The sequence below is a fragment of the Urocitellus parryii genome, unplaced genomic scaffold (genome assembly GCF_045843805.1).
Source record: "Urocitellus parryii isolate mUroPar1 unplaced genomic scaffold, mUroPar1.hap1 Scaffold_37, whole genome shotgun sequence".
In the NCBI taxonomy this organism is placed as follows: domain Eukaryota; kingdom Metazoa; phylum Chordata; class Mammalia; order Rodentia; family Sciuridae; genus Urocitellus; species Urocitellus parryii.
Genome location: NW_027553327.1, coordinates 727353 through 871531, shown reverse-complemented (window position 1 = coordinate 871531; position 144179 = coordinate 727353). Strand labels below are relative to the sequence as shown.

The following is a 144179-nucleotide window of genomic DNA, read 5'->3' as shown; positions in this document are numbered from 1 at the left end:
ATAAAAAAATCTTTTATACACCTGAATTAGCCTCATGGAAAGAAGGGAAGAAGAAAATATATGGATGCTGAATAGATCATTAGGAAATTAAAGATGAACAGAATAGACAATAAAAAAGAAAAAAACAAAAAGCAGAAATGCAGCTATTCAATTAACACTGATGCATAACTGCAGATATAATATAGATAGAAATTCATACTCTAAGAATCTTCTAAAGAGAAATACTGCTGTGATAAGAGAAAAGGGAGCATTAACATTGACCAGCTTTTGAACAGTTATATTTTGCCCTTTGAAGTTCTGTGAAAATTGCACTGTACCAGTAATATTTAATTGTAGCATAAAAATTAAACACCATTTATTTGATATAAAATAGGGATAGTATGTAAATTAAGTAAGTTTCAATTCATGTCTTCTTACTCACATCTGTTGGCAGTTTAAATAGTTTTAGTGTCATTAATTGTTATAAAAGTGCAAGAGTTGCTGTATGCTTGCCACTTAGGACCAAAGGCACAAAAGTCAAATTGAACTAAGTAATTAGTAATTTGACATTTCTTATATTCAGCAAATACTTTCCATTAGAAATCCTCACTGAAAATTCTAATTTGAAGTGAGGTTTGCATTTTATTGCTGTCCATCCAAATCAGTTTAATATTGACAGCTACATTTTTATTTAAAAATGTAAAGATATTAAATATGCTTGAAGAAAGTGGAGCATGCTCAGCTCCACAGAAATGCACATGCACGTGTATGAGCACGCGCACATGCACACACACACACACACACACACACGCACACACGCACACACGCACACACGCACACTGAGCCAACACCAAAGGAAGTGCTTTTATTTCCCCAAAAGGTAGCTGAAGTGGAAATATCACATCATTGTTGCTTCTGTAACACGCCAGGCTTCTGCTTTTTCAATTTACACACCGACCCCTGCAGTGGCGCTCTCACCTGCACACAGACGGACAAGGAAACAGCACACAATTAGACTTCTTTCTGGAGTTTCAGCTCCCCTGGGATATATGGATGTTGGACAGTTTTCCATTTGTTCTTTCTTCATGCTTCACTAGCCAATCAACACTCCCTTTTCTAAGTTCTGAGCACCATATAAAGCAAAGGGGAAACTTTTATCAGCCCTCAAAAATAATATTAAGGATGCAACTTATAATTAGCATGTGTCCACTGATGTACTTTAAATTAAGGGCAATTCAGTGAGTCAAGGTTATGCTTAGTTTCTTTCATAAATGTTGCAGACCTGTATATTTTCACTAGATATTCTTCCTCTATTAAAGCATAACACGTGTTTCCTTTAGAGTGCAGCCAGATTTCTTAAACAAAGACTAGCTTTTCAATAGTCAAAATTTGAAATTTGGAAATGATTTTCACATATTTCTCTCTGCCCCATAGTTAAAATCCCAAAGTGAACAACAGATCTTTAACTAAAAGCCTTGACATACAAAAAGGCCCAGTATCTTAGGTGAGACAAACAAAAATTATTTGGGGAAAAGTATATTAATATATTTATTATGTTAAAGCTGTCAATGTTCATAAAGAACAGATTTGATTTATTAACCTAGAGTTACGATTGCATTAGAGGGCAAAAGACAATGAAATTTTACAATTATGTCTCTAATAATTCAATAACTAATAAGACTGGTATTGAAGGCACCTCGGTATTAATTTAAATGATAAGGTTACTAATTTCTTTTTCCCTAAAATATGTACATGTTAAAATTGACTTGCAACACTGGAAATGATAATAAATTTCTCTTATTTTTAAAAATGACACTCTAATCATTAATCTTAATTCATATAATCTCACAGAACAAATTTTCTACAGTTACTCATTTGGTAACTAACTAGATATATCACACATCTGTAACACTTAAGTGAACATTAATTAGTGCTAATTTACAATCAAATTCCAATGGAGAAGCAAATTATTAAGCTTTCTGGAACATCAAAAGTCTTCATGACTATTATTACGAAGAATGCCAGAACAAATTAATTATTTCTGCTTATAAATAATGTTTCCCACAAATCTTCAAAATGCATAGAATACTCTAGAATGAAAAGGATGCTGGTCTCATTGTTATTTGGTTTTATGTAGTAATAATCCACTTTACTTCAGTAACTGTCTTTTTTTTTCTTTTTTTCATTGCAGTAGAGAAAAAATTACCTGAAAATCCAACGTAGAATTTTTACATTGGGCTTATTATTAGAGATGTTTTGAAATAGATTTAAGAAATTTTAGTATACTTCTGTAAGATTTCACTACATGAATCTGATATTGTGCATAATATTCCACTATATATGAACCAAATATTAAATTATACATTTCCTTCCTCCCACGATTCATATTTCACATATTTCTAAAACAGTATGCTTACATAAGCCACAGACACAGACTCCTACTCAGTTCATTCTAAAATTGTCTATAATTGCCAATATGGCACTGAAGAGGAGAGAGAATTAACTTAAAATTTCAATAAACACTGATCAATATGCTTGTAAATGCCAAGTCCATAAAATGATCTTCCCTTTAAGTGTAGTTATGCCACAGGTACATGTTCCGTATTTTGGAAGTTGGCTGATCATTTTTAAATTTAGTTAAATCTGTCTCTAATAGAAACATGCCAGAAACCTAGGAAGTCTGCCAGAGAGGATTTATTAAAAAAAGAAGAAGAAGAACAAAAAAAAAGCAAACACCAGTCTGGATTCTCAAACTGTTGCTTCCTCCTGGTTAAGCATTAGCTCATAATCAGCTGAATAAAGAAGTCATCTCTGTCTAAGTTGTAAAAATATCACAAGCCTCAGTTACTTTACCACTAGCTGTTTGTCATTCCGAAAAGCAATAGTTAATCAATGTCTAATCAATGAAGATGTGTAACATATTAGTTTTCAGTCCTTCATCATCCTATTTTCTTGAATTGCCTGGGGGTTTGTGTTCAGTACTTACAGAATCGATTACAATTGAGAGCGATCATTCTGCTCATGTTGAGAGCTGTCAGCTGTGCTTTCCAGGAGGCCACTTTACTCTTGTTTCAGATGAGATGCTAATATTTAGCTGCATGGGACAAACTAGGTTCTACAGTGGAACATTTTATGAGAAGTGCTTAAGTAACTAATTGTATCACTACCTGTCACTTGATGAAACTAAACTTTTCCTGACTTCACAATAATCATAAGCATTACTGGCTTGCTGTGGAAAATTAAAGGGAAATAGCTGCCTGCTTGAGTCTGATCATGCCTGCAGGGAAGGTCTAAGAAAGGCAACTACCACTGACGCCTTTATAAATAACCACAGGCGGTCAGGGGAAGGGAGAGAATTCTTCAATTTTCATATAAAACAATATTTTTCAACGTAAGCATGGTGTATACTCAGGTGCAAGCATACAAGCATGCTCACAGTGTCTCACAAACACTAGGGGAAAGGTGGACCACAGGCTCTAGACACATTTGTTTTAAGAAACAACCTTTTGTGGCTGCGTGCCTTTAAATTGCAATGAAAACATTAATTGCTTGACAAGCCCGTTTTCCTTACCATTAACAACAATGTATCACCAATCTATGTCTCCAGAAGAAAGAGAGGGAAAGTACTGAAAAGGGTAGAGGAGGAGGAGAATCTTGATTTCAATAACCAATAATTGTTTAGTGTGGAGCTCTCCTCTTGAATTACTGTTTTTGTGATTTATTTTGGAAGTTATACAAAAGACAACCACGGAGCACAATGTCAAAAACTAATAAAAATATAGTATTTCATTCGAAACACTTTTGGATCTTGATAATATTGATTTAAAAGAACAAGTTTAGTTTTCTCCTAGTTAGTATCAGTTCCAAGAGCACCCTCTAGCGCCCATAGATTTGAAATATCCTGTAGAAAGAGAGAAAAAGTCATTTGTATGCAGTTCAAGCTCATTGACACTTGCTTTATGGCCAATATTAAGAAACTTGAAAAAGCTTATCTATCATCACAAGTGACGTAAAAAGTGCTCTTAAAATTAAAAATGTTTTAATATAATTCTGTGATCAGCATACTGGAGAAACTTAAAATGATTCAAGAGTTTTTTTAAGTTCTAATAGTGCATTAACACTATTTGGGTATTGCTTTAGTTATACATTGTCAAATTTTATGGATATTTTGGGATATATTTTAATTGTTTAAATTGCTTGAATAACTGAGCAAAGTTTAACTAATGACAACACCTTAAAGATAAAGGTTATTTCACACTTGATGCCACAATGTACAATGAAATATTGAATTTACATTGTTTCCAGTAACATGTGGGAAAAGAACTATATCTTTGAATCACAACTTTTAATGAATCTGATGTGCTATAATAAGAAAAATTATAAAGGTGAGTAAAAAAGGAGACCATCAAATTATTAAATCAATAAGTTTTTCTTGTTTTAACTCCCTCCATTTCACAAAGAAATCCCATTACAGGCTTGAGTACATCAGACTAAAATGTTCCCCCTGGAGAAAAATTAAAGGAGATGTGCAAAACACTGGGTATGGGTGCATTTTGAAATAGGATTCCATTGTCCAAAAGAACAGATGCAGGAAAGATATATATTCAATATTAAAGGATGTATATGTATTTCTGAGTTGATGAGTTAATTGTATAAAAAATGAGGAATACGAAAGCATGAATTTATAATAATATTTTGATGCAGGAACATACTGTGTTCAGATAAAAAAGCGATTTAGCTAACCTGATCTAAAAAAAACAATAGAAATCTCAGCTTTTAACTGAATCAAAAGTGTCAAACCAAAATAGTTTTTTGCTTGGAGATAAAATAAGGAAAGACTGAGGATAAAATTGCTGGAGGTACCCAATTCCACAGAGATTTCCAATCCACAAAAATGCTAGAATTTCATCAAAATATACTTGATGGTGTTTACCTCCTTTATACCCCAATTTCTTAAGGAGAAATAGTTCATACATTTATATCCTGAGGAGTTTCAGCAAATTTCACTAGATTATTTCTACTACACATTTCTAGTAACAATTAGAGAATTTCAAATGATAAGAAAACATTATGCATTTATAAAGGATCAGTCTCCAGGAGAGGCATAAATGCAAATGCTAGCTCATGTAGAATAAGATCATGATCAAGAAAATACTTGGTCAACATTTCCTAGAAGTTTCTTTTTTAAAAAATTTTTTATCATTCACATTACTCAAACTGTGGAAAAGGCTGTTAGCTGGATGTGTTATAAGTCGGGCTCACCTATCTGTGCGCAACTATTTATAGTCTTCGTAAATGACACTTTTACCATCTGTGGTACTGAAATTAAGCACATACTCTAAAAAAGCCAAACCAACAAAGAGGTATGTAAAAGATCTTCATCTACCTCGGCACAGCGACCAGGGCAGGTGTGCTCGCCCCATGAACATAGTTAGATAGACAGCATTTTATTATGCAGATTTTGTGAAGGTATTAATAAATTATTAAATAATAAATCATGAGATTTAATACAACTTCCCAAAAGTAGTAGCTTATATCTTTAAAAAGGAAGCATGTCAACCAATACAGAAAAAAAAAGTAACAGTCACATTATCATCAAGTATTGTTATTTATAGTATGTTTAAGTATACTTACTTGTAGTCTTTAAAATACCAATGAAGCTACCCTTAAAATTTTGAAAATTATAAAACTAAAACATGCAAATTAGGTTCTAGAATTTATCTAATAAGGTGCCATTTAAATGCACATCTTTTATTGCATTAAAATTGTGAATAAAAAAAACTCTGTGAATGAGGATGACAAGAAAATTTTATATTGCCATTTTGTGTTATTTTTTTCTGTTGGTAGGAAATCTAATTTCTAATCTCATTCCAATTTTAGGCTAGCAAATTTGTCATCTTCAAGCAATCTGGAATAACTAAACCAATAAAACCACCTAATAATTAAAAAGTATAATGTTGATATGTGTTTAGATGAAAATATACTGGCTATTCTCATAATGTAGTAAAAAGCAAACATACTTGTGTGACATTTGCTAAATGGCTTTAAGCTGTTTACTTAGAAATCTTGCCACTTAACTTGCTCTTAATCCAATAATACAATAAGAAAAAAAAAACAATGTAATAGAAATAAGACAGACATCACAAAGTGTGTGTTTATGGATGGTTATTTGTTGTTCATTAATCAGATTTTAGGAGGGTGAAGTAGATGAGCATTTAACTATACATACACAAATAGAAATATTATGCAACTTTAAATATTAGAAATTAGTTTTTAAATACAGTAATTTTAAATGCATTTAACCTCCAACAAACATGATTAGATTTTGCTGTTTAACTCATTTGAACTAATACATTAAAAAATATTTCACACAACAAAAAATCTTATTTAAAAATTGATTTAAAAAAATTTCTGGCTTTTTTTAGTGGCTCTTTTTAAAACTTCAAGTATGCTTGAGAAACTGACTGTGGATCATGTATACAATGTAGGGTCAATGCTGTATTGAATTTCTAGACCATTTTCATACTACCTTCTGGCAATGGAAGCATTTTGACCACTGACACTCCCTATCGGTATATGTGACTATCCTGGTACAATGCACCATTCCCCACTATTGAATCCACAACAAACTACTGTAGCTTATTCATTGATTGAGTGTTTAAGTATATTCTTTAGGAGCAAATAGAGAACCAATCTGTAAGCAATCACATAAAATAAAAAATAATCAGCAGAATCGCTACTTCAAAGATATGCTTTGAGCTACAGACTTAATTATGTGCATTCTGTGATTATATTGTGTCATATCGAATAAAGATATGTAGGAATTCTATTTCTTTATGTCACTGGATTCTTCTCAGCACTTCATTTTACATGCAAGAAAATTAATACAGCACCTGCCAAACCAACCCTACCCAGTTAAAGCATCCCCATTCATTTTTTAAATTCACATTTTGGGGCCTGGATCAATCACAATACTCACCAGAATGTTTATTTAATCAACAAAGATGCCAACAGTGATTTTATATTTTCTAATATACATAAAACTATCAGGAAATACCTGTATGTGCATGAATCTGCATTCATCTTAACTACATGGTATTTCAAGAATATGATTAAAGGCCTCTTGCACAGTATTCTTAAACAATGCAGAACCTCAGCAAGCATGTGGTGGCATGTGTGAGAGAGCAGACAGCTCTGTATCCCTTTACAAGGTCCTTCTGTCAGTGTGTAATTAGGATAGTTTTCTAACATGAAATCTCCTCAGCTGCAGTGTTGATTTCTGGGGGTTCTGAGAAAGATAGAGTGAGAGGCAGAATACTTTAGCTCCTTAAAATGAATTTTCCTCTTTTCTGAAAACTGAAATGTGTTTCTGATTCTCAAATAGTGACTTTGTGAGCATATATCTGCTTTACCAAACAGATTTCTTTTTCTTTGAAGCAGGTTAGTAGGCTTTGAATATTGTAACACATAAGCATTTAGAAATGATTCAGAGGAGAATAAAATCTTTAAAAGATCTGTGCTTTCAAAAAATAATATAGAAACATGTATACCACAACACCTGCATTTTAAAGGAAGTAAGAAGAAACTGCAGTGGAAATATTTTTGCAATCATTTATTATTCACATTTTTTTTAAATTTTATTCTTTTGTAAAGCATACTTTCAGTTGGTTAGGTCTTGTGTAGGTTCTCAATGAAGCCCCTTATTGTGTAACAAGGAACAAAAGAGGACAGATGAGACAGTGTTAATATCAATAAACATTAAAATCCACAATTTTGTCTAAGTTCTTTTCCCAAAATGCAACCAAATCACTTTTGAATGTTGATGCATTTTATTTACTTCATTATTTTCAATATAATAGTAGCATAGGGGGCATGTGAAGAAAGCTATTCATTTATTGCCTTTCTAATATAAAGTTCAGAGAAATGTAGAGATCATTCTATCTAAAGAAATGCTTTGTTATTTTTGGAGATTGCTAAATATGGAGATAATTTATTGCTAATGAAAGCTTTCAGTAATATTGTTTTTCAAGTGAAAAATAATCAGGTAATAGAAAACAATTTTGAAATACAAGCAAACAACAGAAATAAGTAAATAAATAAATAAATAAATAAATAAATAAATAAATAAATAAATAAAAACACCATGGTTAATGTCACATTGCAACTCACCTCTCTGATAGTTTAGAGAGTTCTTTAAGTGTAGCAATTAATGCTCCAGGTCAATTAATCTACATTATTTTCCTGTGGGGACCTATATGTGTAAGAGAATGTGTCCCATACACAGAGGACATTGCACTATGACACAAATCAACAGAAATGGAAGAAAGTTGCTTATAAAATAGTAAAGAAAATATGCTAGCTTAAATACAAAATACACTGATGATATGGAATGTTATTAAAAATGATGTATGCTCTTCTCTCAAGATGCTTTTCCTGCATTCTCATAATTTTAAAAGTCATTGAAATAAAGTTAGAGGAAATGGCATGCAAATATTTTTGCAATCCTTTTACAGTATCATGCAAATTTTTATTCCTTGGTAAATTATGCTTCGGTAGGTTAGGTTTTGTAAGGACACTGAGAGTACTTTCCATCTTGAGGTCAAACTATTACATATATATATATATATATATATATATATATATATATATAATTTTATTGTATGGAATTTATTAACTCCATCTTTTTATTCTGTAAAATACATATATTTAACTAAGGTATTCACTCAGAAGGACATTGGGGAACTCTCCAATAATTTTTAATAGAATCATTTTGATTCTTTCAAGGAAGGGCTTTTCCTAAATTTAAGAAAGATTCTTGCTTAAAACGTAGGCTGCTAAAGGTTAACAAACATGTAGATATGCCACATCAAACACAATTTTTAAAGTTGCAGCCACCAATGACCCTGGCTAACATTGTCATACTGGCATTTTTTGGTTAACAATGTTTATTTCCTTATTTGACTGGATTATTATATGTTATATGTAATAGTCCTTATAAATGATAAAGGTTTGAAAGATTTGAACTGTATTTCATTCAAAGTTTAATTCAGAGAGGAACATGTAGCAAATGTGTAATCAGTATTTATGGATGGACAGAGTGTGACAGAAAGAGAAATGTTAATGAAGTGTTAATGAAGGAGGGACAGACTTGAGTAAGAAACCTGAAAAACAGGAAAATCCCAAAGATAAAGAATGATATAAAATATGTAGCAGGACTAAGTTAAACAGCTTTTGCTATCACACATGGGATAGCATTAAGTCACAGACATAAATAGTCAAAAGCTGACAATTTATCTATTATTAAGAATTTCAAAAAACAGTAGAGCATGTACTTTAGCATAAAGGCCCTGGATTCCAGCATCCACACAGACACTCACATGACAACAGATAAAAGACTTTCAATGTGGAGTTTTTATGATATAAAGTAAACTTACTTCATCATAATTTCTACTGGGATTTATGCTTTTCTTTCAAATAAAGAGATTGCATCCCACCCATCACTATCTAGTTTCTTAACCATATTGTTATAACTGATTTTCTCTTCATGTAGACTCATAAGAACATCTGTGAATCATAATGCCACCCTCCCCCCCTTGGAAACCACTGTGCAACAACAGCAGGCAGCAGCACACCTGGGCTCCAAGTCCTGTCACATGGGAAGACTATGCTAGCAATAACCTTGGACCTCAGGTCTAATAGGTTTGTAGTTGCAAACATCACTCAGTTTCTGCTACCAGGGTCACCAGCACAGAAGAAGTTATCACACAGGTACTGTATGAAAATGTATTCATTTTTTTTGAATTACTGAATATAAGCAAGGCCTTTATAAAGTATTTTTGAAATTTTGAAACTCAAATTTTATTCAATCATAAATTAAAGTTCTATATGTTACAGTTTTCTGCTGGGCATGGTGGTGCACATCTGTAATCCGAGAGCTTTGGAGGCTGAGGCAGTAGGGTCATGAGTTCAAAGCCAGCCTCAGCAAAAGCAAGGCTCTAAGCACTACTCAGTGAAACCCTGTCTCTAAATAAAATCAAAATAGGGCTGTGGATGTGGCTTAGTGGTTGACTGCCCCTGAGTTCAATTCCTCATACCCTGCACGTCCCCAAAAATGTTCTATATGCTACAGTTTTCTGACAAAGAGTAATATATTTTCATCTCAAAGCTAATATGGATTCCAACTCTACCACAAGATATGGTTTATGCTATGGTCTAGAACAGGCATCTGTCATTTGGCATAGGGTCTGAATGCATTGTTTAAAACTGCATGATATATTTTCCTTGAGCTTTAAAAGCTAAGGAAAATTAATTCCAGTGTCCTAATATATGGGCAATGCATTTTTATTGTAAATAGTAAAAATACTTCAAATTAGAAAATAAGTTAAAGGCCTGGGAAACAATTGTAAGATAACTCTATAAACCCAGAGAAGACACCAAAAATGCTTAATTCTATAGGAGCAGAGTGGAATCTAATTGTTTGGAAAGAGGAGAGAAAAAATGCTTAATTTCTTTTGAGTCTGCCTGGTTTTACTAATTTTTAGATACTCTGGATAATTTTTTTAATTGGCTGTTCAAAACCTTACAAAGCTCTTGACATATCATATTTCAAACATTAGTTTCAAGTTAGTTATGAACTCCCATTTTTACCCCAAATACAGATTGCAGAATCACATCGGTTACACATTCACATTTTTACATAATGCCATACTAGTGACTGTTGTATTCTGCTACCTTTCCTATCCTCTACTATCCCCCCCATCTTCTCTTTCTATTCCATCTACTGTAATTCATTTCTCTCCTTATTTTTTCTTCCAATTCCCCTCACAACCTCTTTTATGTAGTTTTTTATAACAATGAGGGTCTCTTTCCATTTCCATGCAATTCCCCTTTTCTCTCTCTTTCCCTCCCATCTCGTGCCTCTGTTTAATGTCAATCTTTTCTTCCTGCTCTTCCTCCCTGCTCTATTCTTAGTTGCTCTCATTATATCAAAGAAGACATTTGGTATTTGTTTTTTAGGGATTGGCTAGCTTCACTAAGCATAATCTGCTCTAGTGCCATCCATTTCCCTGCAAATTCCATGATTTTGTCATTTTTTAGTGCTGCATAATACTCCATGGTGTATAAATGCCACATTTTTTGACCCATTCATCCATTGAAGGGCATCTGGGTTGGTTCCACAGTCTAGCTATTGTGAATTGTGCTGCTATGAACATCGATGTGGCAGTATCCCTGTAGTACACTCTTTTAAGGTCTTCAGGGAATAGACCAAGAAGGGCAATAACTGGGTCAAATGGTGGTTCCATTCCTAGCTTTCCCAGGAATCTCCATACTGCTTTCCAAATTGGCCTCACCAATTTGCAGTCCCACCAGCAATGTATAAGAGTACCCTTTTCCCCACATCCTCTCCAGCACTTGTTATTGTTTGACTTCATTATGGCTGCCAATCTTACTGGAGTGAGATGGTATCTTAGGGTAGTTTTGATTTGCATTTATCTAACTGCTAGATATGGTGAGCATTTTTTCATGTATTTGTTGATTGATTGTATGTCCTCCTCTGAGAAGTGTCTGTTCAGGTCCTTGGCCCATTTGTTGATTGGGTTATTTGTTGTCTTATTGTCTAATTTTTTGAGTTCTTTGTAAACTCTGGATATTAAGGCTCTATCTAAAGTGTGAGGGGTAAAAATTTGTTCCCATGATGTAGGCTCCCGATTTATTTATCTTATTGTTTCTCTTGCAGTGAAAAAACTTTTTAGTTTAAGTAAGTCCCATTTGTTGATTCTTGCTATTAACTCTTGTGCTATGGGTGTCCTATTAAGGAATTTGGAGCCTGATCCCACAATATGTAGATCATAGCCAACTTTTTCTTCTATCATACGCAGAGTCTCTGATTTGATATCAAGGTCCTTGATCCATTTTGAGCTAATTTTTGTGCATGGTGAGAGGAGGGGATTCAGTTTCATTTTGTTGCATATGGATTTCCAGTTTTCCCAACACCATTTGTTGAAGATGCTATCCTTCCTCCATTGCATGCTTTTAGCCCCTTTATCGAATATAAGATAGTTGTAACTTTGTGGATTAGTCTTCTGTATCCTCTATTCTGTACCATTGGTCCACCCGCCTGTTTTGGTACCAGTACCATGCTGTTTTTGTTACTATTGCTCTGTAGTATAGTTTGAAATCTGGTATTGCTATACCACCTGATTCACACTTCCTGCTTAGAATTTCTTTTGCTATTCTGGGTCTTTTATTTTATTTTTTAATAAAAATCATTCTTTAGCTCAATTGTATCTGACTTGAAAGAAGTGTGCATATACTTTCTACTTCCATAACAGAGCCTAATTCCCTGTATGTACAATATATCTTGCTGATTTTGTTGCACTTATTTTAATTGAATGAGGGATTGGGTCACTTTCATCTGGTTTACAAATGATGAGAATGCACACTGAAAATAGTGAACAAGATTTTGAGAATTTGTTTGTGAAAAGAGAGAGGTTAAAAGGAAATTATTAGTCAGATCAGCTTTAACCTGAGCTGAGAGAACCTCACTAAAATATTTCATGAAGGTTTATTTGGTATTGACATATACATGTATTTCCCTCCCAGCTGGAATGACTCCAAAAGGGCTGTCATGGTTGGTTGAGTAAATAATACATGCTTTAAAAATAATTATAAATCTATAGTCACCTGATGGACTTTGTATCCATTCTAGTCAATTGGGCATATAATACCCATTTAAAAAATAAGTACATATAATGCATTAAAAACTGCTTAAACACCCATTTAACCAGAGGGGCCAAAACAACTCTAAAATGGAGCATGTGATTAACACTAATGGAGATTATGCATATATAATGAAAGGAGAACCCCAAACCCTTTTAAAGAGGACTATGACAGGAGAATGACAGCTGGGAAACATGAAGATTTAAGACTACTATTGTTTCTAAAGTACTCTCTGCCCTTGTAGCAACCAATAACTCCCAGAGTGGTGAGTCTTGGGGTCCAAGGCAATAAATGTACTGACATTTAAAAATAAAACATTGCTAAAGGGAAGAGTATAACAGCCTGACGATAAATAATGCAGCAATGTAACTGGATTGCATCTCTGTACTTAAACAGCTATTTACTTATGATGGTTCCTGTCCTGCTTAGAGGTCTTACCCAAGACTCCTTCTTTATAATGTTAAACACAAGAGACACTCATACCATACTGCATTTCAAGTTGTTAATGAGCTTATTTTGGAAATAATCTCACAATATTTTTAGATTAACAACATTGTCTTTTTAAAGAGGGTGAAGGGCATATGCAACAGTTGGCCTAAAACATATAATAATTCTGGCTCATTGCTCTTTTGGTTGGAGTTTTAAGAGAGTATTTTCCAAATGGCCACATAGATGATGGAAATTCAGAAGCAATTACGAATCTACCTATTGACCAAAATTTTTCTCCATTAGCCTGAAAAACAAGTTTGACATTATCAACATGGGTGCTTTTTAGGGGGTAAAAGTTGGTTAGGATGCCCACTGTTAAAATGCAAATATATTACCTAGACATGATATACATGAACTCATAAATTCTCTTCAGTTCGTCAATTCACTTTTCAGATAAACCATCCATGACCTAAGAAAACAGAGTGGTCTTGTCTGAGTGTGGGACACAGGAGCAAGTGGTCTGATGCAGAACAAGGCCTAAGGAATAAATATATAGTGTACTTGCTGGTTATGCAAAAAGGCTATGAACAATCAATGGGCAGAATGAATGCTGAGACAGTCTCAAGGAAACCTCAAAACAGACTTTCATATCCTCATCCATTACCTTGCTGATCACTTTCAAAATAATATCACAATATCAGATTACATATAGGGAGAAACAAATTTGGATCTTAAAGTGATATCACATTGGTAACAACTTAAATTCCACCCCAGTCCCAGGCTCTTTTCTATTTCAAATACTAAAACAGCAATTTGAATGTTGCTAGAATGCATGCATCTGGAGGACAGAGACATTTGTGTGTATGGTATCTAGGCAGTATTATTGATACAAAGAAAAGCACCTGAAATATAGGAGATTCATAATGAATATTTGTAAATGAATGAACTGAATAAACAAGTGTAAATATGATAAGCCTTTCAGAAGCATAGGATCAGAAATTAATATCAAAGTCAAATTATAATAATGAGTTTGCTTCTTACTTAATTTTGTCTTCTCATGTATAATAAAGATAGCATCAGCTATAATAGATGCTTTAAATGAGTAATAGCTTTGAGATAGAAAAAAAGAAAACACAATGTAAAAAATAAGAAAACTTGCTGCCTTCAAGAGGAGAATGGAGAAGACCAAAATAAATAAACAAAACCCCAAAGAATGTCTTAGAGTGCCACTAACAGGAGAACATGGAAATGAAGATCTAAAAACCAAAGTCCCATCAATATCCCTGAATCTAGTTCTGGTCTGTGTGAAGACTGGCTTGTTATGAATACTTCTTTTATATTCCCATGAGATAAATGCTGCCTTCCGAACTCCCAGGAATAGCCTCACAATAAATTCCTGTAACTTGAGCCTAGCAAACTCAAGATCCCAATTATCTGAGAGTCACAAAATTCTGGGTGCTGTGAAAAGGGCAGAAGGCCCTCCTTCCCAACTCTGTTTTCCTTTACTACCCAGGTAGAGTCTATGCTGAAGCGTTCAACCACTATTGCCTCTCTGTAGTCACCGAAATTCTAGTCCCAGAAATGAGCTTATGTAACCAGGGTGACACCATTTTATTTCTCCTTCTCTTCTGTCCTATAGATATCATTCATTAAACCTTTTCTCTATCAGTAACATAATAAAGCTCTCAAATGAAAGGAAATAAATACTGGGGGAGTGGATGATGAATGGAAGTACAATGGTCTAGAATTAGAGTAGCCTGCTGGGTGTGGTGGAACATGCTTGTAATCTTAGTGACTCAGAAGGCTAAAACAGGAGAATCTCACATTCAAATAAGCCTTCACAAGTTAATGAGTCCCTAAATAACTTAGTGAAACTTTGTCTCAAAAAATAAAAAAGGGGGCTGGGGATGTGGCTCAAGTGGTAGTGTGCTTGCCTGGCATGTGTGCGGCCTGGGTTTGATCCTCAGCACCACATACAAACAAAGAGGTGGTGTCCGCCGATAACTAAAAAATAAATATTAAAAATTCTCTCTCTCTCTCTCCCTCCCTCTCTCTCTCTCTCTTTAAAATAAGTAAGTAAATTGGAGCTCCAGTGGCGCAATCGATTAGCGCGCGGTACTTATAAAATAAGTAAGTAAATAAATAAATAAATAAATAAATGGGCTGGGAATGTGACTTAGTGGTTAAGTGCCCCTAGTTCCCCTGGGTTCAATCCCTGGTACCAAAAGTTAGTAGATTAATTAATTAATTAATACTTTAAAAAAGAGTAGCCTTTTACTACAAATCTATATAGATTATCCTCATCTTTGAAAAGTGGAAACTTAGACTAAGTTAAGAGATGAAGTAACTCACCCAAGAATGTTATGAGCATATTCCATTCCTTGGCACTGGAAGCCCAAGTTTCAGCCAAAAAGACATGGTCCTTGTCCTCATGGTGCATACTGAATAGAGAGAAAAAAGCAAGCATGATATTAAATTAAACATGCTACAGAAGTGCCTAAGTGAATTCCTATCTCTGACCTGCGGTGGTGGGTGGTGATGGGAGGTTAGAGAAAGTGTTGATTATCTTGAAATACAAGATGAAATGGGAGGCTGGAGCTATAGCTCACTGGTAAGGCACTGTGTTCGATCATTAGCACCACATAAAAATAAATTAAATAAACTATTTTTTTTAAAAAAGATGAATTTGATTAAGCCAGTCTAAAAAAGCAATGAAGGTTATGTGTGCTTGCCTAGCATGCACACCTTTCTGAGTTCAATCCCTACCACTACAAGCAAAATTCAAAAATAAATAAATAAAAATAAGCAATGGAAAACGTCCTTGTAGAAGAAACAATATGTACAAAATCCAGAGATTAGACAAGCAATATTATAAGAGTAGAAAGTTTCAAAAACAGGTTCTGAAGAAATCACTAGAAAGCAGATCCTTCAGGATCTTGTAGGTTACAAAAAGGAATATGGAACTGATCTTGGGTTTAGAAAAATATTATTTGGGGGAAGATTTCTCTGATTGCAGTATGAAATAAGTGAATTTGAAAAAAAATAGAGTAAAATATTTTTGATGAGATTAAATATATCATCAATATGGTTATTCTGTCTGACATAAGTTCCAATTTGACATGGTTTACTCATAATGGCTATGCAGCTATTGTTTCCACTAGAGGGAGAATAGAGAGATCTAGATGATTTCTATCCCTTCTGCAGCTATTTATGAGAAAACAGAAGCTGAAGATTGACTGGATATAGCTAATGGAGGAAAAAGGCGGCATCAAGAGGAACCCTCCCAAGAGGTTTCTAAACAGAGCAACTATGTAGATAGTGATGCCAAATTTCTATGCAAGAAAAGATGTGAAAGAGACCAGGAGGAGACCACAAAGAAATGGATTGATCAGAGGAGTTTACTTACTCCAAGAATTCACTATAGGTAGAGTAGAAGAAATGCTTTAAAATTAGAATTCTGATTTAGCAAAATGAATTTTTTAAAAGGGTGATACTGTTAACAGAGCTATCAACTCTTTTATATTTTAAAAAAATAAAACCCTTAAGCTAAATTGTCAATCCCTATCTTTCTATAAAATAGGTTATCTTTCTCAATCCATAAAATATAGGCTTTTATTTTTGCATAGATTCATAATCTGACCTTCTCCAAGTTGCTAAAGCCTAAGAAATGGCGTCAAGACTATATATTAACCTTTATAGGCTGTACTTGACATGAATTTTTAAGCGATATAGTGTCTTCAAATAAATGATCCCAACACAAATTTAAGATTCAATCAGCATTAATGGTGGTATTAGAAATAATAACATCAATTATAAGCATAATGTATTTTCCTTTGGGAGATTAATTAATTTAGAGTAGGTACTTGGAGTTTGCCCTAGCACAGGCATACTTCAAGACTGCTTATGACCAAGGAAAGGCTCTTGTACTAGTTTGATTTGAGCTAATAGAATATGTTTTAAAATATTAATTTTATGTAACTCATTTCCATAAATTCATTTTTCTCCAGTCTTCTGAAAAAAAGTATTATAAGTTAAAATAAAAACAAGAACTAATTAAAGAAATCTCCAATTTGATCTTCATGTGAATTTTATGTTTATGATTTAAGAAGAAATATCTATGAAAATGGCATTGTGTTATGTAAGAATAAAATAAGCAGTTTCTCCTCAGTATTATTTTTCACCATTTCAATTTCTGAAAGAAAAAAAGTTATTTTAGAGGTGTACGACTAAAATTATAAGTAATTTTAAAGGATGTTGAGAGTTATGTTCAAACTGAGGATCATTAGAGCTTTCCTGGAAATAAAAACAAAATATCTATGACATCAAAATTATCCAAACTGAAAACTTAAAAGAATTTTCTTCTCTATTTAGAAAAAAAATGTGATTAAAGAAACTGGTGTCAGGGCCATGGTGGGGAGGGATATGACAAGGTAGAATAGAAGAATATACATACATTTCTTTACAGTGTACAATAAAATAAATGGATAGAGTTGGGAATGGTGGCCCATGCCTGTAATCTTGTTGGCTTGCAAGGCTGAGGTAGGAGAATTGTGAGTTCAAAGCCATCCTTAGCAACAGCAAGGTTCTGAGCAATTTAGTGAGACACTGTCTCTAAATAAAATACAAAAACAGCCTGGGAATGTGGCTCAGTGGTTAAATGCCCCTGGGTTCAATCATTGGTATATATGAATTAATATAAATTTGGATAATATAAATTTGGTAAATTTATATGTTAAATTAACTAGAATTCCTTTAAAGGCTCAAGAATGCTATCAATTATAGATAACATTTACTAGCAATTTTTATATGTCATAGAAAACATGTCAAATGAGTTAAGTGCTTTGACACAGATAAAATTATTAATCTCAATTAAGAAATAAACAAAACTGGGGTTTGTTACTAATCTGAATTCTCCCAGTTAAGGAAAAATAAAGTCAGACTCTTATGCCCATGTGCAAACCTCCAAAACATGAGCTTAACTCCAATATGCTATATATTGACCCTCTTTGAAAATCAAGGGCAACCATTTACCACAATGTTTGTATTAGATTAGTGTATTTTATTGACAATATCTAACTAATGAGGGAGGGGTAACACAAATGGAGGGAAGGGGTATATCAAATATTCTTCTGGCTTGATCACTGAGATTATACCAAGTTCATAATTTATCCATTCAGATTGTCTACCTACTAAATGAAAATTAAACTAGATTAAAGAAGGCCACCATTCTACAGAAGTGATATTTTTGGTGGTGTTATTGGTTGTTATGAAAATTCATCATATAATTTTAACCATTTAAGTAAAAAATTCTTCATAAAATTTAACTTTAATGTAGTTAAATATAATATGCATTAATTCATCCAACACATACTTTCTATATAGTCAAAACACCTTGGTAGGTACTTTGAGAAAAATAAAAGTCAAAGAGAGTTTGTTCTTTCCATGATACAACAATCTACTTGCATGGCTTATAAAAAAAAAAAAAAAAAAAAAAAAAAAAAAAAAAAAAAAAAAAAAAAAAAAAAAACTTCTGTTAAATTTCATATATAATTATTAACATTCAAATAATACAAAACACATGCAAAACACATGCTTTCAGCATAAAATTCATAAGCAATTTATAAACCAGTACAAAATAATATAATATGAAAGCAAAGAACATGAAATAAAGACTTAGCAACATGCATAGGCATGATAAAGAAAGAGGATTGGAAGGATGGGTTTTCATCTAGAACATCAAAAAAGTGATAACAATGAATGTCTGAAGAGAAAAGGGAAAGTTTTGGTCAGCTTTTTTGCTGCTGTGACTAAAGGAACTGATAACCACAATTGTAAAGGAGAAAAGGTTTATTTAGGGGCTCACGGTTTCAGAGGTCTTAGTCCAAAGAAGTTTGGCTCAATTTCTTGGGACTCAAGTTGAGGCTGAACAACATGGTAGAAGAATGTGGTATAGGGAAGCAATTCATATGAAGATTAGAAAGTAGAGAGAGAGACTCTATGCTCCAGATACAAAATATGTATCCTATAACCACGCCCCCAATGACCCACTTCCTCCAGCCACATCCCATCTGCCTCAAATTATTAGTTAGTCCCATTAGGGATTCATTCACTAATCAGGTGAAGGCTATGACCCAATCATTTCTCTGGCAAACCTTCTTACATCATCTCACACATGAGCTTTTGGGGGACCCTTCATAACCAAACCATAACAAGGAGGAAGGCATGAAAATTTATATTTGAAACTAATAAACTTATAGAGAAATTAAGAATGGAAAAGTTGGTGAATAGCAACTGCCAGTGGCCTTGAAAGTATATGATACAGATTTAGATGGAATAAAAAAAACTTTGTTTTTATTTGGTTCTTCAAATTACTTTACATTTTGGAAAAAATCTAATCTAATACATTATGCCCCAATGATATTTTTAATACTGCTTGCCTAACATACCTGTCAGATAGATGTTTATAAGTTGCTCTCCCAATTTCACTCTAAACATAAACATATTCAATGAGATTTTCAAACCCAAATATTTCCAGTGCAAGTTGAACGGTAGCTATTCTTAGCCAAAATCTTTAAAATACACATACACACACACACACACACACACACACACACAGAGAGAGAGAGAGAGAGAGAGAGAGAGAGAGAGAGAGAGAGAGATTTGTATACACACATTTTTTTACATTTTTAGAGCTTAAACTATAAATTTTCCTCCATTCTCTTTAATATTACCTTAATGACAGATGTCTCTTTTGTTTAAATTTAATCTCCCTTGTGTAACTTTTAATGCTTTCTGCAAAATTCAACAGTTCAATCTGGAGCCATAGAAATAAAACCTTGATGACTCTTATAGACTTTAAGATTAATGCAGGAAGAAATTACCTTGGTTAGTCATGCCTATTCTTATTAGTAGCCTGCAGTTTGCCTTTACCAAAGAACTGGTGGGAGTTTGATGTGAAGCCAAACTCAATGGATCATGTTGTGTGGTTTGTTTTTAATCACTGAATTCAAGGAGAGGCCAGAATTGCATTTTGAATGATTATATGATTGTATATGCTATCAAGTAATAACAAACAAGATAAAGACATTAATGTATATAATAAACAGAAATGAACACCATACTTCTTATTTAGATTATGTCAACAAAACAAGTAAGTAATTATATGGTGAAGAAGCAAGTTTAGAGGATTTTTTAATGGAAGCCCACATATAAATGTCACAAATATCTTTCTAAATAAAAGTATTGTGGACAGCTAAGCAACATGAAGACATCTATTACATTGAGGAGCTTGTAATTGTTCTTCCAGAATATGCTATCAGCACTGCAGTGTGTAATCAATTAATCATGCAGCTGCTATCATGCAAACCTCTACCAGGTGAACTGTGAGTGTATCTGCATACAGTGCATGAACTAAGAATGATAACACACACACAAAAAAAACAATGTCTGTTTTTAACCTGATTCCCCCTGTTCAAAGAAAAAATATCAGAGCCAGTTGAAACTCTGAACTAAGAATATTCACACATAACTGAGAGAGTGATTGCAATCTTCTCATGTCTACCTTATTTAATATATAATAAAAATACCACTCAGATTTTTACCAATGGACGAAAAGTAATATCTAATTATCTATTGATAATTGCATGTCAGATACAATTCTGAACTCTTTATGTAGACCTCAGTATTCCTACTAAAACATTTTTTGTAGCGGTTTTCTTCTAGCACCATTTTGCTTCCAGGGACATTCACCAATGTCTGGAACCATTCTGGTTGTCAGAACTTTGGGGAATGATGGGGCTATTGGCATATAAGAGGCGTAGGTCAGGGATGCTGCTAAACATCCTTCAATGTACTGGACAGCTCCCACAACAAAGAAATCCAATCCAACATGTCAGCAGTGTAGAGAGTGACAAACTCTGCCCTATTTTCCTCTTCATTTAACAGATGAAAGAACATGAATCTTAAAGAGTACATAGGCTGCAAAAGGTTCAGTGGCAATAAGAAGTAGAGCTGAAATTCCAGCAAAACACAGTTCAACTTCAAAACCTATATGTTTTTGGTGTGGGTAGGGCTGTAATCTACCCACCTGATCTTCATGACCCATTCAAATTCTTACCAGCAAGCTGGGAATTTATAGCTAGAGCTTTCTTGTTTCTCCTAACTTTCTATGGTTCTAACTATGAACCTTCTAGAAAGGTTATCTGATTGTCTTTCCATTCCTACCCTGGGTGTGGATGAGGCCCCTCTAAAGTTTTGCCCTACTGTTACCTGTTTCTTGATGTTGTAGGGTTTCTATTGCTCTCTTATTCTGCTACTTGGAATTTAATCATCATTTGAATCTTTATCAGGGAGAACCTGGAATGATTACACAAATGCAGATTTCTGAGCCCCTTTGTATAACTGTAGAAGAATCTTCAAGAGACAATTTTGGTTCATTTGGTCGGCAAACCACATTTTGAGGAACACAGCACTGATAGTCCCTATTATCTTCAGTGCTCCAATATTGGAATCTCATGCACAATGCAGATCACATGCTGTTTTGAATTTCTTATTACTGACAACCTAGAGAACAGGTTCAAGTTTATCAGGGGGACAAACTCTTCAGAAATACTGCATTTCATACTATGCCACTTACTAATATTTCATCATCTAATCAATTAAAACTTACAATAATATTTCCACAGATTTTCCAGGCAGTGCATAGAAAACAGGAATAGTTTATGATTGCTTACAAGTAAAAATCAGGTGCACCCCAAAGATGAGATTAAATGGATGGGGGATAACTAGCATGAAATGTTCAATGACAGTACAGAATATATTTTCACTGTATATTTTAATATGTTAGCAATATCACATCATCTGCTGGTGATGAAACTACAGTTGATGTTTTTCCCAATGTTGCCTAATTTTTCTGTAATAAAGATGTAGTATGTATGTGATTTGTTTTAAGAAAACATATCCTACACGTTTTGGGAAAAATTGTGGGTGTCAGTGAGGACTCAATGCTGCATTCAGCATTCTTGCAATATTTAAACAATCATCATCATCATCACCATCACCATCATCATCCCTCTAAATCTCACAACAAAGCTCTCAATTAACCAGAAGCTTCATGGATGATTTGAGTTATTTCACAATGAATTTGGGTACTTGCTCCAAAGCTGTGATTTAATAACCTTTTAGTTAATAATTTTGACATGGAGTAAAGACAATACTGAAAAGCACTGAGGAGGTAAGAGACAGAAGGGCAAGAAAGCACAAAGGCTAAGCTATTTTCAAAGAGAAACTAAAGAAAAGGTATTAAAGGGATGGAGCTATAAGATGACAAGAACTGAAGAGACAGCATCTAGAACTTAGAGGGGAGGAAAACAATTTTTTTTTCTAAAGGGACTAAAAATTAACCAAGTAGATTGCAATTCCAGATAAGAAACGTCCTCCTCCTATAGAAAAGTGTTAAAAATTACAATGTGCAGCAAGAAGAAAGTAATATCCTTTCTTAAAACATGTTCAAATAACCCTCAGCCTCCCCAGTACCTGTGTAGGATGCATGTGCATCTAGGGTAATGGTGCTGGAAGACAACTTGGGAGTTTGATGCTAAACCCAATTTGTAATTTTCACCAAGCCTCCCAGGTGAAAAGCTGGGAAAAACCTGGCTTCAGATGTTAAAATAGGTCTCTTTGCACAAAAATTATTAGGCTCCTTTGAGTTACCAGGATCACAGACTAGGGAGAGAGGCTAAATTTAGATTATTTTCCTTAAGGAATAGGCAGGCACCTGCCAAGATGCATGTTCATCATCCATAGAGAATTAATAGAAACTACTGAATCTCCATATTTTGGCAGAAAAGTAACATGCTCAGGCTCAAACTCTGGATTGTTAGGATAAGATATCAATAATACAAATATGTATTTTACCCAAAAAGATTGCCAGGTCACATTAAGAGCCTACTAACAAATGTGGTCAAATTTAGAAAAGTAGGGAGAGAAAATAAACAATTTAAATAATTTCATCCTGTATAGGCAAGTTTGTCTTTCTTCCTAAAATTAAAGGTTTTTTGTTTTTTTTTTTCTAATTAAAAACAGCATGGCCATTCATAGGAAAGCTACATGGAAGAAAAAGATAAACCGATTTATAGTCACCTCCACAACCCACTAATTTTATGTGATAGGGAGAGCCAGACCAACTACTTCTATCATTTTGTTCAGATTTTTCTAGCATGGACACACACAAACATACAAGATGGCCTTGAACTCAAAATCCTCCTGAATCAACCTCCCAAGGAAGAGTTTTACATGCACACACCCACACATGTTTTTTCTCATTGTAGTAGAATTTTTTCATAATAAGTGTAAGCAGATAGATGATCAATTCATTATGATCCCTGTTAATAAGTATTTGGTTTGAAATTTTTCATTATTATAAATGGTATTATGGGAAACATCTACTCTTATCTATTCCCAATCCATGACCCACAAAGCTTTAGGAAGAATCTTATAGGAATAGAAATCTTATTTTATCTTTTTAATTTGTTTGTTTAAAGGCCATTCATGGAATTCCGTTACCATTAGAATTAGGCTCACACTTCTTTCCATGGCCTAAAAGATTAGAATGTTTCCTGTATCTTCACTACCATCTAAACCCACCATGCCCACTGATGCTGATCTTTATTTGTTCCTCAAATGTGCCATGTTATTTTTCGCCTTGGGGCTTTTTACACATGCTCTTTCAACTGCTTAGAAAGCTCTTTGCCTTGAGAGGTTGATTCAGGAGGATTTTAAGTTCAAGGCCAGCTTCAGCAATTTAGCCAGGCTCTGTCCCCCCAAAAAAGAACTGGGGATATAGCTCAATGATAAAGTATCCCTGGGGTCAGTCCCCAGTACCATAAAGAAAGAAAGCTCTTCATCCAGAGCTGTCTTTAATCTCTCAGTGTTCACCTTTTCATCTTTCTCCTCAGGTTCAACCTTCTATCTGTTTTGGGGATCTTTGTTTCTGTCTCCATTTTTCATCTTTATGCCCCAGTTATAACTTCCTATGTAAAACAAGGTATTAGGTCTTAACTATTCCCTTCAGCATCTGCCTTAAGGCTTCACCTACTTATATAAAGAAGTTCTAAGTAAAAACAATTCTTTCTCTAAGAATTCTCATGATGTTAAAATCAATTTTTCACCTACATGAATATCCATTCTCCTAGTCTCCTAGACCCTAAAGGTACCTCCCTTGCTGCCTCCCCATGCCTCTCATCAAGTGGCATGTGATATCACTGACAAGTTCTATACAAAATATCTCTCCATGCCCAGACTCTGGAGCAGACTCTTCTGGTTATTGCCAAGAATATTCAATAACTCTCTGCTGGGTTCTACTCCTGTGCTTTCCTTCTCCACCTTACTCATCAGACCATGGTTGCCCTTCTCACTCCAGATCATAAGACTCCTTCTAAGATATAATAAATTTACACATTCATTCATAATTTTGAGAATTTCTGATGTGCAAGGCAGAGATAAAAATTTAAATAAAGCCTCTCCATGAATGGATATTCATGCAGGTGAAGTGTGCAGGGCAAAATACTGAAGTGCCTGGCTATGGTTTTACTTAACTGGAGTATCAACTACTTTGCCTATCATTGGAACTCCCCCTAATGCAGCAGGAGCTTGCCTGTGTTCTATTTGCCTTGAATTTCCTTTCTGTTATACTGTTCCACACACTTCAGTTACAACGAAGTCATCATTTGCTGAAAAACTCTTAAATTCAATCTCTGTCCTTTCCATTCTGGCTGGCACTGCCCCCTCCTTTTGATGACACTGCACAGTCCTTTCTCCAGTGCTTTGTAAATCTAACTCCTGCAGCCTTCCAGAAAGCCACTTCCTTCCTCCCATCTTTCAGCAAATGTAACCAATATCCCTGTCAATTTGTGTTTATAGTAGAACACTTACCCAGCCCTCGTTCTAGAATAGGCACTTGTACATCTGTACCGTTATTCAATTTTGCATCTCTAAAAGTGTCTTTCACATAACAGACACTCAATACATGCTGGAGTGAACATAAAAAGCACACAAGGCAAGAACATCATTTTCAGCTCATAATCAGTTTGCTAACATTAAAGGAGCCTGCAAAGGGATCTGGATCGACTGTGAGTATAAAATCAGCTAGAGAGACTAAATAATACACTGCTGAATGATGAATGGATAGTAAAAAAAAAATAAGAGATGAAATAAAATACTTAGAGGTAAATAAGAACACTTATACAACTTATCAAAATCTTTGGGACACTATTAATGGAGTATTAAGAGGAAAGTTCATTGCATTGAGCTCATTCATTAAAAGAATAGAAAGTCAATGAATAAATGACCTGACATTACATTCCAAAGCCCTAGAAAAAGAGGAATCAATAAATACTGAAAGCAGTAGAAGACAAAAAGTAATTAAAATTAGAGCTGAAATCAAAGAAATTGAAACAGAAGAAACAATTCAAAAAACTGACAAAACAGAAAGTTGTTGTTTTGAAAAAAATAAATAAAACTGATAAACCCCTAGCAATGCAAACAAAGAGAAAGAAAAAGAAAACTCAAATTACTAAAATTTGTGATGAAATAGGAAACATCATGACAGATATTATTGAAATACAAAAGATAATCAGAAATTATTTTGAAAAGTTATACTCCAATAAAATAGAAAGTCTCAAATATTTGACACATTTCTAGAGACATATGACCTACCCAAACTGAATCAGGAGGACATACACAATTTCTAGTAATGAAATAGAAGACACCATGGGGGATAGTAGAGGATAGGAAAGGTAGCAGAATACAACAGTCACTAGTATGGCATTATGTAGAAATGCGAATGTGTAACCGATGTGATTCTGCAATCTGTATTTGGGGTAAAAATGGGAGTTCATAACTCACTTGAAACTAATGTTTGAAATATGATATGTCAAGAGCTTTGTAAGGTTTTGAACAACCAATAAAAAAAAAGAAATATAAGACACCATCAAAAGTCTACCAATAAAGAAAAGCCCAGGACTAGATGGATTCTCAGCTGAGTTCTACAAGACCTTCAATGAAGAATTAACACCAATACTTCTCAAATTATTCCAAGAAGAAAAGGAGGGAACTCTTCCAAACTCATTCTTTGATATTAGTATCATCCTGATATAACAAAACCAGACAAAGACACATCAAGGAAAAAAAATTTCAGACCAATATCTCTAATGAACAGAGATGTCAAATTTTTCAATAAAATTCTGACTAATTGCATACAAAAACATATTTAAAAAACAGTGCCCCACAATCAAGTGGAGTTCATCCCAGGGATGCAATGTTGGTTCAACATTTGGAATCAATAAATGTAATTCATCACATCAATAGACTTAAAGATAAGAATCATATTATCATGCCAATAAATGCAGAAAAATCATTTGACAAAATACAGCACAACATTCTAGAACTAGTAAATGATTTCAGCAAAGTAGCAGGATATAAAATCAATACCCACAAATCAAATGCATAAATAGACATAAATGATGAATCTACTGAAAGAGAAATTACGAAGTTAGAAATTACTACCCCATTCACAATAGCCTCAAAAAATAAAATAATTGGGAATCAATCTAATAAAAGTGGTGAAAGACCTCTACAATGAAAAATACAGAACACTAAAGAAAAAAATTAAAGACCCTAGAAGATGGGAAGATCTCCCATGCTCCTGGAAAAGCAGAATTAGTATCTTCAAAATGGCCATACTACAAAAAGCACTATACAAATTTAATGCAATTCCTGTTAAAATACCAATGATATTCTTCATAGTAATAGAAAAAACAATCACGAAATTCATTTGGGAAACTAAGAGATTCAAATAGCCAAAGCAATCCTTACCAAGAAGAGTGAAGCAAGAGGCATCACAATGCCAGACCTTAAACTATACTACAGAGCAATAGTAACAAGAACAGCATGGTGTTGGCACCAAAAGAAATGTGTAGACCAATCATACAGAATAGAAGACACAGAGACAAACGCACATAATACAGTTATCTCATACTAGACAAAGACGCCAAAAACATTTATTGGAGAAAAGACAGCCTCTTCAACAAATGGTGCTGGGAAAACTGGAAATCCACATGTAACAAAATGAAATACAACCCCTATCTCTCACTCTGTACAAAACTTAATTCAAAGTGGATCAAAGACATAGGCACTAGAACAGAGACCTGTGCCTAACAGAAGAAAAAAATAGGCCCAGATCTTCACCATATCCTCTTAAGAACTGACTTCCTTCACAAGACTCCTAAAGCACAAGAAGTAGAATCAAGAATCAATAAACAGGATGGGTTCAAACTAAAAACTTTTTTACAGCAAAGGAAACTATCAATATGAATAGAGCATACAGACTGGAAAAAAATCTTTACCAAGGAACCTCAGATATAGCATTAATCTCTAGGAAAAAAATCTTAACACCAATAAATAAATAAATAAATGAAAATAACCCAATCAATAAATGGGCTAAGGAATTGAACAGACACTTCACAGAAGAAAAAATACAACTGATCAACAAATATATGAAAAAATGTCCAACATCTCTAGCATTTAGAGAAATGCAAATCAAAACTACACTGAGATTCCATCTCACTCCATTCAGAATGGCAATCATCAAGAATACAAGCAACAATAAATGTTGGTGAGGATGTAGGGAAAAAATACACTCATACACTGCTGTTGGGACTGTAAATTGGTGCAGCCAGTATTGAAATCAGTATGGGTATGGAGATTCTTCAGAAAACTTGAAATGGAGCCACCATTTGACCCAGCTATCCCACTCCTTGGTTTATATCCAAAGGAATTAAAATCAGCATACTACAGTGATGCAGCCACATCAATGTTTATAGTAACTCACATTAGCCAAGCTATAAAAACAACCTAGGTGCCCTTCAACAGATGAATGGATAAGGAAAGGTGGCATATATATGCAATGGAGTATTACTCAGCCTTAAAGAAGAATGGAATTATAGCATTTGCAGGTAAATGGATGGAGCTAGAGAATATCATGCTAAGTGAAATAAGTCAATCCCTAAAAAACAAGGTTGATTTTTTTTTCTGATATGAGAATGCTAATTCACAATGGGGGCAGGGAGACTAGAGGTACTTTGCACTAGGCAGAGGGATGTGAAGGGACAGGAGGGGTAATGGGGGTTGGAAAGATAGTAGAATAAATCAGACATTATTACCCTATATGCATACATGACTACACGACCAGTGTAGTCATGTATAACCAGAAGAATCAGACGTTATACATTTAAGCATGATGTGTAAAAATGTATTATACTGTCATTTATAACTAATAAGAACAAATAAAAAAATAAGAGTTTAAAAAAATCAGAGAAGGTCACATTCACATAAAAGTTTGCTAATTCCTCTAATTAAACCAATCACCTAGAAAGTGTTCTTTCAGCTTCCCTACACTGTCCAGGCAATTACTCTAAAGAAAGTCTTCAACCTTCTCTACTTCCCATCATATCAACCACTATATTTAGAGAGAGGAAGTAAGACAATATATAAGAATCCCAAATCATACTTTTATCCTTTTAACCACAGGTAAAAAAAAAAAAAAAAAAAACATGGCCATCTGTGGGATCTAGTATAGGCAGGCACACTTTGATTGTCTACTCAGTCCCACAAATGGATGGCAGGACCCTATTGCAGTGCTCATGGGCACTTTCATCAAAGCAGACTCATCACAATGACTGAAACAAGGACAGAGGCACAACATGGAAAGTACAATGTATTGCTCCTGCAGGAAGGGTAGATGAGAGGCAGCATAAAAACTGCACTGCATGGAAAGGGAAGAATATTGCAATGTGGAGGACCTAAACATATAATGACTAATGCAATAATAATATACATTAGAATTCTAGACAATGTGCTGAGTGTTTTATTTGAATGATTCCATTTAATTTCCAAGACAACTTCAAAAGTGGTGGTGATGATGGAAATAGTAATGCTTAGTGGTGGGGGTACTCCCTTCTAGGCGAAAAAAAAAAAAAAACAAAACACTCCTCAAGTAAACTATGAAGCTACTCAGAATGGGCTAGAATTCAAATCTATAAAGTGTGACAGCAGAGCTATCATCTCAACCTGGTTCCTGGTACCTTGTGTATTGTGTGGCTCTGAATTAGAAGGGGGTAAATTATTTATACTTACAAAGGATATTGGCCTGACAAAAAAACTAAACACTTGATACTCCAACTGAGAAACAAATATTCATGACAGTGAGAAATTCATTTGGGGGATTTCTGCTATGAGCTTTTAGGTCATTATTGTGATTGTGCTCCTCCAAAAGGTTGGAGTTTCTTTAGGCCATCACTAAAATCCTTTTTAATAATGTATAAAAAATCCCTCTAATTTGTGACCTGAGGAATATGCAGTTAGAGACATTCTAAGCAGTACCCCAATTATGAGCATTCCTAAAGGTCCCAGAAGGTGTAAGTGTGAGATCCAAGACTGGCACAAGGTGACACACTCTACAAGAGGTAAGCATGGACGTTTGGCTGAGGGAATGTTAAGTGAATGTTACAATAACCCTACATTTCAAAAAAACTACTCTGTGCCCCATTAGTATTATGAGTAACACTGTGAATCACCCACCTATTCCCAAATTAATATAGGACAGAAAATTGTAAGACATATATGGACAAGAGTCAATACAACCAGAAGTAGACACAGCAAGGCACAGCACAGCAGGGTTTCCACCACATTGATAGTTATTTCTCTATATAGTTCATGTGCTTTGAAATTCTATTGACTTTACATATTTAAAAATATTCTATCAAAGGGGTCCATAAGCTTTACAAGACCACCAAATGGAACCAAGGCACCACAAATCATGAGAATTCCTGGCAATGGAACAGCTTTAAATCAGTAAAGCCAGCTTGGAATGCCAAGCTGTAACCTTTGCCAATGACAATCATTCCCCCTCAGGGTAATTAGGATCCAGGGAACAGTCTGATCTGCCGACCAGAATACAACCACCACGAGTAGAGTTATCCTTGTTGGTATTCAAAAGACAGAGACCACATGAATTAATTGATGCTGAACACCCTGAAACAGAGTGAAATAAAAGTCTACTCATATAAATCAGAACTTTCCTAATACAGGTGAAACAAGTAATTATTCCAAATTAAAGCATCCTAATAATTTTAGTCTTTTTTGATTAGTTCTTCCAAATGTTTCAAAATAATTACCTATTCCCTCAATATATGGAAATAAAAAAGAACATCAAGGATTGGATGGCTGCTGAGAGAGTGAGGCATGCCAACACTCACATATGAACAGAAATAGAAGAAAACCCAGCTAATCTGTCATCATTCCCATCCAGACTGGGGCAAAATAATATAACATGGCTAAATCACAATGGAAAGAATTCCAAAGGTAATTTACATGTTCTGGGGAATGCATTTCAACACTGGAGTACCTGTGAATTTGTCTGACATTCTCAGATTTAACGTCATAATAAATTTACACACACATACACACACACACAGCCACACAGAGGCAAGTACCACTTATTAAAAGAAATTAAGAAAACAATACTTTCCCTCCGTGTTATGGTTTAGATATTAGGTGACTCCCAAAGGCTCATGTGTGAAACAATGCAAGAAATTTAGAGTGAAATGATTGGGTTATGAGAGTCTTCAACTAATCTACTGCAACAATCCACTGACAGGGATTATCCATAGTCAGGTAAGGTGTGGTTGGAGGAGGTGGGTGCCTGGGGATGTGCCTTTAGGGTTTATATTTTATCCCTGGTGAGGAGAGCTTGCTCTCTCTCTGCTTCCTGGTGGCCATGGCTTTCCTCCACCACACACTTCTGCCATGGTGTTGTGCCTCATCTCAGTTACCAAAGAATGGAGTCAGCTGTCTACGGACTGAGACCACTGAAACTGTGAGCTCCCAAATACACTTTTCCTCCTCTAATTGCTCTTGTCAGGTCTTTTGGTTGCAGCAGTAAAAAAGCTGACTAAAACACTCCATGACTCTTTCCTCAGTAATTTTGACTTTTGATTTAAAATTAAAGTAAGAAATTTCATATAAAATCTGAGTTCCCCAATAGTAACTTTAGATTAGCAATGAAGTTAGAAACACAAATAACAAATACAAGCACAAATTGATCAAATTATAAGAATTTAATATTTAAAATATTACATTTTATGATATTTGTTTGAAATGGAGATATCACGAGAAAGTGCATTCCAATTGATAACACAGTGTGTTTCTATAAATTGGAAATAAATCAGAAATTCCTAGGCCCATGATGAAAGTTTGAAATGGGCAAGTGTGATTACCTCCCACTATTCCACCAGCAAGTCCTGTGTCTTTCAGGGTTTGTGGACACCTGACCAGTAATTTATTTATTTATTTTTAATTTTTTATTAGTTATTGGTGGACCTTTTTTTCATTTATTTTTTTATATGTGATGATGAGAATCAAACCCAGTGCCTTACACATGCTAGGCAAGCGCTTTACACTGAGCCACAACCCCAGCCCCATGACCAGTAATTTATAATAGTAGACTAATGTTCTAAGTTTTATTGTTTTAGAAGTTAGATTTGCACTGAGAAGTAAAGTGAATATTAAAAATCTAATAAGTAATTATTTTTCAGTAATATTGATTTTATTCACATTTCATGAATGTGTTCTATGCTTTGTTAACAAAAATATATAGTTTTAAATCTAAAAGTGAATTATGCAGTTTTGAAATATTGATTAAAAAAACAATCTTTCCCACAAGCTTGTTACAAGGCTCAGTTAGAGGGGATGGGCAATATTTTGTATAACATTGAGGTTTACTTGATGTTTTGTTTCCCCTCTTTTTTTAAAGAACAATGATTATTCTTCCCACCAAACTGGGAACAAAAATCATAGAACAACAACAACAAAAACAACAAGGTCAAAACCCAGCCAAACAAACAAAACTAAAAGTAAAAACATCCCAGATTGTCTTGGAGTTGTAACAGGCAGGTTACTGTCTGAAGTTTTCAAAATCTTTGGCTTCCATATTGATGTTACCATGCTAAAAAAACTAAAAGGGGCACAAAGAGAAGAACAAAGATTTACCTATTAGGATCCTCATAGTTCTTGAATCTTTCTTTCTACCTATTTTAATTGGTTTACTGACTTATTATTGAAAGGATCTAACGAATGTTCTGAAAAAGCATGAGTTAAACATGAAATATTAAGGTGACAATGTTATGTTATCATAGTATATATCATAAATTATGTGCAAATTATCAAAATTTTTTAAATAATTTGATCATTTTCTTAAAAATAGATAATCTCAGCCAATTATCAAGAAATGAAAAAAGTGCAATTAACAATGTGCCACTAATATATTCAATACTAGTATAGATTTTATGGTACAATTAGTAATTCAATGACTTTAATGAAAGTTCTCTAGACAAAAAACCAATTTACTTCAAAACAATTTTAAGCTGCTACCACAAAGTATGATTTGATCCTTTGGATATAATAAAACCAGAGAACATACAATTGAAAATTGTTTTTAGTTTTATTAACAAATCATGTATAGTTTCTTTTAATTAATAGCTAAAGATTTTGTCATGCTTCTTAATATTAAAAAAGTAGTATAACTGGAATTCAGTTTGCAAAAAGGTCATTCTGAAACCTGATTTCTTCTTCATATTTGGTGTTTGAGAATTCTAGGGCTGTCATATTTTAAAAAGGAGCAGATAAATGTTTGAAGTATTCATATTTGAAGAAAATACAGTAATATATGAAACCACAAAAGAACACTCCAAATCATTTTTTCCTAAGGTTTAATTACAAATTTTAAATGACGATTGTAATGCCAATCCAAGTTTTCACTTATTTGCAATACACAAAATATTTTTTATAACTTGCAGGTGAAATATTCCTTTAACCACAGTGTTTTTACCCTTATTTATGCTCTCTTTTAAATATTTTTCCCCCTTGAGTCTTTTTTTCTTCAACAGTTTAACACGTTCACTTCTGGTTCAGCTATAGAGCAATTTTAGAACAATAATGTTTCAACTTGCAAGGAAGAACATCCTTCTTGAGTTGGTAGAACTTCACCAGCTGGATTAGATCCATAAATCTAGTGTGGCCATCATCTAGCATGTGGAACATTTCACCATCATCTTCCACCTGCAATAGGAAAAGCAACAAGCTGGTAAAGAGGGTAAAGAATCCAGAAGGATGATGGTTGTTCCACTGCAAGCTATGTCGTCATGCCAAAATTGGCAAGTTTATAAAACTAAGGACAGTGCAGAGAACAGCATGGCATGCCCACTTCTTTAATTTCACTTACATTGAAAAGAAGTATCATATGATCCTTGGATAAGAAACATGCCTCCACTTTCTCTGCATCTAATTCTCCCAGAGTTCTGTTTAGTTAGGATAGTTTAACAATTTTGAGTCAATGAACAGAGAGAAATCTGTACTATTCAGTGTAAAAGTAGACAGGAGATTTTAATGCTTCCATGTGCAGAAATTAATTTCTATTTCTAAACATTGTCTACTTAATGCCTCAGTATATTAAAAATGACTAGTCATATATTTTTTTCAGCAAATTCATTCTGAAGCAATAAAATATTATGCTAATGGAATGTCAGTTGACTTTTTTTGTTTTGTGGTGAAGTCTTCTAGCATTAAAAGCTCATACTTGCTGGGGACACTGATCAAATAATGAAAGAAGCAGGGTTGGTACTCTATATGGCCTCTGGATGATTTTAAAAAGAGGCAATTCAAAGGAAAGCATTAGTAATTTAAATAAGACCTTCCTGAAAGTAGATTGAATCTGTTTTACTCTGCCTGATTCCAATGTGCACGTCACATATGTACATATGTGCACATGCTGACACACAATAGCAGAAGCAAAAAAAACAAAAAAAAACAAAAAAACCAAAAACAAAAACCCAAAGCAAGTTGTGCCAGCCAAAATCAGAGTCACGGATATTTTAAACATGTTCCCAGGATTATTTAAATCCACCAATTTCACAGTTCCTGTGTTTCTATACAAATAATTTAAAACAAATGAACTACTAACAATAATAGCAAAAAATGTCTTTGAGAGAAGAGAAGAGAAAAGGTTTTAAAATAATGTTTTTTAAAGGAATGGTTAGAACTCAGAAAAAAGAATCTTCAGTGGCCTTTTAACAATAGGTGTCATAGGGTCTATACAATATTGCTAAATCTTATTTCGTGGAAAAAAGATAAATTTATTTTTTTCAATTCCTGTATTTCTTATATTAATTCAGGCTCATAAAACCATTTCTGCCAAACTTAACTCTGGTTGAAGCACAAGCACCTAACATTATATTTAATAAAAGGAACAATAGAAAAACAAAGTTTCCAAAAGCTTATGCATTAAGATCATATACAATATACGAATGTGAAATCACAAATTACTTAGTGGTATAATTTGAAAGTGTTTTATTTTTTGTCCATGACTCATTGACAGGATGAAAGTTTTGGGGTTACTCTGACTACCCCTTACCAAGAAAACTATAAAAAGAGAGAGGAAGAGTTTCAATATGTTACTACATTTACTCACAGATTTCATAGAAACATAGCATGTAACAAACCCAGGATGTGTACTCATAAAAGCTGTAGCTGGGATCTCCTTAACTGTGTATTCAGTGGGTATGATTATTCAACGTGGTGAATGATAGGTTACAACATAATCTCATACTACAAAACTGTCATCAGTGCTAATGTAATTTTAATATGATAAATACACAGTCTATTTGTGACATTGTTTGCTTACAATACCCAGCAAAACATTTCGTTGGCATCAACAATTTATGTTGTCCTATTTCCACTGGGAAATTGGGTATTCCCATGTAACTACCAGAAAGAATAAGGGATGAGATCGAATAAGGGATGAGTGTGTGTGTGTGTGTGTGTGTGTGTGTAAGACATAATGATTTAGAGTAAAATCATTTTTACCCCCTTTTCTACACTTGGTCTGCTTTCTTCTTTTGATTCTGGCTTCTACTGTTACACAACAGAAAATAAGAAATGCTATATCCTTAAAATCCATCTTTAAAATTGTTTATTAAATGTTTAAGTAAAAATGTTTCAAGTTAAAAAAATATACCCAACGTGCACTTTAACCTTGAAGAATGCAGTGGGAAAGCCTCTATTAATGTCAGGTTACAAAAAGAAGACGTGGTCTAATGGTCTCAGAGAAAAAGGCTGCCGGGTATGGATTCTTATTTACTGTCAATTCAGTGAAAAGCCAGTTTGTATTAATTACTGGCAAAAACACTGTGTAAGTGGTCCCCACTGGTAACTTCAATACTAATCTCACTGTGCCTGGGCAAAGAGGCAGCCAAATCTGAGGCATCACAGATGTCTAATGAAATTATCCATTTTATTTGTGAGACTCTGACATTACATCATTGGGAGACAGGACAAAGGGCATTTCACGGAAGAATTAAGCAGTAAGTCTTCCTCCTCTCAAGCAGATCACCACTACCACCTGGTGGACCACCTGACACCTTCACAACTTTCCAAAGGAATACCAAAATAATAGAAACAGGCATAATTACTCTGTACAACTATTTTCTCCGGGTTACAAATTCATAAGTAAAGGGAATTATAATCTTCTAAAACACTTAAATCATTATTTCTTGTTTTTTTTCTTTTCCTTACATCACTGGATTGTAACTCTGATCAATGTTCAAATTTATATCCAAAAATTGACCATGCTCCAAGCAGAGAAGTATATTAAAATCCGTTCTTATTTAGACTCTGATGAAATGTTGACTTGTTATTAATAATCTTCCATGTGAAGATGCATTTATACCCAAATGTCAGTATTAAACCTCCTCAAACCCTTGTCATCATATTAAGTCAATCTTTGAAGATAAAAGATTCTTTCTCCAGTTGTTTAAACTGACAATGGTTTCATTTCTCATCCAATCCTCAATAAAATGTTCTCATTGTACTGCATTTGGGAAGGAACTTAGCAGTATTAAAGTACCTGAAACTGAGTAATATGAGAATAAAATCCTTCAGATTATAAATCTCTCATAAAATATTTTATGCTTCTCTTGTTTACTCCATGGTATACCATTAAAACATAACACAAAAGAAAATCATCAAAAAGTACTCTTTTAATAGATTCATATTTTTAAGCTGTAAATATTTAGAGAAAAAGCAATAGGGATGTAAACAGAAATAAAAGGAAACATTGAAAACATCATAAAAAAATTTCTACTTAATATACCCTGCATTATACCTAAAAAGAAAATTACAATGTATAGGATAACGTCATAATGTAAATCATATTTTAGAATCATATTAATTACTTGTTCAAATTGAAACATTGATACCCCAAAACAAAGTTAGTTTTTTTCCTCTCATTAATTAATATCTAAAATGCTAGAATTGGCACAGAATGGATAACATTAGTGATCTTAGTCAAGAACAAAGAATACTATTCTCTTCTTTGTTAATTTATACACAAATACTAAGCACACTCTGTGTATTGGGTATTATACAGATATTGCTAGAATTCAGTGATAGCCACTCTTACAGAACAAAGTCATTTCTGTGTTATGATAAGCAAAATTAAAAACACTTGGTGTCCACTGAATAAATGATTATTATTTACTGGCAAAATCCAAACCAAATCCAAAATCCAAACCCAAATTCTACTCAACACTAAAAGTATCAAACTTACCCATTAAAAGTCCTTGCTAAATAATCAATCACTGAGCTTCATCTCTGGAAATCTTGTGGTGAAACCATGGCTGGGACCAATGGATGGCTAAAGAAATAAAACGAATGAATACAAAGTTTGCTTGCAGTGAATGCAATTTCACTACATATATGTCCCCCATCACTTAGTGACCACATGTCACTAAAGTCATGTCAAGCTGCCCATCAGCTCAGTGACCATGGCTAGGAGAAGACATACCCACGTTTGTGGCAGAGGTCTGTGAGGAGGCAGTGGGGCTATTGTGACTGCCCAGGCGAAAACATCCTTTTTTTTTTTCTGAGCAAGGAATGGGAAAACAGATCTCAGTTTTGAGGGTGAAACAAATTCAAATTAAAAATCCTTTCAAGAAAGTGAAATTATGAGTACCCTCCAAGCGAGTCCTTCTTCACCTGCAACTGAAAGAGCTTCGGTGGGATTTTCTATAACTCTGCTTTTCTGACCTGAGAAGTCCATTGCTACCAGGGAGTTCTCTGATATACTTCTCTGAAAAAAAAAATTTTGAAAAACTAAACAAAAGCAGAAAACACATGCAAGTCATGAAAATCTTCAAAAGTAATTGTTTACTGTTTTGCTGGCAATATGCTTCAATTTGAGACTGGGATTCCCAAAAGTGGCTATCAGGAAATTAAAAAGTTAAAAGTACATATTCAATATAAAATGATGCTATGGAGAACTTTGCTAAATAAGTTCAATGGCTATTTGTTAGGATAACTGAATTAAGTGCTGAGTAATGTGATGAAAATCTTTGAAAGCATGTCTTTCCCCTAAAACAAACCTCTTTTTCACATTATCTCCTAATATGGCAAATCTCCAACTGAGGAAGAAATAACCCTTCCTACTGGCTATAAAGAACTACCACTTCTGAACTCATCTCTGCATTAAACTTTATGTCAAATCCACCAACTTTGAAGCCATGATTTTATGATTCAAAATATGTAAAAGCTATTACTTAGATTGATACACATCTTCTTAGAAATAGTACTCATGTTTTATAAAGGAGCAAATTGAAATATGTGTTTTGAAAGCTTATCATGTCAAGCTTCATTTTATTTGGAAAATGAAATTTAGCAGAATAATAATACATAATATTAGATTTCATATTAAAATTTTTTTGATGGGGCTGGGGTTATGGCTCAGCGGTAGTGCACTTGCCTGGCTTGTATGAGGCACTGGGTTTGATTCTCAGCACCACATACAAACAAATAAAGGACTGTCAAAAACTAAATTTTTTTTTTAAATTATGATATAATATATAAACACTTTTTCATTTTTGAAGAGATGGGTGGCCAAGTGATAGCTGCAAAAACAATTCTGAATGACAGAAGCACAGACATGAAAAGAAGACATATTTAAACAAATGTAATCAAAACAATGATAAAGTCAGTGTTTTTGCTTCTTATATTCATAGTCTGTAAAGGGAAAGTAAAACATATAAACATATAAATCCTGGATCTTATTTTTATTTTCCTTTTTTCTGGCATCCTATTTTGCAATCATCTTTCAAGAAACAGGCATGCTATCCCACAATAAGTCATGAGTAGTAAAAAAAGAGAAAATTGCCAAACGCTCTAATCAAGAGTCTCACATGTCTTATACTCTAGGAAGATAACTTAAAACTAAGAAAAATAAAAAAAAAAAACTAAATGGAAGTGTGTATCACTTATTCTTCAATAATTACTAAAAGAACAAAACCCAAAGTGAAATTCCACTGGTAAATTATGAGCCAACCTGCATCTGGAGACTTGTGGCTTTCACACACACACACTCTCTCTCTCTACCTTTGGAAAAGATACTATAGTCAAATGTGGGCTTCAAACAAAATCTTATCCTCAAGAAAAAAACAGGTTTCTTTATCACTGCCTCACACATCCCATTTTATTAGATCTGTTAATTTCTCTTCAAACCATGTGATAATGGCCGACAATCTTATCATGGTCCATTTATATTTCTAGAGAACTGGCATGCAATCTTCCATTTGTTACAGGAGCCTTTATAACTAGCTGCTCTTTCCAGACAGATGCTGTCTCAGTAATCTCTATTTGCTGTCACACCTTAGTTTGCCCTTCTCACCCCGTGATCTTCCGTGCTGGGCTGTGTACCAGTTGGATATACTTTTGCTTTCCCAACATTAATGGAAAGTGTCCACCTGCCCAAATCAAAGTAACTAACTGGATCCTAATGATAGATTTATCCTTATAACATCTTTAACTTCACATGCCAAGATGGGTTCTATAAAGAGAAGTTCCTGATAACATAAAAATACTGTGAGGAAAAAACAAATAAACAAGCTTTTGTTCTCTCTCTACCCAATACAGGGGACCAGATGTTCAATAAGATCCCATGTTTCATAATTATTTGACACACAGAGAATACACGACAATTAAAGAAATTTTCCATTTGCTACAATAACTACACTAAGAGGAAATAGGAGTGTAGTAAATGTTGTCTACTGAATGGCAGGTGGTGGATGAAAAATTAATAGTTTACCTTTGGTGGACGAAGAAATGGAAGTAAAGCAAAGTCTGACTAATCCCAAAGGTCATTTTCAGCTCAATTTCTTTCACATAGGAAAGCAATGCTGGTAACATTCAGAACTGGCTGTATTTCTCAAATATTTGTTCCTTTTTCTAGCTCTTCTTAGGGGATGAACAGGGTAGGTCCTAGCAAAATGAGCCATGATTTTAATTGCATAGCCTTTCTCTCTAAGAAGGGAAGCCTGGGTGTACCCTGGATTACCCAGGCCAGACTCTGAGACTGCTTGTATCCACTTTTAGTGAGGATTACATGTAAAATGGTTTTTAGGCAATATAACTACATGGCAGCTAGCCATGCTTTCTCTGTCACTCTATTTGAAGGATCTTGATAAACCTGCAGCTCAGAATGACTGAACAAGAGGGCAAAGAATTCCTCCAGGTATCGTTCTCTCATTTGCTTCATACAGAGCCAAAGGACACCCCAGATGTAAGAGTCAGGAGATATGCAACTACCTCCTTCTTTTACACTGCAGGACACCAGAGATCCAACCAAGATCACACACCTTATGGTAAAAATAGCAACCAATATGTACCATCTAGGGTTATTTGTAGTGCCACATAGTGGGAGGTAAAGGAAAGAAACTGCAGCTTAGCATGTCTAGCCCAGGGTCAAAAATAAAGACTAAAAAGAACTGAGCAGACATTTTCTCTGGATCTCCTCACTCCAGCCAGGAACATATTAACAGACACTCCTTTAAGTGAATTCCTCCTTTACCCTAAAATGAACCAAATCTATCTGGCTTCCTAAAATATCTGCTGATGATTCTCATTTTAAAAATTGATATGAGTGGCTGTCACATGGTATTATGGCTAGGTGCTCCCTTTGGTATGAGAACTGTTGTTTTGTTTCTCTTCTCAAAACATGGACAAGTTTAAAAGAGAATACTGTTACTTGAGAAGGGTAACTAAATTATTCTAACTTTTCTATGTAACTCACTGAAAACAGTTCCTGAGTAGAAAGCAGCAGAGACAGGTGAGGGGCACCAGCACCATTCAGGTCACTGATCCCTCTGTAATCATCTAGAAAAGTGGGTCTCTCCATACACACAAAAGTAAACACAAATACCTCCCCAAACATCTAGGTCTCCTTCACAGACATTAAGAATAGCATAGATACAGTTCTCAGGTGCTACCTTCTATGATCACAACTCCTGTGTAAAACAAGCCCTTACCACGAGGCATTGGGACCTCTTTCCCCTATCACACCTGATTCCAGTCAGATTCACTCAAGGAGCAGTTCCTTTTACAGATGGGGTTGAATAAGCAAAGACGGGCTAAGCAAACTCAGATATGCCATGATCAACAGCAGAATGACTTTCAGTGGGAAAAAGTAAGAATAATATCACACTTGTATGCTATTAAAAGTAATGAAAATGGAAAGGACTTTATTTATAACAATTTTTTCCTATGATTAAAAGGACACTAAATAATAATTGTTTCCAAACGTTTTGGCTGCTATTAACACATCCATGCTAATAACTCTAGATTCTAAAAGAAAATTTGGAGGGATTTAGGAAAGGATTAAGATAATAAAATTCATTATTTTTTTATATACAGATGGATTGAAAGATAAGAGTAAGCTGACAAACTGTAGAAAATATTCACCTTAAAGTGATTTCTATTATAAAAATTCATTACATTCTTTAGTTTCTTATTTTAGGGCTTAAAAGTAATATGATAAGAAGATGAAAAGTTATTCTTCCATAATTTAAAGCAACATAACTACAAAATAGGGGCTCTTTTTCTATATCATCTATTGGGCTTCATAATCAACATTATTTCATGCTACATTCCTGGAACTGAGCATGTCATCTGGCGCATTGCATGTGGGTAAATGTACCTTCCTTGGTAACAGTCAGGAAGAACACATTTTTAACCTAAGTGGAAACACAGTTTTAAGAAATGTGCATTAACTGATCTGTAACACAGGCACATACATCTGAATTTCTAATATACCCAATATTAAGGAGTGCAGCAAGAATTGCAGAACATAAACTTTAAGTTCAGAAATAAATTTCTGTGTTAATGCACAGGAAATTAAAATTAAGTGCTAAAGAAGGTAAAAGATGTGCCTGTGTGTGTCTGCAAATAAATATCCAAGTTACATTTGGTAAAACTCTTAGAAGCACTGCATAGTTAATGTAATGCATGACCTATATTTTGACTTGTAGTTTTTGCATTTTCTGGAAAGCAGTCTGCTTTTTAAGGACCTGGAACTTAAAAAAAAAATTACTGCTAGAAAGCCAGAAAGTAAAAACATACACATGTGTATATTAGAATTTTTAAAATTTGAAATCATTGGCATCTCTATAATAGGCTACAACAATCTCAGAAACAGTATTAAAATAAATAAGCAAACCCACAAAGAAAATTAATTAAAAAACACACAATGCCAAGGAAAATGATCTATAAATTATCTTATTAAGAATCTAATCCTCAAATGACATAATGACATAGAATATACATTCCTTCAGATATTTAAAATATTTTACTAACATATAACATTATGTATTATAATTGAATATTTCATATATGTCCTACGATTTTTATCACAGACCATACACATATGCTATCCAAGTATAAAAAAATTCAATATAATTTCAATATAATATCATACATACAAAGTATAACTTTACTTGACCAAAAGGAAATGGTAAATGTATTGTAGTATATATTTGTAAAGTAATAGCAAATTAACATAACATAAATATAAAATAAAATATAGGTTTAAAAAATTGATCCTAACCATTGGTGATATACTCTTGAGAACTGCAGCCACTTCTGTCTTGATATGGATGCATATAATTCTGGTACAGCTGCATGGCATACTGCAAAATAAATAAACAAAAACACAATGCTACAACTTTTACTTTACTACCCTGGTAATTCAATAAAATATTATGTCATTAATCATATATCATCAGTATAAAAAATAATTTTGTGATTTTCCTTCAAACAGACAAGTAAAGCAACCAAAATTTTGACAGAAAATCTTTGAATGCCCTTCAACAATACATTTAAAAAAGATATGTTTTTAATTTGTTTGTTTTACTGAGGCTCCCAAATTAAGGTCTTGCTCACTAGTATTATTTTATACTGGTATTACTTTATACTTGATACTGAGACTTACATTTCTACTTACATACTCACATAGTTTGCTGCAAAATCATTTGGACTGGTACCTTGTCTTGTGAAAAGGAAGCTCACTTGGGAAAGGTGTAATGCTGTACATTCCAAAGATTTTAAAAAAATCTCACATATGTCCTAAGCAACACTGTAAAATTCACTGTCATTCTGATGATTGATGAATTAATTTGTCTCTTTGGTAAAACTATCAATCGGGCCCTATCTGGAAAATTCTTGGCTCTATATCATTCTTGGTTAAATATTATTATAACCAAGAATAATTATTCTCATAATACTTTTGGGCTTCACATTCAGAAAAACAGAACACTGAGAAGTCCAGCTGATTTCAGAGTTTCAAAATAAAATGTAGCAGATTATAAATGTGTGGTCTTCACTTTTAGGAGGTAGCCTCTGACAGACTGAGCCAGCTGGCCATAATGGGAAAGAAGGAGGTCTGGATTCTAATGGGATTATTAGTTTGAGAAAAATTAAGACTGCTAACTGCCATGAGCAAACTTGTCCTGAAGGAATCCTCATCTGAATCTGAAAACTAATCCTTTAGATCTAAGCTATTTTGTTGAGGGGGGGGCAATTATATTGGCAGCTTTTAAATTTTTATGATTTTAAATTATTTATTTTTATACATATTTATTTACATTTTGGCTACACTCCACAATTCTATCCATTTCATGAAGATATAATGAACTTCATGTTAGCTCTCATCAGCCCTGTTCCATCTACTCCTTCCACCTGTATGATGTTGGCATTTGGCAGGGTGGTAATTGTGTTCTATCACCTCGAGGCCCCAGTAGCACCTGAGCCAGCAGGTGCTGGGTCTCAAATGGGCCTGCCAGTGGAAGTGTATATGGAAGGGGTGGAGGATGACTTTGAAGAAGAATGTGCTGCTGTTGATTCCATGTTGGCCCTCATGAACTATCCTTATCACCTGGAGGAGAATGACCATCTCCATGCCTGCCTCCGGGGGCTGCCAGAGTCCAAATGATAGGTAAGATGGCAATTCAGTGCAGGTCTAAAAGGCCCCCCCTAAAGGTGCCAGCCCTTAGGTTCTTCAAAACCCCAATCAGGCCACAACACTGCTTCCAAGGTCGAGCTCTAGCCTAAGCACCACCACCTAGCTCAAGGTTTCCTGGTGGGTTTTCCTGCCCATGCCACCCTTCTGGCACCTCCCTTTGGCCCACCTGGGCCAGCCCCTATTGACCTGCATCCCCTCTGGCATCAGGTATGGGTCTGTGACCCACATATCTGTCTACACAACTTCTGAGCAACACCTACTCTGCCCAGTATTTGAGTGTCCACCTTAAATGGGCTTCCTTCATGTACCCCCCCCACACACACAAAGAGTACTGTATAGAAAATATTGAATGACACCATGAAATCAAATCTTACACATAGGATAAATTTTATATAAATAGTTCAACAATGCTATTTCTCTACTAGTTCCTTGAAACTAATTCTAACAAAGTGGATATATTTGGTAATTAGGCAAACAAACAAAAAAAAATTGGAGGGAGGGGATTGAGAGAGTCCTTGTTTCAAGATGATGCTTCCAACATGAATATAAACTCACACTCATTTAAAATTCTCTGTGCTGGCTTCTTTATCCAATTGCTTCCCAACTTTTAAAAATTATTTAATTCAAGGTTTGAAGGACATTAATGGGACTTAATGAAATTCACTTTAAATCAACTCTAAGCCTACAACAACTTTAAAAAGAAGAAAGAAGAGCTTAATTCCTAGTCAAGTTCATTATGAAGTATACATAATAACCTCAAACCAACACTTTCACAAGAAACATGAGGATTGGCTACCTTCTTCATTGAAAAACCTGCTACCTACAAATAAGATGGTTATCTTCCTAGATGTATCGTTCCTGACACCTGCAGTGTTAGGTAGGTACCTAGGTGCCATTGAAGACCTTTAGTAGGCATTTAACTCTTGTCAAGGGTAGTCATGGGCCAACTTTAACATTTCTCTGTCCTATGGAGGGGCAGATAAAAGAATGAAATACCACAACAGAGAAGCCGTCAGAGTTCTAACTGAAGGGAGAGAAAGAGAGAATATGTAACTGGGACATTCTATGTGAGCAATCCACTTTTCTAAGTCTTTGATGTTCTACAATTCTATATGTAACTAGAATTTCTCCAAAGAGAGGCCGGATCTGTTGATATTTAAATGTAAGACAGACTGTGTCACTTTCATGTCTGGTTTCTCATTGGCTACAGGTTAAAGGTACTCCTGGATGTTCACCTCCTTTTTTGGCATCATCTGGAAAAGTTTTGTCATTGAAATAAAAGGGAACACTGATATGATAGGTAGAATTACCATCCCAGAAAGATGTCCACATCCTAATCCCTGGAACCTGTGAATATGTTAGGCTACATGGCAAAAGAAAACTGAGGTTGCTATCGAGCTGACTGTGGGATGAGGATTATCCTGGCTTCTCCACGTGCACCCAATGCAATCACCAGGAGCTTATAAGTGGAAGGAAAAGGCACAAGGGACAGAACTAGAGAGTTGGTAGCAAGAAAAGGACTTGGTGTAATACTACTGCCTTTGAAAGTGGAGGAATAGCCACCGGCCAAGGTATATGTGTGGCCTCACAAGGCTGGAAAGGACAAGAAAAGTGGTTTCTCCCCTGAAGACTCCAAAGGGCAAGCAGCCCTGCCAAGTCTTGACTGTGACCCAGTAAGACTCATTCTGGACTTGAACTAAAAGTGTACAGGATAGCTGGGAGGAGTGTCACATGCCTACAATCCCAGTAACTAGGAAGGCTGAGACAGGAGGATCACAAGTTTGAGGCCAGCCTGACCAACTTAGCAAAACGGTTGACCAAAATAAAACATAAAAATGTGGGGGTATAGCTTAGTGGTAGATTGCCAAGTTCATTCCCCAATACTGTCAAAAAGAAAAAAGAAGAATATAGGATAATAAGTTTGTGTTATTTTAAGTCTCTAAATTGGGGGTAATTTACTATACCAGCTATAAAAATCTAACACAATGAACCATCTTTGAACTGGAAATCTGACTTGAAAGGATCTTAGAGAATAATCAGATGAGGGGAAAAGGCAAGAAGGGAACAATCTTCCAGAAACTAAGCATCGCCAAGATGTAAGAATTAAAGGAAATTTTTGGCATATTTCATTGATTCTTGCAATTGCATTTCAAAATACAACATTTGTCTCTTCAAAGATGGCACAAAGCCAGACATTATGTGGAAAGTAACAGGTATCCATGACTCTGAGATGAAAATGATTCAGGAAAGCCAGACTTGGAACAGGAAGAAGTTTTACAGATATCTTGACTAATGTATTTCATTTATAATTTCATATATACATATACACATATACATATATCAATGTCTACATATATAGACATATGTACATGTATATGTAAGTAAGTCTGTGCATGCAAAGGTGAAATATTGCAAATTTCTAGCTAAGACTAAATAAGTCTATAATAACTATTTAAATAAAAGTAAAACAAATGGCAAAAGTGATGTGAAAGTCACCTGTCATAATTATATTGGCATCATTTTTAAAAATTTTTTGTAATATCACAAAGTGTATCCTTGTAAAATCAATGTCACCTGAGATTCTCTGAGATACTGCTTAATGGGTACATTTTGTGGTGATGAAAATGTTTGGGAATTAGATGGAAGTGATGGTTGCACACTTTGAATGCACTAAATGTCAATGAAATGTTCACATTAAAAATAGTTTGATTAATTATTAATATCAGAAATTTACCTCAACTTAATTTTTTTAATAAAAAATAAAAATTTCCTCCAAAGCTAGTCTAATCACTTATCTGATTATCACAAAGCTAGTCTATCACTTATCTGTTCTATCCCTCTTTACCCTGATCTCTCTCTTACCCAGGATGCTAGTAATGTTTTGAAGTGCTACCGAGTGGCAAATATGGAAATGGCAGCAGAAAAACTTCTAGGCCCAAAGTGGACCTAGAAAATACATAAGCTGAGAACTTGATTATATTAAGTGAAGTGTACACTCTTCAGCCTAACGAAAGGGCAGAACCCAGGGATTCTACAAGACTCCATTTCTCTGATGTTAACATCTAAATATATCAAAAAGCTAGTTTTAGGACACACACTATTAATAATCTAAATCTTTATGTGGTAATAAGTGAATCATATATGCTATGCATAGAATATGAAATCTATAAGTTAATAAATTATATTAGTGATCAGGCATAAATTTTAAAGAATATCTGGGTAAATGCTGAAACTTCTAATTTAAACAAAGGATTAAGAAAAATAGTAATTTGTGTATTTTGTCAACTTTGGCAGTAAATGATACTAAATAAAGTGCCCAGACATACTCTTTGTATTTTACTTTTTCAAAAACAAAAACAAAAAAAATTCAACAAATTATGCTTATGGAAGTTGTAATTTCCATGTAACACCCAAATGAATGATTTAAAAATATGCTCATAGGAAAATCATACGATTTTTTTGATGTTCTACTAGAAGTAAGTTGTAATTCTTAAGCTAGAATGTAATTTATAAAACACTTTAATGCAACATAGAACAATCGCATGAAACATATCCAGGCAGACACATTTTAAACACACTTCACACTGAATTGTAAGCAATGTTGTATAAACGTAGACTAAGTTGTATATGAGAGAAATCCATTCAGTTATACTGGCTATGGATATAATACTCTTGCAAAAATAAAAAACAGAGAATTTCTAGAAACAGAATATTACTTCATAAACAAAAGATAAAGTATTAGCCCATTCTACTTTACTCCGCAAATGTTTATCTTTTATATTAAAAAATACATGCATTTGGTGGTGGCTATTTTTCTTCTTTCTCATGCAGCCACAAAGATTCATATTAGGATTCACTCTTCTTTGCATTTTCAACTACAGATATTTTCAAACTTTTATGGTACTCACAGCATTTAATAGAAATTCATGCCTCCAATGAGGTTACCTTAAACAATCTAATCGTGATCACTCAGCACATCCTACTCTGCTCTTCTTCTGCACAGAGCATTTTCAGGTTTCGGGGCCTTCCTGCTTTGTTAGGCTAGAAGGGCCACAGCACATTGTTTATCGTTAATGCATATCTTGAAGGTAACACCTTTTGAAATAAAAGCCACTAAATTTCTCCTATATATAAGAGAAAGTTGTCTCTTTATTAAAAGAAATTAAAAGAAACTCAAGCTTACCTAAAAGGCTGAGGCTTGCTTTATTGATCTATCAAAATATTAAGCCTGTACCTTAAAGCAGAATCCATAGTTAGTTTGTGCTCCGTGTTTTTTTTTTTTTTTTCTTTTTGACCGCCAGAGACACATAAATATCACTAGTGCCAAATTCGCTGAAAAACTGCAAAGGCCATGGTTCCTAAAAAAATACATAGGAGTGTTGAAATGGATACACGTTTTGCAATATTTCTTTTTGTATGTTTATAATGTTACATAATGTATTCCTTGGGCAAACATTACCTAAATACAATTTCAATATAATATGACAAAAAGAAAAGAAATTTTTAAAAAATACCTATGTCACTACACCCTTAAATAATAAGGAACTTGACACAGTTTTATTAAAATTGACACGTGACAATTTCTTTATAATGTAACACACGCATATGTGGGGGCATACACACACACATTCTATTTTAAACTCTCTATTCTCTTTATTCATCATTCCCAGGATTCAGAGAGAGAAGATAGGAAACAATGACTTTTGAACACGTTTTCCTAATCCAGGTTTCAAATTATGGTATCTCCGTAAAGGGAAGTAGGTTGGTTTGAGCTTCTGTAGCAGTTAGGAAAAAGGTAAAGGGGACCATGTGTCCTGCTTCATTAGACTATAACCAGGCTTCATAGTTGTGTACTATGTAATACACCGCAGGAAACAACCAGAAGGGTTGTGTGACTATCTTGCTTTACAAGAAGGAAGTTCGTATGGCTGAGCTCAGGGAAATCATCTGGCAGTGGACTGTGTCTGATTTTCAAGGCAAAGTGGTAACATGAACAGCTATTTCTTTTCTGGGAAATCTCTGAGAGTTAGAGCTGGTCATGGGAAATCACTGGGTCATATTATTCTGTGATAGGTTAATAACTTGGAGAAGTACTTAATTCTGAGGTTCAATGTATAATCAAAATTGGACAAAAAGCATCTGTTCTCTAAAACTTTGCCATAGCAGTATGGTCTCAGATCAGGAAAATCTTTATCCTCTAGGATCTTTTTGAAAATGCAAATTATCAGGCCCCACCCCATACCTAGTGAATCAATATCTTCATTTTAACAAGATCTCACTGATCCCATATGCACTAAACTTTTGTAGCAGTGTGTGTGTGGGCGTGCGCACACATGCACACAGAATGAGAGAAAATATTCAGCAATATTAGCAACCTTATCCAAAGACAAAGAAATTTCATTGTAATTTATAAATAGGCTTTCACAACTATGACAACTAGTAGAGCAAAAATTTATCTGTATGTCTCTGTTCTTAAGCATTTTAATCTAATCAATGACCATAGTTCTTAAGACCATTGATGAATAAGGCAGAAAAGAAAATAACAAAGATCTAGCATAGGACCAATGGAAAAATGGGGAAGGAAGGAAAAATGTACTCTTACTGTTATGTTTTTTAAAAAATGTATTCCTTGATAGACACTGATTTGATAATTAAATGTCTGATTTATATGAACATGGGATAAAACCATCCCTGTCCAGTGATGCTGTAGGAGTGAATATAACTCGATCAAATGAAAGGAAAACAAAGCTTGAGAAACACTGGAAGGCAGTAAGAAGCATGATGAGTCTTTTTGTCTTGACCAATTTTTGTTCTTCTATTTAAGGCATAACACTACAAGCCTGGGTTGGCATGGTTAGAAGAACCTAAACATGTATGTGAGGGTATACGGGAAGAGATGGAAAGATAGGTAGAGATTTCTCTGCAAATCTAAGTTACAGACACATCTCCAACACTTACAGTAGAGGTATTTAACTCCCAAACAGCTGTTACATCTTTACAAAGTAAAATCAATCAAACCTCCTCCTCGAGAAGGACAGGACACAGCCTCCATGCCAGGTAAAAATGTTATATTTGACTTTAGATAATCTACACATTTTTATCACAATCACTGAAGAGATCTAACATCCTCACATTTTTTCTTTGGCAGAGAACATAACGTCATTCCCATATATCGACTGAAACATGAGCTAATTAAAAGAATATTATGCACTGATGGATAGCAAAGTCAGACCCTGAATCTTGTAGAAGGAACACGGCCTGTTCTGTTATATAATTAATGAGTGGGAAGGAAAGGAAATGAAGAGTAAAGTGAAAATAAAATGGGCTGTGGGTTTTAATGAGAGACCTGTTGAAGAAGTAAGAATATAGGAATTAAAGAGACATTATCACATCTTCCAGTCAAGAATCACTGGGGTCTTAAAGGACAAGCAAACTTTCAGGGTTGATAGTGGGATAAGCATGTTTGAGACTGGTTACCTTCTGGCAGTTCACTGCATCTGGATAGTTCTGAAAAGTATAGAGAAGCTCTTGGATTTTAAAAATATCTTAAAATACATTTTAGATGAAAAAATTGTAAAAGTTCTGCTTATAAGTTTAACTTTTCTCCACAATTACAATATTTAAAACAAAGTTTTGTTGATTGATGTTTTAAGCATTTAAATTTAGAATGCTAAAAACAATTCTATCCTACAATTTCAGGGTCAGGGAATAAATTCATCCTTAACATTTCTTAGATGTAAACAGAAATCCAGCAGAGGTCATCATTAATTAGTACAACCAGTAAATAAATGTGAGAGGATTCTTATCTGTACCATATGCCTCTTCAGATTGTTATATATTTTTTTAAAAAGCATGAAATAATTTATTTAAAAGCCAACTAACAGCGCATAAATAAAATATGTACTTTCTAAGAAAAACTGTAGCTCATCATCAAATTGTTTACTTGTCCTTTACTTTTTTCAGGCAAACAAAACTTCCCCTCAATGCACTTGAATCTTGGTAAGCATAAGCGTGTCATATTCTCCTTAGAGAAAAATCTGTACAGAATTTCACTGTATCTACGACACTTTTATTTTAAAATTTCCTCTTCCAGGCAAGAATCACTGGGGTAAGAATGACATAAACATGATTGACTGGATTGAGAAGCCATTTCTCTCAATCTCTCCTTCTTCCTCTTTTGCAATACTGAAGATTGAACCCAGTGCCTCATGCATGTTGAGCAAGTGCTCTTCCCCTGAGCTACAGGTCCAGCTCTAGAAGCCATTTTTTCTCATAAGTTAAAAGTAAAATATTAATCCCAGCACACATTTGTTCAAAATATACCTGTTATGTTACTGTATATATTAGAAACATTTAGGAAAAGAGAAACCTCATTGAAATGGTTAAGATGGAGATTAAAACCTTAATAATAAAACTAGACAGTTATTAATACTAACATTATAAAGTAAAAATTTGTAAACTAGTTTAAAATGCCCAAGAAAAGATAATCAGAGAATAATGGCTTCATCCTTCTAGAACTAAGATTACTGTTTCTTAGAGAGTGACTTCTAATGATTTTTTAATTGATTTTATTCCTTTCTTTATCTCTTTCTCCAGGAATATTTCTCTAGGAACATTATTTACTGCTTCCTCGTCTTTTATATCAGCCTGGCCATGTTCCATTTAATATGGTAGCCATTCCTCTCTTCTCCCCAATGCTGTTCATTCCAGGTCAGATTCTACCACCTCCACTCTGGATTACTGAAATTATCTTCTAATTAGTATCCATACCTTTGGTCAATTTCTCTCTCCCTCTTTCCTCCAATACTTCCTCATTGCCTCCCCTATTTCTGACCCCTGATTTTCTCTCTCCCTCTATCACTTTCTCTTCTTGATATCTTAAACACCTCTCTGTGCCTATCTTAATATTCTTAAGATACTCATTTGATCATTTCTCTCCCTTGTTAATGCTATTTCAATGGCTTTCTGTGGTGGGTTGAATGTTGGCTCTCCTGCCCCAAAAGAAATGCCCATATCCTAACCCTGGAAACTTTGAATGGGACCTTATTTGGGGAAAAATAAAAAATAAATAGTCTTTGAAGATGTGGTTAAGATAAGGATCTCAAGATAAGATCATTCTAGATGATTCAGGTGGGCTTTAAACATAACTAGTATCCTTATAAGAGATACAAAAAATTAAAGAGAAGGCTAAGTAAAGACAAAGGCAGAGATTAGAGTTAGCCACAAGCCAAGGTATACCTGGAGTTACAACTGGCCAAGACTAAGAATTTAAAAAGTCAAATGATGAGAATGGGGAAAATTGTCAAATAAACAATAAATGAACATCTCCAACACAAAAGAAGAATGTGAGTTTGCAGATTGCATTTACATCAGAATTTTATTTCTAAAAATGAATGTACTCTTGTCACATTACTTCAGATGTACCTTTAGGATAAAAATACAAACCAAGAAACTAACATAAATATAATGAATTCGTTTTGTTATTCAATAAGCTAAACATATTATAGAAGTTCTCTAATTTAGTCCTTCTAGCGATTCTTCAGTATAGGTGATTGTTTTCCAAATTTTAACTGCTGAAGAGACTGGCAGAAGTAAGATGAATCATATTCTAGTGGCATCATCTTCTCTTTTATATTGAGACTTAATGAAGAATCTGTCAGTGATTTTCTCCTCCTTGCAATTTAGAAATTAACATGCTTTTATGCACTGAAAATAAATACTAAAAATAAAAGAAATGTCATATTACACATCTTAAGTGAATAATATAATAAAAATCATACATATCAGCAGTCAGATATAAGTTAAAAAATTCTTTTTAATATCTGCATCAGTATTTCTGGGAATAACTTGAAAAAGTGATCTAGGGTATTTAAAAAAAACTAAAACACTTCACTGAAATAAATAGCACTCTACTTGTTTTGGGAAATAATGAATGAACAATCAGGATATTTTGAACTTAAAAAATAAGTAATAAAGTTAAACTATAAAGGATAATACTTAAATCGTTTAAATTTAACAAAAACATTTGTATAGGAAGCATAAGTATGATCAAGTATAACTAATCATAATAGAGATACATAGAAAATGAAAGTGAGTAGTTCTACAAAATATGTAACTGCATCATGATACTATAGTAAAATATTATAGTGTGGACACAAGGTAGCAGATCTATTATATGAGAATAAAAATGAAGAACTACAAAATTTCTAATTCTTTTGAAAATGAATCTGATAAATTAATTGTAGAATTTAAAATATTTATACTATTAATTCTATTTCTAGGAATATTGCCAGAAGTTACAGGAAAAAAATGTGTGACATTTTATGGATGATCACATGCATTGTAAGTTGAACAGTAGAACATATTGCATGTTCATGTTCTTACAGGTGTGGCATTAAACACCTTGCAGCAGAGGAACGAGCTGTAGGTAAATTCTTTTCTGTGACATTATCACCTGTATCTTTAGTATAACTGCATGAGCATCTCAATAAAGTTTAGAATCAATGCACCATTAATGAAGGCTGACAGTAATTTTATGTAATTTTTCATGTGCTATCTTTAGAAATGTAATTAATATATAATTTTCCTACAATAAATATAACATCAGCATTTCAACTATTTTGCAGCAACATGATTCTTGTCTCATCAATGAAAACTTTAATAAACTTTGTATAATCTTAAATCATTTATTATAAATATTATGCTAATTCATTATTAATAAGAAATCAATATAATTTATATTTTTTCCTAAAACTGGCATTTTAAACAAAAATTGCATATTTATACCTACTTCCATTTTATTTTCAGATATGCATCTAAAAGAAAAGTGGTTCTTTTTTGAAAAGTAAAAAAAAAAAATACCTTTTGGTGAGCTACAAAGTATGTTATGCAATTTTCAAAGAACACTGTGAAGTATGTACACATTAAATACATTTAATTTTATATATATACACATGTATGCAACATAAAGCAATCCTTTTTTTTTAGGACAGAAGTATTTAGGGAGTTCTTTCAGATTTTGTTACACTAAATTCTAAACCAGCAAGCAGAAATGGATATATTTCTCTCAATACAAAATAAATTAATTGAAATAAATTAACCTATGATTTTTAAATTAATTTAACAACTACCTGTTGTTTAAAAAATAGTGAGGTATTAAAATTAGAATTCAAATTCATATCTATATATGTTTTCAAATATTTGAGCTCTTTTCATTTTTGCATGAGTCCAAAATAACAATGAAAATACCTAAATCCACACCCTACAAGACCAAATTTTCACAATGAGTAATTGCATACCTACTCTGTCCCAATTCCATGGTAACTCCTGGCAATGACTTAACGTGTTTCTAGTAGTAGTAGTAATAGTAGGTAAATGTTAATGTTTTTAAACACTAAAATTATTTTTTCAATTTATAATCTCTTTATGGTTTATTTATTATTTCTGCCCACGTGTGGTTAAGAGTTATGTGACAGAGGAGGCATGAATGGGACTATGTAATTTTCCTGGAAATTACATAACAAAATACCATAAACTGTGTAGTTAACAACAGACATTTATTCTCTCATAATTCTAGCAGTCAGAATCTGAAATCAAGGTGTGAGCAAGGCTGTGCTCCTTCTGAAACTCTAGATAAAATCCATCCTTTCCTCTTCCTAGCTTTCATGATAACACTTAATCCTCCTCAATTTTTGTCAGCTTTCAGCTGCCTCACTCCAATCTGCTTCTGTTCTCACAGGTCCTTCCCTTCCCATTATCTTGTTATATATAAGTCCTTCAAGCATATTGGTTAAGGGGTAACATTAATTCCCTCATTTTTACTGCGAGTGATAAAAACATAATGATTTTACCATCTTAGCCATTTTTTATACACAGACAGATTAATTTTTTTCAAAGTATAATTTAAAATAAACACCTTACAAGAGTAACAGGCTTATTGCATAATTTATTTTACAGTCCCAAGCACTATTAAGTATCTAATTTTGTAATGCCATATGAACATTCTTAAGTTAGATATGCACATAGTTGTTTTGCATTAAAATATGCTGGCATTTTAAATCTATAATTTTCAGTTAGGAATGAACTAATTTAAAAGATACTTAAGAAAAATCAAATAGTAATTCTTTTAAAATAACATCTTAGCCATTTTAAGTGTGTAATAGAGTAATATTAACAATTAACATTGTTGAAACAACTTAGGTGCCCTTCCACAGATGAATCAACAAAGAAATTATGATATATATATATATATATATATATATATATATATATATATACACACACAATGGAATATTACCCAGCCTCAAGAAGAATGAACATATGGCTATGGCATTTGCTTGTTAATTGATAGAACTGAAGCTGTCATTCTAAGTGATATAAATCAGTCTCAAAAAAAAACCAAGGCCAAATGTTCTCTCTGAGATGTGGATGTTAACCCACAATAAAGGAGGGGAAATATAGAAGTTGACTGAATTGGACAAAAGGGAATGAAGGGAGGGGTGGAAGTAGAAAGACAGTAGAATGAATTGCACATGATTTTTCAATGTACATATGAACACATGACAAGTATACCCACACAAGAATGGGACAAACATTTTAATGGTTTGCACTCCATATATGCATAATATGTTAAAATAGATCCTACAGTTATGTGTATGTAGAAAACAAATTTTAAAAAGGAGAAATAATTTTATATGGGTTTTGTATTCAAATTAACATATTTCATGCTGTCAGTGATGAGAAATATAATAATGTTTTCTGATGAATAAAGAGAACCTGTATTTGCATATTTTTCTTTCCCAGAATGATTGTTAGACAAAGGTGACAAAAACATGCACCTGAGAAAAGACAGCCTCTTCAACAAATGGTTCTGGGAAAACTGGAAATCTATATGCAACATACTAAAATTAATCCCCTATCTCTCACCACACACCCAATGTGGATCAAGAACAGAGGAATTAAACCAAAATGGATCAAGGACATAGGAAATACCCAAAGACTCTTCATTTAATAAAAGAAAAAGTAGGCCCTAATCTTCATCATGTGGGATTAGACTCCAACTTCCTTAATAAGACTCCTCTGGCACAAAAATTAAAATCAAGAAAAACTCAAACTAAAAAGTTTCTCCTCAGCAAAAGAAAAAATCTGTGAGGTAAATAGAGAGCCTACACCTTGGAAGCAAATTTTTCCCTCTCATATATCATATAGGGCACTAATCTCTAGGATATATAAAGAACTCCTAAAGATAAGCACCCAAAACAAACAAACAAACAAAAGCAAATAACACAATCAATAAATGTCTAAGGACCTGCACAGACACTTTTCAGAAGAGGATATAAAATCAACCAATAAATATATGAAAAAAATATTCATTATGTCTAGAAATTAGAGAAATGCAAATAAAAACTACTCAAAGATGTCATCTCACTCCAATCAAAATGGCAACTATTATGAAGACAAACAAGAATCAGTTTGGTGATGATGTGGGGAAAAAGGTACACTCATACATAGCTGGTGGGACTGCACATTAGTGCAGCTGGTATCAAAAGCAGTGGGGAGATTACTTGGAAAACTGGGAATGCAACCACCATTTGACCCAACTATCCCTCTTCTTGGTCTATACCCAAAGGACTTACAAAAAAACATATTACAGAAAAAAAGCCACACCAATATTTATAGCAGCACAATTCACAGTAGCTAAAGTGTGGAGCCAACCTCCATGCCCTTCAGTAGATCAATGGATAAAAAAGTGGCATATATACACAATAGAATATTACTCAGCAATAAAAGAAAATAAAATTATGAAATTTTATGGTAAATGGAGTTGGAGAAGATAATTCTAAGTGAAGTTATTCAATCCCAGAAAGACAAAACCTATACTTGGGTGTTTACAGGAAGCATGGGAGAAATAGATGAACTCTGCATATGGCAAGGCGGTGGAAGGCAAAAGAGGGAGCAGGTGGTTATAAATTATGGTGGAATTTGAAGGACATTATTATCCCAAGTACATGTATAAAGACATGAATTGGTGTGAACATACTTTATATATATACAGAGATATGAAAAATTGTGCTGTATGTGTGTAATAAGAATTGTAATGCATTTCACTGTCATGTATTTAAAAAATAAGTTAAATTAATTTTTTTTAAAAAAGAATTGAATGTAGGGTCTCAAGATTTTATATGTGCACGTGTTCTCATACTAACATTTTTAAAAATAACCTCTGATGGAAAAACCTCAATGTCCCCAAACACATGAAATTATAAGAAAAAAAATGGCATTGGCATACCATGGAATATTATTCAGATTGGAACAACAACAAAAAAGGTTTCAGGAGTAATTCACGAACCTTTCAAACATTATTGCAAGTGACCTTTAGGTCATGAAGTATCCAATGCTGTAAGGCTTTAATTAAGAAGGTGAAACTGAGGGTAGAAACTCATACATACAGACAATAGAATGACATTTACCAGGAGCTGAGAAAAGGTGTCAGTGATATTTTGAAAAGAAGAAAAATCAATGGAATGGATGATGAGTATTTCACAATAGCAAAAATGTGCTTACTGCTTCTTATCTGCATTCTTAGAAAGCATCTAAAGTTTCAACCAAAAAAAAAGACCAAAAGTTTAGTGGGTAGCAACTTAAACATGTATAATATTTCAAAATTATACACACACACACACACACACACACTCACACACACACAAGTAAATAAATGAGGATAGTATTTAAACAAAATAAATAAAGAAAGAAAAGGATCAAAATGGTATATTTTCAATCTTGTGCACCTTATCATAAAAAGAAGTACACTTTGATCTTTTTTATATGTTAAGTGTAATATGCCCAGAGAAGAAGGACAAAACACCACAAGTTCTCATTTATTTGTAGAAAGCAATAAGTAAATATAGTAGAACATGATGGAATAGTGATCACAAGAGACTGGGAAGAGTAGAAATAGACAGATTGAAAGAGTTCATTGAGGAGCACAAAGACCAAAATGGAGGAATCACTCCTGACACTTCTATGGCACAGTTGGATAAATATTGTTGAAAATAACCTAAAATGTGTTTCAAAATATAATTTGAACCTGGCAGGTGGCACATGCCTGTAATCCCACTGACTTCACAGACTGAAGCAGAAAAATCTTCAGTTCAAAATCAGCCTCAGTAACCCTGTCTTTAAGTAAAATAACAAAGAGGGCTGGAGTTGTGACTCAGTGGTTAAGTACAACTGAGTTCTACCCCCAGCACCAATAAATAAATAAATAAATAAACAAACAAATAAATAAATTTGCAATACATAAGGGTAATTAACATTTAAAGAGATGAAAATACTTATTACTATAATTACTACCACTTCTATATATGTACTGATTATCATAATGTACTCCATAAAATTAATATATAAAATATATATTAAAGAGTTTCCAGTAACTTTATAAACAGCTGTGAAAACCTTCTCTAAAATAAATAGAAATTCATCTGTCATGATTCTAAACATGTCAACATATAATTTGTATACTTTCTAAAAATTTTAAAACATTTTAGTGGATTGGGTTCAAATCATTTTTTTCTTTTCTTTTTCTTTTCTTTTATTTTTTGCCCACAAATTATACCCAGTAGTGATTGAACATTGAGTCACACCCCCAATTCTTTCTTTCTTTCTTTCTTTATTTATTTATTGAAACAGGATCTCAGTAAGTTGCTTATGTTCTTCCTAGGTTGTTAGTAAATGGGCTCAAACTTTTGATTCTCCTGCCTCAATCTCCCAAGTAGCTGAGATTACAGGTATATGCCACATTGCAATGTATTCAAAGAAGAAGGAGGATGTCTTGCTATGGATTCAATTAAGCCTCAGTCTACGCTGCTCACTCTTTCAAGGATATGTTGCCTCATGTAGCAATAGTTTCTTCATTTTCTAGGTTTATGTTTCAAAAGAGATCAAAATGTAAAACTCAAATGATAGAGAAATATATGAAAAATGCCTGGCCTTAATAATTCATGTCATAAAAATTATGGATTTGTAGTATTATTTTAATAAGAAAAAAATATTAAAGTTGCACTTCTAAAGAGATGTCTGTATTTTATGTCACTGAAAATATCAAAAGATGTAGTGTGGGAAATTTTGAAATATTATATATATATATCTTATATATTACTGTCTCATAATATTGTTCCTTTTGTGTGGTAATTTTGAATTTAAAAATTATGATGTAATAAGCAACTGAAAATTGAGAACTCATTCAGGTAAATGTAGAAACGTTGTACAAGTTTATACTCTAAATAATGAAATAATCAAAATACACAATAATAATTCCTCAATTAATGATCATGTCCAATTAGTTGAAATGGTGGAATGCTGTGCCACAAGAGTTCCAGTGAATGACAAGTATAGAAGAGAAGAAAACATGAAAAGACCCTTCACAAAATAATCTCTAGAAAGAGCATAAAAACATCTGTAAAGATGATAAACAGCACCTGTCAAATGGAAAATAAAATTAAAATTAATACTAGATTCCTCAAGCCACTAATAAATGGCGCACACTCACACAAAACCCAATAGTAACAAATATTGATTGGTTGTGGAGCAGAGGAATTCTTTTTGATTGTTGCTTGGATGCCAAAACAATTTTCTGGGAAAGAAGCACTGTTTTTTTTATCCTTAATAAAGTTAATATATGATGCAGTGATCACACTTCCACATTTTATCCTCATTATTTGTAAACTGATGCCTACAGAAATGGTGTATATGCTACCAAACCTTGATCCTTCTCCCTGATGCCAATTTGATAAGGAGGACATGGTTTTGAAAAAAAGGCAAAGCAGGTATATTCAGGTATATTATTGCTTTGCTAGTAAAGAAGAAGCACAGAGAACTCCAGTTGTAGATGCTTTGATTCTGCTAATTCGAGGGAATAGAATTTTTTTGGCGTGTGTGTGTGTGTGTGTATGTGTGTGTGTGTGTGTGTGTGTGCGTGTTTATGTGAGTGAAGTGGGAATTGAACTCAGAGGCATTAAACCACTGAACAACATTCCTAGTTCTATTTTAAATTTGTATTAAGATACAGAGTCTCACTGAATTGCTTAGCACCTTGCTTTTGCTGTGGCTGGCTTTGAACTCAATCCTCCTGCCTCATCTTCCTGAGCCACTGGAATTATAGGCATGAGTCACCATTCCTGGCAGAACGAAGAATATTTTCAAAATAAGATATTCAAAGACTGTCTGCCAGGAACTCCCTGTAGAGAAGAGTAAATGTTCACTTGTTAATTTGGGAGATATCTATTCCTTAAATCAACTGGGGCCATCTTTGAAATCTGAATCATTTGGTTCCTCTGGTGAATGTATTCTCAAAGCTGTCTGATTCATGGATGGGAAAAGGTGATATAGTTCCTAGTTATGAAACAGGAGAGAGAGAAAGAGAGAGAGAGAGAGAGAGAGAGAGAGAGAGAGAGAGAGAGAGAGAGAGAGAGAAATGTTCTTTTACTCCTTTCTTTTTTTTAAAGCCTCAGTGGTAGTGTGACAAGGGTTATATTGCAAGCATGGGGCAAGCCACTTTTACATATGCATATATTCACAGCAGATTTATTCAACAACAATTTAAATTGGAGAATATATAGCAAATTAATGCTAAATATAGCATTAATGTATGGAATATCTGGAAATATAGCAAATTTGTTAAAAAATCTTTTAGCAAATTAATGGCGAAGTATATGTATTTTCAAAAAAAATCCATTCAACAAGAAAATAGTAGTCTATTAATTAGATCAACAACCAAAATAAAATTTAAATGCATTTTCTTAAGTAAAAGAAGCCAGTGTACTAGAGTGAGACAAGGTCAGACACCAGAGGAGTAACAGAAAGTAGATTTATTTGGCTGCAGCCAGGTTCAGAGAGAAAACTTTTTACTCTACTCAATCAATTGGCCTAAAGACCATTTTCAGGATTTTTAGGACTTTAAAACCAGTGTATAGGGAGAGGTACTCAGATGTTCAAAATCTACAGAATTTCCCATCAAAACAAATTTTTTTCCCCGTTCTGGGTAAATTACAACCTCAAAAACAGTTTTTTTTTTCCAGAATCAATACCTGAGAAAGAAAGAGCTTTCACTCCTTTGTTCCCCCCTAAACTTTTGAACCATTACAATGGAGCCCAATTAGTCTTTGAAATATAAATATCCCAAAGACAAAAACTTTGTTACAATAAAAACACACTTTTTCAAATACACTTCCCACTTGAAAAAAATTCACAAAGTATATTATATCATTGCAATAATAGATTGCTCAAAACTATTGAAAAACTAGTAAAGAGGTGTTCAGCATCAGATATGTTGATCTCTTTCAGGCTCATGGGCAAAGTAAGATAGAGCAACAGAAAATAGGAAGCTTAACTGCTTAACTACATTGAACTCTTTTGTATTTTCTTTTGCTCACAGTCATAAAACAATTATGGTGAATATTTGTAGAGAAGCTTAATTAATATTTTCTGTGTAAAAGGGGATTTTATTAGAATAAGATGCAAGGGGTATTTCTTTATTTCAATTAATATGCCATTTCTGAGAAGGCGACAACATGGAGTAAACTAAGGCTACTGATTTTCATTTTTGGACAAAAGTAGAGCCTCTGATAAAAAGTGAATGTTTTTCTTTTCTTTTCCTGCATCACAGTTCCTGATATTTCTTTCAATGAAATTCTATTAGAGATATATTGATGCTTTTCTTTATTTTATGTCTATTAATATGTGCATGCTCATATCAAAACTTCTCAGGAGTCTGCAGAAGTATTGCAAGTCTGTGGGAACCTTGGGTAACTTAGTGAGACTTTGTAAACAAAAGAGGCAGGAGATGTATCTCATTGGTGGACCACCTTAAGGTTCTCTTCCCTATACCAAAACTACTACAACAATAACCTGAACAACAGAAATCCAACAAATAACATGAAAGAGTACTTTATGAACAAGAGAATGCCTTCATTATGTTAAAAATAAAAGTGTTGGGCACCATGTGAATAAATTGGAAGCTACCCATACTTCTGTTAAATATATAAAATGGTATAGTAGGTATAGGAATAAAATTTATGATTGCCAAAATTTTAAGCATAGAATTACCAAATTACTTACCAATTTCATTCCTAGCTATATTTCCAAATGAACTGAAAACAGATATTGAAACACTTGAACATGAATATCAATGGCATCACCATGTACACTAGGAAATATATAAAAATCCAAATTTCCATCAAGAATGATAAACAAATGAGTCTATGTATTTATATATATCCATGTCTGAGTAAGCACATGTACATATAGATATATTGATATAAATATATACATATATCTATATGTCTATATTGATAGACATATAGATATACTGTATATATACATATGTATGTTTCAACATTACTCTGCCATAAAAATGAAGTTCTGATACAGGTGACCATGTAGACACATCTCAAAAATATTAAGAAAAGTAAACAAAATCAAACATGAAGTTTCACCTGTGCTATTACTACATTCATATTAAAGGTCCCAAAATTGGAAATCATAGAGTTAGATAAAAGAGAGTTGGTTGCCAGGGCTTGGAAGGTATGTAAGTGAGTGGTTGATTAACAGATAACATGGTTTATTTTTGGTGATTAAAATGCTTAAAACAAGGTAATTGTGGTAATTATACCACAACATTGTAAATGTCACTACTTAAATTATTTTTTGATTGGCACTTTTATGAGAATTCAACCTCAATAAAACCAATAAGAAATAAAATGAAAACAATGAAGTCTATACAATTTTGGGTAGAAGTGACAGAAATGAACTATGGAATTGGACATAACTTCCTTATCTTTTTATTTGAACACATGACCAGAGTGACTGCATTATGTAGAACCACAAAAATAGAATCCTATATACAATGAGTAATACTCAATGTATTTATAATATGTCCAAATATTTTCTATCATTATGCATATTAAAAAAACAAATAAAATAAAATAATAAAAAGGAAGAAACTATGGAGTTATAGTCTCCAACATGTTCTTCAAATCACCAAACAAAAGCATGGATGGTAAAACTGGATACCAGAAATCAAGAGCCTTCTTTGTGTCAGGCAGTATTCTTGATTCATTATTTACTTTTTTCTTATTTTTACACTATCTTGTGTTCTGATTGTAAGATCTCTTATCTAACAGATGAGTACAGTATGTTTGAGGGATGACTGATTGTTCCAAGATCACCATCTATGCAGACTAAGGCTCTGAAAATTAATTTGTGTGATTTCCAATTACTGTATCATGTATCACAATACAAAGGCAGTCAGTGTTGTTGTTGTTTTGTTTTGTTTTTGTTTGTTTTTTTTCCCCTGGTGGGAGGAGGTAACAAGATGTAGAAATTACAACAGGGCACCAAGAACAATCTGCATAAACTACCGATATTAAAAACTTGATTGTGGTCATTGTTACACTGTAAAAGGGTATATGCAACATGACAAATTATGACTTATATATGTATAGTTTATTGTATTTTAGTATTATTCTAATAAAATTGTTTTAAATTTGAATGAAAGAAATAAATACATTCCTCAAAAAAACCAAGTATATATTTAGAAAGCATAGAAAAAGATGCTGAATGTTACATGTTATTAATTACAAATTAAACACACCTATTAAAGTTTACAAAATTTCAAACTTGACAATATCAAGAGCTGGCAAAGATGGGGAATAAGAACAACTCTCATACATTGCCGTTGGGAAAACAAAATTGGACAGCCACTCTGGAAGAGAGTTCAGTGTACACTAAATATGGCCCACTAATTGTATTTCTCAGCATTAATTCAATGGAATTGAAAGTTATGTCCACAAAAAACTCACATACGATATCCACAGCTTCTTCATTCATGATTGCCAAGAACAGGAAGAAGCTAAGAGAGACTTCAGTAGCTATTAATCTTTTATTAATGTAAACACTGTGATAAATCTATACACTGGAGGGTTATTAAAAAATTTTCAAAAAATAAAATTGACTATCAAACATAAAAAAACATGGAGACATCATAAATATATACTGCCAGAAATTATATTTTGTCTGAAATGTCATATTTGTATAATTCCAAATGTATGACATTCTGGGAAAGTCAAAACATTAAAAATGTTAAACATTGCCAAGAAATCAGGGGGAGTAGAAGATGTTTTAAAAGGTGAAGAACAGGGATTTCTGGCATGGTAAATCCACTCTATAAGATGCCATCATGGTGAAAATGGACACTATTCATTGACAATGCTTAAAAATCTGTAAAATTAGTGTTTTAATACATAATTAAACTATTTATTGCTATTAATATTTATTTAAAACCATCACTATTGGCAAAACATTTTGATTTTGTGCTTACATTAAATGTTTCTCAGTAATACACAAAGAAAAAAATTGCAAAAATTCTGAATAAGGGAAAGCATATGGGAACACGGTACTATGTGCTTTGTTTTTCTGTAAATCTACAAGTCTCCTTAAAATAAAGTCTGTTAATTAAAACAATCAAAGAAGGCTTGGTGGTTTTCCTAGCCTCAAACATGCCTGGCCTAGGACTGGCCCTCAACAATAAAATTTGTACTGAGAATTAATAATTCCCAACAACCTTGTTTTTCTTTTGTTTCTTTTCTGTGTCTTTCTTTCTTTCTTTCTTTCTTTCTTTCTTTCTTTCTTTCTTTCTTTCTTTTTTGCATATTTTTTGTGAAGTGTTGCTGGAGTTTTCCTACAGAAAAGTCAAGAAAATCTATTTCTACAATTTTCATGATCTTTATAGAGAATAGTGAACATAAGCCCTTAGTGAATAAACTAGTAACTTATTAAAAAGATGCTTATACATCAATAAAAATGATTATTTATCACTCTACTCCATAGGTAGTAATTCTTTAAATATTAATGAAAATATGTTCTAAACTTATTTTACAACAAATATTCATGAGAAAATTATCTGAGATTTGTTTTAAGTCCACCTCACTTTCAATATGCTACCTATAAAATGAGATTACTTTTTTTCTTTCTGAACAAATCTCTGGTTGAAATAAATGAAGATAGTCCAAGTAAAGAGGTGTGCTGATACACATTAAGGGGCAGATAAATTGTGGGTGATATTACTTAGAAACACAGTCGTATTGATCAGATAAATACTAAGCATTTGAGGATACTGAGAATTCCATACTCTTTCTCCATATTTTCTTTATGACTTAATCCTCCCCATGTAGATCTTTCATTTCTGAGCTATGGTAGTTACTCACACTATCCTAACAGAAACAGATAACAGGGTCCATGAGTCATTTCTGTCCAGATTAAGTTCCATTTTGCTCAAAACAATATTTAGTAGAGTTGGACATGACCAGGGCCAGTCAGGACCTTCTTTTACATTTCTCATCCAAGGTTAACAGAAAAGAGGTTGTCATTTTGGTTCCTAGAATGGAAAAGAGGAAATCCTGCATGATTGGCATCTACAGTTCATTTTTTTCACAGTTCTTAAACTACTTGCTCATGGCTAAGCTGAACTGTACAGTAGCTGAATAAATTATCTTCAAGCACAGATTGGTTCATAATGACAATGTATATCCGCTAAATATTCAATTTGATGAGGTTGAGAGAATCAGAAGATGGACTACAATGGGAAGAGGTAATTGGAAGAAAAACTGGCTCCCTCAGGAAGAAGGTGCTTTAACCTCTCTTCATTCCCAAATAAGAAAAACCATTAGTCAAATGTGTTCCTTCCTTTCTCTCTTCTCTAATTTCTTCCTTTCTCAGTTTATTGGTTATTTCCTTCTTATCTCTCACTCTCCATCCCTTCTTTCTTTATTTATAAGAGAAGATGTCTCAGTTTACTCTTCATATTTACGTCTTACAAACTAGTTATTTGGAAAATAAAGCGCTATGGGAGCCATATACATTTATATCAGGTATCATTACTTTGAATTGTTTTTAGCTGAAAAACTTGAAAATATATATTTTATAACTATACACACATAAAACATTAGGATTTTTGTTTGTTTAATTTATTTTCTTATACAATAAGCCATACATGTCCAGGGTCTACTGAGAATCCTCACATTGTTTTGCTAGGGACAGAACCAAAAACAAACAGACAAAAATAACAACAGTAATAAAAAATCAAATTATTTTCCATTACATTACTGACTTTTCTGTAATAAGAAAAGTTTATAATAATTTATAAAAAGTTATTTTATCTTTTCCTGAGAAGTATTTAAACTTTCAAATGAATTTCAACTGATTTTTTTTTCACCCAAATATCAAAGGATGACTTTGTTCACTGAAAACTTTAAAGAAAAAATGCTTTTCAAAGACAATTTAAATTCATTCAATGAATGAAAACAGACTTTGGGTGTTCAGGCAAAGTAAGCATTTTCTACAGAGAATTTTGTAATTTTAAAAGAAAAAAATAATTGGATCATCAGAGTATAGCTTTGCTCAAAATATCTTAATCTACACATTGATGTCAGGATGGCCAAAGCATGGGAAAAAATGAAATTTTTCTTGCAGAAGCCTCAAAGCCCTGGGTACCTATTTCTTTGTATTCATGTGTCTTTCAGGCACTGTGAGACTATTCTGGAAGAGGCAGCAGAGTTAATGAACATTTCAGCATTATTCAAAGTTAGCAATTTATCTGAGAAGACTTTCTGTTATTACTGAGTTAATTCATGGGAAATAGTCATTATTACTTCTTGGTCATAAATGTGTCAAAAACAGTTTAATAAGTTGAACTTGACAGTTCCTTCTACAGTAGCCTGATTTATTAGTTTCCCTTGAAATGAAGCATTTTATTGAATTTATTAAAAATATGTGTGTAAACTATTATGTTCTACTCTGTCCTCAGCAGCAAGAGAACTGATGACCTACTTGCTTAACTTCGTTTCTTTCTACAAAACATCTCTAGGCTTCACATTTGGGTTTCCTGCTAAATTCAGCATGATGTTTATGATAGAGCTCCTTTTATTTCCCTATTTCTTAACACTGTAATAGTATCTTATATTCTCCTACTCTACAAACACCTAAATATCTTAGTGTAGTAATTATCCCAATACACACACACACACACACACACACACACACACACAAATAATGTTGATTCCACCTTTCATGAAACTTAGCTTTTAATTCAAAATATTTCATAATCTTCATCCTGTTCTCATGGGGGCTCTGTCACTTCCCTTGACTCATCCTCTTACGTTTCATTGATTTCAAAGGTTTTCACATTTATTTCAGGAGAATTATGTCAAGAATATGAATGACATTACACTCCATTAGTAATAAATTTGATAATATTAGAGTTAGAGTGTTAAAATATTTTATCCCACCATTTAATACTTCCATGTAGAGACTCTGATAGAAATTATAGCTACTTTAAGTGTTTTATTGACCGAAACCTTGAGATGTGGGCTAAAAATTTTGAGTAAAATACACAAATTGAAGTCATGGCTGTGTTATTTAATGAAGTTTTAACAAGTGACCACAAAACACTGGACACACACACACACACAGACACATATGTTTAAAGAAAGGAATCTTGGAGGTGTCAATCCTCTCCTGGGGAAAACAAAAAATGTTTAAAAAATATTATTATTTGAGGACTAAGATTTGTCAAAGCAGGCTAATGTTAAGGTAGGCATTTCTCCTCTAAAGCATGAAGTCTTGAGTGTACTACATTAATTCTCCCAAGGAAGGGTTTATCACAAGCCTAACAACTAAGAAAAAATCCATTATCAGAAGAATTCTCAACCCATTTCTACAAGAAAATGAAAAAAAGAATGAACACCAATTCTTCTAAAATTATTTTATGAAATAGAAAATAGCAAAACCTTCTAACCTCATTCTATGAAACTAATGTCAACCTGATGCAAACACCAGACAAAGCCATATCAAGGAAAGAACATTTCAGACCAGTGTTCCTGATGAACAGAGATGTAATAATTCTCAATAAAATTATGGCAAACAGCATACAAAATCATATTAAAATGATTGTACACATGATCAGTGGGCTTTTTCCCAGGGATGCAAGGTTGGTTCAACACATGGAAATCAATAAAGATTTTTTTAAGTAAATAGATGTAAAAAAATTATCTCAACAAATGAAGAAAAAGCATTTGACTAAATACATGCTGAAAACACTAGAAAACTATATATAATAGAAAAATATCTTAACACTATAAAAACTGTCTATTGTAAACACAAGGGAAATCTTTCTTCTTCTTCTTTTTCTTCTTCTTCTTCTTCTTCTTCTTCTTCTTCTTCTTCTTCTTCTCCTCCTCCTCCTCCTCCTCCTCCTCCCCCTCCTCCTCCTCCTCCCCCTCCTCCTCCTCCTCCTTCTTTTTTTTTCTTTTTTTTTCTTTACTTTTTTTTTCTGAGTAAGGAGATTGTACTGAAGACAGAAAACCAGACAAAGGATTACAAAAAGGAATGTGGACTCCTAGCAAAACAAAAACAAAAACAAAGAACAAAAAGGGCAGGGGGGAGGGCTGTCGGAAGACAGAAGGAGGTAGCCAGAGTGAGGAAAAGGCGTGATTTTTTTTTCTTATTCCCATTACTTTTAAAAAGGCCAACACGAAGAAACACACGCACACATAACCATTTGTTCCGAAGTGAGTAGAAACATAAATACAGAAGAATAGAAAACTCTGTTCTTCTCTCTTCCAAAGGCAAAAAAAAAAAAAGACTAAAAGAAAAGGCAGGATGGCTGCGCCTCACAGAGCCCCTTCCACAGCAGTATGTAGAAGGGGTGTCTGGGCCGTGGGTTTGTGTGCCACCTGGTGGCAGCACGGGGAACAGAGGCAGCGCAAGGGAGTGTCATGCACTCGCCCCCAAACCCCCAGGGGCAGGGGGTCCAGCTTGTCAAGGCCAAAGCACCCTCTCCAAGTCCTGGGCACCCTCTTGGAGGGGTCACCAGGGCCGCACCAGACCAACTCTTGGGAGCTCAATCCCCGCCCCCTGCAAGCCTGCCCGCTGCAGTCTGGCTGGGCACAATTCAGGAGCCACTTGTCAAAAGAAACTAACTTTATCTTTAGAACTACAAACGCCAAACAAAACAGCTCCTCAGGAAAAAACCCTCAGAGCCCAACTGCCACCACCGGCTTCCACAAGCCTCTCACCCACACAAACCTCACCACCTCCCACAATCCTCCTGCTCTTGAGGCCGATTGGCTGGGTTGTATGAGTGGAACCAAAGAAGTCCCCCAATGAGCAGCTCCGTGGTCTGAAAGGGCAGGGAAACAGCCCAATGAGCAGCTCCGTGGAGGAGCCAATCAGCTAGATGTTGCTGGGGCCGCTGTGAGCCAATCATCAGCCGGCAGCTGGAAGTTTGCTGGCAGCTGAAAGTTTGCTGGGGCCCCTTTGACTGTGGCTCTCAACATCTCCCCCTCTCTGTTTAAATAACAAGCATGTGGCTTGGGGACCGTGCCTGCCTTAGGTTGTCCAATACTACATATGGTCCTTACCCGTCTTCGGATGAGCTGACCTCAGGACGTCAGCCTCCTGTCTTAGGTTGGTACCATTGTAATTGGATCTTACCCGTCATTGACTACTGGTCCAGTATACAGCCACACCTGTGGAGAGGTACCAGCGGGGGGGGGGGTGAGGTTCTTTGCCTCACCTCTGTTGGCCCCCAAATTTTAGCTGAACAATCATGACAAGCAGAAGGGAGGAAGATATACCAAGCCAATTGATGGCTCCTTTTGGGAAAATTGTACCACCGATCACATCATCAGCAAAAATACCCCAACACTACCACAAGTCGCTGCACCAACAGATAGTTTACAATGCATACAAGTGAGTTCACAATGCATACAAGTGACACATAGTTTAGACAAGTTCTGTAAGCTGTTCAGTGATGGCTATTGCAGAAACTGTAGATTAGTTTTATCTTTGTCTTCACCAGCACTGGGATGAAGATAGGAATTCTGGCAATAATGGCTAAAGAAAAAATTATGTAACATTCCAGAAGGTACTAAAAGAAAATAATTTTCTTAACAATTTACATTGTCTTCACTGGCACTGGGATGAAGATAGGAATTCTGTCAATAATGGCTACAGAAAAAATTGTGTAACATTCCAGAAGGCACTAAAAGAAAACAATTTTCTTAACAACTTACATTATCTTGAAGAGAATTATTAAATACAATGAAAAGGAAAGGTGAAAGTAAATAAACAGATCTGTTAACCTCCTTTTTTGTTTACATATTAAAACAATTCTTAACAGTTATTTACCCAATTTAAATTAAACCATTTAAATCACGTGAGTAAAAAAAAATTTGGATCCATTTTTTCATGAGCGCTCATCATATATGATATATGGACATACGTACATTCAAACATATAACACAAAACACAAGTGTGCACACATAATATAATACATACAACACATAACATAATAGTAAAGGCCTTATAACTTTTTACAGGTGAAATCTCCATTGCAATGTTTAAAAACTCTATAGTAAAAAAAAAAAATAGAACTGATCAGCAAAACATTAACCTAGGTCTGTATGAGCTCAAAAAACAAAATAGAACTTCATGATATGGGAAAGGGCAATAATAAAATAGATATGGAAAAAAGCATCCTGGTTCGGTCGTAGATGTAAGGATAGCTAAATAGTTTTGGATATCTGTGAATGTCTAGTGCGTTTGGGTCCCTGGGTAAGGGTCGCGAAATCACCGGGACACAGGGGATGCAGAACCAAGGCAGCAATTGCAACTGCATGTTGAGTTTTATTTGCATGTTTCTTTTATATTGTTCTTCTAACAAAGCAAGCAATTCTTCAGTAACACTTCACCCACATAGCCCAAATATCATGCCTCAGCGGGTACACAGAGCAAAATTCAAATTTTTCCTGTTCCCTTTGATTAGTACCCTCCCAAAGTTCTTTGTAGACATTATCTAATCCCTGAATGTACTGTTCCCAGGTCCAGTATGCAGAAAGCTACTTCCTCTAGGAAAAACCATGCAGAAGCTTGTGTCTTGTGATAAGGGTAAGAGAATTTTTTCTCCTCCTAGCGAGGCGTGCCTCAGCTGACCTAAATCACAGTCACAGCTTCTTGCAAAAAGTCAGGCTGAAGGAGCTAAACTCTGCACATTTAAATCCCAACAGATATCAGCTGTTATGGATTTGAGCCAAATCATCTTCTTTTAGGTCTGTAGAAATCACTTTAGTTAATCTCTTTGGAATCCAAATCGGCTGCTGTTCTTCCTGTGGAAACATTAAAACAGGCCCCCGACTCCAGACAATCACTGGGTCAGGACCTTGGTTAATCTCTCTGGAATCCAAATCGGCTGCTGTTCTTCCTGTGGAAACACACAAACAGAACCCTGACTCCAGACAATTACTGGGTCACTACCTTTCCATTGTCCTGTTAGAATATCTTTCCAAAGTACCTTGGGCTTATGTACATTTTTTGGACACATATGCCTTTCTGCAGCACTGAGTCCTGATGAATCCAAATTTAAAAAGTTTAGAGTAAAAGGGTTATTTTAAGTTTATCTTTGGGAAATATATAACCCTTCCCAATTCCGTCTTTTTGCTTTAATAAGTACATTTTACTAGTTTGATGAGTTCTTTCAACTATGCCTTGTCCCCGTGGATTGTATGGGATTCCTGTTATATGAGTAATGCCAAATGATGAGCAAAATTGTTTAAAAGAGGTAGAAGTATAACCAGGGGCATTATCTGTTTTTAACTGTTTTGGAATGCCCACAGTGGCAAAATTTTGTAAGCAATGAGCTATAACATCTTTAGTTTTTTCTCCAGCATGAATGGAGCCCATCAAAAATCCAGAAGAAGTATCCACTGTAACAGGCAAATATTTTAATTTTCCAAATTCTGGCAAGTGTGTGATGTCCATCTGCCAAATATGGTTAGGTATCAATCCTCTAGGATTGACTCCAAGATTAACTTGTGGTAAAAAGGTCACACAATTTTGACATTGTTTTATTATTTGTCTAGCTTGTTCCTTAGTTATTTTAAAATGCTTTTGTGAAGTATTAGCATTGACATGGAACCTTTTATGAAAATTTATAGCTTCTTCTAGTGTAGAGAAAATACATATGTCATGTGCAGTTTTATCTGCTAAATCATTGCCCAAACTAAGGGCTCCAGGCAATCCCGTATGTGCCCTGATATGTCCTATAAAGAATGGATCTTTTCTGTCCCAGATTAAACTTTGTATAGTGGAAAACAAAGAGAAAACAGTAGAAGAAGGGGAAATCCTACCAGCTCTTCAAGGGATACTATAGCATTAACTATATACTGACTATCAGAAAATAAATTAAATACAGAATCTTTAAACATCAGAAAAGTTTGTAATACTGCATTAAGCTCTACATTTTGAGCTGATTGTTTGGGTACTAAAAATGTAAAAGATTGATCAGGTGTAACTATTGCTGCTGTACCATTATTTGACCCATGAGTGAATATATTTGGAGCATTCATGATAGGTGTTTTTCTTGTCATTTTTGGGAAAATTACAGGATGCAATGACCAAAAAGACAATAAAGGATTAGATGGTAAGTGGTTATCAAATGAAACATTAGATTTGCACATGATTATTGCCCAAGGATTTAACTCATTAGCTAATTCATCAATTTGATTCATAGTATATGGAGTAATAATTTTATTGGGAGAAATTCCAAACACTCCCTTTGCTGCTTTTATTCCTTTAAGTATTAATTGTCCTACAGCCTCAGGATACCTAGTAAGAATAGTGTTAGGAGAATAAGATAAATGTATCCATAATAATGGACCTTCTTGCCAAAATACTCCTGTAGGAATATTTTTTGTTGGTAGTACAATAGATAATAAAGGCAAACTTATGTCAATTCTATCCAAATGCATATTTTCCTTATATGGTTCAATGATTTTTATTGCCTTTCTTGCTTTAGGCGTTAACATTCGGGGTGAATTTGGATCTGATGGACCTTTTAGGATATCAAATAAAGGTCCCAATTCTCCTGTTGGAATACCTAGATAAGGCCTTATCCAATTTATGTCTCCTAATAACTTTTGAAAGTCATTAAGTGATTTGAGTTGATCTACTTGTATTTGAATTTTTGGTGGACAGACCATGATTGAGGATAATAGAACTCCTAAATAATTAATTGGAAAATTTAATTGTACTTTATCTATTGCTATCTCTAGATTATAATTTTTAATAAGTTTGTAAGTGTGGCATAACATTCTAGCAATGTGTTTTTAGCTTTGTGTGCTAATAATACATCATCCATATAGTAAAATATTTGTAGTTCAGGATTTTAATTTCTAAGTGGCTGGATTACTTTGTTAATATAAATTTGACACATAGTTGGGCTGTTAGCCATCCCTTGAGGGAGCAATTTCCATTCATATCTCTGATCAGGACCTTCATGATTCAGTGCAGGAATAGTAAATGCAAAACGTGGACTAACCTCAGGATGAATTGGAATTGAAAAAAAAAACAATCTTTAATATCTATAACTAAAACATACCAAGTTTTTGGCAAAGCAGACAATTGAGGAATCCCCGATTGAGCAGGTCCCATAATGACCATTTCATTATTAATGGCTCTTAAATCTTGCAATAATCTCCATTTACCAGTTTTCTTTTTGATGACAAAAATGGGAGTATTATGGGGAGATACAGAAGGTTATATATGTCCTTCCGCTAATTGTTGTTTGACCAGATCATGGGCTACTTGTATCTTTTCTTTAGTCAAGGGCCACTGAGGAACCCATACTGGTCTTTCTGATTTCCATGTAATTTTTATTGTCTCAGTGGCCCTTTGTGAAAATCCAACCCATGTCTGTCTGTTCCTTGATCTATTTGTATTGGTGCTGCTATACCTTGTTCTTGTTTTTCTAATCTTTTTCCTTTCCTAAAACCCTGTCTAGCCATAATAGTGGGTGCATTTTGATTGATAGTATTTGTTAATGTCAAACCTAATTGATCTAAGACATCTCGTCCCCATAAATTTACGGGAAGATTATCCAATACATATGGCTGTATAGTTCCTTCACATCCTTCAGGATCCTTCCAATCTAATACCATTGCACTTCTTTGGGGATTAGTTGCCACTCCTAGGCCTCAAAGCGTTTGAGTGGCTTGTTGTAATGGCCAATGTTTTGGCCATTCTTGACGAGAGATGATGCTAAGGTCTGCACCTGTATCCAGTAGCCCATTAAATTCATGTCCTTGAATATTTAGTTTTAGCATGGGGCGAGAATCTAAATTTAAAGAAAGCATAGCCCAATCTACACCTGTGGAGCCTAATCCCTTGGAACCTCTTTCTACAGCATGACTGGAAAGTTTGTCATGTAGACTTGGTATTATTAGTAACTGTGCTATTCTATCTCCTGGTGAAATTACTGATATACCCTTTGGAGAACTGGCTATAATTTTTATTTCACCTTCATAATCGGGATCAATTACTCCAGGACTTATCAAAAGTCCTTTTAAAGTAGAGAGCTGCATCCCAATAATAAGCCTACTGTTCCTTTGGGAAGAGGTCCTTTTACCCCTGTGGGAATGATTTGAACTCCCATCTCTGGAGTTAGTATTGATCTGGCGGAGGCGAAGATGTCCAACCCTGTGCTCCCTCTGGTTTGTCTGATGAGGGATCTGATGGACAATGTGTCCTGGTCACTACCCTGATGGGGTTGCTAGGTTCCTCCAGTGCTCCGTATATTTGTGGTTTGGGGCCCCGGAGCATTGGGCCCCCTGACCATTTTTTGGCAATGGAGCCCGATGCCTTTGTCCACAATATTGTGGATAAACACCTTGTCCTTGTTCGTTTTTTGATAATGGAGTCCCCTCTATGGTGGTTTGAGAATGGCATTCATTAGCCCAATGTCTCCTTCTACGACATCGTGGGCAAATACCCGGTATTCTACTCCTTTGATACCTAGTTTTGTTAAACCCTCCTCCTATGGGGCAATTCCTTTTAAAATGTCCTGTTTGTTGACAATTGTAGCATGTTCTTGGCCTGGCATCTAAAGCCTGTTTTACTGCAGCTGCCATGACTTGCTCTTGTTCATTAATGTCTCTACATAATTTAATATATGTGTTTAAATCTTCCTGTTTCCATGGTCTAATGATATCTTTGCACCAACGATTCACTTGGTCATAAGCCAGTTGTTTTATTAATGGCATTGCTTGTTCTGTATTTCCAAAAATTCTGGTAGCTGTTTGAATAAGCCTATCTACAAATTCAGCATAAGGTTCATTAGCTCCTTGTATTACCTTAGATAATTGACCTTGTAAACCTCCATGTCCTTGTAAAGTCTTCCATGCCCTAATCGCCTCTGCAGCAATTTGTGAGTATACACCAGGATCATATGCAATTTGTTGCTGCTGATCCTCATAAGGTCCCTTTCCTAACAACATATCTAGATTTCTCTGAGGATAACCAGCTGCTGCATTTCGCCTAGCCGTCTCCTTGCAAAATTCCTCATTGGCAACCTTCCATAACAGGTATTGACCTCCATTTAGCACAGCTTTACACGTACTAGCCCAATCTGCTGGCGTCATGTTCAAGTTGTTAATGGATTTGACCAAGCTTACAGTGAAGGGTGCTTGAGGACCATAGGTTGTTACAGCCTCTTTTAGCTCCTTCACTGTTTTGAAAATTAAACCCTGGTAAATTTGCTGCCCTCCTACCTCAAATACAGGACATGTTAATACTTGAGATCCTGTCTCAGGATCCCAACTATCAACTGCGGGGGTTGGGAGCCTCCTAGCATATGGAGGTGGTGCTGTTGATTGGACACTTATGCCCTCTGGTGATAGAATGCTGTTAGTCGCAGTCTCCTGTAGAGGTGATGCTGTTGGTTGGACACTTATGCTCTCTGATAGAAAGGTGTTATTAGCAGTCTCCTGTTGTAACTTTTCCCCTGGCTTTTTCTGCTTTACACTTTCTTCCTCTGTCTGACTAGTTCGAAAGACCTTCTCTTTTACTTGGATCTTTTTCTCTGACTAACTTGAGAGACCTTCTCTTTTACTTGAATCAATATGTCTTCTTCTTCCTCTACCTTTGTCTGAACTGAAGGCTTTGGACTAAGCAAACCAGATACCAACGCCCACAATGTCAATGTGCCAACTGGCAGAGTTCCTGGGCTTTTCTTTTCTATTCTTTTTAAATATTCACCATGATGGTCCCACTGTGATATATTTAACAATTCCTCCTTAAAAAGACATGGGCTACATTTTTGTATTGTATCAACGTATGCCCTGACTCTCTTGATTTTACTGGGTTGCCTCCTTCCTCTAACAATTTACTTAACAGTCTTTTGGTTTGTTTTTTACTAATTTCTGATTCCGTATTTCTACTATAATACAATCCAACAAGATGACGCCAAACAAAACCGCGCAGAATCCAATAAAAATGGAACAACAAAAATTCATTATAGCCTTTCTATCCTCCTGATGTGTGCATCCGTCCTTTCTCCCTATCTGTTCCTCAGACGCAAATAGTTTTTTCTCAGATATGAACGGTTTTTCTTCTGTCTCACTCATCTCCAGGGATAGGCAAGTTAAAACAAAAATGAAGCAAAAAAAAAGAGGAAACTTGGGCTGGGGTAGAAGCTGGCAGCCGCTGTTAAAATGGCTGAAGATTTTCTACTTGATCTGTTCCAACTGCTTGGGCAGCAGGCTCCTGGTGGACGCCAACTCTGTGTTCTGGCTCTTGAGCTCACCACTTTCTCCTCCAGGTGAGAGATGCTCCAGCTTGCCCTTGGAGCACTTGGAGGCTGCGATATTGTTGAACAGCTGCTTGGGCTCAGCCTTAATGCACTATGCATGTCCATATCGATTAGTGACAGCAGGCTCTCGCTGAAGCTTGGCAAGTTGGGCACCATCTGTGGCTGTCCTTGAGCACAGCCAGGCTGTACACCACTGGAAGGCAGCAGCTGTGAGAAGGGTATGGGCGAGGAGGAGAAGGCGACAGTTGCAGTATCCCTAGCACTCCTGGTGCCATCCTTGTAACAGCTCAGGTTTAGGAAGACCAGTACCAGCTGGGAGGGTGGTGCCTGATGCCGGGCCAGAGGGTCCTCCTGGGAGGCCACAGCAGCAGCCGGACTGCACCCACACCAAGCTGGTGCTGCTTGTTCAAATCCTCCAGGGCCTTGACAAAGTCCTCAGTGAACTCCTGCTCCTCGCTGGCCACCATCTTGGGTAGAGGAACTGCGTGCTCCTCGGCGTGGTTGTGACCAGCCTGTAGGTCTGGATGTTGAGGCGTTCAAGCTCAGCAGAGGTGAGCTTGAGCAGCCCCAGGTCGGCTGGAGAGCAGGCTGTCGGTGGCAGCAGCTGGGGGTGCAGTCTGCGCAGGGGGCCAGAGGTGGCGCAACAACCACTTGTTTGCTGCTCAGGCTCAGCGTCAGCTGTCATTCTTCACCACTCTGCCTGCTGATGCTGTTTGGGTGCCCCAGGGAAAAGCGGGCCAGGCACGCAAATTTGCTGCTGCTGACACTGACGCCATTGCCCAGGCTGCTCAGTGCCTCATCACCATAGAAGAGTGTTTCCAGCCTCCGCATTTCCGTTGCACCCGGTGTGGGAGGAGTGGTCATGGCCTCCCTTCGGGCTCGCTCCCCTCCCCTTTCCATTCAGCCCTGTGCCCACCCAGGCAGTGGCCGTTGGGCCCAGGCCTTCTGTGGCAGCTCCTCGGAAACATTATTCTTAAGGAAGAAAAAATTAAAGCATTCCCTCTAAAATTCAAAAAAAGAAAACGATGCCTTTTTTGCCACTTTGATTCAACATCATCCTTGAAGCTCTATCCAAGACCTATATTTCTATTCATTTATCTTTAATAAATAAATGAATAGATAAATGAATACAAACATAGGAAATCAAACTTTCACTATTTATTAATGACATGATTCTATATTTAGAAAATCCAAAAAAATTCACTTGAAAACTTTCTTGACTAACAAATTCAGCAAAGTAGCAGAATATAAAATAAACACCCAAAAACCAAATGAATTTCTATACTCAAGCAATGAATTCAGTGTAAAAAAACTTAGGAAAACCACCCCACTAACAATGGCCTCAAAAAAGAAAAAGAAAGAATAAAATAAAATACTTGGGAATCCATCCAAAAAATAGGTAAAATGCTTCTACAATGAAAGCCACAGAACACTAAAGATAGAAATTGAAGATCTCCCATGCTCTTGGATAGGACGAATGATCATAGTCAAAATGGTGATACTAACAAAATACTTATACAGATTCAGTGCAATTCCTTTTAAACATCCAATGACATTCTTCATAAAACTAGAAAAAGCAATCATGAAATTCATTTGAAAAAAATAGGAGAGCCACAATAGTCATTCTCAACAAGCAATTATCAACAAAATAAGTGAATCAAAAGACATCACAATACTAGACCTTAAACTATACTACAGAGAAATAATTAAAAAAGAAAGAAAGAAAAAGAAAACTCCATATCAAAAGACACATAGACCAATCCATACAAGACAAAGGTGACCAAAACATAAATTGGAGAAAATATAGCCTTTTCAACAATTGTTGCTGCAAAAATTGGAAATCCATACGTAGAAAGATGAAATTAAACTTCTATCTTTCACTGTGCTCAAAAATCAATTCAAAGTAGATCAAAGATTTACACATGAGAATGGAGGCCCTGTGCCTAGCAGTAAAAATAAAGAAGGTCCAAATCCTCATCCTGTTAGCTGACTTAATAAACAAGAGTCCTAAAACACAAACAGTAAAATTAGAAATCAATAAAGGGATTGGATTCAAACTAAGAAGCTTACTCTTTGCAAAGGAAACAATCTATAACATGAATAGAGAGCCTAAAGAATGGGAGAATAAATCCTTACCACATACACATCAAATAGAACAATAATCTCCAAGATATATAAAGAACTCAACAAACTTATTGTCATGAAAAGAGACATAACCCATCAATAAGTGGATGAAGAAACTGAACAGACACTTTACAGAAGAAGAAACAAAATTGATCAACAAACATATAAAAAAGACCATCATCTTTAGCAATTACAGAAATGCAAATCAAAACTATTTCAATAATTTATTTCCCTGCAGTCATAATGGCAATTATCAAGAATATGAGCAATAATAGTGTTCATGAGGATGTGGGAGTGTTATAGTTAAAGCTCTGTCCCAGGGTTTCATAAACTGACTTCCAGACCACTCATGTATAATTGAATCAAGCTTTTATTGAAGCACACCAGTGGCGGCGGACCAGAACATAAAGCTGTTCCCCTGAGCAGCCCCAAACAATTGCAAGAGCACTCCTTATAAGACTGGAAACTGCAAAAGGGGTGTTCAGGGTGTCTAGCCAATGCAAGCAAGCCAGGTTACAAAAACAGGACAGTGCAGTCAAGCAGAGGAAAGCCTAACCAATCACAGCCCAGTCACCCCAGTTACAGAGCCCCGTTACCCTAGTTACAGAAACAATGCCCCATTAGGTAGTTCCATGTTCTTAAAGGTTTCTATAGCAAAAGGAAAAGAACATTTTACCCCAGTCATGACTCTTCTACTTGCCAGGGTTGTTTTACAGGATGAAGTCATAAAACAAAATGGAGTCACAGGAGAAAAGGAACACTCATACATTGCTGGTGGCCACATCAATGTAAATTAGGTCAATTCACAATAGCTAAACTATGGAACATACCTAGGTATCCTTCAACACATGAATGAATAAATAGTGATATATTTTATATATATATATATATATATATATATATATATATATACACACACACACACACATATATATATGTGTGTGTGTCTATGTGTGTGTGTATGTGTGTGTGTTTGTGTATCGGTGTGTGTGTGTGTGTGTGTGTGATAGAATATTACTCAACCCTAGAAAGAATAAAATTGTGCCACTTGCTGGCAAATGGATGAAACTTGAGATTACCATGCTAAGCTAAATAAACCAATAGTAAAATTTCAAAGGCTGAATATTTTATATTATGTGCAGATGCTAATTCACAATGAAAGGCACTAGAGAAGAATAAATGCACATTGGGTTAGAGAGAGGGAAGCAAAGGGAGGGAAAGAGGTATGTGGTTCTGAAGGATCATGAAATGGATCAGATATTATTACTCTGCACGCTTATACAATTACATGACCGGTGTAATTCAGCATCATGTACAAAAAGAAAAACGTGAAGTTGTACTCCATTTATGTACACTGTGTCAATGCATTATGCTCTTATGTATAGCTAATTTTAAAAAATGTCAAAAAGATAGAATTAAACAAATTTCAAACTATAAGAATTAAAACACTGTTGCACTGAAATAGAGGGCAAAATGTAGACCAATGCATAGAAAAGAGAACAAGGATAATCCCAGACATTCACTTCACACTCATCTTTGAGAAGAAGGCCAACAACACAGAATGAATAAAGGATAGTTAATCTCTTTAACAGATGGTGCTGATACCCAGGGAGGCCACACCTTAATGTTCAACCAGAATTAGATTAAAATACAGAAAGAAGACAGCTTGGTCACTCAAGGTACTTCACTGTGTTTACCCACCTCTCCAGCTGATAATATGAAGGGAAAGGAAAAGTAGGGTGTCCACAGTCATTTATTTCAGTTCTTTCAAACTCATTAACAAACCAGCTGGAGAAATTGTTCACAGTTATCAAGGTGTAGTAAAAACAATTGCACTGGTTCTGTGTAACATTCACTGCTTTGGTATTAATGAACACAAGGTAAGCTCTCCAATGTGACTTGCTCATAAGTTTGCATTTAGAATTGATATGGCATACATAAAGATGAATGTTAGAAGTCTTGCTAAAAATTTAAAATTCTGTAATAAGGACAATAAAAAGAGAGACAAAATTTACCATGACATGTGAAGAGATCACATAAGAAAGAAATAGATTTCTGTGGCATGATGTCAATGGTAGATGTCACTTGCTTTTATAGAGAAAGCAAAAGTTTTCATTTTACATTGGGCCTGACAAATTACAGAAGTTTCCCTAAAAATACCAGTAAAATGTGTATATTTCCCTGGAGAAAATGATGATTCTAGGATCTGGTAAGATAAATTAAAAAATGAACCTGAATATAGTAGGAGAAAAAGAAGGAAGAGTAAGAGGAGAGTCTCCCAAGATGTCCCACATGTGAATTCCTGACAGATGACATGAGAACTAAAGTAAAAGATCCTGAAAGAGTGAAAGCTGGAAAAATATGAGCAATAAAATAAAATAAAATAAAACATTATCAGTAAATTATATGTGAAAGCAACAAATGAATATATATTTACTGATAAAACATAATTGACTTCTTTGATAATAAGTGATGGGAACAGACACATATTTCATATAAAAGAGTTCAAAACAATGCAGGAGAATAGCATCCCCTCCTGCAAGCGGAGCTTGGTATCCTTGTCATTTTATGGGTGGGCAGATTCAGTTACTTGATTGCAACAAATAGTGAAGGAATAAGGAAAATATTTCATCCCCAAAGGATGAACCTGGCACAAACTACCTTAACAATGGATGGACTGTAGCACTTCAAATATTTCAGTGACCATCAGATAATCTCTTTATACTTTGACAACAAGGTATTTCATATGCATACTATTTCTTCCAAAATTATTTAATAAGTTCTCTTTATAGGTGACTAACAATAACCATTTTCACAAGCAGGAAACAAACCAAAAGTATACTCTCTTCCTCAGTGTTGAGTGCCTAACTTTCAATGATCAAATAGACTAATTAGTTTTAATTTGTTTTTAATTAACAAATATTTATTGCACATGTTAATGAAATTGAACATAATATTTCTGAATGCAAGGTATACTGTGATCATATCTAATTATCTATCTTCTTATTTCATCCCTTGCCTTGCCCCAGCACCCTTACTACTATCCAGAAATTACTATTAGGCTTCTATATTACTTCTAAAAAATCAACTCTAGGGTAGAGGTGGCAAACATGGTAATAGAAAAAAAAATTTCTGCAGCCACAAATAAACATTTGCAATAATAAACTCTTCCCACATCTCAGAGGCCATTAATGTTAACACCTGGCTGAGTCTCCCTTTATCTCATTGTACACAATCAGAAAAAAGATCTCCAGCTATTTTGCCTTCACTATGCTGACCTTAATTTTTCCAAAAATCTTCCATTTTGCTTCAGTTCCCACCATCTGAGAACAGGGGCTCAGCTGAGATCATCAGAAACCACTATGGCACCAAATCTCAAGGTCCCTCCTTTATCACCCTGTAGTTCACTTTTAGTAGTTTTTAGAACAAGAGGTTTTGTCTTTCTTATTAAAATCATCTCTTCCAGAAATCCATGTCATTACATTTCCCTAGTTTTCTATCTCCTTAACTGGATGCCCTCACTCTCTGTCTTCTTCATGCAATTTTCTTCTCCATTGCTAAATGTAGGTGTTCCCCCAGCTCAGAGAAATGCTCCCTGTACTTCTATATCTTCATCCACACCCAGGGTCATGCTCAGTCTCATTGCAGTATTTTGCACATTCCCCTGCCTTCCACATATTCATTTTCTTCCCAGTCCTGTCCTCTCATGTTCAGACATGTTCCTGTGGATATCAAGGAGAAATCACAAACATCAACACAAAAGCCTTCTTTGAGACTAGCACTCTTTTCCCTGCATCATGTGGTTTTTCTGCTCCATGCAGGATTGGGTATCAGCAACTACCCTATAGTGCTCAAGTCAAAAATTCAGCAATTGTCCTTGATCTTTTCACCATTACACTCACTCCAATCCATCCCCAAACTTGCTTATCCTAAAGACAATATTATAAACATATATGTGAAAGAGAGATACATGTATTCAAAATTATTGCTTGATAAGTATATAATTATATGTTCATTATATATTTATAAAATATATAATTATAAATAAATAAATCAGGTTAAATCACTTTTATTCCTTTTACCAAGTCATGCCATCATGTCATATAATACATATTCTATTGATAATTATATCCATGGGGACAAGTTCTGCTAAATAGCCACAAATCCTCCTCATATTGAGGGACTTAAATGCTGCTTTTGCCAAAAAGCACTGAATATTTACTTAGGCCTAGAGATGCCAAATGGACAACTACAAGTGAGATAACACTTGGCATCTCTGAGATACTTTTATTCTATTTAATGGCTTATAATAACCACAGCATAGAAAAGAGAAAGAAATACCTGCAATATTAGTAAGGACTCCTGCAACATCCCAAAAAAAACAGGTGTAGAAAGAGGCTAGGACTGAATTGAAACCCTTATCCCACTTCTGAATAAATTTTGCAAAAAATATATATGTTCATAAATAACTAAATAAATACACACACACATACACCAACATATATACACTTGATAGTTAGTGTACTACTCCATTTCATAGATGGATGATTAATTTCATACATAAAATTAACGAATATTTGTATGAAAAAAATAAAAAGCTGCTTGTAAAACAAATACTGAAGGGCTTTCTAAAATGTTTCTTAACGAAGCCAGCCAATAAGTAGGCAGTACTGGTGGATGCTAGAAAAAAAAAAGTCAAAAGTAAAGTTCTGGCGCCATCTAGTGTCTAATTAGGAGTTAGCACTTTTAACAATGGGTAAGTACCCTCATTAAGCAGAACAGTAAGTACAAGTAGGGATGAGACAAGAATTCTTGAAATCTCAGTGAGGGATGGGGAGATGCAACTAGAGAAGCCAGCAAGGGTGAAATCTTTAATGAGGCCTTTATCTCACAGGTAGAAAAGAATTGGGGCAGCTAAGTGACATGGTGAGGGGTGTGTTTTAGAATAATTGAGAAGGTAAAACATTGCCATGGATGGTAACATTAGATCAGATGCCTAAAGGGCGTCAGTACTCCACGTCACTTTAGTGCCTGAATTCTTCCTCCAGACCAGGGTAATAGTAGCCCCCACAAGAATGAGAGCAGAGATTCCTTGCTGTTTTGTACATGACTGTGTCCTCTTTGCCTAGAACAGAGCCTGGCATTATACTTTTATTTTAAAATGCAAGGGGTTATGTTTCCATATATAAAACTAAATGAAGGCTGTGGTTTTTCACAGATGAGGAGTGTTCTCCTATTACACATGAGGCATTGAGTTCAAGCCTCACCATCACATAAAAATAAAATAAATGTATTGTGTCCACCTACAACTAAAAAATAAATGTTTAATGAAGAAAAAAACTAAATGATAATACTGTCAAAATAGATCCCCTGCCCCATCCATGCCAAACTGCCTTTCAGAGAATCATGAAGCTGGACCAGCCTGAGAGGCAGGCATTGCATCGTGTTCTACTTTACAGATTTAGGCAGTTCCCCAAAGTCGCCCCTGGAAAGGGTTAAGGCCTCCTCCCCCATCTATGTTTTTTTTTTCACTGCCTAGGTGCTAGAAAACACTTCTGGTGCCTGAGTGAATGAGTGAAGTGGGCTGTGCTATCGAAACTAAGCTCCAACAAGTTATGGCTGCATCACAGGCTTACCCCCTCTGGACCTCCAGGTCTCAGTATGTACATAGCAGGCACTAAGACAAGTCTCTGTGAACATGCCAGTAAAGTTTTTGTTTCCCCAAACAAAATGTCTCAAGTGATATCCCCAAGACTTCTTCCAGAAACCCCATGGAACCAAATTAACCTGAAATATGGAAAGTACACAGCATCCCATGAGAGGGAGGAACCAAGAAAGGCTGTGCTGTGGCATCTTCAGCCTTCCTCCATTGCCTCAGTGTGTAAGACAGAAAACTGAGACCCCCCAATGGAGCAGACCCTGAGGTCACATTTCTATCTCAGAGTCCAAAGATCCTGCTTCCCCACTGGGTCCACAATGTCTCCTGACAGAATTTCCAGATGCCTCACCTGACTCTATTTGCCTCCTGTGGACACACCCTGCATGCCCTCTGCTCCTGCACCACTGTGCCTGCTGGTTCCTAGGATGTGCTCACCTAAGGAGTGCTGGATGGGGTGCTGCATCCTACCTGCTTCGCCTGTTTCCTCCCCACCCACTTTTCTTATGGGTTGGGCTCCCCTCATTCAGCCTGGCTCTGCCTCACCAGCTCTGCCCAACATTCAAGCCCCACTAGGTCCTCTCCACTTTATTTCAATGGGCACTACCCAACATCTTGCCTCTTACCTGCTCTCTTATGCAGAGCCACGCCCACTCCATCCACTTGATACTCTGCATTCTGTCCACGTGGCTCAGCCTCCACTGACATATTTAACACTCTTGGATTGCAGGATTTTCCCTCTAGCTCTGGAATATTTGCAGTCTGGCTTAGCCACCAACATCCACTAATATACAAAATTGCTCTGCTCTTCTTCATTATCCATGCTTTTCCATCAAGTTCACTTCCATGGCAGCCTCCCTGTGCCACCTGGACTCTCTACTGCTCCTTGAAAACTCTATCTGAAATGAAAAAAAAATGGGATCTTGCAGAGACGCCCATGGTTGTGACATCAACTGAGTCTAAGGGACAATTACCTTTGGGCCCTGGTCACCTTTGCACCCCCACATCTTTAATGTTTGATCTTGAACAACTCTGCTAACCTAAGTCAGAGTATCTCCATTTACAAAATTCAGCTGATGACAATACTTTATTTGCATAAAGGTGAGCACGTTTCAATACTATCTGTGTATTATGGATGCAGAAGAGGCCCTGGCAAGCAATTAGCAAGGTCCATGCCCTATATGTGAAAGAGCCCAGCCAGAATTTTAAAAAGCATGTTTGCAAAGGATATGGCCTTCTGCTTTTCTTTAGCTCTGTTGCCGTAAGCACCTTGTCTTACCCTTTCAGCACAGGATGGGCACAGCTACTTGGCAAACAAGAGTCATCTGTAATCTCTTCTCCAGCCAGCTGGGGCATCTCAGAATGAGGGAGCATAAGTGTCTGACCATGGCCATCTTTCTCAAGGTTGAGTCTCAGAAGAAAAGCCTCTTTATAATGACTTATATATAACTATTGTTTATTCTGACAGCCTGACTCAATGCTGTAGAGATAGGGCAGCAGTTGGGGACTTGGGTTTCAAGCTGCAGAAACCTAACTGGGTGCTTTTAAAAAAAAATTCTACAGATGACACTAGGGAGGTCAAGGGAACCTGATGGCAAAATTCAATAAAACCAGGAGCTGGTTTTTGCCAGGTGATTTCAGTGCCCAAAACCCCTTTATAGTCTTTCCTGGACCCCAATGCTATATGAGCACACTGGAAGCCTTTCTGCTGTTGCTTTGTTGCTGCTCAGATTCTTAAGTCTTCAGAGAAGGGGTCTGGTTGGCTGGGTATAGGTATTGGCTGAGAGTATGAATTCTTCACATTGAAGTAGGTATTGAAGGATGAGTTGAAGTATGATAAAGAACAAATGGAAGAACATTTGTTAATTATATGTAAGAACACCATTTGTGACCTCACAATGATATTTGTGTCTTCTCAGAATCACACAACCACACCATGCCAGGTGCTTTTCTCATCATGTCACTCAATGTCCACAAACCTTTAAAAAATAGTGCCATATTTTGGGAAACTATTTGCATTGCTCTACAACAATGCTAAAGGCTCCTATAAAGAATTCAAAATATACAGTAGAATACTAAAAAACTTCCCAAAGGGTGGGAATCTTGGCAAAACCCAGTGCCCCAAACACCAGAATTAACATTAGGTAGTATCATTTCTCAGGCCTTTTTAGTCACATAGATTGGAGAGTAAATAAAAAAGCAAGGGTGAGTAGAAAGAATGAACAGAATTTGATTAAAATGGGGTTAAATGTGGGCTGGTTTTGTGGCTCACTGGGAGATTGCTTGCCTAGTGCACACAAGGTGCTGGGTTATATCATCAAAACCACATAAAAATAAAAAAAAATAAAATAAAATAATGGCAAAAATTATAAAAAAGTTATTAAATATGAAAATAAACAATTTTCACTTGTATTTAAGGAAAAAAAACAAAATCAGTAAAAGAGAAGTAGTTGCTAACATGACATTTATTTTGTGACCAAAGTGCTTGTTTGATATAAGAATACACTAATATTGTGATTAACAATGTGTCTCAAAAGTTAAAAAATTACATTAAAAAAATCTGAGGATGAGGCTCAGTGGTGTGTGCCCCTAGGTTCAAATCCTTGTACAAAGAAAAAGAAAAAAGTGGTTCCTTTTTCTTATGTTACATATTACAATTTTAGCATTCATTTTCACCTATACTGGAGGCTGTGAAAAGTCAGTCTCTCACACATATGTCAATTCCCACACCTGACAATTTGCTGTCAGCCTATTGTTTTATGTCAAGGTCTATACTTTACCTGCCACCTCACTTTAATTGAATATTTTTTCAAATCCTAGCTTTCTCTGGAGCCAGTGTTCATCTTCAGTCCTTGGACCCTGGCTTCTTCCTTCTGTGTTCATTTAGATTCAAGTCTTTTTTGGATAAGACCCACTTCAAAAATGGGAATAGTAAGGCTTGCTTAAAATCACTTTCCCAATGGCCCATCAGTGCAGGAATTGAGATTGGGACCAGTGTCAGCCTGTTGTGGAACAGTTCTCAGGAGAGCCATGGGAACCTTGACATTCTGGACTTGAGTGTTGGCATCAAAAGAAAAGATACTCTCTGAGAACATTCTGTGGCAGGTGAGAGATCCTGAAGATGACTCAGGCCTAACTCTGCCCCCAAGGGCTCAGATTAGGTAAAGCTGAGGTTTTCTGTTGTACTTTCTTTCCATCCCCAGAGACCTGAATAATAATTGGTGACAAAAATGGCTGGTTCTCTTGGCCTACATTATTCCTGTACCTGAGGACAATGAAAAGAAAGTAAAAAAAAAAAAAGAAGAAGAAGAAGAAGAAAAATCAATGCATCTCTCTTTCCACTACTAGAAAAATATACCCATAAAATACTGAAAAATATTTCCTTTTACTTGAAAATCAAAAAAGCCCAGTGGTTGGTATTCTGGGCTGCTATGGCTATCCAGCTATGCCATCATGCCCCAGAACCTTTTCTCTTTTTCATTCTGCAATCTATTCAATACAGAAATCAGGGGAAAGGGAAGAAGGAAAAAACAAAGATCTAGAGGCCCAGTTGCTTCCACTGATATCTCTTTGGCCAGCACAGTATCATAGAGACCCCTACCTGCAAAGAATATTGGGGAATACAGTTTGTTTTTCACTTTTAGTTTGGGTTTGGTTTGTTTTTGGTTGTGGGGACTAAATTTAGGATTGCTTAATCACTGAACAACCATCCCCAACCCTTTTTATATTTCAAAGATTGTGTCTCTCTAAGATTTTTTAGGGCCTCACTACATTGCTGAAGCTGTCCTTAGACTTGTGAGCCTCCTGCCTCAGCCTCTATAGTTACTGGGATTATAGGCATGTGCCACCAGGCCTTCCTGGCTTTTTTTTTTTTTTACATGCTGGAGTTGGATTCTGGGAGGCCATCCTTACACGTGATTTGAGTTACCTCCCTGCCTGGGTGAGAGGTGATTAAATACAGCCTGTGTTAAAAAGCCTTCCCCACCCTTTCCCAGGTCCGAGGGCTTGTCTGTGCTGATCCGTGCCTGGTCACTGACCTGAAGACCCAATTGCTGGCCCTGAAAATGGGATGCTGCCCCCCCTTATACTTCATTGGATGGGATTTTCCTTTGAATTTTTTGTTGCCCAATAAAAGCTAACTCCCTGACATGTTCTCCCCCTCTCTCTAGTCTCTTCTGTAAATCTCGCCACCATATTAGGTGGCTGGAGGCGGGAACTAGGAGAAGCCATCTCAGAGCTGTGCTAAATGTAATGAGAGTCTCTCTAATTTAAAACTCTCTAGCAATTTCTTATGCATTGAATCCTCTTTCATGAAGCTCACACTGGTTCTGGTAGCATGGCAGAGAAACCCAGAGCCAGGCACATGTGAAACACTAGTTTTACTACTGAACTGTACTTTCAGCCCTAAACCTGTCATTTTGAATTATTAGAAACTCATTTTATAAAATATAACGTCCTAGTGGAATGAATTAGTGATACCTGAACCTGGACCTTAACAACCAGTTGTGCTCGGGATGCTTAGTCCAGGCCCAATTCATAGTCACATGGTGGCATGAAAGAATGGGCATCAAGTGAGGAATGGGTCCTCATGGGCTGCTAAAAGAGAAATGCTGGATAGGAGGCCAGGCTGAGATATTGTTCTTTCATATGTTTTAGGATGGTCATCCCAGATAGAGAAGGGGTACAGGGTGAGTGCATTTGGGTGGTTACCCACTGATACATCGCCACGTTTTAAAATATTTTTGCTTTGTTGACAGATTTTTATTGTGTTTATTTATATGTGGTTCTGAGAATCAAACCCAGTGCCTCACACATGCCATGCAATTCAATTGTGCTACCACTGAACCACAGGGCCAGCCTCATACCTAGTACCTTTTATTTATTTATTTGATTTGGCCCTTCTATGATTGAACTCTTGGATACTCCACCACTGAGCAACATCACCAGCCTCATTTTGTATTTTATTTAGAGTCTCAGTAATTTTCTTAGTTCATCACCTTTGTTGAGGCTTACTATGAACTCTTGATTCTTCTGCCTCAGCCTCTTGAGCAACTGGGATTACAGGTCTGTGCCACTCTGTCTGGTTCCTCTTTTCTATCTTGTTTTTTTTATTTTTATTATTTTGATAAAGCATTAAATTGTTTCTCAGGACCTCACTAAGTTAATGAGCCTTGCTTTGAACTCTCAATACTCCTGCCTCAGCCTCCACATCCACTGGAATGACAGGCCTGTGCCACTGAGCCAACTCTAATACAATTTTGAAAGTTATTTATTCCATGGAAACAAGGATCTACTTAAACTTACAATCCAAAAATGTACATATAATATATTCACTTATTATAAATAAATTTATAAGAATTATCATATGCCATTTTTATAAAAATAGATGTCACAAAAATTACTCCCATTGACCAAATGTGACCCATAAAATCATGAAAACATGGATATTTGATTTATATATTCTTATTCATTTTCCAGATTTATTATTATAGACAAGTTTAAAACACTGAATAAGTGAATGCAAAGAATTATGCCAATATCCCAAATTATTAATTGAAAATAATATTTTATTTTTCCTAGTAATGACATTTATTTTCCCACAAATACTGCATGTGGCATTTATGTGTTGAAGCTAAAACATTAATTTCACAGAAACTGAAACAGAAATGCTTCCCAGATTTATGATAAGAATGAGAAAGAGACTGATTGTGTGTAAGGAGTGCTAAAAACGGTTAAGACCAGAAAGTAACTCTTAAGTTTTATAGCACAATAATGTGATTATGTTCTACAATAACTTATTAAACAAATCAAAATAGCCAGAAATTTGCAGGTTTCAAACAAAGAATAATAATTTTAATTAGATGAAAATTACCCTGATCTGATAACTACACACTATATACTCATGTTGAGTTACAATAATGGGTCTCATATCCAAGTACAAATAGTAGATTCCAGTTAAAAATTAAAATAAACAGAAATCAACTCTTTGATGTTTTAACCAAATATCTACATCACCTCAAATTTTGAAATGGTATCCTATGTTAATAAATGTTTAACTATTTTGGTTTTTCTTACTGTCATGTCTTTTATATCTAAAATGTCTAAAGAGTCATGGAATGATTTAGCCTCATCCACATGGTTTTCTGATGAATGCTATTCTTTTTCAAAATGTGTTTACACTTTATTTTATTATTTTATTTTTATGTGGTGTTGAGGATTGAACACAGTTTCTCACATGTGCTAGGAAAGCACTCTACCACTGAGCCACAATCTTAGCCCTGATTCCCGGTATTTTTTAATATGTGGCTTGAAACAATTTAAAATACATACCTACTATTTCAGACACTTGACTTAAAACACAACATGCCTTGTATAGAAAATATTCCATCAGATTAACATCAAATTTTCTGTATCAATTTTATGTGTGGTTTCTTTACTAAAGAAATACATTGCTTCCTTCAAGCAGATGAATATTGGGATTTTATGGAAGTTCATCTTTTAGGCTTGGGTCCAATTCTTGTTCTTTAATTAAAAACCTTACAATGAAATGACTTTGAGCCTATCTAAAATGTGACTTTAATTACCACCTCTATTCCAGATGACTGAGGAGAAGACAATAATAATATAGTTCTACTGATATTCAATAGCTGGACTTTGGTCACTTAAGTTATTTTTTCTGGTCATGATAATGACATATATGCAAGGTGGATAGCTACACTGGGGATTCAAAGACAGGCCTTTAATACTGCCAAAGGGTTTTCTACACATATTGCTAGAATATTTTAACATTGTGAAAACAATTTGAAGCAAAAACATATGTAGCCATTATTAAAAGAAAAGATTTAAATCTATTAAATCACATATATAAGAAACTGGATAATTAAAACATAATGGCCAGCATTTCTACTGAGGACTTTTTATTTCAGAATCCCATTTATATTTGATAACTGTTCTTCTTTCACACACAATAGCTCTAGAATATATGTAATGTGACTCCTTAAATGTCATACAAGATGATCAGATTTAGCATCAAGGTAACACTTTAACTCAATAAAACATTATAAATACAAATTTATAAAAATCATCTTAGAGGGCATTCTTCTCAGTGTCATCTTAGATGATATATTAAAGGCATTAGTTCTGGTAATAAATGTCAAAAGGCAGAACCAAAAAATACATCTAAGTGCACAACTACTACATTAAGATGCATTTTTGAGAAGGTTGCAATTCTTTACGTTTGTGCAATCTTTCCATTTCAATTCACTGAAAATTGTAGAGTTTTCAATATGTTCCTACTGCTCAATCAAGAAGAGAAAGATGAAATCAAAGTAATACACTACCCCAGAAAAACTCAAGATGAGATTATATCAATAACTATTTTGATAATATATGGTAATTCTGAATCTATAAGAAAGCCTATGTACAGTGGGAGCACAACTACCATTACATAATCCAGACATAATTTGGTAATAATATTGGAATGGCACCTGGAGGTTATTAGAGGAACTTGATAACTGAAGTGATAAAAATGTGTTTTTTGTGAATCCTCATATATCTCTGGTAATAGGATAGGCTGAGATTGATGAAGATGACACTATTTTAAACAAAGGTTTCTGATTCATTTTCTCCTAAAATATATACTATTGATATGGAACATGAAAAAAATGAAAAAGATCAAAAAACAATATTATTTTATTAGTAAAAGAAACATTTCCTCTGAAGTTTATTTTGAGATTTCAGCTAACACCAGAATTTTCTTTTGAAATTTCACATTCCTTTTCTAGCACAAGATCTAGCCCAAGATCTTTACCATTGGTATCTTGGCCCTAATACATCTAGGGATGCTGATAATTATGAGGTTCATAGTTACAGATGTTTTTATCTCATAATTTTGGAGATGACATCAAATAAAAATTAATAATCTACTTTCACAGGTTTTTTTTTGGGGGGTGCTTCTCCATTTGTACCACCTGCCCACTGAGTGTTCTCTATGACATCACCTTCAGTCCCAGAAGCTCTTGCTTGGCAAAGCTCAACCATCAATTCTCACATCAGAGCCTGTGATTCCTTGTTCTTTGTGGGTATTATACATGTTCATGAATGCTTCATTCTCATTCTCTTCTACTGCCATCATCAATGTGACCTAACATGATCTTATATTTATTAGTGTATGCTGAAAATTGTACCAATGCATTACTTTCTAAGGCATTTATTTTCAATTTTGGGGGCGTTCCAGGAAGTCTTTTTTCTAAGGCTCATGTCCTCAGGTCTTTCTAAAAGTCAATAAATAGATAAAAATCTAACTAAAAAATAAATTATGTTATCACTATTAATACATGAACATTAAAATAAATAAACAATATTTAAAACTATCAGCCCATAGGTATAAGGACTTAGATTATATAGATCAATTTGTTGGAAGACACAAACTACCAAAAAGCATTTTGTCCTTGGTGATCATTGTACTGGGAAGAAATTATTGTTTTCAGCATTGAACTCTCACCAACCCATGGGTTTATTTAGGGTAGGACACTGCTGTTTTCTTCTGTAACCATAACATGGTATCAATCATATGTAAAAAGAAAAAAATAACAGAAATAGGAAATGGTTCTCTCAGAAAAAAAAAAATTACAAGCACATTGTGATAGTGCACAGAATATCCAAAATGTGGCCTCTGAATACAGGGTATCTACATAAAGCATGAACTTGTATACCTGCTGGGAGAAAGAACAATGTTGCAACCCTCCAGCGAATTGGGCTTTATTATTTGAAAGTATAAAAAATAGCCATTGATAAAGCAATAATTCTTGCAGGACTGAACATTGAATGTACATTTGCAGGAATATAAAATAGATTCCCAGAGCTATTCAATACAGAAATATTGTTAAGAAATGAAATTCAGAAATAGCCCAAATGTCCATCATTTGTTTAGTTCCAACTTTTGTCTATCTATATCATGGAAAGTTAAGATTTTTGCATATGTGGAGTGTTTTCCAGGTTGTTTCACTGAGTGAAAAATAAGGGGTGTAAAGGATATACAGGAGCACTCACTTTTGGGTAAGAAAGACATTTACATAGTAACTTATTATTGTTATTGCCTCGTACAAAAAAGAAAAAGTAAGAATATATACTAGAAACAATTAAATCAGTTGTTCATGAAGGGCAATGGTTAAAGATTAGTGGGGATGGAATATAGGTGAGTCTTCAGTATTTTTTAACATGGGTTTATATTTGAGCCACATAAACAAAAACCATGTTCAAAACATAGAATTAAATCAAAGGACAAAAATCAAGCCCAACAGACAGGTAAGAGTCTGACAACACAAACATGAACCATACTATTCTGTGACTAATTTCTTAAGCTTGCATGATTTCCAGGATCTTTTCTCCAATGTGAACAAAATGTTTACCTAAAGTAGCAAAGCTTGCTGTGATGTAACATTTACTGATCAGTGATTGGCAATAAAAGATCACAGAATACATAAGCAAAGTTTATTGTCAGCAAGCAAGGGACAACATGGGTTTTATGCTTTCTCAATTAGACTGGAGTTTACATGATCAGGGGCCACTTCTTATATAGTGTGAGCAGGCTGGTGAATAGATAGATATGACAATTAACATACACTGAAGAATTCTTTGAAATTTTAATGCCAAGAACACAGAGAGGTCTTGAAAGTTACTTTCAGGTCCAGGTTTTAGAAGCTTGGCCATAGAGACTTGGGGAAAAATGACCAGTCCTAGACCCTGTGTGAGTATGTATTTTAATGTTGTGATAGTTTATCATGAGCCTAGGCAGACAAAGGTGGGGTCCTGCAGGTTATTAAGTCATGGGAGAGGATTATTGTCATTTATTAAAAGAGAGCTGGAAAGAAACTTCTCAATTTATCCTGTGAGGACAGAGATGGTGTACTTCCTTACTCTCATCAAGCTGCTATAATGATTTATGGTAGAGTGGGTAGTTTATAAGCCACAGACACTCATTTTTACAGTGTGTAAGGTCAAGGCACAAGGCAATTCAATGCTTGGAAAAAACATTTCTAATAGGTAGAAGCTTCTGGCTGTGTCATCATATGGTGGAAGAAGGCAGCAAGCCTGTAGCACTGTGTATTAGAGCATTAATTCCACTGATGAAGTCTTCAGCCTCAGGACCTCAACAACTCCCCAAAGACTCACGTTCTAATACCATCATCTTAATGGAGAGGAGTTCAACCAAGGTACCCAAGGGGACACAAACCTTCAAATTAGAGCTGTTTATAAAAAAGCAGTTTCTCAATAGTCAATAAACCTGTTGGTAATTTGATCTTGGACATCTGAACTTTCAGAAGTGCACAAATGATTTTTTTTTATTTTAAGGTATATGATTCTAGTACTCCCTTAGAGCAGTTCAAATAGACTAAAATATAGTTAAAAGAAAATTCTGTCTTTTCAATTGTTCCTTCAATATGAACACTTCTTTTTAATTTTACACAGGTTATCAACTCTCTGGGCATCCCTCCATGTATGTGCCTATGTACATGCACATACTACAGCAAGGAACTTGGGGCTTTCCACCAAGCCCAATCCTCACATTCTGCATTTTTTCAAGTCAAATTTGGGAACCACCCTCTACGCCCCATCCCTGCAAGGCAGGCCCAGGCCTCCTGTTGTGTTACTCTCTGACCTCTTTAAGAAAGGAGTGAAGCCTCCTTCTACCCTGTACTCTGGACTCTGCTCTCACCTCCTCAGGGGCCCTGCCTGTATATTGGTTAGAGCCAGGCCTTCCAGTGGACCTGTAATTCATTTTCCTGCTCTATGACCTGATCATTATGTGCCAACACTTTATCATGCTCATCTGTGCATTTTTTCCTCTGTTCCCAGAGCAACAATGAAGCTGCCATTTGATAGCTGTGTGACTTTAAGCAAGTTAACTCGACACAGCTGAGCATTCCTGACCTGCAAGATGGATGTAAACATGGCTTCTTCTCATGGAGTTCTTATTGCCAGTAAAGAGGTCAGGGATAAAATTCTCAAAAACAATAGTCCAATACATGGTCATCAATGGCTCCTGATATTATTACATGTCACCATAACTAGCTGTCAATCCCACTTCACAACATGCGAAACATGAATCCTTGAAAAGTAAAAAATAAATAAATAAATAAATAAATAAATAAATAAAATAATTAAGTTCACAGGGCCAGTGTGCCCAGGTCTGCTTTGACTCTAGATTTCATGCCCCCAACCAGAGCTCAGGGCCAGTATGAATACAAAGGTGCCACATGAGGAGAGGACTAACCTAAAGTGGATAAAGGCAGTTTCATGAATGGACAAAAAGTAAAGAATTGAAGGAAGAGCCAAATCGTACATCTGACACCTGGAAAATCAGGAGATATTACCTTCATATAGACCCTCTTCTCTTGAGAACAAAACTGTACTGAAAACAGACCACTGAGACAGGTTAGTCATCAATGCAGACAATAAAGGACACTCTGGATGTTACCAGGCGGTTTGGTGAATGTTCAAGCAGTCAGAGCCACAGATTGGAAGACCTCAAATGGTTCACATGAGACCTTTTGCTTCTGCATCTTCATTCCCTGGCTCACACAATGGCAGGCTGAGCTTGGACACTGAAGGTCCTGTGTGCTTGCAGGTGGCATCCCCAGAAAATAGCATCTACACATATTTTCACAAGTTTACTCATTCTACTCAGCCATAAACAAGAATGGAGTTATATCAATTGTGGGAAATGAATGAACCTGGAGAACATCAAATTAAATGAAATAAATCAGATGCAGAAAGTCAATTGTCAAGTGTTTTCTTTCATACGAGAAAGGTAAAAGAAAATGGAGTTAAAAAAAGAAGTGGATCTCAAAAAAAAATTAGAGGAAGAATAATTGAGTTTAGACTGACGGAAGAGATAATAAGAGAGATGATTCAGGCCCTGAGAAATGAGGGTCAATGATGTTATGCCCATATATGTAGAGGTAACAAATGAACATACTAATAAAATAATTACAATGTCCTAAATTAAATGACATTTTTGGTACCAGTGACTGAAATTCAGCATGCTTCACCATTGAGCAACATAGCCATCACCAGTCCTATTTTTGTATTTTTTTAAACAGGGATTTGCTAAGTTTTTCAAGACTTTGCCAAAAAAGCTAAAGCTGGGTGCCCACAAAGCAAAAATATAAAGCCTGTCATCCCCCTGGCTTATGGAGCACTCACTAGGCACTAAGTGCTAACTATCTATGACTTCATTTAATTCTCACTATAGTCTTGGGAAGCAAGTGGCATTAGCCCCATCTTAAAAATAAATAAATAGGAGAGAAATTAAAGATCTATTCAAGCTAAGTGAGGTGGCACATGTCTACCATTCCAGCAGATTAGGATCCTAAGGCAGAAAGATTGTGAGTTCAAAGCCAACCTCAGAAAAATTGAGGTGCTAAGCAACTCAGTGAGACACTGTCTATTAATAAAAATACAAAGTAGGACTGGGGATATGACTCAGTGGTTATGTGCCCCTGAGTTCAATCCCAAGTACCAAAGGAAAAAAAAACTATTCAAGCCTCTATAAATATATGAAAGCCAGAATACAAATGTATGATTTGTACTCAAGACCTTGGTCCATGAACATTTATCTTATACTAGTCATAACATCTAGGAACCTCTCTGCAAGCTTAATAAATCCAATGCTTGAGAGTACTCCCCAGATATTTTTGTTTCACTGACTGGAGCTAAAGTTCAGGTATCAGGGTAATTGACTCTACTGCTCACAATTAGAGATGCAATCACTTTTATATTAAAAATCAAGGAAACTTAGACAAAAAGATTGGATTCACCTGCTCAGTGTTGTGCATCAAGTCCATAGGAAAACCAGGGTGTGTGTCTGTACTTCTGCAGCTCTCCAAAGAGATCTCTGTGGCTCCAAACAAATGAAGACTCCACAAAGCTGGGGGGACACAAGCCAACCCCTCTGCCACAACTCACCCCACAATACTCCCAGAAAATAAGTGTACATAGAGGAGAGAATTCCAGGTGGTAACTTCATGATCAATGGACAATGCCATGCAAGGAAATAGGGAACAACCCAATTCAGCAAAGGCAGAGGAGTGGCTCGTCCAGGATGGGGGCTGGCCTAGAGGATATACTTTTCCAAGGCACATGAAGCCTGGGGCTTCCTCCTCCAAAAATGAGCCTTGCCTTATCACACATATGCTTGTTCAACTATTTATGCCCTCCTCCTATTTTATATTTCTTTTGCACATTGCTTTGAAGGTCTCATGATTTGGCATTTCTTATACATTTTTTTTTCTGCAGCTTTTAAACTACTCCAAATTCAAGCATGTGGAAAATTACCTGTAGATGTTACAGTTTTTATTTTATTTTATTAACATTTAATTCAAGTTTCAAAATCTCTCTCAAAATACCCTTTTTTTATTTTTATGATACTATTATTAACTCTTCACTCATTGACAATGGTTGTGATAAAGCAGTATCTTCTGACTCCAACACTGGAATTTCAGTGACCTGCTTGAAATGATAATACTCTCTTTTGATTCTACATCACAAGTCTCCATTTTATTTTTTATGCTTTATATAACTTTATATATAGTACAGAGAAGACTAAGCTAATATTACATGGTTTGTCTCAGAGAAAGGGTAGGCCTCCCCTCTACCTCCATTAGTGAATATGAGGGCTCATCACAGGTTCCTTCGGGTTGCCTTTCAGCATGGGCTCTGACTCTGCTCCATGTTCAATCTTCCTGTGATCTCCTCAGCCTGTGGCCTTTTCTTCTTCTTCTTCTTCTTCTTCTTCTTCTTCTTCTTCTTCTTCTTCTTCTTCTTCTTCTTCTTCTTCTTCTGAAATTCAGATTAATTTTAATATTTTACACAGAGCCTAAATCACAAAAAAGCCAGTTTAGAAATGGTGGCATGCAGAAAAAACACTACCCAGAAACCAGGTGCTTGATGTGAGAAAAAGCTAGGGAAGAGGGGCCTACCACACATTGTAGAGAGAGGACCCTCAGAGCCATGGTGTAGCCATGGAAGGTGCCAAAAATCCCTCACTCTAAAGTGGAGGCATTGTAAATTGTTTAATTGGACTGGACTAATTTGATGTTATGATCAGAGTAATAGCAATTTTGTTTGGACATGATTCCAATTGAGATGCCTTTCCAAATATGTCCAGAAAATGTTTGAAGACCAGCTCTCCCAGTATTGCTGTTATCCACCAAAGAAGAAGTAAAATTAAGAGACAGCTTACATGTTACACTGGGAAAGCCACAGTTCTGTGTTTTCCAGGGAGATTTTGGTCATATTTCTCTAGACGATAAAATTATAGGCCCACAGGGACAGAACTTAAAGATGTCTTTCCTTAAAACGTGCAACTCTTTAGGCTATTACCTTCACCACATCATCTTTTACCTCATCCATCTGGATAAGTGCCTTTGCATTCTTAGATTCAGAAGTAGTGTGCATTTGGGTCATGGAAAGGCTGTGGAAAGAGGAAATTTTAGCATAATTGAGGTTTCTTGTAGATGCAGAAGAGAGACTTCAGCTCCAACAGTTTTACTCAATCCAGAGGACTGTGTTCTGTATGGTACAATGAGGATATTTTCTTCTAAAAATGTTTGCTTCTTTAATTTATATCCTCCTAAAATGAGTCATTTTTTTAATAGGTAATAATGATTAATTTTTGTTGTCCATTTGTTCTAAGTTTAATGAGTTCTAGTGATACAACTTACATATGGAATGTCATCTTGAGATTTTAAAAATTACTTATTTGTATACATATTATAAAACTTGATATTTTATAAACTTTTATTTTATTTTATTTTCATGTGGTGCTGAGGATCAAACCCAGGACCTCACACATGCTAGGCAAGTTCTCCACTACTGAGCAATATCGCCATCTGTAATTTAGCATGTTTTATTTATAAACTTGCTTCTGTAATATTAAAAAATTAAATAGAACTTCTATTGATGTGAATTCTATAATTCGACTAATTATAAGTTTTTAAATTTTTAGAATGAAATTATATTCTATGTTCAAAACTTCATTTCATAGAGGGCAATATCACAATGCCATAAACTACTTATATTTATCATAAAGTCTTTGGATCCAATTTAACTCAAAAGATTAAAAATTTCCTGATCCTGTAGTCTTTCACTTAGGAAATGACAAATGAGAGGATCATGATAAAAGGGTTTGGAAGCACACTGAATATTTTTGAAAATCAAATGAACATACTAGTAATTTCCCATTCCTGGATTAAAAATACACAGGAATATAATTTCCAAGTTTAGAGGAGGAATATTTGTGTTCATTTGTTCTTTATGTATTAGTTATCATGTGTGTATATATATATGTGACTATATACATACATATATGCCGTTTCCCATTTCTGTCACAATGGAAATGTCTGAATCTAGTTTTTCTTAAAGGAACATTTAGGTCAGTGGAATCTCATCCTACCCTGATCACTCTACTTAAATTTCTGATGTTTTCACAAACTCAGTTTTTTTTAGTTCTTTTTTTGCTTGTTTGTTTGTTTTTTGTCTTTAGCATGAACAAATAATTGTGAACCTATCTCATTCTCTGGTCACTGAAACACAAAGAACAAGATGACACTGGAAAGGCAAAGTTGTGGGGAAGAAAAGCAGTACTTGAATTTTACATAACTACAACAATCAGAGAGACAGATGGCCCTCTAGGACTCCTTTGGTATCCCAGTAATGACAGCTTGATTTCTGTGAAGAAGCACCTCTCTGGCTTCATATTTCTTTACTTCAAGATTAAACAGATCTTGGACTGGGGATGTGACTCAAGCGATAGCGCAATTGCCTGGCATGCGTGCGGCCCAGGTGTGGCCCGGGTTCGATACTCAGCACCACATGCAAAACAAAGATGTTGTGTTTGCCGAGAAGTAAAAAAAATAAATATTAAAATTTAAAAAAAGATTAAACAAATCTTAACTTTATGATCCATATAAATTTATTGATCATCAACTATGTGAAAAATCTAAGGATAGACTCTGGAATGAAGAGTTCTTTAAGCCACTGTGCATTTTCTAGCTTGCATGGTAATTGCGCTCTAATTTAGAAACTGTATGATTACCAAGAGTTTCTAAAAAATATTCTATAATTAGAAAGAGGCATATAACTCATATAAGCATATATTACATTAATACAACTGAATAAATGAAGCACATGAGATCACAAAACAAAAACATAGAACTAAAACTCAACAAACAGATATAAAAAGTGCTCTAATTACAAAGCAAAATAACTGTCTTTTAGGTCCAAAGCATGTGTTTTCAAAGTCCTATAGCTAATAAATGTCTATACCTTCTTTATTCCAAATTTATTGCTGTGCATGCATTATCATAATTTCTTTGAAGTATCATGTGTTGATATAGTGTTTCATTTCAAAAAACTGTCTTAGGAGAACTAAGAATTTTTCTTGTAACATCCATCACTAATTTTATTAGTACTATAGTTATATGGTGAATTTTGAGCCTATAGGAGAGGTTTCCTTAAAATTTAAAAATTCTGTGTCACTGAAAAGGTAGGAGATATATTATATTAAAGCTGACCTTATTGTCTAGGTAATAGAAATCTGTCAAAGTAAATATATACAGGTATTTGGTCATTTTTTAGTTACTGATCTATGTATAATAAGTAAAATTTAATTGTATTTGCAGATTTATGGAACTGGGCTTCAAAATAAATGTGCCTTGAGAAATAATATTAGTGTATTTAACCTCTACATCTATGTCTAGAAAATTTACATAATATCATTAAAAATTATATGATTTGTGTAGAAATGCTATTAACTGTATAGTATTTTGAGGAGACTCATGGATTTGGTATTTTTGCTTCAAATATGTTTTGTCAAAAATAAACATAACTTGGTAATAAAGTTTTTTGTTTTATATTATATAATCAATTTATGGTGACATTATTATTCTCTTTCAAGCACAACTATATATAAAATATAGTATTTTTTTTCTTGGTGTCACATTATCTTCCAAAATTCTTATCCTTTGTGAAAAAAAGATAATTTTGTAGTGCAGAATTACGACCTAATAAAGCCTATTTTATTTCCTCCAATTTTAATCATGGATCTAAATTTATATTAAAATGTATTGAACATTTTGATTGTGTATTATAAGCCCATAAACTAACTATTTTACTTAGAGATCTGGATCTTCAAATATACAAGTTGATTTTACCAACAATGAATTAAAGTAACAGTAAAAGAGAAGCATAAAATGAGATAAACATCCACAATGAAAAGAGGAGGTAATCTCCAGTGACAAAAAGACTTCAAAGAACTTCTGGAAAACAGAAAGTCTGGAAGTAGATGAAGGATGCATTTGAGTTCTAATTAGGGCTTCCCAGGAGGTGGATTAAATGACTAGGCATCTTGAAAGTCCATAAGTTAGTGTGCTTCAGATGAGCACAATGGAAATAAAGGGAAGGAAGCACATTTGGGCACACAGAATCTGAGGTTGCAGTCTAATCTCAAAGGAGGCTTCTGCTTACTCAAAGTGAAATTATGGATCTGTCTTGCACTCTCACATTTTTCCTACTTCAGACATGGAGTATGATTTACATGAGTCTCAAACAATCTTGAGTTTAGGAAGCCTTAAATGGTAATAGCCAGAAAAACGATCTTCTACTAATGAAAATATTTTGAAAAGACCACTTTCAGCAACTGTCTGGGAAATGAATCCTTCAGTCCTAATGGTGCCATAAAGCATAGTTCCCTATAGTGACACCACAAAAACTCACTTTTCAGTCTAAGTTCTGTACTTAGTTTATGGTACTGGTGAGACTCAATTTCTGAAGAAAACGTATAAGAATGGAAAACAGTGCATTTAATTACAGTTTTGACAGCTGTGTAGACTGAATGTCAAATTAATAGTCATCTCGTGTCTCTTCTGCTGTTCAATTTAGATCCACTAAACATACTTCTTTTGGTCCCTATACTCATCCCCAAATCATTTGAGGATCCTCACTATAATTTTCTCAAGACCCAACTACTGCATTGATCCTTTTACCATTCCTGTATGGAAAGTGAGTACGAAAAAGTAGAAAATTGGATCATCTGTTTTCAAACTGAATCATCTGATTTTTATCTTCAAATATATAATAGATTTTATGTTTGGATACAGTGTATACCACGGTCATAGACCAATAGTAATATTTTTTAAATTTTTGTTAAGTGTGGTCTTATTCAATTTTAGGCATGATGTATTGGCACTTTATTAGTGGCACTTGCTTAGCATTGAAACATGGAATCAATGTCCTTCTGGTGAGGAGAGTGAATTAACCTAGGTAGGATTGTAATTTCTCCTCTTGTTTTCTCTTTTCTTAGTACATAGAATTTAGAGTCATTAGATGCAGTTTAAATTTTAGTTGGAATTTTGTTAGACATCCTGTTGGAAAAGTGTACTCTTAAATAATTAGGATTTCTAAAAGTGGAGGATGCAGAGGCATGGCGTAAGAAAATATAATTGCTAAGTGCATTAATAGGAGTGATGGTGAGTTAAGACTCTTAAACTTTGACACTCTGGTTCCTGGATCTATATAGTGTGTCTCTTGGTAGTACAACCTGATATAATGATGTGAAATTTAAGAAGATTTAGAAACACCATCAGCTGTTCCAGAATTCTACCAGGCCAGCAGGTTTTTGGTATTTTTTTAGATGATAATACAGTGCATACCATGGTCATAGACCAATAATAATATCTTTATTTTTGTTAAGTGTGGTCTGATTCAATTTTAGGCATGATGTATTGACACCTTATTAGTGGTACTTGCTTAGCATTTATTGTCTGTAAAAGCAAAATTTAAAAAAAAAAAATGTTTGGGTTTTTCTGGTTAAAATTATTTCTGGGTTAAAAGACGTCAACTTGTTAATTTATTATGAGAAAATGATGAAAAGAACAATGCTGTAACAAGAACCTAGATATCTCTCCTCCTAGCTGGCTAGATATTTGGAAGAAGCATTTGATAGATAAAATAAGGTGACTGGAAACCACTATGATACTCAGTCCTCATTCATCCTGTGCAGCATCAGAGGCTGGATAAAAACAACTAGCCAAGTCCAGTTGTCAACTTGATTGTCTTGTACAATGTCCATGATGTATGTGCTTTGGTATGTGATAGCATGAAATCCCATGATATTTACACTGGTTTCTTCCTATTATTGGTTTCTTCCTATTATTGGTTTCTTCCTATTATTTTATGTACATTCTAATGTACCTTCTTACCTGAGGTAACTTCTTTTTCCACGTGAAATTAAGGATGAAGTGTGCTGCCAATATTCTGCTCATAAGAAAGTGTTTTTTCATTTTTTATTTTTCAAGGGTAATTCTGAAAGATACAGTACAATGGTGTTATTTTATTTCACTTTACTTCTAAATGAAGATAACTCATATTTATTTCTACTAATATTTTGATAGAGGTTGGCCAATTTCCTCTTCTGATTCACAAAAGGGACCTTTTCCCAAAGAAGGAAATGAATAGGTGTTGTATCATACCTTTGCTCTGAAATTGATTGGGGTTTTCTGAGAAAGAGTGTAACTTCAGTTATTATCTTCTTGGCTAGTTATTTGCTTAGTTATTGGTCACACTCTACAAGTGTGACCTCAGGTGAAATGCCAAGGAAGATAGAGAGTAAAATAAGTAGAAGTTATCAATTGATTATACTTTTGTAACTGATGTAAGGTTTGTGAAGTACTATATGACTTGCATATCTCTCTGCCTTACATTCAAAATCAAAATATAAAATTCATCTTTATTTTTTATGTATCACCAATAAGCTTCTAAAAATAAAATTTACATCTATTATTTTTCAAATCCTGTTCATGATTTCTCTATTTTCTTGATTATATGAATTTTTTATAACTGATACTAACTTGATAATCTGTGTCATTTCCTGGTTTACAAACACTTATTGATTTTTGTCTCCTTTTAGTTATAATTGGCCTCCAGTGACTAAGGGAAGTCTGCTCCTTAGTCAGACTTCTGATCTGCTCCTCCCAGGCCTGCTTCAGCCTCTCAGTTTCCCAGACCCTCATGCAGTTGGTTGTAAATTCTTCCAGAAGCTGTTTTTCTGTCTACTCTTCCCGACTAAAAATAAATATCAAAACTTAAAAAAAGATACTTTAGAGCTGGGGATATGGCTCAAGTAGGAGCGTGCTTGCCTAGCATGCATGGAGCACTGGGTTTGATTCTCAGCACCATGTAAAAATAAAAAAAAATAAAGATATTGTGTCCACCTAAAACTAAAAATGAATATTTTTTTTTAAAAAAAGATACTTTAAAAAGGAAAATGTAGAGGGAGAAGTAGCAACATTTTTTTTGGTAAAGGATTTTTAAAAATTTTTTAACATTTGTCTGTTTTCAATGTGGGTCACCCACTAACACTTCATCAAAATAACAGTTTCTTTCCTAAGTTCAGGGGACCAAGGAACAGCCACACCATTGGAACAAAACAAAACACACAAAACAAACAAACAAACAAAAAAACAGAATTATCTTTAACCTAACTTTTTATATGATGTCTCACATCCCCTTAACTTTGCACATTAGCTTCTTTGTTCAGTTGAATTGAAACTGCTTTTTGTAGTTGGAAAGAGTGTGACTATTAAACTTGAAACCTTTTATTCTGGGCATCTTGGTGGTTTCTGGTGAGGTTAAGTGGGTGAGAGGGTGAAGGAAAAGTGGGGGATTCTTTCCTATCATAACATGAAGTTTTCCCCACAGTCTTGTCTCAGGTGCCAGACCTCAAGTATTTTTTACAGTGGTATACTTTGATTATTTTACTTGCCCTTTACCCATTAGTTTTAACAACATTTTATCAAACTGCACTTATTAAGAAGCATTTTTAAAATAAAGTTATAGTTCACCTAACCAGTCTGTACTTATTGCTTATGGTTTCACTCACCTGCCATGCCTGTTTTTGGTGTCTGAAAAACAGTTATATTATTTTCCATATTTTATCCATTTTCCTACATGTATATACTGAAAAGAAAATTAGGTCTGAAAATATTCCACTTTGATTGAATGCTATAATCAATACAATAAAATTTAAATATGCTAAATATATCTCCAGATTTTCTCAAGTAGCTATGCTTAAAACAAAGAAAATATCCTAGAATGAAAAACCATGGTCACCTTCAAGAGAGCAAGAATAAAACCCAAATATTTATCCTTAATGATTGATTATAGATGATAAATACAGAATAACCTCAAGATGTAAAGGAAAATTAGTATTCAACCTGGTATTCTAAAATGAAGCCGATTGTCCATCAATGATAAATATAAATAGATTTTCATAAATAATAAAATCTAAAAAGCAATTTTCCATGCTCATTTCAAAGAGAGTTACTCAATATAGAAGAAAAATTTTTTAAAAAGGCAGCAGATTTTGTGGACAGAAACAGTTGCTCTAACTGCTGAGCTCAAGAAATTTATGCTGATTCTGCAGTAGACCTTGAAAATAGTTTTTTAGCATACCTCAGTCCTACCTTTATAATGATGGTTTAATAGAAATATTAGCTATTGAGTAGTCAAGTGATTGGATGTAGCAAAAGTTAGAAGATTCTTTTGATATATTTTCTCACCACACAAAAAAATGAATATTAGAAAGTATAGGAAAAACAAAGTGATGAAAAAAGGAAGTAAAAACACACATACCACAAATAATGGAAAGCCAAGTTCTTTATATGAAATACAGTAAAATGTGCACTTTTTGTAAAGTTTAATGGGATAGAAGAAAGTAGTATTGATTGTTCTTGATGGTAAGAATATCTTCCCATGAGCAGCATTCATGTCCTAATACTGGATGTCAGAAAGGCTAATAAATTAGAGATGCTAATTAGAAATAAGTTCATTATAATTATCTCAGATATTTTTTAAAAAACTGCAAGACCTCATTTGAAAAGAGCAATATATACTTCAGAAGTAACTACAGTTTCTCTAGTGAATAATGTGTATAGAAATCTGCTAAGGTCTTGAGGTATGCAAATATATTTGAGATGCATCAGAGAGCACATATGAAAAAAATACTACTTATTATGTTATTTAAATAAAGTGAAATATCATACCAAAGGTTAAAAAAATAACTTTTGGGAAAAAAAAAAAAACAAAAGGGTGCACTAGTATTTGAAATAAGGTAATAATAATTTTTACTATAATTAATTGTTTCTGAGTCTCATTTCACTCTTTACTTTAATTATCCATTATGTTAAGAACCCCTATAGGTGTTAAACTATATAAGGTACATATATTGTGGTGTGAGGTGTTATTGGAAAATATTAGCATTTGGTGAACACTCTTTACTTTAATTATCCATTATGTTAAGAACCCCTATAGGTGTTAAACTATATAAGGTACATATATTGTGGTGTGAGGTGTTATTGGAAAATATTAGAATTTGGTGAATAATGCCATCAATTTTCTGTTTTGCAATATTAAAGAACTATTTCAGATTTATTGCAATGGATAGTTTTGTTTAAAGTAACAGTAGTTTTTAAATGTAAAAATTGCTAAGAAAAAATTAGGTGTTCTCCAAAAGTCTGTAACAACCATATTTGATGAACTTTGTGTCATAATGTATAAGAAAAGTTGCTTTCCTACCCCAAACCAGACATCATTGGAATAACCTTGTGTAGTATCAGCACATACAAGTTTAGAGGAGGACTTTTGCATCTTTTCTCCTTTTACTTCCCACCTACAATATGGCTTATTTTTTATAAGCAAATTTCTATGCTTGTTCAACCTCTCACACATCTCAGAATTCACTAGGAGGGATCCCTGACAATCTAGAAACAAACATATCTGAGACAGTGTATAGATTAATATATGAAGAAGGTCAAGAAAATATTGATCTGGCCATGAGATGGTGTGGTAACTATACAGAAAGCTAAAAAATGAAATTGAAAGAAATATAATACTCCCGAGAATTACTATGAATCATGTAGTCTTTGGAAGCAGATATTTTAAGTAGGAAGCTCTTGAGACTGATGTCCACTGCATCTTTTATATGAATATTTCCTCTGGTTTTGAGGGCCACCAGATTTTAGGCAGTAAACTTTTGGCTTGATATAGCATAATCAGAAAGCACAGCATTCTCTTTTTATACCTAGGCATTGTTTACTAAACATTCATTGATTTTTTTTGCACAGTTTTCCCTTATTTTAATATACTTAGCCCATTAGTCTTGTCACATTCAAATTCATTAATTCTTCAAAAAGTAATTTAATTAAGTATCCTATTGTCTTTAAAATATCAACCTAAATTAATTTCTATACTCTAAAGCATTTTATTGTAGAATATATAATCTTTATAACTACTAAGAAATGACATTATATGTCTCATTTTTACGATTGTCTCTCTCATACTACTTTCATTATGATTTGAGTATGTTCCCCAAATGCTCATGTGTTTGGAACTTAGTTTCAAAGGGAGAGAGTTGGGAAATAGTGGAATGTTTAAGAAATGAGATCTACTAAAGTGTGGTTAGATCATTGGGAGAGATGTTCTTGGAGAGGTTTAGTGTAACTTTCATGGGGCACAATATACTTCTTATTAAAGCTGGTTGTTTAAAAAGAGCAAGTCTTTTTCTGAATTTCTCTGACTTCCTGTCTCATTATTCTCTCTACATCTCAAATGAGCACTCACCAAAATGCCACCTCATGTGTAATGCAGGTGAAGGAGCTATCACAGGAGCTGAGAAGATTCTGGTATGGTGCACTTAAATCTTCAGAACTATGTACTCAAAAATATTTTTATTTATTTATAAGTTGTAGTTGGATACAATATCTTTATTTTATTTATTTATTTATTTTTATGTGGTGCTGACAATTGAACCCAGCTTCTTGCATGTGAAAGGTGAGCAGTCTACCACTGGGCCACAACCCCTGCCTCTCAGAAAATAATTTTATGCATTTATATCTTTTCATACATTGGCCTGTTTCTGTTATTTTTCTATAACATTATAAAAGAGACTAAAACAACCTCTGTGTCTTATTTCTAAAGAAGAGATGTGAAACTTTGCAATGTATTATCAAAAAATTCTGTAAAAGCTTTAGAATAAAAACTGTTATGCATTCACTGAGTGACCTTTAGTGAATGATTAAATATTTTTTAGTCTAAGGCATCTTACTATGAGAGTGAGTAAAACATCTAAGATTACATTTTAAAAGCTCTGGTATAGTTTAGATGGTAATGGCTTAGCATTTCTGATTCTTATTTGTTATTATATTTTAAAGGTGATATCTTTTATTTCTTATATTACTCATGGTGCTTAGGTTAATGTATTGCCATTTACTTTGGGACTCAAATATATGGAATTTATTTTTTTTAGTAAAGCAAAACAAGAGTGGTTCCTTAGACTATAGCAAAGACCCTATGAGAATTTTTTTTATTTTTAATGGGAAGAATTGCCTCATTGCTAATGATTATAGAGGGAATTTACATCTTGTTGACACCCATTAATCAGAAATGGTCTGAACTGACTAGATCAAAACCATTAGAAAACCATGAATAAAGAGGCAGATTAAAAAAAATAGTTTTTTCTAGCACCATTTTGAGTCTCCTATTAGAGTACAAATAATAGTATTTCTTACCAGTGAAAGGACTCAAACACATGTAGCTGCATTTTAAGCCTCCTGTAATCACACAAGTCACCATCAATCATAATGCCATTGTAGGAAGAGAAATGTAGATCTTCACAGGCAGAAAAATCAAATACAAAAAGTGCAATTTGCCTTATGCAAAAAAAAAGTCCTCGTTATTTATGTCATACTTCTTTTAGCTCCCAGGTTCCATGTCTTTGAGCGCAAGATATTCAACCAGAAAAAATTAGATTTATTTTATGCTAGATGAGTTAAGAACTGATATACTTAGAATGTAGAGTAAACATATTTTGATTGGGGGTTCAGTTGTTTCAAGTACAATGGCTTTTCCAGGAAAGCAATGCAGGAGATTTTGTCCTCCACTTCACCCAAATTGTATGGAAAAAATATTATTTTTTAAAATTAAAAGTGGAAGCCACAGGCAATCTACAGCAGGTATTGAGATGTCATGATGAGACATCAAACTGCAGTTGTTTTTCTCATGTTTTTGTATCATTGATTGCTGTGGAATTTGAATATTTGAAATATAAAAACTATATTTAAAAATAAACATTAATATTCTTTTGTATTTTAAGGTAATTTTAAGGCTCATAGCCTAAGGTCATAATACACAGTATAATTACCTCATATTTTTTCTAATGTAATCCCAAGACAAAGGAGTTGGGATACATTTTTCATGAAAAAAATTTATTTTTACTAAGTAAAATTATGTTGTTCCACGTATCATACTTTTCTATGCAGTTTATGTTTGGCCTTAAAATTAATAGAAGTGAATGCTTGATGGGACTGCCAAAAGGTTTATATTATCTTTTCTTGGTGAATATTGTGGCAGAATATATGGAGGATGAAACAGAAGATTTCTGCAATGCTGTATTTTTTGGCTGGAAACTGTTGAAAGGTATATCATTGTTATTAATGTAAAAGACTGACTAAAACCAGCAATGTTCTTTAAGCGTACATATGTGAACAAATTCCTTGTTAAGCAAAAATGCCCTGTGCAGCCAGGGATGTCTGAAATACATTATACTTAGACTCTGGTAATCTCAGTTCTTTTTTTTTTTAACTCTAACTAGTAAATTTTTCTAGCTCAATAAATCTCTCTCTATTCCTTTTCTTGCTTTTAAAACCAGAGGAGCAATACTTGTGTTTTTTAACTTTCTGGATTGTTTCCCAATCTGACTGAAATAAAATATGCAGAAAACTTTTGGAAAATATTACAAAGCATACAAATGGAAGTGAATAGTCTTTGCTCTGTGACACTTTTTTTTCTTTCAAATGCTATTGTAGCTCAAAGTGGGTAACTTATCTTTCTTCAATTACCTTTAACTGATTATATGTCCATTTTCCCCCTAGCATTTGGAAACCACACTTCATCTTCTATTGGTCTTTTACTTAAGTCTTTACAATTTTTTATTTCTATATTCTTGTGTGTTGATCCAATTGATTTTTCTTCTCATTTAGTGTAGTTTGATGTATAATTAAATTGGTATAAATGTCTATATTGGAGAGTGTACAATGTCCCCAGACCTTGTTCTTAGGCATATGTTGCTGTAAACTCAGTTCTTCATGAATTATATGTAATGTTAATAAAATTGTGAATGATATTCAATATGATTTTTGTATGGATTCTGTGTATTAGAAGCTTTTACCCTATTGTACCTGAAAAGCAAAAATCTTACGATAAGAAACTTAATTTTTACATACACCCTTCTCAGTTTACCTCTTACTACTTGGTCCTCAGCTCTTCTCTCCTGTAAGAGCTGCCTTTAAGTTTGTGGAAATTCAGTCTATTAAAATTACTAGGAAATGTCAAAATGTTAAAAAGTAAAAATTTTAACATTTATAAATCAAGATATGAAAATCTGGGGCTTATTTTCATATATCTATATCCTTCTTATAACTCTTAATTTCACCATAAACACAAACAGAAAAAAAATAATGATCTGAATTATGCAAATTGTATTCCACATTAAGTTTGATTAAAATGTGTAAAAGTATTAACAGACGCTAGAGTATTATTCACTCAACAGTATGTTTTACTGTTACATAGAACATTTAGTCAAGTGGAACACTATGATGTCTGTCATTTAACAGGATGCAATATGTGTTAACATATAAACAAATATTCAGTTATAAAGACATATTGCATACATAAGATAAATATAGGTAAAAAATGCACTGTAAACCTGGCATGATGGTCCATGCTTGTAATCCAAGCAAATTGGAAGCTGAGAAATTTCAGAAGTTTAAATTCAGCCTCAGCAACTTAATGAGGTTTCAAGCAACTTAGCAAGACAGTCTCAAAATTTGAAAAAGTGGAGAGAGGTCTTAGGAATATGACTCAGTGTATCAAAATACCTAAACTTAAACTGAAATTTAAAAAAAAATTAAAGTTTAAAATATTACACTTCAGTGTTAAACATCAAAAATAGATTTCATATAATTCTTTTCTCAGTATTCAAAAGTGAAAATAGTAATTTTCGATTTAGAAAAACAATTATATTCTTTCAAAGATGAGGTTTCTTCACTATGCATGTATATTTATCACTGATATTTCTACAAAATAACTTTATAATGCTTAATAAATTTAAGGAAAAGTTAAACACAACTACTTGTTTTCTAAACATAAATGAGTTCTGTATTTTGCTGATCCTCATATACATCAAGGTGTAATATATAGACAATAACTTTACTATACTCACACATTTATTATAAATGTTTCATTGTTATGCCTTATTTAAGGCATATATTTTGGACAAAATCTGTTCAATGTTCACTACTAGTATGTGTTTTCAGATGTTCAATGAATTTAAAATTTAATACATTTTGGAAATATTTAACTTTTTAGAGCTTCTGCGCACAATGAATTCTCCAAACATAAGCAGTGTTTTAGAAACATGTAGCTATATATTTTTTTTTCCATTTGTATTTTCTCTAACCAGTATGTATCCACAGGTGCTGAGTATGGGTAAATAAATTTTGGAGGCATTGTGACATTGTCAATTTTCACATTTCAAAACTTTCTCTATGCTATGGTTCTTGTGCTGAGGATTAAACGTTGTCCCTTTCTTAGAGTAATGGTATAATGGTCTCATTTGTAGAGCTTCTCTACAGTGTGTTTTCTCAGATGTCTACTAATATATGATACATAATTTAAAATGTTTCTACAATCTGTGCATTTAGATGTCTTTTTTCCAGAATAAATAGCCTAGTGGTGAACAGAATTGATTTCTTATGAAAAGCTTTGCTGCATTGTTTCAATTTGTAGGGTTTTTTTTGTATATATGCTGTTGTTAATAAGGTTTAGTCTTTATTTTTTATGTTTATTTTTTAGTTGTAGTTGGACACAATACCTTTATTTCACTTATTTATTTTTTATGTGGTGCTGAGAATCGAACCCAGGATTTCACACATGTGAAGCTAGCTACCACTGAACCACAACCCCAGCCCCAAGGTTTAGTCTTTCTTTAAAAGTACTATCACTTTATTCACATTTCACATTCACCAGGATGTCTTCTGCTGTGGTGAATAAAGTTTTATTTTGACGAAAAGATTTTCCACATTATTCACATTTGTAGGGCTTTTCTCCAGTGTGAGTTCTGTTGTGGTGAATAAGGCCTGTTATATTGCTAAAAGCTTTGCTTAGATTTGTAAGGCTTCTCTCCAGTGTAAATGCTTATGTGGCAAATAAGATGTAATATTTGAGTAAAAACTTTGTCACATACTTTGCGTTTGTGAGGCTTCTCTCCAGTGTGAGTTCTGTTTTGGCAAATAAGGTATGATTTTTGACTGAATGCTTTGCCACATTCTTTACATTTGTAAGGCTTCTCTCTAGTGTGAGTTCTTCTATGGCAAATAAAGCCTGTTTTTTGAGTAAAAGCTTTGCCACATTCTTTACATTTGTAGGGCTTCTCTCCAGTGAGTTCTCCTGTGGTGAATAAGGTCTCTTTTTTGACCAAAAGCTTTAGACATTCTTTACATTTGTAGGGCTTCTCTCCACTGTGACTTCTTCTGTGGTGAATAAGGTTTGATTTGACACCAAAAGGTTTGCCACATTCTGTACATTTGAAGGGCTTTTATCCATTGTGAGTTCTCCTGTGACAAATAAGGTATGATTTGTGACCAAAAGCTTTGCCACATTCTTTACATTTGTAGGGCTTCTCTCCAGTGGGAGATCTGCTGTGGTAAATAAGGTCTGATTTGCGACTAAAAGCTTTGCCACAATCTTTACATGTGTAGGGCTTCTCTCCAGTGTGAGTTTTCCTGTGGTAAATAAGGTGTGATTTTTGACCAAAAGCTTTGCTACAATCTTTACATTTGTAGGGCCTCTCCAGTGTGTGTTGCTGTGGGAAATAAGGTGTGATTTGTAACCAAAAGCTTTGCCACATTCTGTACATTTGTAGGGCTTCTCTCCAGTGTGAATTCTGCTGTGGCAAATAAGTTGTGATATGTAACTGAAAGCTTTGCCACATTGTGTACATTTGTAGGGCTTCTCTCCAGTGTGAATTTTTCTGTGGCAAGTAAGGTTTGATTTTCTACCAAAAGCTTTGGCACATTCTTTACATTTGTAGGGCTTCTCTCCAGTGTGAATTCTGCTGTGGCAAATAAGTTGTGATTTGTAACCGAAAGCTTTGCCACATTCTGTACATTTGTGAGGCTTCTCTCCAGTGTGAGTTCTGATGTGGCAAGTAAGGTGTGATTCGTAACCAAAAGCTTTGCCACATTCTGTACATTTGTGAGGCTTCTCTCCAGTGTGAGTTCTGATGTGACAAGTAAGGTGTGATTTGTAACCAAAAGCTTTGTCACATTCTGTACATTTGTAGGGCTTCTCTCCAGTGTGAGTTCTCCTGTGGCAAATAAGGTTTGATTTTCCAGCAAAAGCTTTGCCACATTCTTTACATTTGTAGGGCTTCTCTCCAGTGTGAGTTCTGCTGTGGTGAATCAGGTTTGATTTTTTAATGAAAGCATTGCCACAATCTTTACATTTGTAGGGCTTCTCTCCAGTGTGAGTTTTCCTGTGGCAATTAAGGCTTGATTTTTGACCAAAAACTTTGTTACATTCTTTACATTTGAAGGGCTTCACTCCAGTGTGAGTTTTGCTGTGGCGAATAAGGATTGATTTTTGACCAAAAGCTTTTCCACATTCTTTACATTTGTAGGGCTTCTCTCCAGTGTGAATTCTGCTGTGGTAAATAAGTTCTGATTTTTTAACAAAACCTTTGCCACAATCTTTACATTTGTAGGGCTTCTCTCCAGTGTGAGTTCTTCTGTGGTAAATAAGGCTTGATATTTGACTGAAAGCTTTGCCACATTCTTTACATTTGTAGGGCTTCTCTCCAGTGTGAGTTCTTCTGTGGCAAATAAGGTGTGATTTTGTACCAAAAGCTCTGGCACAATCTTTACATTTGTAGGGCTTCTCTCCAGTGTGAGTTCTGCTGTGGCAAATAAGGTGTGATTTTTTACTAAAAGCTTTGCCACAATCTTTACATTTGTAGGGCTTCTTTTCATTGTGGTTTTCTCTTTGGTAAATAAGACCTTTTTTTTTACTAATAGCTTTGCAACTTTTTTTATATTTGTAGGGCTTCTCTCCAGTATAAATTCTCTGGTGGTGAACAAGGCCTGATTTTTTATATGATTCCTGGTGTTCCCTCTCACTTGTAGTTTTCCATATTTTCCTTTGTGGTAAATAGTCAAGTTCACAAATTCTATATTTTGCACTTATCACTTCATGAAATATATGTTTTAGGCACTTTTCTGGTGAATATTCTTGGGTATGATTCGGAGTCATGGCTGAAAGAAACAAAAAAATTAAAAACAATACCTGTTAGACGAGGTGAATATATATTTTGCATACATAACATGTAATTAAGGTAAAATAAGTACATCAGGAGTGTAGCAGATTAGTAAGTTCAAAGTCACCATAAATCCAAAAAGTATATTAGTTCAATAAAAATGTACAGAAAAATTACCTTAAGAATATTACCCAAGTTCTTGTAGAGACCACAGTATCCAAGAGGAGTACATCGTTAAGAAGAGTAATATAATAAAATATAGAAAAGTATCATTAATAGCCTTTTGTCCTTTATAAGAGAGTATTGTGAATTTAGGTAATATCTACCAGCTACCTTCACTGTCAGTAGAATAAGAGAAATGTAAAACATATACAAACGTTTCTGGCTTTTTCAAAGAATGTCCAAAAAATGGTTTTTGAATACCATGATATAGAGACATGAAAATAACTAGTAGATTTTGAGTGATAATATCATAAATATTCAATGGACACTTAACAAAAGGCAATGGACTCTTAACAAGAAATATGAACAAAAAATTTACTAAGAAATATAAACATATATGTCTATACAATTTTTCATAAAACATTTTAAAAGACTGTAAAAATGTTGCATAGTGTATGGCCATAATATTTTGATGAATTCAACACATGACAATCAAGTATAATAAATTGATTTTTATATTTTTATTGGTGTGATATGAGAATTTCCTTTATTGACAAATACAACTTTGTTTACTTATAAATATATCATGGTATTTTATACTATATATACAAGGTAAAATAACTAAATAGAATGCATTAACACAACCATTATTTCATATAATTATCAATTTTGTTCTTACAAGGTATTGTATTCCTTCTACTAGTATTTATGAAGAACATAATACACTCACTATGTGGTAAAATAAAACTCTTGAACCTATTATGCTCAATAAAATAAAAATATGGAGACTTTGAATATAATATCAACCCTACAGAAAACACAGTACCTGGTGAGCAAAATTTTGCTCACTGAATTTCTTACTTCCACATGTGAATCAAATGCTCCTACAACTTAATACCTGCCTGCCACCATTCACTTAATTCAAAGTCCTGCATATATTTCTTATAACACTTTAAGAGATAAAATATTTTATAACTAAATAATAATAGTATATAAGTACATATTTTTACACATTTGACATTGATGGGCACACACATTGAGTCCCTAGCTTTAATAATGAGAAAAATGTTTGCACTAAACACAAAAGCAGAGGTATCTCTTCAAATTTCTGATTTAATTGTTCATGGATACATATTTAGTACTGGCAATTCTGGATCTTTATGTCATCCAATATTTAATGTTTCATGTGTAATGCTAGAGATTACCCCAAAAATTGTATATCATGAACTACAACACAAGTCTTTTTAAAATTGTTAGAGCCATGCTGTTTCTAAATTTCTGTGAATTCTGTCAAAAATTAAGTACTTTTGCATGGCCTCCCAATTAGCAAATATTACAAGGATGCAGCACTGTTCTTGCCTATTTTTATTATTTAAAAGTTTTTATACTTTTTTCCAAAAATGGACTATATAATCTACTGATGGCTCCTTTAATGAACAAATAAAAAATAGTACAGCAAATATAAACAAAGAGAAGCATGGATAAATCCAAATGACAGAAAACAAACAAACAAACAAACAAAAATTAAGAATTTAACATTAGGATACTGATAGTTATGAATTACTCAAAGAACACTAAATAACTATTTAAAAAAATTTAGAGATTCAAATAGAAAAATATTAACACCAAAGAGAAAATGTTTATGTGAATAATGAGAGGGCATTCCTAGTGTTCAAATCTGAAATTCTACCAATATGGGAGAGGCTTATCAAGCAGTACCAAGTCTAAGCAACTTGTAAAATAGAGTAAAAATTAAAAACTTATAGGATATATAAAGAGAAGTGGGATACACACACACATACTGTGTTTTGTGTAGGGTTGATATTATAGTCAAAGACTCTCTCTCTCTCTTTCTCTCTCTCTCTCTCTCTCTCTCTCTCTCTCTCTCTCTCTCTATATATATATATATATATATATATATATATGAAGCATGAAGAGAATCCAAGCATGCCACACTAAAAAAAAAACAATGATGGGGAAATTAAATCACTAATCAAAATTAAATAAAATAAAAAAATATTAAAAAATTACAAACTAGAAGTATAATGATTTATTCACTTCAAAAGGGGTAAGACAAGATAATTCAAATGGAAGAAGTGATTTACAGTAGAAGGGGTAGAGAGAGAAAAGGGGAGGGGAGGGGAGGGGAGGGGGGATAGTAGAGAATAATACAGACAGCAGAATACATCAGACACTAGAAAGGCAATATGTCAATCAATGGAAGGGTAACTGATGTGATACAGCAATCTGTATACGGGATAAAATTGGGAGTTCATAACTCATTTGAATCAAACTGTGAAATATGATGTATGAGGAACTATGTAATGTTTTGAATGACCAACAATAAAAAAAAAAAAAAAGATCATCTCATTACACTGGGTAAGAAACTTAACATTTTAATATCAAATTTTGGCAATGAGTCTGAAAAAAGTATAGAGCTTTGTAATGTTTTGAACAACTAATAATAAAAAAGTGAAAAAAAAAAAAATATTTATGGTTACTAATACATTATTGCAAAACACAAAACAAAATAAAAAATTTTACTAACAGAATTGAATCTAAAACAAGAAAATGTAAAGTCAGTTCCAGCAGAGAGCATGGAAAGAAACCAAGCATGATCTGCTCCTATAGGCCCTATTTGTTTAAAGATGGATAATGCTCCTGCGTTTACATCTCATTCTTTTGCAAAAATTTTAATCAATGATATATAGTTTTAAATCACAAAACTTCTCATAATTCTTTTGGATTACCTTTTGTTGAGTGATCAAATTGCATCCTGATACTTGCCTTTTAAAACAGAAACAACAATCTAGCCTCTCTTATTATATGCATTAAATATTATTTTATTTACAGTTAATGTGCTTAATATACAACATAAAGTTAATACTCAAAATTGGTCATCTGCATTGAATAGACATTTTATTCTCAAACAGCGATTACCAAAATAATTATGTAGTATATGAGGTTCCACCTGACCAGCATGACAAGATCCTGTGCCTTTGATCACATAGGAAAAAGCATAGACTGCTACACTTATGCAACATGTCCCGTTTGGACTCTAGCTTCATGCATGAAAAATAGCAATTATAAATGTACATCAGGGACTTCACAAGATAATTTCTAAGTTTCATTTAACCTTGGAAGATAAGAATTCATCCAAACAAGAGAATAATCATTCTCCTCAAAAGAGGAGAAGCATTAAAAGAGGACCCCAAAGTACTTGAATTCTAGTTACTTGGGGGAATATAAAACCATTAATAGCCTCAGCTCAACAGGTATTGGCTAAAATGAGGTTAGAATGTACTCTAGATAACGTTATTACTGCTTTGATTGCTAAACTCACACAAAATTCTGTAAATGCTTTGGTCTTAATAACAATTTTGCTCTGTTTTTGTACACCAGCTATGGGAAATTCAGTACTGTCAGATCCTGGACTTCTAGAACCCATTACGATATCTTGACTCACTTGCATAAAATTGTTATATACCTGCAAAAATATCCCATGGTATTCATTGTTGTCTTAGCAGAAAAATGTGTCCTTTCCATTAACATATTATTTAATAGGTCACCATCCTGTGCAATTTATTCATAAAAGGTCTATGCTTCCTGATAAAAACTGTGACGATTCAGTGAAGCTTTTCTCTAAGGCAGAATTTAACGCTTTGACACTCTCCTTAGTGGGTTTACCTGGACTAGCTCTAAGGGCTTATAAAACTTCTATGAAACTCGCCTATGCTCTCATAAACAGTATTAGTCATGCCTCCATGGATGTAAATATGCTTAATGAAGAACAAAAACAACATTGTCAAGCCATACTTGACAATCATGCGGCAATTGATTGTCTGTTATTCTTACATCATAAAGGATATCAGAAGTTTAATAACATGTGTTCTTTCAATTTAAGTTATAATAGTAATTTTATTTCAAAAGACTTAGGCTACCTTAATGATATCGTTAATAAGGTTCGACAAGATGATGGATTTTGGACTTTTTGGATTGGTTAACTTCATGTTTACTCAATTTCATCTGGGTCAAAAATATTCATAGGTAGATGTTTACTGATGTTGGAACTTGCTGTTTTCTATGCCTGCCCTATATTTGCCCCCAACAGCATTAAGGAGATAAGTCATATTATTTATTCAAAAGGCCTTAAAAAAAGGGGATGTATTAGGTATTCTGGCTTGGAATAGACAGGAAAGTGTGGGGGTGATTGTAACTGGAACCCTGAGTCCCAAAATTTTAATGCCCAGCAGTTGCTCTCTGAAGCTATTAAGACAACTCTACAGGTGCACTATCTAGTTTCTGCGGTAATGTCCTTAGGAAGAAGGACATATTTGTATTAACTGTACCTAATCTTGGTTAGCTAGCACTTGGTGTTAAAGAAACACTGGGTTAGAATGTAGTCATTGTATCATAAGCTATGTAATTTTGGGGTATTATATGTGCAGCTGTTAAGAGGGGTGACCAATTTTTTTTTCCTTTTCACTCTTTGTGTGTCTCTCTCTTCTGTTTGCTTCTTGAAAGGTTTCTTCACAAGAAGATTTGAAACAGATCATGCTGGCCCTCACAACAAAAGGTAAGTTTTGATGGTTAATCTCAAAAAAACTGAGACATCACTAAAGAAGGAAAGAGAGAACAACAAGGAATTTGAAAATGTGATAAATATAGGGCAGTATGTGTTCAATGATTAGAATCAAAATAAATAAATAAACCTAAGCTTCTAAAAACTTCTTCTGCTGGATAACTACTCTTTCAACATTTTTTAGTTTGGGTTTCTCCTTGACATTTGAATGACTCAACTCTGTCCCCTGCTATGTGTATTCTACAATAGTTTACATCACTAAATTATACTAGGTACTACTTATCTAAAGTGAAGGATGTGTAACACACAAAGAAAGAGACAGATTAAAGAGTAAAATTATATATATATATATATATATATATATATACAGAGAGAGAGAGAGAGAGAGAGAGAGAGAAATATCTGTACTAAAAATGTCATTTTTCTTTGAAAAACAAATCTGAAACTCATAGAGAAGTTCCCAGAAGATACCTTGCAACAGAAGTAAATTAAATAATAATTACTAGTTAATAATTTTAAAGTGAAATTAAACTTACCAAGAAAGGCAAAGTTTCTATAATTCTCTAGCATCACATCTCTATATAAATTTTTCTGAGCAGGCTGAAGGCATTCCCACTCCTCTTCAGTAAAATCAATGGCTATATCCATAAACGATAACAGTTCCTAAAATAAGAATAGGTAAATAAATAACACATTAACCACATGAACATTTGCACAGTCTGTAATGTAATTAAAGTTGAAATGAGAGTAGACTATCATGTAGGTAGTGTTTTGAAAGACAATGAAACTATTATCTACTTCTGCAGAAAAAGTGATTTAAGTTCAAAAATGTATACATACTCCACATGTATGAAACACAATACAAAACTCAGGCACTATCACAAAAATATATATTTTGTAATTTTTTATATCTTGATCTAAATTATATATTTTTTTCAGATGAGAAAATCATGGCAATTAAAAAAGGGAATCCTCAAATTTTAATTTACAACCACTAATCAAAGATTTATTGATGTGTAGAATCTTATTTCTCTTATAGAGCTGGCTATTCTGAATGTGTATTGAGATCTCTAGTAATTCCGATATCAATGGTATAAGAGAAATTTTGAAATGTAACAAAGTTGAGAGACCACTTAATGGAAATATTTAATACTTTATTTAAGTTCAAACATTTTATGGTTTTTATGTATGTTATTAATATAAAAAATAGCAACAACAATCCTGTTTGAATTTTACTTTTCATAATTTTAACATTTTTTAACGTACAAAATTATATATATACAAACTTTGATCAATATTTATATTGTATGATATTTATAATAGAATATACGTATAGCTCTTAGAACAAATATAATTTGTTTTTTTTTTTAATTTTATTTGTTCTTTCTAGTTCTACCTGACAGTAAAATTGATTTCATGGTATTATGCAAGCATGGGATATATCTTATCCTAATTAAAATCCTGTTCTTGGTGGACACGACGGTAGGATTCACTTACAGATATATATCTTTTATATTTTTATCCTTGTCCCTTTTATTTATTTATTTATTCATTTATTTATTTTTTGTTTACCATTGTGCAATCTACTGATCTTCTTTTCTTACCCTTCCCCACTTTATGAGCTTTAGATTTCTCATATCAGCAATAACTTTCAACTTTTGGTCTTAAAGAAATGGTTTGTTTTACTTAGCATAAAATCCCGAGATTCATCCATTTCCTGGCAAATGTCATAAAGTCATTCTTCTTTATGGCCGATTCATAGTTTATTGTGTACATAGGCAACAGTTTTTTATCCTGTCATCACTGAATGGACACATTCATCATTGAATGGTTGGCTTTATACCTTAGATATTGTGAATTGTGCTGCTATAAACATGAATGTGGCTGTGTCAATGTAGTATGCTGATTTTATGTCCTTTGGGCATATACAGTGCAGTCAAAAAACTGGGTAAAATTGTGGTTCCATTTTTTTGACAATATCCATACAGGTTATTATGTTTCACTTAGACCTCCATACACCTGAAAAATTGGAGTTTATCTATAACTCAGGTGAAAATAAAACATACACAAAAAAAATAGTAAGCCCTAAAATGACTAGCATTTATTATCAAATCACCCATCCCAATAAAAAGTATAATTTAAAAACTAAAAGTAAAGAAAGTCTAAGCAAAAGAGAAAAATTAGAAGCTATTAATGATAAACATAACACAGAGTTACCAGTATCAATGTTGGTGCTTTTAAAAAGCAAATGAGCCCAGTCTAGTGATGGACACCTGTACTTCCAGTGACTGAGGAGGATAAGAAAAAAGATCATAAATTTTAAGACAATATTATATATAATATTGTCTTATATATAGTGTACTGAGCAACTTAGTGAGGCACTTAGCAATTCTGCAATACTCTGTCTCTAAATAAAATATAAAAAAAGGACTCAGGAGGTGGCTTTATTGTTAAGCACCCCTGGGTTCAATCTTCAGTACAAATTTTAAAAAAGCAGATGCAATTAACAAAGCACTAGCAAATATGAAAATTCAAAAAATAAAAAATATATCAGTTATACAGTATGTAATTGCAAATATAGGCATATATAATGATTTCTCACTTTATGGAAATACACTCTGGAAAATTAATCCTAAGAATCTTCTGCAATTTTCCAATTCTCTGAGTGCAATGACAGAATCTAGATGGTATAGTCTTGGACATGGTTAAGATATTTGCTAGATCCATGGTTGTACATAAAGTCTACTGCTGACCAGAATACCATGATGCCACATGATTGATGTTATGAAGTAAAATCAATCAAGGTAAACCTCATAATAAAATAAATGATGGAACTTCAGAAAACACCAACAACAAAACTCTTAAAACATGCTAGGATATTGGGAAAAGAGTTTGATAATAAGATGCTATTTTATCCCTTCACTCATAAAACATAACAACATATTTTGACACATTAAATGCAGAATATAACTTATTAATAAATAATACTGAAATTTTTAAGAAGTACAAAGCTCAAAAGTTTACATACAAAAGACAGGGTTCATATGGTGGTGTACACCTGAAATATCTACTATTCTGGAGTCTAAGGCATGAAGTAAAAAATTTAAGGCCAATTGAAGAAATTGAGAAAACCCCATCTGAAAATATAATTTAAAACAGAGCTGAGAATATGCTCAGCATTAAGGCATTTTGGTTGAGTTCCTAATATCAGAAAAAAATATTTTATTTGTTTTCAAAATTATACAATATAATATACTTAAACTTATGAATTACAATATATTAATACAAAATCTATTCATAAAATGATTATATTAAATGCTGCAAAACTGACAAGGTAAAGAAACCCTAATTTTCTCACATATAATCAAATGGTTATAAGAAGAAGAAATACAACAAATTGCAAAAGAAAAACAAAAAATTTTTGAAGAGTCACATTAAAAAGGATATGTCTAACTGTTCAATAATCATAAAAACTCAAAATCTTTAGAAATTAGGTAACATTGAATACAATCAGATCATATAGATGAGTTAAATAATATTGATGAATATGTGGAATAAGTACATTCACAAAAAAAGGAAAATAATAATTTAAGCCTTTATTATCTATTTGTAGAAACTGTTTTGTAATCATATGTATATGATACAGCAACACAGGAATCAGAGACTAAAATTACAGCAACTGTACATGAGAATTCAGCCACATTCTTCCAGAGTTGAAACCAAGGGGCATGGATAAAGAGGAAGGAATTATTATTAAATTTTATAAAATGTAAATTCTAGGAGCTAGAATATTTGTTGATGTATTATATCCAGTTTGACAAATACAATAAAATACCATGTATATTTTATGCTGATGTCACATGAATGTTGCATTTCATATGCAAGTATGTTTACAAAAAGAATTTGCAGTATTTGAGAAAAAAAAATACAGAAAAGAACATAAAAGACTCAAATATTCAACATATTTACAAAGTATAAAACTATTATAAAAATGATTATTTTTTCCCAAGGTATCTTTTAATAATAACTGGTCATAATTTTACCATTATTTACTTTTTGTTAAAGAAGAAATCAAAGAAAAAACTTCTAAAATTTTCCTGGAAAGCTTAATGTATATAAAATTAGACAAGAACTCTCTCATATATAAGAGCAAATGTACAAGTGATCATTACCTGACACTAATGCATGTTATAATATTACAACAGTGTAGTAATTTTAAGATAAAGAAATCACAACACAGAAAACTACTTAGGACAATTCATGTGTATGCAAATATCTTTTTATTGTTAATTATTATAACTATATAAGTCAAACCATATCAATAAAATATTTAATGTGAGTAAATGCTACAATCCAACCTCAAGGTAGATGTTAGAATAAAAGGCATAGATTACAAAAGCAACTTGTGTGCAGAATGTGTGTGATACTGGAATTATACACAAGCATCCACCAAACAGCAAAGAGTGAGATAATTTTAAAAAATAAAATAAAAATACTTAATAGCAGAATATAAGCTTCCCTCCATTTATGGATAAACCAAGTAAATATATACTCCTGTTTTGGTCCATCTAAAAACTCTAAAGGAATTAGAGGCATAAAAATTTGAAAACTGAAAAAAAAAATATTGATCAAGACATAAGTAGAATGCACTTGAAGATTTTCCTAATTTGAGCAATATGCAAAATTACTGGAACAAAATGCCCAAATCCAGTGTTAATATAAATAACATAAGATTGATTTGGGTTTGAAATATATTATTCAACTCTAAATTGCCTGTAGTTTAAATGCTAATTTATCTGTACACACAGAGGAAGGAATAAGATATACATGAGTATTTACTCCAGGGAGGAAAAAAATAAGTGGTTTTCTATGGCCATGCAAGATCCATGGGCTTTATTCCACTAGACCAGAGTGGAAGAGGTGTTAAATCTTAAGGGAACCCCTTAATCCCTTAGAGGGATTTGCCAACATTCTCTAAAAATGCAAATAGCTGTTGCTGACAGTTGAACTTTTACCTAGACATTACCAAAAATTAACAGGGAAATACAGACCACCACTGAAAGCCAAAGTGGCAGTTTACCACTTCCTGAGCTCTCTCACCCAGCTCACTTTACTAATTACACCAGACCTTACCAATTCTTTCTGTAAGTAATTTGTCCCAATATTAACTTTTTCCATTCAATGGACTACATCTGAAACCTCAAAGTATTGAAAGCACTGGTAACTGTACAGGTGCAAATCTCCCTAGAACAAAAAGGAGTGTTTTCACATTGGTGTGCAAACATTGTAATAGGCTAAAATCTCAAATATTAGTGAAGAAAAATGGTTACAATCACAGATGCCTCTTTATTTCTAAAATAGGTGCACATCAATTTTTTTTTTCCAGTGAGCATAAGGCACCCTGGAATCTAAAATGCTTGCATCAGAATTTTAGTGCACCAGCCAACTATAAGATCTTCTGCATGAGCACAGCTGTTAGAATGGCTACTCTCATAAAGCGGAATAGTAAGTAGTACTCCAAATATAAGAATATGGAAGAAAGAAACACTGTGCTAGACTATAAAATTAGTGAAGATATCTTTTAAAAATAGAGTTGAGAGTTCTATCAGTTATTTCTTTGAGAAACTAAGCTCTCTACATTTATACTGCTCTTGAACAAGAAAAACCCAAAGTACTGGTCTGGACTTATGAGAGGCATTAGATGTGCCAGCTGTGGGATCCTCATATTATATAGTTGTGAAACACAGTTCCAGGAAAATACCAGAGTAGGGAATGAGAATGCTCTCATATACATTCCACAAAATGAAATCTGAGCATAAAGACACTCTGACAGGTTGTCTGCCTTTGGAAACACAAATGAAGAATAGAAACACATGATTTTTCCAAGATCAAGTGATTCTTCTTTACTTTTCAATCATTTAAAATGCTCATAAACAATCACAACAAAAAAAATTTGCTTTTGATTTTTTTCTATGGTACTGGGGATTTGAAAAAGCAGCATGTTAATTCTGGGCTACATACCAAGCTATGTTTGAAAATTTTGAGACAGGTTTTTCTAATTGTCTAATTAGTCTACCTAAGTTCCTAATGTTTACCATGAAATTGCAATCGTAATGACTTAGCCCACTTGAGTCTCTGGAATTAATATGCATGTAAAATTGCCCCCAGAAAGAAAAAAAATACTTTAAAGTCTCATCCAGTTTTTGGTATAACAATTGAAAACACGATGCTCATTTGAAATATAATATGGGTAAAGTAACTGATAATACTGCAAAAATGTAACTGATAATACTGGGAAAGGGGGAGTTGTCATTGAAAAGGAAGCTAAAATTTTATATATAAATACAACTCACAATACTGGGGCATAAATTTAAAATCACACTCAGCAACTGTCTGAATACAAAAAAAATTAAAAGTACCAGGTATGTAGCAAAGTTGTACAGTACCTCTGGCTCAATCCACAATACCACAATCTCCACAAAGAAGGAGAATGAATTCAGGAGGAAAGAAAAACTGAGATACCTGTAGAGTATCTCACCCCCGTCCTGGAGGAAAAAATACATGGAGTTGTGATTGGGATTATCTCCTCACTCCAGAATCCACAACACAATCTGAGAAGATTCGGAAATATTGCCACAAATGTTCTCACATAGAATTTAAGGTAGGGGCTGAAGATATTCTATAGGACTTCCAGTGTCTACTATTAATATATGATCCAGTTGATTGGCCAGTGGAAATTCATGGCTGATCTTTCTCAGAAGAAGACACAGGACTGCATAAACCAAAGATTACACTAGAGATTCTAGCCAACCCTTGCCAGTTCCCACCATAGTCAGTGCAGCTAGTTTCAACCAGACTCATCATCCAGTCTCAGGATTTTACTGCACACTCATCATTTACTCTATTTTTAGGAACCTCATGTGTTCTCTATAAATCACAAAGTACCTATACAGGAGAAAAAAATTAGGTTCACTGAACATAAGTGAGGAAGCCTAGAAGTGGATTCCCACTCTGGCAGACTTCATACCAGATGGTCAAAACTTGCTTCTCTTCACTGAATATGTGTAGATTGGACAATGCTTATATAAGAGGTCCTGATTGGACACAACTTATGTCTTCATAGGCTCAATCTGAAACTAGTGAGTTTTTTGAGAGTCAGGAGATAACCTCAAATCCAGAAATAATTGATGTCACAATTGTAGGGTCTTGTCTGTACACTTATTTTTTTATTTATTGTCTTTTGAGAATCTGGGAATTGAAATCCAGATCCTCAGGCTGCATCGAATTTATGGCAAGGTATCCTTGGAGAAGTAAAATCCAACCAACCCCGAAAAGTATTTGCATTTAAACTTGCATACAAGGTCTTTTGAATTCGGGTATGGTGTTTGTGTGTGTTTGTGTGTGTGTGTGTGTGTGTTTATTTTTTTCCCAAGATACAAAGATTTGAGTCTATTATTTAAATAGATTAATGGTATATTCTTTTTTCATGACATGGCCTTAGACCCAATGGCCTGTCTATAACATTTTCTTTTTCTTCATACGATGAAAGCCCCTTAAGAAAGTGGGCTTGAAATTAAGATGAATTGTGTTGCTATCATGATGTCATACACCTGTAATCCCAGGTAGGGGATTTGAAATTTTGCTTCTTTAAGAATACTACTAAAGCACAAGAAACAGAAACAAGAGTCACGAGATTGCATGAATTCAAACTGAAAAGATTCTTCTCAGCAAAAGAAACAATAAGTGAGTGGACAAGTGATACCAGAGAATAGGAGCAAATTTTTACCACATGCACATCAAATAGAAACCTAATCTTCAGGATATATAAAGAACTTAAAAAACTTAATACCAAAAAACATATTTCCCAATCATTAAATGAAATGGGCTAAGGAACTGAAGAGACACACTTCTTAGAAGATAAACAATCAATCAATCAATAAAAAAAGTTCAACATCTCTAGCAATTAAAGAATTGCAAATCAAAACTACTCCAAAATTTAACCTTACTCCAATCAGAATGGCAGTTATTAAAAATACAAGCAAAAATATATGTTGGTCAGGATGTGAGGAAAAAGGCCCACTGTTACACTGTTGGTAGGACCCTAAATTTGTGACACCAATTTGGAAAATAAGGAGATTACTTAGAAAACTTGGAAAGAATCCAAAATTTACCCAGCTATCCAACTCCTCAGTTTAGACCAACAAGAGCTAAAAACTGCATAATAGAGAGGCATATCCACATCAATGTTTATAGCAAAACATTTCACAATAGGTAAACTATAGAACCAATCTATATGCTCTTCAATAGATGAATGGATAAAAAAAAATATGGTCTATTTACACAGTGGAATATTAGTGAGCATTAAAAGAGAATAAAATCATGGAATTAGGAAGTAAATGGTGGAGTTGGAGAATATCATGTTACGGCAAGTAAGCCAATCCTCCTAATCCAAAGACCTAAGGTTTTCTCTGCTAAGTAGATGGTGACCCACAACAAGGGAAGTGGCAGGTAGCATGGAAGAAATGAAGAAAATTTGAATAAGACAAAGGGGAGGGAGGTGATGGGAGATGGTATAGAGGTAGGTAAGATGGTGGAATGAGATGAAAATCTTGTTGTACACAAAGTAGAATTACATGGGTTTTGTAACTATACTTTCTGTACAACAAGAGAAATAAAATTTTGTGCTCCATTTGTGTACTATGAAGTGAAATGCATTCTACTCTATTAGCAAGTTAGAAAAAATTAAAAAATTAATTGATTTTTGAAAATTCAGGAAAGAGATTTGCCTTTCCCCACATCTATATATAAACATATATACACACACATATATATATTCTATATAGAACATGCACATATTTAACGTATATAATTTATGAATAATTTTTTCTATCATTTTTAAGGAAATGACAACAGAAGCATTACAATTCTTATTTCATGTATAGAACACAATTTTTCATATCTCTGGTTGTATATAAAGTATGGTGATACAAATTTGTGTCTTCATACATGTACTTTTGATTATGGTCTCTATCACCTTCCACCATTCCTGCTAATCCCCTGGCCCCTTTATTTTCCTACCACCCCTCTTCTTTGTTGAAAATCCATCTATTTCTCTTATGATCACCCTCCCTACCCCATTATGAGTCAGCCTCCTTATATTTGGCATTTTTTTTGGAATTGTCTAACATCACTTAGCATTATTTTCTCCAATGTTATCCATATACCTGCAAATGCCAGATATGATTATATGCCTAGAAGACTCAAAAAGCTCCACCAGAAAACTTCTAGATCTAGTAAATAAATTTACCAAAGTAGCAGGATATAAAATCAACATCCATAAATCAAAGGTATTTCTGTATATCAATGAAAAATCTTCTGAGAAAGACATGAAGAAAACTACCCCATTTACAATAACTTCAAAAAAAAAATACTTGGGAATCAAGTTAATGAAAGTGGTGAAGGGTGTATACAAGGAAAACTACAGAAACCTAAAGAAAAAATTCAAAAAAAGACCTTACAAGATGGAAAGATCTACTTTGCTCATCAATAGGCACAATTAATATTATCAAAATGACAATGCTACCAAAGCGCTATACAGATTTACTGCAATTCTGATCAAAATCTTAATGGCATTCCTCATAGAAATAGAAAAAGCAACAATAAAATTTATCTGGAAAAATAAGAGACCAAGAATAGCTAATGTAACCTTAGCAGAAAGAGTGAAGCAGGAGGCATCACTATACCAGACCTTAAACCATACTACAGAGCCATGGTAACAAAAACAGCATTGCATTTCCAAAAAAAAAAAAAAGAAAGAAAGAAAAAAACAGACCGCAGACCAATGGTACGGAATAGAGGTCACAGAGACTAACCCACAAAATTATAATTATTATATATTAGACAAAGGTGTCAAAAAATGCACTGGAGAAAAGATAGCCTCTTCAACAAACCACTATCTCTCACAAAACTCAACTCCAAGTGTATCAAGAACCTAGGAATTAAACCAGATACTCTGTGTCTAATGGAATAAAATACAGGCTCTAATCTTCATCATGTGGGATTAGGCCTCAATTTCTTTAATAAGACACTGATAGCACAAGAATTAAAACAAAAAATCAATAAGTGGGATAGAATCAAACTAAAAAGTTTATTCTCAGCAAAAGAAACAATCTCTGTGGTGAAGACAGAGCCTACATTTTAGGAGGAATATTTTACCACTAACATATCACATAGAGCACTAATCTCTAAGGTACACAAAGAACTCAAAAAACTAAGCAAATAATAATAGTGATGATGATGATGATGATGATGATGATGATAATCATAATAATAATAACCCAATCAAGAAATGGCCCAAGGATCTGAACAGAGAGTTCTTAGAAGAGAATATACAATTAATCAACTTTTTTATATATCTGATTGGTTATGGTCCTTCCTTTTCAGGACCAACAACAGTTCTGGTTCAGTTTCTAAGGAAGGGAAACATGAGCAAGAATTATTCTCAACTCTCCTTTATAAATTATCAAATACAATTATCTATGACATTTTCTAAACATAGCTGGACATGGGAAATATAGGTTTAGAGCAGAGAACATTTTTTTAGAAACAAAGTGTAAAACAAAGAGAAAAACATAATTATTTGTTACACATTGAACCACAAGAGAAATGGAACCTGGAATTCAGAAAAGAAAGATTCAAACTTTTATACTTCGGAATGTGGATGACATGGATGCCTAAAGTGAAAAGGTTATTACAAGCTTTTGAAAGAGAATTCATGTGAGTGGCAGAAAATGGTTAACCAAATAGAATCTGCACAGTGTATTCCAGGGGCTTTGTCAGCTGTGCACTACAGAACATACAGGTATTCATAGCCTCATGAAGAGCATTATTCATCTGTGCCTTCTAAAATTATTCCCATAGTTCAGATGAAAAAAACATGGGTATCTTGATACTAAATGGCAATTCAGCAGCCCACAGAAAACGACCCAGAGACAGAACTGTATGAAATTTCTTCAAAGACCATAAATGTATTGTTAGCTCCTGACACAGGGATGTCAGTCTGGGGAAATATTATTTTCTCTCCATTTTGAAGAGAGTACATTGAGAATGCATTTCAGGGGAAAAATAAATACTTTTTTTTTTCTTTCATGTTAAGAAACTCTTCAAAAACAGAGCTCACAATACAGATTTCTTAGAAGGGTAAATGCTTGGAGATTACAAAATTAAAAAAAAAAAAACACATCAGTGGCCCTGAGTGACTCAGTAAGGAAATAAATCTAAAAGGCTTCTAAGAAACTGAAAAGCAAAAAAGTAACTATTTCTAAAAATAAATATGTTCATTAGTTGCTATCTCCACAACATGTCATTAGGTAAACAACAAATTATATATAAATATTTCTAGGATTGGCCAAATTTTATTCCATATGATTTTATATTAAATTCCAAAGTCCAGATAATAGAATTCATGATTCACTGCCAAAAATATTTAAAAAAAATTTAAGGAGTGGATGTTTTATTTTATTACCATATAATTTTAAAGAAATTTATTCATTTTCCTGCAGCCACAGTGTAGAGAAATATCTTATTTATTTTTCCTGTAGTAATTAACAAGGATAAGCCCTATAATCCATTTTAAATAACCTACCCTTACAATCATACAAGAAACCTATAATAAATGATAAGCAAAGAAAAAAGTCAATGTTAAAAAATAATTTAAACCTATTTATTTATTTATTTATTTATTTATTTATTTATTTATTTGAAATCAATACTAGCTGCATTTTTGGATCCTTTTCTCAACTTTTAAGCCAAAAATATATAAAAGACAAAAGTTTGAACTTCAAGTTTATACATGTGATATGTTTATTAACTAAAAAAATTCAAAATCTTTAGAAATTTAAGAAACAGAAAATAAAAACCCATCATGGGAAAAATTAAGTAATATTGATGAACATTTAAAACAAATTAATAATCATTAACTCAAAAGGAGTTTAAATTAGTATCTATTTGTGGAAACTATTTTGCTATTGAATATACATGATACTCCTCATCACAGAGACTTACTGAAATTAGAGCATATGTGATCATGATAACATGTAAGTATGCAATGGTACTCATTCAAACATTTGAAGCTCAAGGGCATGGCTCAATACAATATACATCTTGGAAGAGATATATAATAATCTGTAGAAAAAAATGGTCACTGTGGCCAGTAACATTTCATAATATATCCAGTTTTAAAAAGAGCATAAAACACTATGTATAAATTTTACATAGGTGCCTTATGCAATTGGTTTTTCACATGTGTACATTTTTAGAAACAAAATATGTAGAACTTATGAGAAAATAAAAGTCACAAAAAGCACATAAAAGACTGCATAATACATCCCATGTCAAAAATGTATATTCTGAAAAAAAGGACCCTTCACCAAGGCCTAAATAAGTGATAAAATAATCCCTGAAAAAATAACAGTCATCCATTAGATTATTTTTTTAAAAAATACTAAGAATAAGTTTAGTTAGTACTACATTACCGTACTAGGAAAAGTGATCTAAAATGCAATTTTAATTTTTAATGTTGTTTCTGATAACTACAAAGAGAGTATAAAAATCTGGGTCCATGGGCTGGAGTTGTGTCTCAGTTGTAGACTACTTTGCTAGAATTTCCAAAGCACTGAGTTTGATTCTCAGAAATACATATAAAAATATTTTGTTGTTTTATTTTTTAAATACATGAGAGTGGAATGCATCACAATTCTTATTACACATATAGAACAATTTTTTCATACCTCTGTTTGTATACAAAGTATGTTCACATCAATTCCTGTCTTAAAATATGTACTTTATTTCTTTTTTTTTTTAGGGAGAGAGAGAGAGAGAGAGAGAGAGAGAGAGAATTTTATTATTTTTAATTTTTAGTGTTCTACGGACATAACATCTTTGTTTATATGTGGCGCTGAGGATAGAACCCCGGCCGCATGCATGCCAGGCAAGTGCACTACCACTTGAGCCACATCCCCAGCCCCATATATGTACTTTAGATAATAATGTCTATCACATTCCACAATCCTTGCTAATCTTTACACAACACTCCTACACTGGCTACTTCACATAAACTTGCCTCAGGGATTCAATGCATTAATCAAATAGATTTTATTCAGCCTATGTAATGCTGTTGGGATGGCTATTATAAAAATCTAAAATTTTCATGCGTGGTGGCATATGCTTGAAATTCTAGAAGCTGTGGAAAATTACACAGGAGAATTGTTAGTACAAAGACAGCCTCAGTAACATAACAAGGCTACAATCAACTTAATGAGAGTCTGTCTCAAAATATAACATAAAAAATAATGTGGATGTATCTCAGGGGTATGCAACTCTGGGTTCCATATCCAGCACCAAACCATGCAAAACCAAGCAAATATATCATAATTAATAGGGATTCAAGGGTACACAAATATGTAAAAATGTTGGTGACAATATAAATTTAAAAAATATATTTTTATAAAAGTGTTAAGGTTTATTAAAAGCCCAAAATAAAAATGCCACATAATCCACTAGTAATAATTTGGGGTAGTATTGCAAAATCGTACATGTCTGTACTCCCAGTGGCTTAGGAGAATAAGAGGTGGAAAACTAGGGATTTATTCTCAAGTTAAAGACCAGCCTCAAGAACTTGGCAAGGTCCTAAGAAACTCAGTAAAACCCTCTCTCAAAAATAAATAAATAAACAAAGAAACAAATAAATAAATAAATAAATAAATGAATAAAATGTTGGAGACTGGGTATGGAGCACACTGGTAAAGTGCCCTGGAGTTAATCTCCAGTATTTAAATAAATAAAAATAAATAAATAATAATTGTCTGTAAAAAGATGCCATACAATCCAGTAATAATAACATTGGGTATATATGTAAAAAATTTGGAATCATTTTTGCTAGATATATTGCCACACATCTATTTTTTTATTGTACCTTTATTCACAGTATCTAATAAAAGGAAATAAATAAAGTACCTTTTAGATAGAAAGTATATCAGAAAATGCCTTCTAGCTGCAAAGCATCGAGAATTAGTCCATCCCTTTAGAAGCTACACACTTAAAATTCAAACTGGTCCCTAGAAGACAAGACTCAGAGAGTGGTGTTTTCTAAATACTCCAAAAAATTTGGAAATCTCTGGGAACCTTGTTTCAGATATTCTAAAACTCAGAACTAGGTCATCTGGGAGGTCAGAATGAGAACACAAGACATAGTAAATTCTTTAATGGGGAATCTTAACTCAGACACTGACATAACCAAAAGCAGAGTTGCAGATAAAAAAATAGATTCTGTTTCACTGATTTCTGGGTAATGGATTCAAATCAAATATATATTAGAAAAAAAGTTAAGGCTACTGGTTAAAATCTACATAAAACAGGTATTATAAATGTACCAGGGGCTGGGTGTGTTAGTGCAAGCCTGTAATCACAGTTGCTAAAGAGGCTGAGGAAGAATTATCAAAAGTTCAAAGCCAGCCTTAGCAGAAGCGAGGTGCTAAGAAACACAGTGAGATCCTGCCTCTAAATAAAGTAAAAAAAAAATCCTGGGGATTTGTCTTAGTAGTCAACTGTTCATGTTTTCAATATCCAATATCCCCCATAAAAAATGTACCAGGGGGCTGGGGCTGGGGCTCAGTGGAGCTCACTTGTCTGGCACATGTGAGGCACTGGAATATAAGGTCGATCAACAACTTTATATATATAGTACCAAAATATTGACATGGACTTTGATCTAAATTGCGTGTACTTTAGCCCTTAATATTGAAGTTGGTTGGGGCTGGGGATGTGGCTCAAGCGGTGGCAGGCTCGCCTGGCATGCGTGCAGCCCAGGTTCAATCCTCAGCACCACATGCAAACAAAGATGTTGTGTGCGCCCATAACTGAAAAATAAATATTAAATTTAAAAAAATTATCTCTATCTCTCTCCCTCTCTCTCTCTATCACACACACTCTCTCTTTAAAAAAAAAAAAAGATTGAAGTTTTTCAGGCATGGTGGTGCATGCCTGTAATATCAGCTGTATACAAGACTGAGACATGAGGATCATGAATTCAAAACCAGTCTCATCAATGGTGAGGCATTAAGCAACTCAGTGAAACCCTGTCTCTAAGTAAAATACAAAATAGGGGTAGGGATGTGGCTCCGTGGTAGAGTGCCCCTGACTTCAATCCCCGGTCTCCCCCCCGAAAAAAATGGGGCTTAGTAAATAGCTCAGCTTATAGAGTGCTTGCCTTCTAAGCATGAGGCCCTGGGGTCAATCCCCAGTACAGAGAGAGAGAGAGAGAGAGAGAGAGAGAGAGAGAGAGATTGAAATTGCATGTAATGTAAATTCAAGTTAGTCCCACATTTATTTTTTCCTGCCACACCAGAATAAAGGAGTTTCCTGAAATATTTGGAATGTTTGTGTGGGTTATTTATTTGTTTTTTTTTATTTACTTATTTTTATGTGGTGCTGAGGATCGAACCCAGGACCTTACACATGCTAGGTGAGTGCTCTATCACTGAGCCACAACACCAGATTGTCTGACCATAAATAAATAAACAAACAAATTAATTAATAAATAAATAAACCCTCAATTGATGACCCATTACAGTTTTTTAAAATCCTTAATTGGGACACATAAACCTCATTTAGGAGATATTCATTCTTTTTTTTTTAGAGAGAAAGAGAGAGAGAGGGAGAGAGAGAGGGACAGAGAGAGGGAGGGAGGGAGGGAGAGAGAGAGAGAGAGAGAGAGAGAGAGAGAGAGAGAGAGAATTTCAATATTTATTTTTCAGTTTTCGGTGGACACAACATCTTTGTTTGTATGTGGTGCTGAGGATCGAACCCGGGCTGCACACATGCCAGGCGAGCGCGCTACCACACGAGCCACATCCCCAGCCCCGATATTCATTCTTTTTTTAATGTCACCTAATTTTATTCTTTCTTCTCATGTGAAAATCTCAGAATGATAAATTCAAATCCTTTAAAAATGCCCTCCAGTTCTTGAAGAAAAACATTATAAATGATGCATACATTTGAAATAAAACATGGGAAAATGATTAATAATTCTGAAAGTGGAGTTTTGAGATTAACCAAAATTTCTCAGTTTGCAAATTGAATCTGGGTGCTTGTCTCATAAATTTTGAAGAAAAAAAAATGTATTTAAGCAAGAAGAAATAGAACGCCCACCATGTGGTATAAGGAATGATATCAGAAAAAATACAAACTCATTTTTGTGTGCCATCTTAGAAGTTTACTGATGGTTTTGGGCAGAACAGGAAGCATAATGCATTTAGAATAGGCTTTGGAAAAAGCATCCTGACTACCATATGGGTTCACTTTCATTCTTTCTATGACCCATCTTTTTTTCTTCAAATTCAATCAGGAATCACCCCTAGGACAAAGGACTTTGTTGAAGGTGTTCCCACAAGAGGGCTTCAAGGTCTTTTACATTTGAAATAGGCCTTAATGGTGCTCATTAACATATCTTTCAGTTAGCCATCAGGTGTGTTTGAGTGAGGCCCATTATCCACATTACATGGTCATTATACTATCTATTCTACTTTATACTTATTCTCTGTGAACAGAGAACCCTAGTTTTGGATATGTGAACAGAGAGCTAGAAAACTATTGTTTTATTCTGAGACCTACGGAGAGATAAACTGAAGTTCTGGATTTCAGATTTTTGTTTTGGATTTGAGGTACTGCTTCTGCTACATTTAAAAATCTCAGGACTCATAAAGAGAATGAGTTAAAAGCCAGCATCATCAAATTTGTGAGGCCCTAAGAAATTCAAAGGGACCCTGTCTCTAAATAAAAATATTAAAAAAGGGGTGGGAATGTGAATCACTGGATGAACACCTCTGGGTTGAATTTCTGGTACCGAAGAGAAAACAACACACACACAAAATAATAATAATAATAATTAAACAAACAAAAAAACAAACCCTCAAGAGTAACAAGCCCTAAAATTAACAACCTCTCTCATGCATGAATACAATAAATGGATTTGTAGTTCTCTCCTGGTAATTATCTCAGTCTTCACCATGCAATCTGGAGACATGCTGGACTCATGGCACATGGAAGCCCACAAAGGGCTCTAGAAAGAAGCTGAAAACACCATACAATTATGGAATAAAATGCCCAGGTTTTCAACTGCTGATCTAAGCCTCACTAGACTAGTCAGAGGGAGGTGAAGGCTAAGCTACCACCGAGAGACCCTCTAGCCAAAAGACTCTGGAGAGGACCACGAGGAGTCCCTAGCCATGACTGCCAGTTTCCACCATTGCCACTCCTGTCAGCTTTAAGCCACCTTCCTACCCAGTCTCAATATAACAAGGCACACTTACCATTTCCTGGCTCTCAGGGTTCTCAGTGTTCTCCCTGTGGTTTGTTTTCAGATTCTGCATAGCACAGACACCTGGGCTCCGGATCCAGGACAGAAGCCTACAAAAAGATTGAAAAAATGGCGGGTTCCAGACTCCAAAGGAACAGAAGATTGTGGAAGCCCTCCCCCTCATCAATGGCTGTGTGAGGATTGGACAGTTCTCACCTAAGTGACTGATTGGCCAAGGCTTCAGGCACTGCCTCCAACCTGAGCCAAGTGGGCAAAGAATCAAAGTCTGAATGACAAGCTGCTCCATTGTCATTGTTAATGGACTACAGATCAGGGCTGAAAATATAGCTTAGTCAGTAGAGTGCTTGTTTTGCTGATATAAGGCCATGGATTCAATCCCCTGCATTACATGCACACACACTCCAACCCCCCCCCCAAAAAAAAAAAAGATTAAGTAAAGGACTTTGGGGACTAGGGTTATGGATTAGTGGTAGAGAACTTCCCTAGCATGCATGAGGTACTGGGTTGAATATGAAGCAGCGCATTAAAAAGCCACCCAAGAGGGGGATGTGGCTCAAGCAGTAGCACACTCACCTGGCATGTGGGCCGCCCAGGTTCGATCCTCAGCACCACATACAAAGAAGTTGTGTCCGCCAAAAACTAAAAATAAATATTTAAAAAAGCCAACAAACAAACTACTAATGATACTGTGTCCATCTACAACAAAAAATATTTAAGAAAAAAAAGGACTTTGTATTGGTCTTGTGCACCCTCACTACAGAACTCATACACACTTTTTATAAATAATATATACATATATGTCTTCAGACAATGTATAAAATTCTCCTGTGATGTCTTTTCAAGTAACTTATATTACAGGTATGCTTCACAACCTGAAATCCTCCCCACCTCACTTATTATTATTATTATTATTAGCCTGTTAATTGCATTAAATGCCTCTGTATGGGGTTATTTTAAGACAAAGTTTTCTTCCAATAATAGGACCTAGCCCAGAGAGAAATGTATTGACACTTATAACTGTTTATAAGGTTAAAGCGGGCTGGGGATGTGGCTCAAGCGGTAGCATGCTCGCCTGGCATGCGTGCAGCCCGGGTTCGATCCTCAGCACCACATACAAACAAAGATGTTGTGTCCACCGAAAACTGAAAAATAAATATTGAAATTCTCTCTCTCTCTCTCTCTCTCTCTCTCTCTCTCTCTCTCTCTCTCCCTCTCTCACTCTCTCTTTAAAAAAAAGGTTAAAGCAATTTGTGAATAAATATGTATACATATTTTTATGAAAATGATATCACAATTACTTTAATATATATATTTTTAATTTTTCTATTTTTTGTCTCATAAAAAAAACAGTTTGAACTTTAAACTCTTTAGCAATGTTCTTATATCCCTTCCCCCAAAAAAGTGACTCACAAGCATAATTCAAATTATTGAGACTCATAAATTTTTGATCTTTTATTTTAACTATTGAAGTCTAAAGATTTTTTTTTTATTTTCACCTTTAAATGAAGCACACTTTTATAGCTTTCTTGTTGTTTAACTGACCTTTAATATTCTGCAATTTTTACCCCCATTCTGATCACTTTGGACTATTGATGTTTTCATGGAGAGGATCTCAAAGTGGTCATGCACAAGGTAGGAAATGGATATAGTAAGATAGTATAAGACTGGTGATTGCTGAGTATGTAGATATTGCTATACAAAATAAGTATTGGTGGATAATATGGGGGTAGGGAGAAAAAGATAAATGAAAAAAAGTAGAAAAACTTGAACACTAGAGGGGTTCACATGCTACAAGTCTACAATGATAGTGTGAATATAGAGGGTAGTGTTCTTGGAAGCAGCAATAAAATTTGAGGGAAAGAAAAAGGTAATTTTTTACACAGGTCCCAAGTGAGAGAGCCAGGTGAATGGGTTCTGTGTTCAACTCTTCCCTCCTAGGAGTGGAATTTATAGTTCATAGGGTATGTCTCAGTAAGTAGTAAAATACCATTTCTATGTACCTTTACACTTTTTCATGACTACAGGCTGACTTTGACAATTCCAGTCACATAACATCTTTGCATTTGATAGCTATTCATTAATTAATTAATTCATTATATTATTTATTTGTTTTTTATTAATTAACTTTTTCTTTAGTTGTCATTGTTTTTACATCACTGGCGATTACATAATTGCATGAATATTCTGAATGTTGACTTTGTTTAAATATTGTTTTATGTGTTTATTCATACATTTACTTTTCATTGAAATGTTTTTTCTTTGCCAATTTTAGACCTCAATCTTCATTTATAAAGACTAGATAAAATCACATTATTCCAAATAACTCAAGGATTTATCATCTTTACAGAACACTAATCACCTGCCAAAGTTGACCCAGTCTGGGTCAAGTAAAAGCTGTGTCAAAACTCCTCTTTTTTCTTATATACACTTTAATAAAGGATTTCTCTCTCACTTTTATATTTTGGAGAGTAGACTAACTTCCCAAGCAGTAGTTAATAACCTAGATGAGTTTTCCAACTAGCTCACTATTACTTTTAAATTATTTACATCCTTGACACTAACAGTGTCACTGATTACTTTTTTAAAATTATTGCAAGATCTCTCTCTCTCTCTCTCTCTCTCTCTCTCTCTCTCTCATATGACAAATTGAAATCAGATATGCTTTTTTACTAAGAAACACTCTCAGCCTTTAAGAAAATATTCTATAAAGAAAAAGGGTTTTGCTGATTTTCTTAGAGCCTCACTAAGTTGCTGAGGCTGGCTGACTTTAATGTTATAGAAGTTTGATATATATATATATATATATATATATATATATATATATATATATAGAGAGAGAGAGAGAGAGAGAGAGAGAGAGGGTATTTTTCATTTGACTCTTTCTCTTGGGGACTGTGCCAGAGTTCCCTTCTTCTTTCACTTCTACCTTATTTCTGCCTCCAAAGAAACTACCCTTTACCCTCATACTATCATTGATCCACTATTAGACTTTTTAAATCTGAAATCTTGAGCTGGTCATTCTTTCCCTCTTTCCTTCACAGCACTTTTTTCTCTACCTATACCTATTCCACCAATAATTTTTCATAAATACTCACTACTACATACTCAGTATCCATCAATGTCACATACTGATCCATCCCTGTTCTGCTTTTTCCATGGATCACTTTGAGATCCCCTCCTCCCAGATACTAATAGTCCAGAGTAAGGTCAGGTAAGGGTGTTATATATGCAAGTTTTTAAATGTCATTTACATAACAATAAGCCTATTAAATTTGGGATGTAGTTTGTCTTAGGTTAAAAAAGAAAATCTACAGACTGCACTGTTATACTCAATTGTTTAAAATTTATTAATCTCAATAATTTGGAAAAAGAAATTCTATAAAAAGGAGAATAAAGAACATAATACATAAAATTGACAAGTTTGAATACACACCAAGTGTACATATCAAAAAGTGTCATATATCAGTGCTTTCAAAAGACAAATTAATTTGAAATAAATGTAGTTAATGTAAGATGTAGTAATCATTTATTAATTATATATAATGGTAGTATACATGTATATGTACAAAATGCATCTCATATAATTATGAGTATACATTGCAAAAAATGAACTCTAATGTATTATTTTAAAATTTTTCAGACAACACTATAAATACCTACATCTAGGTTTATGTATTACCAAATGTTCAGGATACATTTTATACTTCATAAAGTTTACAACTCACCAACAGACATTTTTTTTCAGTTTTTAAAAGGAGTACTATTTATTTTCTGTTAGAACATAATGCCATCATTTATCTTTAATTTTTAAATATTTTTTAATTATATATGACAACAGAATGCATTATAATTCTTATTACACATATAGAGCACAGTTTTTCATTTCTCTGGTTTTATATAAATTATATTTACATGAATTCACTTATTTATACATATACGTTATATAACAATATACATCATATTCCACCATCATTTTTAACCCCATGATCCCTCCCCTCACCTCCCAACCCCCAAAAGGTCATTTTGATACACAATGATGTATGCTATAAAGTTATAGAAAAGAGTATATACCTTATAATAATATGAACAGATAAAGTTTTGTAACTAATACATAGCATAATAATATTAATAATAAACTTGCCATTTAGACATTAATATATTATACATCTAGCACTATTGACATCTTTTCCAAAAAAGGGGGAGTTATTTGTGGGGGAAAATGGTATTCTATGCTTTCTTAATATCAAGAATAAATTATTTTCAGAAGTAATATATATTTCAATATAAAAATAAAATAGAACCAGGTTCCATGGCACACACCTCTAATCCCAATGGGTTGTGAGGCTAAGGCAAGATAATCCTGAGTTGAAAGCCAGCCTCAGAAACATAGCAAGGCCCTAAGCAACTATGTGTGACCCAGTCTCTGTGTGCCCATGATTTAAATTTCCAGTAAGAAATAACAACAACAAAAAGAATACAATGAATTGATGAGAACACAGAACAAATTATCATGAACTAAAAATGGAGTAGAAATTGCTGTTATTTCATCATGAAAACTGTATATATAAAATACTCCATCACCAAGCAGCTTAGACCTGTAGAAATTATAGTATGTGTGTACAATGACAGTGTACAAGTGTGAGATAGCATAAAACTAGAGGTATACTTGTCAATACAGTAGACATCTGTGGCCTAGGAGGAAAGACGAGGTGATTCAGAAAAACAAAAATAATAAAGTTTGAGAAAAAAAAAATGGTTTTGGGGCTGGGGATGTGGCTCAAGCGGTAGTGCGCTCGCCTGGAATGCATGCGGCCCGGGTTCGATCCTCAGCACCACATACCAACAAAGATGTTGTGTCCGCCAAAGACTAAAAAATAAATATTAAAAAAAAAAGAAAAAAAATGGTTTCTGGAGCCCAGAAAGATTTTTGGTTTAATTAGAGTACAAAATACCACATAAGTATTATACTGAAGATACATCTGTTAAATACATCACATGTATAATGGATTTCAAGGAAAATATGTGGAACTTATCACAAACTAAATAAAAATTTACAAAAGCACATAAAATAGCATGTGCATAAATAAAACTAATCATTACAAAGACAACTATTTTAACTCAATTTAATATATAATATTTTCCTATCAAAATTTTAGCATGTTTTTCTTTAAATACAAGAAGAGAGCTGAACCTGTTGGTGCACAATTGTAATCCCAGTACCTTGGGAGGTGTATTGTGAGCTCAAAGCCTGCATCAGAAAAAGTGAGGCCCTAAGTAACTCAGTGAGATACCGTGTCTAAATGTCATACAAAATATGTTTGGGGATGTGGCTCAGTTCCCTTGAGTTTAATTCCAAGTACCAAATAAAAGAAAAGAAGGGACCAAAAAAATTATCTTAGAAATAAAATATATTAAAATACCCCAAAACCTTTAATTAAAAAAACAAATAATATAGTTATTGTTCTGAGACACATTTAATGTATATTATAAAACTATATTGCAATAATACAGACCAATATATAATAATATAAATCAAATCTGAAACCATATGTAGATCAATAGTATTGTTAAGAGCAATAGAAAGGCATATGTAAAACCGACCATATGAAAAATAACATTAGAAGTAAATGAATGAATCAATCCAACCTAAAGTTAGAATTGGGACATAGAGGCAAAATTCACTGTTAGAGTGTGTGTGCAAAATGTGCAAGATAGTCAGTTCCAAACTTAGAAACATTATAAAAAACAAATATTAACAGGGAATGATGTTGAAAATAAAACAGAATATTAAATGAGATATTGTCCCTCCATCTATAGATAAATTTAAGGAAAAAACTACTGTGAGTATCTCTTTGGCAAAATCATGAATGAGTAGAGAGATTTAGATAAACTGCATATTAGTCCGGTCTTAAGAAATGTTCCATATTTGGGAAAAAATTCCCAATTACCATTATCACCTCTAGTGAACAGAAATGTGAGAGAGGGGCTGAGGATGTAGCTCAGTTTTTAGAGTGCTTGCCTTGTATGCACAAGGCCCTGTGTTCAATCTCTAGCACCACAACAAAAGAAAAAAAAGAAGGAAATATAAAAGAAATGATACAAAAAATGGTGATATCTAGGAGCCATAAAATTTTTCACAAGTGTTTCATCAGCTGTGACCAAGACACAAAAATACCCAAATATCAAAGCTGTCAATTTATCTCAAAAAAAAAAAAACTGCCAACATATTTTCCCAATTGCTGTTGCTGACAGTTGAAGTTCACTCTAGCTTGTATTATAGGTGAAATAGGGAGGAATACAGTAAACTACTCTTAGCTGGAGTGAGATTTTAGCACTTCCTGAATCCTGTCCCAACCATGATACACTAGTAATAAGGCCAGAACTACCAATTCCTCCTAGAAAAAGTTTTTGGTTTTTTTTGTGGGTGTGTGTATGTGTGTATTGAATGTTTCACATTTAACATATTTTATTTATGTTACTATGTGCCTGATACACTGGTAATAATGCCAGAACTACCAATTGCTCCTAGAAAGTTTTTTTTTTGTGTGTGTGTGCGTGTGGATGTGTGTGTCAATGTGTGTATTGAATTTCTCAACTTTAACATATTTTGTTTACATTACTATGTCCTGAAGTTCCAATCTCTAGAACAAAAGGTGACTGAGCTTATGTAAATCTCTGTAGATTTCAAACAAATGAATTTACATTCTATTCCCAGCACTTTTATGAACTATGATACCAAACAGCTGTTCAGAAAAGAGCTTAAAAAACAATGATCCCTGTTTATTCCAACAAATCGTTACAGAATAGTCCTACATTGGCTGCTTCATATAAACTTTCCTCAGGGATAAAATGCATCAGTCAATGAGATTTTCTGTTGCCTGGGCAATGTTGTTGAAAAGGTTATTATAATAATCTGAAAGAACTAGGTGTGGTGGCAAATATACTAGAGGCTGTATAGGCAAGTCAGGAGGATTGTTATTTGAAAGACAGCCTTAACAATGTAGAAAGGCTATAAGCAACGTATTGAGAGATTACTGATATATCACCTGTCTCAAAAAAAAAAAAAAGGACTGGAGACATAACTCAGTGGTAAGCACCCGCGGAGTTCAATTTTTAGCACCAAACCACACCAAACTAAAAAAAATATCTGAAAGATAGTAGGGACTCCAGAGTATAGGTGTATATGCATAGATAAAAATTTTGGTTACAATATATATTTAATAAAGATACTTTTGAAAAAAATTTCATGTTTTTTTAAAGAGAGAGTGAGAGAGCTAGAGAAAGAGGGAAAGAGAAAGAGAGAGAGAAAGAGAGAGAGAGAGAGAGAGAGAGAGAGAATTTTAGTATTTATTTATTCATTTTAGTTTTCGGCAGACACAACATCCTTATTTGTACGTGGTGCTGAGGATAAAACCCAGTGCCACACGAATGCCAGGCAAGTGCACTACCGTTTGAGCCACATTCCCAGCCCCTATCATGGTTCTTAAGACCTCAAAATAAAAATGCCATATAATCCACTAATAATATTTTTTTTTTGAAGCAGGGTATCATTGTGAATGTCTGTACTCTCAGTGGCTTGGGAG

At 34.2% G+C, this 144179-nt stretch overlaps 1 protein-coding gene and 1 pseudogene across 1 annotated transcript; both read right to left on the bottom strand.

Annotated features, from left to right (window-relative positions):
* Positions 1-33153: 33153 nt before the first annotated feature.
* Positions 33154-76956, bottom strand: LOC144252150 (growth factor receptor-bound protein 14-like; annotated as a pseudogene).
* A 215-nt stretch (positions 76957-77171) lies between these two features.
* On the bottom strand, positions 77172-118088 carry LOC144252149 (uncharacterized). The gene is given in 7 exon segments (XM_077794667.1): positions 77172-77243; positions 98437-98527; positions 110336-110345; positions 112666-112983; positions 113058-114476; positions 115539-115590; positions 117984-118088. Coding segments are annotated over 7 exon segments (2067 nt in total).
* Between the last annotated feature and the right edge of the window lie 26091 nt (positions 118089-144179).